We start from the raw sequence: 144,179 nt of genomic DNA on the forward strand, positions 1-144,179 counted from the left end.
TATATTTAGCATTTGGCAGAAATGTACACGTTTTCAAGTTCAATAGACCGTCACAACCCAACGATAATAAATGGAAGAACAAAACATTTCAAGATTGAGTGGGACGTAATGTAACACCAGAATGTTTCCCCGTGTAATTACTATTAGCAGTAATCAGACAATGACTTTTTTCATTTTCTTCAGAGTTACCGACAACGTTTGAAAAAACATATAATTAACGATATCCTCATAATGGACAGCAGGCGGCTCACAACGATTTTGCTTTCAATGTGTGTGGGTCATCACAACCAGTAATATCCATTCTCTGTTTATATAGTTTTATTTCGTTTTTATTTATTTTGTTTTTATAAAGGTATTGTCATGTGTGGTGTACTAAATACAGTTGCACCAAGATGGCGGCACAAGGTTATTGCATAAAACTATTGCAGCCCTCCTTCTACGCCCCTAGTGGTCTTGGAGCGATACATTTATTGCTCTTTAAGCATCTGATTCGAGGACTCTGATTGGCTAATTTTGTGTTGCTATGCGCATGTCTTCTATCAGTAATTGGCTACGCTGGAGCACGGAATGGGCGCTAGAGAAAGCGCTGAAGAAGCGATATTGAATGAGAGTAGGACGAACATGAAGTTGATTTTATCCCAAACATAATGTTATATATATATATATATATATATATATATATATATATATATATATATATATATATATATATATATATATATATTACATGTTATTATGCTTATTATACATTTTCAACACATACACACTTATAGTAATTATTTATTGAAAAACTTATTCTAGGAAGAGAAATCTAAAATATCTTTAAAACCATGGGAGGGTGGTGTCCTAACGCCCTCTATTGACCGGCAGCCACTGTGTAGAACATTGGTTTCTATGCTTGCTTTATGTACTCCCGCAGAACACGGGTCCTCACGCTTGCTTTATGTGCTCCTGTAGAACACGTCTCTACGCTCACTTTATCTTATAATATAGAATACATGTTTTTATTCTTACTTTATATTCTCTTAAAGAACATCCTCATGCTTGCTTTATGTATTCCTGTAAAACACAGGTCGATCATAATGCTTATTTTATGTTCTCCTTTACAACATGGATCCTCATGCTAGCTTTATGTTTTCCTCTGGACACAGGTCTCACTGCTAACTTTATGTTATTCTGAAGAACACAGGCCATACTTCCCTTATGTTCTCCTGTGGAACATGGGAACTCATACTTGCCTTATGTTCTCCTGTGGAACATGGGACCTCTCTCTTTTTTTCCAACACCAATGTCTGAGGATCAGGTTCCCCCCACGTGACTCAAAGGAATCTCGGCCCGGCTCTGTCTTGCTATTCCCACTCATTCAGTGTCTGTACCACTTTCAGTGCGATTACACGGTAGTCTCGCATATTCTTATGCATATTTTTAATTGTATATTGCATGCTACTCTACGTGCCTTTCTGCAATGCTTTGCTTCTTACGCGTTAAGACATTTGGTGCACAGGGATACCGCACTGGATCCGTCCAGACATGACCAGCTGAATGGAAGAAGTGCAAAGGACTTTAAAGACGTACCGAAAAGGGATTTTTCCGCATTTATATTCATGCTTAAGATTTAAAGTAAAGTTTTTTTATACCGACGACTACTTGAGAGCGTTTATTTTTAGGTAGACTGAAATCTCAGGGCTCTCGGTTTAAACATTTTTACGTTGCGACCGTGTCAAGTGTATCGCTCTTTAGTTAGAATCATAAGAAAAACCCACAGCTCTTTAAGGGCCACCGGTCACACATTTACAACTGAAAACCAGGAAAATGTTTTAAACGTGGGTTTTCCATTAATAGGAGCAGTGGCTCTGATTTTCTGCAAGGCATCGCTTTTTAAATGGTATCCTAACTATTTCCAAAAATTTGTAATGACTGTGAGCAAGTGGCTGTTAGCGCTGCAGTAAATTTTTGAAAGATTTTAAGCTCCCCTGGATCTCATGCTTCAAAGTTTAACCATGGGCTTTACAGATATATGGATCCTTATTGGCGCTCTGGTTGGAATAGTTACCATCCCGCAAGAAGTACACGGTTAGTATTATTGCACTTACATTTACAGTGGAATAATGGCAAACTTACAAAACAAAAATAATAATGCGTTTCTAAATGTAATGGTGGGAACCTGTTATTTATATAGTACAGCAAATCCTGGTAAATTGTTTGTTGCCCGGTATGCACCATCAGCATCAGTATGTCACAAAAGTATGTGGGACTATAATCATAGTAACACTAATTTAATGTTTGAAAAAATGCACTGCACGATAAGTTTGAATCAGTACAAATTAATTACAAAGGCCCCAAGAATACACGTTTGGCTTTCGTGAGCAAATTCTGGCTTGACTGCGAAATATTCCACATTGTTTTAATTCATTTTACTTATTTGTATGCCTATTTATTTTCACACGGTATGAAGATTTTGCCGCAAAGTATTGTCGTGATCAGGGGGTTAATGTTATAAGTAGGTCCACTTACGATTTATTTAAAGCAGAGAAATGTATGAAACGGGCTTGTGAACACGCTGTGACAGCTTTAGGTCAACTCAAATAGATATACAATCACAATCTTTTCGTCCCCTGTGTCAGTATTAATGTTTGCTTTTTGGCAAGCGATGCATATATTACCCTACTAAATACATTTGACAAGCTACTAAAGTTTTTACATTAACAGAGGTTAGATCTTATGCGACCTTGGCGTGAATGTAAGCGCCCGGCCTTTTTCATTCTGTAATTAACGGGCAATTACTTTGCTAAGTTTTCACTAGGAAACTTGGGTAGTTTTCATACTTATTTACCGAAATAAATATATCCTAGTATGACAGTAAGAAATGAAAGCCGTCTCCCGTCATTTGGTAAGGAATTAAGTGCTGTTTTTCAACGCTCATTTGCTGTTTCTTTAGTCGGTCAGACCATCTAAAGGCGCCGAAATTCAGCTGTTTGTTGGGTTCCGGCTGTCTAACAATGATGTCTTGCCGCTTTCTCCGCAGGGGTGTGTCACTATCAGGGACAGCTGCTTGCGGTAAGTTCAGTCTCCTTCTCCTAAAATTACCTCCAGGGCCGGTCAGTCCTAAGGGCGGCATAGGCGGCCGCTTGGGGCGCCGAATTTCTGACTGGTCGTTTGTTAAAGAGTGTCGCATTTTTAAAGTTGCTGTGCTGTAAAATTTTGCAAAACCTTTCTTGTAATTGAACGGCCTTGATGCGCTGTCCTCTTAAACTCAGTTAAAATAAGAGGTGTGCACTGCCCTGCTATGAACGTGCAGAGGTGTCCGTTAGGGCAACAATAAGGGGGCACAGAAACGGGCTGGTAGATGCCCCAACATGTTCTGACGAAATCAGGAAGTGGCTTGTCCTGTCTTCAAAGTGGAAATGCACCGGCACCTGGTGAAAGAATAATGCACAGACCATTGAGGGTGGGGGGTGGACGGATGTCTGTTAAAGCAACAAAAGGTGCCCTTAGGTAAACGCTCTTCGCCTTTGTGGGAATCCCGAGCCATGTGTGAAGAGCCGAGTTGTATAGTATGAGCCGCACAGTGGAATTTTTTTCCCCGAACTGGTTATAAACTTTACAATAATGCTCACAATTCTACCTGCCTTCTGTTTTTCAGTCATCGTTCATGGCCTTTTACTGGTGATTAAAAGGGTTGAAATTATGGTAAATAATGGACGAAAACCAATAGTTTTGTATGTGTCTATGAAGAATGTGTCCAAAGTCTGTTTTGTGCAGAAAGCTGATGATGTTCACTGCGTACATATATGCAGAAATTCACCTGTCACTTCAAAGCCTAAATATGTGCTTATCAAAAGTGTCATATCCTTAATGCTGTAAAAGCTCTCATATTTCACACCCTATTTGGTTTGATCTGGAATAGTTTGTGTTCTGGTTTCTCATTTACGAAGCTGTTTGATTTTATTTTGGAAGTATTTTCTGTATTTCATTCACACTGTAATCTGGGTAATGACTACGATGGTACCTATCAGAGGTAGGTAGCTGGCTGTCCTCTGTGAAGACAGACGTATTGGCCAACCTTCCCGTTACCCACTGTCTGTGCGTCTGGGTTGTGCTCCAGGCCATGCATTCCTGCTATTGCGAGGAGCTTCCCCCCAAATGGCATCAAAATGTCTGCCTCTTTAGAGTGTGGACTGATGTTGCCGGAAGTTTCTGCACTTGAAAAGCAGGTTTGATAACTCCCAGATATGTTTGCTGTACGTTTATACTGCATGGTGTTGGTACTGGAGGCTGGAGTTTATCTTACAGGGCGAACGTTAGATTCTCAGATATCAGTCATAAAAGTGCTGCTCCCTTGCAGGTCATGTGTCTTACATGTGTGTGTACAGATGTATTCTGTGCTTGTGGGGGAATGTTGACCAACACTGACAAACATGTACAGTATTCCCAGTCCAACCTAAGCAACTGCTTGATGGCAGCGTTTTGGATGTCTCTCGCTATACTTTTTACATTCGTTGTCATCCCCACAGCAACCAAAGCAAGAAAAACAAAAGTGTGGCTAAGGAGGGGGGGGGGAGGTCAGGGGGTGGGGGGGGGGGGTGGTGTGGGTGATTCCTTGTGTGGCCAAGGACTGTGAAAGGTTTGATTTCACACTCCCTGACTTTTATTGTCCTTTGGAAAGATGGTGACAGGGCGCCGTTGCACTCAGCTGGTCTCAGCCTGCATGTTTTCTTTGTTAAAGCAAAAGGTTTGTACACATCCGCATCATCATCTTAATGTCTGTCAGTGCTTCGGGGCTGGGAACCTTCCAGAGGACAGGGCCCCTAATGAGATGGTGACAGCCGGAGCTCACCTTGGCTCTTTAGATCCACGTGTGTGTCTGTGTCCTTCTGTATGTGTATGTGTGTGTGTGTACATGCGTGCATGCAAGTGCGGTTCAGGAGGGAGATTTGAAGGGGCCCTATTTAGAATGGGGGTTTTCAGGAGGGAGGGCAGTGCCTGCTTAGTGCTTGTTCGTTTGCTTGACCTGCCCTTGTCCTGGTGTAAACTCAGCGTCTGTAAGTCGTGCCGCTAGTTCTTTGTTCTCACACACAGATTTAATTTTTATTCTTTCCGAACCGACTGCTGTCCTTGCTCAGTTCCTGGAAATCTTGGTGTCCTGTTCTCCTGCCTGATTTAAAATGTGCATTGTTGTGTACATAAATCTCTTCTTTATGTTTATGCTGCATATCATACACTGCCATTCTATTTTTTGGCACCTTGGATTCTCTTCTTTTTTTGTTGTTACAAACAGCAAACCTTTGCCTAGTTTCTAATCTTTTTACATTCTTACTGTGATTAATAATAATCACGTTCAAACTTCAGTTTATCGTTAGCGATTAATTTGCAATGTTACTCTCTGAGAAGTCCAGTCAATGTTCCCTTTCTACAACCTTCTGGGAACAAAGCCAGCTGTACGCCTGTGCTGCTGCCCCACTTTCCTTCTCGTGTAGAAATGGAAGGGCGTTACACCCTTATAGGGGAGGCGGTGTGTCTGCAGTAAGTCAGACCACGGCTGGGTGAAGCTTTGCAGCAGGATGGTACGGTTTTGAAGAGAGACAGATGCGTGTGGCCGACCCCCCAAGATGCTGCCGTTTGGTTTGTACTACACAGGGGGTGCAAGCCCTGGCGGTTCTCCCAACTGACGCCAAAGATAAAACATGCAGGTCCTCACCTTGGCGAGGTGGGACTCACCTTTTATGTGTTTCACTGGACCATATTTCCTTCACTGTGGATCTAGCCCTTACTGCTTGAAGTGGCAAAATTAGACTTGAGCTGATACTGATGTATTTGTTGTCGATCATTTCAAGGGCTAACAATTGTTTTAACTTAATTGTATGCTTTGCTCATTTCTGTGTTCATTTCGTTGTTGTGGCCGAAACGGAAAGTGGGATCAGAGTATTATTGTCATGAGCATAATCACCAGATATCAAAAGAGCGAAGCTTAAGGTCTGGGCCTCCTGAAGCCTCTTTACTTAGCAGAAGGACTAGCTGCCACTTATTTTATTACAGGCCTGCCTATGTTCAGACAACAAAGGAAACTTCTGTTTCTCTCATTCCCTGTCAAGTAAAGATGTCTCTCATCAGTCCTCTTCGTGACAGGTCATAAATGGCCATTATTAAGCACTGCATGAGTATCCAGTGTTTTAGACGGCGTGGCACGCACAGAGTTTTCCCATGCCTGCATGGTCACTCTTCAAAGGTTTGTTTTAGTGGAGTACATCTTGAGTAGTCAGTAATTATTAAACTAAGTACCTGGGGAAATTGAAAACACGGCCTGGATTTGGAATCGAGGTACCGAGTTGAATGGCCTTATTCTACACTGCCGTTTGCTGGTACGGTGTTGTAGCACTGCTGTCCCTGGTGCTGCTGTTATCGTTATTAATGCCTTTTTAATGTCACTGTTTAATGGCAGTCCGCAGACGTGAATGAGTGTCACGTTGCGTTAAGTGCGCTAAATACATAATGGGAAACGTAAACCGGAGCTCATTCTTTGTAGGTAATGTAAACCTGTGGAGAGTCTGCACCGAAATAGAACATCTGATATCCAAATTAAAATGTAATTTATGCAGCTGCAGATTCACGTCTCAAGCGGCGGTTCAGGAGTGCCGGCTGGCAGGACCGTTCCAGTCTTTGATGGCCTGTGATCTGAGAAGGTTCCCATTTGCCCCCCCCCTTCTCACACACACGTGTGGGGAGGGGGCTTTATGGTTTGATGGAGATTAAGTTGGTAGGGTTTCATCTGTTTTATTATCAAATCAAGGATTGTACTACATTTGGACTGATGTCAGACTTTATCGGCAGAAAACCAGCCAAGATGCTTTAAGCAGAGATACGTGATATATCTGTTAACGTATCAGTATCGACCAACGTTTGTTAAAAATGAAGACCTTGGCATCGGCCTGATGTGTCATCAGCTTGCTGGCTGAAATTTAGACTTTAGTCAATATCCAAAGTTAGCAGAACAGTTTTTTTCCCTACCTGCTATTACGCTGATATTTTTAAAAGCTCTAATTTAGTTTAAAATCAGCAGTGGTTTCCCAAGTGAGTAATAGTGGGTGTGGCTATCGTTTGTCCAATGAACTCCTAGCGGCTGTTTCTGCGGTCTTACCTACAAGAATGGGATCATGTAAGGATAGTGTAGAGTTAGGACTTTCAGCACCTCCAATTCAATTAGCCATCTGAAGAGCAACCATTACAGATTATTTAAGGAGTGTCTACCAAGGACTGTCAGCCGTTTTCTATAGCGGAGGGTGAGGAATTTCGTTGACTTATTCACCACTTGGAACCTAACTGCAGTGTTCAAAGTCAGTTGAGTCTACTTTGCTGACAGTGTGGTTGCTACACACATTCATTTCATTACAGATTTGTGGCACCCAGAGGTTAGACTGTTAGTGACATTGGTTATCGGTTTCAGCCAGAATTTCCACATTAGTACACCACCGGCTTTAATTCACATCTACGTTTCTGTCACTTAGCCTAGTGGCATTTGGCTGGTGTATGACGGCAGGCGGGACTGAATCCCAGGGGGCGTAAGGCCCAAGGTTCAGTAAGCAGCCGACAGTAAGGTACCGGTCCCCTCCAGGTGTTCAGGGTGTTCAGGCTCCGCGGTCAGGAGTCAGGAGGCCATGTTTCTGTCTACCGGCCTGGATGCTGAGAGCAAGGTGGGTATGTGAAAGCCACAGTTCCCATGAGCCTTGTACAGAAGGCAGGTACATGGAACATCTCATGCCACCATTTTGGGGGCTGCCTTTCTGAAATGGTTTAAAAACCAAACTGATGTTTCAACCAATGTTATTTTCACTGCTTGACTGCACAGTCAGCAGAATGTCTCCCAGAGGGGCGGCAGGCACTTCTGTCAGCTGCTCATCTTTCCTGGGGAGTCGTCTGTTCCTACTCACCTGTTCTACCCCGTAGTGTTTCCCAACCCGGTCCTCTGGGACCCCCAGATGGTCTACATATTTGCTCCCTCCCAGGTCCCTGCCAGACAGCCCACATTTTTGCAAATACATGGGCTGTCTGCAGGTTCCCGCAGACCGGGTTGGGAAACACTGCCGTGGCGTGTGGCTAAAAACGGGCTCCTGAGACGTCCTGCGGCCTGTCGGAGACGTCAGGAATGTGGAGAATGGGCCTTGTTCTTGCATCTACAGCCATCCATTGTTCGTCAGGTACAACACCTGGAAGGACCTTCTGTCACTGCAAGAAAACTGTAATTTGCCTGAAAGCGGGCGAAGGTACGCTGCGACCTGTGAAAGGAGCCGGCTTTTGCTGGATGATTCCGGCTGAGCGCGGCTCTGTCATTATGCCACTCGCTCATTCATTTCACAGGCATGTGTCCAAATACCAGCTGCACATACTCGGCCGTGAGAGACCTTCGCTGGCACAGAGGCGTTTACTGTCCAGGCTTCTGTGCTTTACCCTCTTCTGCCTGTTTAAAGTATTTAACGTCTTTGGTATTGATGAGGGTTCATATTCCCAGAAGAGGATCATTGAGTTTCCCTGGAGAGCTTCTTAGCAGTTAGTGGAGTATGTAAACCAGGTTCTTCACATCAATCAGGGCTTTTGTGCAGAAATCTCTACTCTGAACCAGATCCAGAAAGTACAAATGCAGACCAAGATGGTTGAACGTAAAGAGTCACATTCGCAGAGTACTCAACTGGTTGGTTAAATCAAAACCTTGGCCTGGATTTGGACTTTCTATCTCTGCTCTGAACTCTGAACTCTTCATACCCTTCAGAATAAACTGACCTTCTTAGGCTTTCTCGCTGTGCATGTGAGACTGTTGCCGTGAAAAGAGGCACACTCTCATGAAACGCTGTGGAGCCTTGCTTCTCGGACATTGTGTTAAATATGCCCTATAGAGCAGTGGTTCTCAAACTCGGTCCTCAGGCCCCACTGCCCTGCTTGTTTTCCTGCTATCCCTGCCCCACACACAAGTCCCAGCTGTCTTTCAGCTTCTGATTGACTGAACACACCTGATCCAGGTAATTAGAAGCTGAAAGACAGCTGGAACTTGTGTGTGAGGCAGAGAGAGCTGGAAAACAAGCAGGGCAGTGGGTCACGAGGACTGAGTTTGAGAACCACTGATATAGTGCCTTAAAGAACATCACCCTGCAAGGATCTGAAGACTGCATGTCTGCTCTGTAGGCCCTCTGGCTTGTGCTTCTGCCCTGTATATAATTCAGCCTGGAGGAACCTGACTGCACTGGTGCTGTATCAGACATGGTCATAAGCATGATTTGCATGATCCACATGTTTCTTAGCAGCCCGTTGCTCCTGGTCCAGTTACTAGTGGTGAGACGTTTTCATAGTAAAGAAAGCAGCTTCATTCTTGGTGCTTGTGCATCTTGTATTAATGCCCTAAGCTTTGTAGCACACCAAACGCATGCAGTTACTCCGACCGATAGGGAGGAGAAAACTGGGCCTGTCTTCAACATGATGGACTGGCTGGCGCAGTGGGCTCCATGAATTGGGGGGAAGACCTCTCGCTGTGGCGTTTACTCGAGCTGTCTGCTGTGACGGGAGCTCTGAAAGCTTGATGAAACTGGGCGCCAGGTCCTTCAGTGGGTCCCCAGAGAAACGATCCTTTGTGCTGCCCTTTTCTTTGCCTGCTCAAAACAAAAGGGAAACAAAAGTGGCTTAGCTGAAGAAATGAACCACGGACATTCTTGAGGTGCAGCAGCATAAAGAAAGTAACGAGTAAATCTCGAGGGCTTCAGGAGAAGGGCAGGCAGCCCTTGGCTGGAAGTCCACGCTGTCCTGGGAACAGACTTTTAACCTCTTTTTCTCTGGAAGCTCACCTATCAGAAGCTTTACTTCCTGCAGTGCTTACAGGCTAAAGTGATTAGGAATGGTTAGTTGCGTAAAATTAAAAAAAGAACCTGAATATTGTGAGTGAGCCATGTATAATTTTTCTTAATTGTAGATATTTCCTCTGCACCACCTGAAGTGACTTTGTTTTTCTGTGATTCTTTTTGTTTTTAGTACTTGCGGTGAGCATCTTCAGTATGTTGTGATCTGTGCTGTTTTTCTGAGGGACTGAAGGTTCCAGTCCTGTGGCCAGCAGTGTAATCTTTTCACGTACGGCCCCTGGAACAAGGACCTTAACCTCAGTGCTCCAGGCATGCTCTTTGACCTAGCTGTCTGACCCCAGACTGGCTTTAGACAAAACCACCTGCCGAATATGTAAACGTGATGTTGTTCATAATGAAAATCGAAAGTGCAATTTACTTTGAGAAATTATATACGTCTTCAAAGGATTGTGTGATTATGATTTGCAATTATTTTTTTTGGTGTGTTCTGGTTTAATGTGTCTGTGTATTCAGATACAGTTGAGCTAGTCATAACTCGCCAAGAGTTTCACACCTGTTTTTATCTGCATAATGCGATTCAGATCGAGGGCAGACAATGAAGTTGCATTTTGTGGAGGAACTTTCTTTTCTTTCTTGGGTCTCTCTGCGGATGAGTTTAAGGGTAAGTCTGAAAGGGGGCTGCTGGAGAGACAGAGTTCATGAGTAACTCAAACACTCGTAGGCTGTCAAAGAGCCTGTTAAAAATAAACAGACTTTTCAGCCGCGCTACAGTAGAGTTCAGCTTTGCCATTTCGTTCCCGCTGACACTTTGCTGGGTTCTGTGGCTCGGTGGTCAGTGCTATTGCCTCATGTCTTTGGGGCTGGTGGTTCAAATCTCATGTCTACTTTTTGTGTGGAATTAGAATTTTTGCCCTGTGTGTCCTACAGTCCTAAGACATGCAGTGAAGCAATTGGGCATCTTGAAATTACCTGTAGTGTGTGATTATGTGTGTGTTTATGTGCCATCTGATGGACTGGCATTCCATCCAGGATGCACGTCAGCCTTGTGATCTGTGCTGCCTGGGATGGGCTCCAGGCCCCCTGTGACCCCAACCAGGATAAGCGGCCCGAAGATGGATGGACAGAACCATGTTCTTATTTTAAGTCCTGGGGTCTAGATATAGAAGCTCTGTGTAGCTCTCGCCTGTCCATCGTTCAGTGGTTTAAATTTGCATCCTTGTCAACGTGTATTTTCAGCTATGGTGGAAATGTGGATCACTTCCTTGTCCTTATTTGGAAATTTTGGGCAAAAATAAGATCCACGAAATCTATTTCTGTCCCTCGTTTCCTGAACGTGGAAGCCTTCCCTGTTGCGTCCCACGACGTAAAACGGCATTGTGTTGCTCGGAGCCAGACCGGCCCTTGACCGGCTCCCTCTGAACCTGTGTCAGCTTGCTGTTAGCTGATCTTTTGTGTCTCCATGCGGAGTAGATGCCTGGACTCTCGAGGGCATCCAGCTGCAGCAGCATGGTGCTAAGGGACCTCAGCTCGGGGCGTGGCTTAGTGACACACCGGGTGCTTCCGCTTCCCCATCACACATTAGTCTCCAGAGGATTTATACATTCCCTCACTGTAGTCGTTTTTGTGCAATAACCAAATTGGTGTTGTTAGTTGTATAGGAATAATTTTAAAGCATGTGAGATCATGCGTTGTGATGGATTTTCAGAGCAAAAGAGACCTGTTGAAAAACTTGGGGTTGGGGGGGGGTTCATATAGAGGAATCTGTATTCTGGTGTTGAAATACCTCTGTTGCCACCTGTCAATGTGCTGCAGTTCTTCATTGTCTGCAGGTTTTTAACTTGAGGTAAAACCTTGACAGGTCTGAGGAGGGAACGTTTGAGGGAGATGGAGTTGGCTTTATGGAAGAATTAGGCCCGGCTTGGCACTGTGGGATGCGCAGGTTGCGGCTCCCTGCTGTTTAGCATTCCTGCAGGAGGAGTGTGCTTGAATTGTAGTCAAAGGGAAGGGGCAGGGTCAAAGGTTAGGGGTGCTTCCCGTACTGAATTGCTAAACACACAGTGCAGCAGAGGCAGCTAATTAACCCATGCGGCCAAGACCAGATGAGGGTGTCTTATTCCTGGTGAAGCCTATCACCACAACAGGGAATTTCCTTTTACTCATTCTCACAACAGAAGTGATGCTGAAATTAGGTTGTAGGAGCACGAGCATGGATTTCCAACCTCTTTAAATAACTGCTTGTCCTGTTAGGGAGCTGATTTGGAGGCTATCGTGTGAAGCATGGGTTTGTAATTTGTGATCTGTTTGTGATTGCAGATATTAAGGGTTACAGTCACTCAAACGGCAGGTTTTCAACGTGTGGGTGAAATGGGGGCAGCTACTGGAATCTCAACTGGTCATGAGGAAAACCTGCAGTTTCCTCATTGCCAGGCTTGGGTCTGCAGCTTTTGGGGGTGAATCGGCAATGGTGAACCGGCTGTCTGGGTTCTGCCCCAGGTCACCGTAACCCTAAAATGCTGTCAAAATGCTGCTGTCAAGAGTGGGCTGACTTCACTGGCCTTTGATGTTCAACACATCACATGTCATTAAGTCAATACATCTTAATGTGGAAAAAAATTACACTAATGTACTGTAAGAGTGATGCAAGAGGTGTTACAGTATGAATGCCTCTCATTTGGCAGAAGTCCCAGACTCTACTCTGCTCTATTCAGTGATATTACTGCTGTTGCTGCACCTATTTTTGTACAGTTGTTCCTATGACAGCTGGGCAGAAGTTAGGCTTTTGAAATTTTGTAAACTTTCCCTTGCATTCATTCATTCTTGTCAGTGTGCAAGGGACCAGGGGTGGGGGAAGGGTTGCTCGGGCTCTCCCCTGCTCATCAGTTCTCTGTGTGATCATCAGAAGATAGGGCTTTCATGAGCGAAACCTCCTTTCTGCCCGACATGCACAGACCTGCAAGTTTCCATTTAAGTCACAACAGGAAAAGACACTGCAATACTGTTAATTATGCATTTTCTCTTGCTTCTAAAGCCGGCTATTCGTTTCTGTAAACAAGCAGTTAAATTCGTCGGAGTATTTAACTTATAGGATTAATGATTCAGAGACGAGAAGGACAATGTGAATGTCTATGAACACATTATCATACCTTCATGCATAATATAAAATTCATTAAACTTGGTGACATTAGATATTTATGTGGTAATCATATACTTTAATGCAGCAAAGTAACTGTACTGGGGGAAAGCAGGCTTGGAAATGTCTCGACTGTTGTCTTTATGAGGTCACTAAAAGGCATCTTACAGTATCATGTTTACCATTCAGATGTTTACCATCTGAACACCTTGTGAGGCACTGAGGCGATCCTTCCCCAGAGCCAGGGGTGTCTCTTCATGGCATAGGAATGTGATGGTGTTCCACAAAGGGCTGTGTGTGCCTGTGTGCATATCAGTGCACTTGTGTGTGTGTGTGTGTGTAGGTGTAGGTTTCTGTGTCTGTGTTTATATGTGCATATCAGAAGCTTGCCTCCCTGACAAACGGCATATTAAGTCATATTCTCCTGGGGATTTCTTTCTATATATTATGTTACAGCGGTCATGTTAAAATAGATTTCATATTTACAGCTTGGCGCCAGCTGCAGCTGTTTTGAGGGCTTCAGGGCTTCAGTGCCCAGCACTGAAATAATCTATGGTAACGGCATAACTCAGTGGGCTAAATGGGGCGAAGTCTAGAGTTAAACATTAAGCACCTGCTGTCACCAGAAGTGTAATGATTCATGCAAAGTTCAAGAACATCAAGCAGTCATTTGTAGGGCTGTCGCGATTAGTCGATGACATCAACACTGGAAATTTTGTTTTTAAAGAATTCTTTTAATGAAACTACCATTATGATTTCTAAAACGCTTCAGTTCAGTACAACAAGTGTGTTCCTTTAATATCACTTACGTAATTATGGGTGTAGTTCACATTATCATAAAACAACGTAAAAACAAAGGTGGTTTTACGCTGTGCAAGTTCGATGGCGTACTACAGGGGCACTAGAGGGCCTGAAGTGAAAACACGCAGGCACTATTCTGGATCACCAGAATAAGCAAAATCACCATAAGTCTTGTCTGTTCGTGTTTATTAAATTACCATTAGTATGGAGCCATCGGCTCATTCGTCTCTCCCATATGTCCATCCTTTCATCCGTCCACCTTCAGTGATCGTTGATTCCACTGAGCATCATGAGGTGTTAAGCATCAGTACATCTTGAACAGGAGTTAGTCTATTTTAGATATAATTGTAAAATCTCTCAATATTTAGTGGGTTGAATAAATCATATACTCTCAGGTCAGGTCCGGTCAGGTTGGGGAGCATGCACTGATGCAGCGCGTTGCTGTACCCACTGCATGATGAAACACCTCGAGATCCCAGTTGACAACCCCCCAGGCTGACACGCGGTCCAGTCCCACCCTCTAGAAATGGCTGTCTGTCAGTAATGAGGATACGAGCCGAATCCCCCTCAGAGAATCATGCCACATGGCTGTAGGGCCGTAACTGGCACTCCATCACAATGCAGGTAATGTGTCCCATTCGGGACTCCCTATATCACAGCCATACAGTAAAACAGGGAGCACCAGGACTCTCTTACAAAGCCCTTGGGAGCGTCAGACACCCCTTTCCAGCGACCTCATGACCCCCATGCTCTCCCAGTCTGTCTACTGACTTCATAGGAAGAGTCACCAGAGACATGAATGTCACTGACAAGGTAAGTGAACCTCTCGACATGGTCGACATTCCCTCCGCAGATAGACGCACTGCTGATGGCTGTGCCCAAGAGGTCATTAATGGCCTGCATCTTGGTTTTTATCCAGGACACTCACATGCCCAGACACTTGGACTCCTCCCTCAGTCTCTTGACTCTGTAAAGATCACAACATCATCGGCAAAGTCAAGATCAGTGAATCTTTCTTCAAGACTAGATGCCTGACAGCCGCTGGACTCCACGATCCTGTCCAACACCCAGTCCACACAAGCACTGAACAGAGTAGGGGTGAGAACACACCCTTAATAAACCCCAGAATCAATTGGGAAAAACACAGAGGTTGTCCCTCCAGTCTGTGCAACACTCACAATACCAGTGTACAGGCCAACCATGACATCCAGCAACATTGGTGCAGTCTCAAGATGTTCCACATTGCAGCTTGGTCAACTGAGTAGAATGTTTTATGAAAGTCAACAAAGGCTGCAAAGAAACATTGCCGATATTTGCATTCGCACTCGGTAAGAACCCTCAATGCTAGGATGCGGTCGATGGTAGACTTCTTAGGCATAAAAGCAGACTGCTCCAGTCACTGGTAGGGGAGCAGTTAATTACAGCTCCTATTGAGGATGACCCTATCAAGGACCTTACCTGATAGCTGTGTTATCCCCCTGTAGTTCCGCAATCCACTATTCCTTTTCCAGACAGGGATAACAAATCTCCTGTTTTCCAGTCATTTGGGGCGACGTCCTTCTCCCAAATGGAATCAAAGATTGTTTGCAATGCCAGGAAGACAGCCTTAACACCAACCTGGAGAAATTTACCCTAGATACCACAGATCCATGCAGCCCTCCCTATCCTCAGCTAGTTCAATACCGTTGCATTCTCTGTGAGATTGGGTGGTTTACAGTAATTGGAGGATCAGCCTTAAGAACTGTGGACCTAGAGATGTTTATTGTCCAAGCCGGAGGATCAGATTTAAACAGCAGCTCAAAGTAGTCGGCCCAGCTGGTCACAACTGCAGTGTCATCGGTAAGAACTGTTCCATCACTCTCCCTGACTGGGACTCTCTCAGGAACAGATTTGGATGTGCGTAATGCTTCGATTCCTCTGTAAGCGGAATGTGGGCCAATAGACTATAGAGCCCTTGCATCCACCCTTCTTGGTTTCCGGTACAGGCTAGAGTTGCCATCAAGTTGTGCGCAGTGACTCCTCTTAATAATATTAATGGTACCCAGTGAGATGAAACACCTCCTTCTGGGATCTTCAGCAACACCAACACAAACTACAGCAACCTTCAGGATCTTGTCACAGAAGTTCTCACACATCACGTAAGAATCAGAGTTCCTCACACTATCTCATATATGTAAACTCATTAGAAACTACTTGATCAAGGAGTCTGGCCAGGTCCAGCCTCATTCTCCTAGTAGATGGTAGCCTACTTGACCAAAGCTGAATCTTCAGAGTAGCAACAACTAGTCTGTAGTCAGAAATAGCAAACTGGGTACTTTTATAGATCGTTCGGTTCTGTAGGAGCCTACAGTGATCTGGCCTCTCCCCAGACTGTATACCTCAGACAGTGCTGCCACGGAAATGCAGTGTTTACAAAGCTCCTCCAACAACAGAGGAAGATGTTCATCATGCCGGAGAGACGAGATGTTCTACGTGCCTTCCCAGATAAGCCGCCTCAGCACCACTGATCCCCAACAAGTCTGATCCTACTGACTCTCTGGCGGTTTCGACTCTTCCGGGGATGAGGCTCCTGACGGCTTTTCCCCCATCTCCTTCATGACGGATGCAGCCGTCCTGTGGGCAGCTGCAGCAGAGAGCAGAAGGACATCATGTCTGTTTAGACCGAGCCATTGTGAGGTTTTTTATGGTCGCTGGAGTGCCAATCCTGCTAGCTAGATGACCGCACTGTATGACGTGTAATATTCGGGAATCTGTTCTGCCTGTATACTGTTCAATAAAACTGATTATTTCAGAACCTTATCCGCACATTGACTGGCCAGTCCAGGTTGGTAAAAGAATGGAAAGATGTGTTGCAGCATATTCACGTCAAAAACAGCCATGATGTTCTGTCACATTTCAATGTATGGAAGAAAAATTTAGAAAAAGGGTGGAATCCCTAAAAAGAATTTCATGTTTTACATGTTTTTCTTTGCCACTGTTGCCTCCAGCCTGCATTCTCGGGGCATTAGGCAGGGACAATGTAATGTTGTGAAAATGCGTTCTGAAAATAGAACTGAATTGAATGTTGTTTCACATCAGTAAATGGGCTGACTTCCTGTTACTGTGCTCATGAATATACCTGTCAGCTGTAATTTCATACTGAAGAAACATCGTACAATTCAACATGCAAATAGACTGAGAAATGACCATGTTTTTTCTTTTTCGCAAAATACATCTGAAAAAGTGGTGTCTTATATTCGGGGTCTCGACAAAAACGGTAGTAGATGGTGCCAGGTATGATAACGAGTGTTTTGACTTACCGTAATATAGATTTGCCGTAAGATTTCTTGCATGAGTGTGAGAGTCAAAGAGCATGAATGTCACGCCAGATGCGTGAGAGTTGGCAACACTGGCAATGCGTGTCTTTAGCATGTATCCCCGAGTGTCGTGTAGATTGTTGGATTCAGTAGGTCTGTCACTGCTGGTATTAAACCGAAACTGGCTGTTTATAAAAGCAGAAACATTCATTTTAAAAGAGCTGTCGCATCATTTATTGATATGGCTCAACCTCTCTCAGTAATATGCTTTTTGTTTTTGCTGCATCAAAAACATTCTGCGCCCTCAATGGTTGTGGGATATGCAATATTCATAATCTATCCTCCCCCCAATAATACATCTGTTTTTTGGAACGTTTTCTGTTTAATACACTTGTAATCCAATTGCCTTATAATGAAGGTTGTCTTATAATCAGGATCATCTTATATTCGGGCTGATGAGGTATTTCAGATTCATTGCTGTTTTGATTTAATTCATATCTTGACTTTAAGTCAGTGGCCCATTGGTTTTAAAACTAAAATTTTCCTAAAAAGTTAAGAAGAGTATACTTGCTGATTTAAAATGATGGTAATGAGTAATGAGTTTGAATGGAATGAACAATTTATTAAGCAGACTTAGGGTCGACAATAGTGGTGATTAAATGTCTTGAGTATTAATTACTGATACACCACAGCTTCCTGCCACCTTTAGAAGAGGCTGTTTCAAATGAACATTAAAAATGGTCTGAGCAAAGTATGCAACGGTAAAGCATGTAAAGCTGACCGCGCTAAGTTCATTGCAGATGCCTTTTTAATTCCTGCGCAAGGTCGGGGGGGGTCATCACCTGCATCCACCACCTGCCCCGCAGTGAGAGTGTCTGCTTAAGTGCCACTTGATATGTTTAGCTCGTGGCCTCGTTTGTCCTTTTGTGCAGACATACAGCATGCTGATTGAAAAAGGCAACACTTCCTCTCAGACAAAGGTTGTCATTCTATTTACGGGCTTCGGATATTTCCCCAATAAAGATCACCGTTTAAATTTATCCTGGAGCTGATCGGCAAGTAGAGGAATATAATTAGAAATCAGTCACACTGGTGAGCATTTGCACGGGCTTCCAGAGAAGCCTGAAGAATTGATGTTGTCAGTCTTGCATCACGTCAAGGATTTTTTGCTGAGCGGTGCCTGTGTTTCCTGTGTGGGAATGAAGGGTGAAAAGGTCACCCGCTCTGCATTCACCCGAATGTTTGTTAGAGACGTGCCTGAATGGTGGGGGAGGTTCCCGCCGGGCCCGGTATACCGGGCCCCTCCTCACTCTGGGAAGATGGGGAGCCACAGTGTGGTTTTCACTGAAAGTGGATCCTCCCAAATACTTCTCTTATCACCATTGAAATGCTGCATGTTGTACTTTTCATGCTCTTTCAAATATTCATTTTATAGACATTTTTGTTTCATCAAGTTGGCCTGCTCCAAGTTAAATGTCTTTCATGGGACCCTTCATTTAAGTGTGTGTGTGTGTGTGTGTGTGTGTGTGTGTGTGTGTGTGTGTGTGTGTATGTATATATAATATATGCAAAATAGATTATTGCCCACAGGTATAAATCTAGTAATTTGATTATTCAAATTTGATTGATTCTTTAGCAAATGTCTTGTGAAACCTCAAATTTGAGCACTATTCGATTCTGAACTTTTTTCAAAAAATGCACTGAATACATACCCATAAATGAAATACAATGGAATACAAAAAATGACCATTGCTCCTTGTCCACTCACTTTAGCTCATTTGGCTGCAGTGCTGGCTGTTTTGTATCACACACACAGACCCACTTTCCTGCACCTCACTGTGATGCCATGGGCCTTTGCTGATATATGCTGACATTACAATGGTCACACCTTTAGCTCCTTTACACCTATTAGTAGGTCTTTTTCCTGTGAATTGAGAAATGGGACAGATAAGTTGCATTTTTGCTTGGGTCACATCCGCATTGTGTCGTAGTTTCCTGTGATTAACCGCATTTGTTGCCTTACCGAAGAATTTTTGCTTGACATAGAACTACAGGTTTTGTTCAGTGTTGCCCTTCTTTTGAAACCTAAAAAGTTGCCAAACTCTGGATTCAAAGTTGATGCAGCCGAATGGCTACTTTCAGATCACTATTCATCAGTATATTTTTACAGCTCTGGTATGACCGAATTATATATTTACCTTATAGTATAGTATTAATCACATTGATATGTGTCTTTATATTATTATATGTTGTTTGATTTGTGTTATTTTTAGCATGTTAAGTACTGATGAAGGTTGTCAGGGCTATGAATGGGTAGCAGGTTAAGGCATCATTAGGCCCTACTTGATATAAATATGTAAGACACACCAACGTTTCTCTGTAAATGACAGTATGTGTGTGTGTGTCCACTCACCTCTTTCTGTTTACCCATAGAATAACACCTCCTGGAAGCCAGACTCGTGCCAGGACTGCATCTGTGCCCATGACATTGTGATTTGCCGAACGTCTCGGTGTCTGAACCCTCAGTGTGACTTTCAGAAGGTGAGCTTGCAGCGTGGGAATCCAGGATGTTAAATCCACCACATTACTTCTGGATCTAGCATGGGATTCCAGTCACAACACTTTACAAAAATAATCAAGCGACTGACATCTTTCATTTCGTCATTGCAGATTGTCTTGTTGTTCTGCCAATGGTGCTATTTTAAAATGTGTTCCTAGGGAGAGATCTTGAGAATACTCCCCAATAAATGCTGTCCTGAGTGTGTCCTGCAATCCCAAGACTCTTGTCATTATGAAGGATCCATCTATGGGGTTAGTGACATTGCTCTTCCTTTTGGCTTCTTACTTTATCGTTGTCTGGTCATGTGATTTATGTCCGCAGTTTTATTGTAGCAGTAGCAGTTTTGACCCTGTCGTACAGATTCACTTCACACACACAGATAAACACTAAGGAATGCAATGAAAAAAAATACTGTCCTAATTAGAGGTGAGTGGTTGAGTTTCACTGGTGTGGAAAACATAGTGTGAATGGCAGATAGCACACTCCCGCAGAATGAATTTGGGAGTACTGTGCGTCAGGTCATGCCATTGTCCATGTGAGCTGACCCTACACTTCTCCCCCGGCAGCATGGCAGCCAGTGGAACGGCTCACGGTGTTCGCTCTGCACCTGCTCTCAAGGGACAGTGTCCTGCAACCCCCTGACCTGTCGCCCCCTCAACTGTGCGAAGGGACAGACTCCTTCCACGCTTCCTGGAGAATGCTGTCCCCAGTGTCTGGGCAGTGGAGGTCAGCATTCCTGGTGGGGAGTCTGAAAATGAATCATGCTGCTTGTAATGTTTTTATAAGTCATTAAACTGAATGGAGCTTTTGAAATAATTCAAGCCAGATAGTTTTGTACATGGCATTTTTCAGACGGTGCATTACAGTCAGTGGCGGTAACTTCAGGTTGCCGTGGGTGCTGTCCGACCTACTTGCTGCTCACGGTGGTCTTTAACCCCCTTTTCTTTGGTTTTTGCTTTTTGCAAAAAGTACTTTTTTAAAACTTACCCTTTATTCAGCTCTTCCTGAGTGTTACTGTGTCTCTCTGCTTTTGACACTCATCGCTCCATGACGATGTGGGCTCCACAGCATCCTGCTCATCGGACGGCCTGGTCTTCCGGGATGGAGGGCAGTGGTACCCCTCCCCCTGTATGAAATGCGTGTGCAGCGCGGGAGAGACCCAGTGTTTTGTAGCTGAGTGCCAGCCCACAGTGTGCAAGCCGGTGGGTGCACTGTATATACATTTACTGTGTCAGTGATTCTTTATATAAATAAAAGGAATGAATGATACATTCAGTCAGTGATTGTTAATATACATTTACAGAATGTATAATACAGTGGCACTGATTTTTTTGAATCAATCAAAATGGAGACAGTGTGTCAGTTATTTATATAAACCTGGATATACTGTATAAATATTGGGCCATTGATTGTTTATATAAACATACAGAATGGATATCCTGTGCCAGTGATCTTTTTTTATAAACACACAGACAGGATACCATATACACATATAGGCTGTGTTAGTGATCGTTTATGTGAACATACAGAATGGATACACTGTGTCATGGATCCTTTTATAAACATTCGGTACAACAGGTCACGCCTGCACAACAGGTACCTTGTATACACACACTGTGTCAGTGATTGTTTATATAAACATACAGAATGAATACTACACATACACACTATGACTGTAATTTTTTAAATACACAAACACAAATGATAGGATGTTTAGACACTCGGCAATATTTTCCTCCTTTCTTCTATAGCATGAAAACCTAGTCATCCACCCTGGAAAGTGCTGCCCTCAGTGTGAGCCAGACTCTTGTCTTGTGGTTGGGACGGAGTATAAGGTAACCTTGAAAAATCATCATCGGAGAGATTTAAGAGCACAGGATGAAAGTTGAAAAGATGAAAGTGGAATAAACACTTATAAGAGGTGAAATGAGGGAGTGGTCCCATCACCTGCTGGTCTGGCTCGGGTCCAGACAGCCCAGAGAAGACCCCCTCTTCTGGCAGTTTGTAGTTGGTGCCCGTGGGAGCCGTTTGCGGATAAGATCCTCCATCGTACCATGGAATGTTTCTCTTTTGATCTTCAGAGCAGTGGTTTCCTCAGTGTGTAGTAGTGCTTGAGGTCATTGGAACAGTCCAGTGGACCTTTCAAATGGCTTTTTCCGGACTTTGCTCATGCAGTGTTAGATACAACTCAATTTGTGATGCATTTATAGTGACCTTGTGTTTCACATATAAATTCATTGTTTTACTTATGAATCAGTTACAGAATTTAACTGTTTCAAAATAAAGATTACAAGCATTATACATGTGGCAAGTCTTTTATTGGAGCAGTATATACCAATCTAATCTTTGCAAAAGTTGCAGCCAGGAAAATACTTGCATTTAATTCTCAATGTATCTTTTAGCACTTGTGACTTGTATGGCCATATTTGTCCTCAGCATGGGGAGCAATGGCTGAAGAGCAGCTGTACGACTTGCCGGTGTGATCACGGCCAGGAACGCTGTCACACGCAGACATGTCCACCTCTGACCTGCAAGAAGGTTGGTGGAGAGATGGCCTGAGGCCATCTTTGCGCTAATTTACAAATCTAATCTTTCAAATCCATCAGAAAGATGAAATCTTAAGGATGGCTGCTGGCATAGCAGTACAAGTTCATTTAATTCCAGACTTATCAATGGAGAGGCGTGTCTATAAGTCATTATGAATAGGTATGGTTAATGCCTACACACTGTTGCTGTAAGTAATGCAGTGTCTCTGCACAGGGCCAGAACGCAGTGAAGCGAGCTGGACAGTGCTGCGAGGACTGTGTCTCACCCAAAGGCACCTGTGTGTACCAGGGCATGGCCCGTTACCATGGTGACATGTGGAACATCACAGGCTGTGAATTTTGCACTTGTGACCGTGGTCAGGTGCTCTGCCGGAAGGCGGACTGCGCCACTGTGAAGTGCTCATGGGTGAGGCAGCCGAGACTTTGGGAAGGTTTTACACCACGCTGTGCACCAACCACACTCATCAGGATACTTTGTATGGGCTTAACTGCAAACATACTATGGATTATTCAGAGGGTCTGGCAGTACAGCATCAGTACAGAATAAAAAAAAAATGTGTATCTTAATGAATGAGGAAAGACGACTGACGCTGAATGATGGAGTCATAAAAGCAGTGAGAATAAAAAGGATGACTGAAACTGGTGGGAGATGGCATGACTGAAGCCAGTGAGCGATGGTGGAGTAACTGAAAGCAGCGAGTGAGGGTCAGGGACATCACTGTTAGTGCTTTGCTGATAACTTATTCTGTGCAGATAAATCATCGTACATGTTCCTCACAGAATATGGTCGTCCTGTGAGATATGGGCAGAGGAACAGTGAACAGATTTCAAACCTTTTTACCAGGGTGAAGAGCTGGTGCACTTCCCAGGAAAATGCTGCCCCGAGTGCAGGTCTGTGAGCAGTAGCTGCGTGTTCAAACAGCAGACCTACCAGGTAACAGGTTCTGTGAGCCAGCAGCTATATGCTCTGCCTGTGTCATTGCCTGCATTGTTACTTACATTGTTATGAGTAGAGTAGTAGCCTGTGCATCGTATTACTCAAAGTAGCACAATGGCATTAAGGTAGTAATCTTCTGCCTCCTTGTTTGCATATTAATGCCATGGACCTTTAAGAAGTGACTCATTTGACAGCTGACTTAAATATTAACAGTTGGCCGAACGACCGAATATTCATGGGTAATTAAGCACATTGTGTGGCTGCCCACACTCCTATTGTGCCATCTGTAGTTGATGGTCTCTCTGTTGTGTCAGAACCTGGAGCGCTGGAACGACGGACCTTGCAGGCAGTGTGAGTGCCGGGATTCCCATGCGGCCTGTTACCAGCGCTCCTGCCCAACCTGCAGACCTGGCAGCCTTGCTGTGGCCAGACCGGGGGGGTGCTGTCCTGAATGCCACACAGGTGAGGTGGGCTGCTGTCTCAGGGACAGGCGCCTGCGAGTCGCCGTGCCGAACACAACGCTCATTATGAGTTCAATTGTGTTCAAATGTGCCGCAGGTAATGCGGTGAGAACCTGACACCACCGCTCTCGAAAGTGCTTCAGACAGTCATTAAATACATCAGTGATACTCAATCCCAGACAACCTGTGAACAATTTGTCCTTCCTGTCCCAGCTTTGATTTTGCTCTCGTGAGTACAGGTACTGTTGTTAAGCCCATAAGTTCTCCATTTTGGGTGAGAATGGTAGGAAGGACTAAGCAGGTGACTCTTTCTTCTCGATGAATTTGAACCCTGGATTTGGGTTTCCGTCTGAGGGCGTAACACTGCCACATAACCTCCCCCTATGCATGAAGCCAGTCTCTGCTTGATTACTACACATCATCTCGAGATCTCGTTTGGGGTTGGAAGACGATGCAGAATGATGGAGATACTGGGACCTTTGAAACTTAATAGTCTTGATGCAGTGTTCGAGATAGAATGTTCTCCATGCCTCAGCATGAAGAACACTCCAGGGGGTTAAGGCCCGTCTTTTGGTTTATCAGTCAACTTCATTCATTATTTTTGCATTCAGTTATAAGTAGGGTACGGCATAAAATACCCTTCTGTTGATTTTCTGAATCTGTCTAAAACAGTAAGTTTTACTGAGGTAAGTTGAATGTTAACGTCAATAAAAACATCATCCAGAAGTGAAGACCAAAATGTTGGTTCTGGAATTTTCTATAATATTAGGTACGGATTTAATTATGCATAGTTTATTTATCATAGCATGCAATTGCACAGTATTATGAGGAAGGTAATGTTGTGGAACTGTTAAATAGTGTTGCTTTAATTATCTGGATGTTTCTTTGTTCTACATCTCAGCTCAGTGTTATGCTGAGTGTCTCACATGCTCCCAGAACCCGGATCACTGTGACAGCTGTAAGGATCCCCAGGCCGTTCTGCATGAGGGCCGCTGTCTACGGGTCTGTCCTTTGGGCTTCTACCAGAATGGCAGAGTTTGTGCAGGTAGAATGTGCCTCCCCACCTTGGTCCCAATGGGGTTTTTGTTTCCATACTGGGGCTGTGTGATGATGACCATCGCCCTACTGTCCCCAGACTGCCCCCGCTCCTGCGCTACCTGCGAGAACGCCTTCGAGTGCACATCCTGCAGCGGTATCCTGCTGATGAGTAGAAGGCAGTGTGTGTCCGTCTGTGAGAGAGGCTTCTACCAGGATCACGGCCAGTGCTCACGTGAGTAGATCATTCCTACAGCCATCACGCTAAACCAGATGGAGAGCTACTGATGACTGTAGGTGTGAGGATGCTGTCATTGATTTGAGCTGTTACCCAGTCGGAGCATCCCTCATTGCCATGACGATGTCTGTGGGTGTGAGGGTGCTGTCATTGATCTGAGCTGTTGCCCAGTCAGAGCATCTCTCATCGCCATGACGATGTCTATAGGTGTGAGCGTGCTGTCATCGATTTGAGCTGTTACCCAGTCGGAGCATCTCTCATCGCCATGACGATGTCTATAGGTGTGAGCGTGCTGTCATCGATTTGAGCTGCTAGCCAGTCAGATTGTCACCCTAGTTATCTCTGTGACAATGTCTGTAGGTGTGAGGGTGCTGTTATTTATTGAAGCTGAGCTGTTGGCCTGTAAGAACATCACTCCCCTTATCTCCATGATGATTTTTGTAGGTTTGAGGGTGCTGACATTGATTTGAATTGATCTTTTGGCCGGAACATCACCGTCCTTATCTCCAACGCGGTGTTTGTAGATGTGACATGTTGAAATCCATTATGATTTGGTTTTGCTGAAAGATGCCTCACTGAATGTTATCGACAGTCACATTGTTCCATAATTAATTCGATTATGCATTTTATGACATGTCGATCGGATTATTTTCAAACAATGTCATAGTACCAGTTTAAATTAAATCTCTTTAACATATCAAAGCTGAAATATGGGTGAAACAATAACAAATATATATTATTGTCTTAAAATTGTGACTAAAGTAACTGCCGAAGTTATTCTTTGGATGCCAAATCCGAAGTGACTTCACAGCAAAGCTCATATGCTGTGTGTTTCGGTGCTTCCTCTGTGTCATAGCTCTCTAATAAGGGTTCGTGTTAAAGCCCGAGGTGCTTTTTCTCCATGGCAAAGGCCCCACTGTAAGCCCCAGTAAGACCTCACACGCTTGTGTGATGGCTGCCTACTTCTCTGCATACTGCCTCCTGCAGTTATTTAATAAATTTCTTTTGTGCCCGCTAGGCCATGAAAGAAGGCCTTTTGTACTGTGTCACGTCGATTTTTCTCACTGCAGTACCCTTTATAAACTTTCTGCTTTGGGGAACAAAAATGTAAAAGAGGCCAGTGTTGGAGGTGACCTTGAGAACTTGGCACCAACTCTTCATTTGTGGTCTGTATTGTGCTCCTCCTGTGCTGTGACCTTCTGGTCCCACGGTGGAACATTGAATAGTTTTCCATCGATTTCCTGCAGGTTGCCATGACTCCTGTTCTAGTTGTCATGGTCCCGCCCCGCAGGACTGCTTGTCATGTTCTGATCCGTCTCACCTCCTCAAAGATGGGTTGTGTGTAGGAGCTTGCGGTCCAGGTTTCTACACCAAACAAGGCACCTGTTACGGTAAGGAGAGTCTCTTACATTTCCTATGCTGCACCTACAGTAGAGATCCTGGCCTTGCATGTGAAATCGACACGCGGGGAAATCAGTGCTAATGACAGTTTACTCGCACCTCCTAATAAAAATACCTTCATCAAAGCTGAAGTCGTCGTCTTGTTTGAACATGTTGGTCTTTAGAATGCCTGGCAGTCACATTCCATATCTCTTTTCATTATTATTAGCTCAGTGTTTCACTTGGCTTAATCTAACTATCCACCTAGGAACTAAACAGTCAGCTAATCGGCGGGATTACAGTCTGTTATAATCCAGTACTGTGGAGATTCCATCAACCATTTCTCTGTTTTTACTCCAACAGCCTGTGACTCATCTTGCTTGACTTGTTACCCTGACAACCCCAGTTGTGCAAGCTGTTCTCCAGCCTCAGCTTTGCATCATGGGAAATGTGTTCCCCATTGCCCAGGGCAGCATTACCGAGATGGAACGGGCATGTGCAGGGGTGAGTGTCTCCCTCAGATTCCAGCCTGTGAGGTCATGACGGTTTGTTTGGATCAATAAAAATCGAAAATGGAGTACAAGACTGAGAAAACATGCTGCTTCTGTGCTCTGGATCCCATCTCTGTGTTTTCATTTCCTTCAGTGTGTCACAGCTCCTGTGCTGCCTGCACTGGTCCGTCTGTAGCCCACTGCAGCCGCTGTCATCTCCCCCTGAGTTTACACCTGGGACAGTGTGTTGACACTTGTGGAGAGGGCTTGTACGCCCAGGACGGGCACTGCCAGAGTAAGGACCTGCTCACTGCTCTGGTGCTGTCTGTTTGGGCTGTCAGATGGGGCGGCTTAATGACCACTTCAGCACTCAAACTACTGCTAATATCTGTAAAATGCTGTTGAAGTTGTTTGATTTTTCTGTGTATCTGTTGCTTCCTCTATTATTCTAATTTCTTCAGCTTTCTGAAGAAAGTGCTCTACACCAAGCTGCTTTTTGCCGTGTGTGGACATAGAATGTGTGTGTGTGTGTGTGTGTGTGTGTGTGTGTGTGTGTGTATGTGTGTGTGTGTGTGGGTCAGATATACATTACGTTGTGGGGACCAAATGTCCCCATTAATTAAAAACCTGTTTTTTTGACTTCATGAGGACATATTTTGGTCCCCACATGGTATAAAATTTAATTTTATACAAAACAAATCAGAAATGCAAAAAGACTTGTATTTTGTTTGGATGTTTATGGTTAAGGTTAGGGCTGGGTAGGTTGTCGTAGTAGGGATTAGGGGTTTCCCCATAGAAATGAGGGGAAGGTCTCTATAGAGATACGGATACAAAGGTGTGTGTGTGTGTGTTCCCAGGCTGCCACGCCTCCTGCCGTTCCTGCATGGGTCCCGCGCGCTCGGATTGCACGAGGTGCGTCAAACCAGAGGAGGTGCTCCAGCTTGAACTTGGACAAGCTGTCCGTGGCATTTGTGCCACCAGCTGTACGGACCGTTTCTATCTGGACACGGATCAGACTTGTAAAGGTAAGTCGGTACAAGCGGCTGGAGACCATCATACTGTTAAAATACGTACTACTATTTAAATACTTTAACTCTCGGTTTTAAATAGAAAGGTTAATCTGTTATGAACAGTAGGGCAGAGGATTTGAAGCTGTTTCTTACACATTTATGTGAAGCAATGGGGCTTCTCTCACTAACCTTGGTATTAAAATAAGCACCGTGCCTGAAAAAGGAAGGAGCAGCTTCAGCATGGAGAATGCGTCCTGTTGTGAGGGATGCGACAGTTAGATGCATGTCTAACGTTAACAGTGGTGATCCGTGAACAGAGAGAGCTGGCAGTCGGGCCGGAAGTCGGGCCGGAAGTGCTGTGCCCCGTTACGCGAAGGGGGCGTATGGACGTCGGTGGTTTGCCTGACTTTACTGTCCTGTCAGGGTGCCATCCCACCTGCTGGAAATGTACACATGGGAGTGAGCTGAACTGCACGGCCTGCAGCCCGACACTTCACCTGCACCAGGGACAGTGTCTGCAGAGGTGTCCTCAAGGTTTCTACAGCCAGGACAGGGCCTGTCATGGTGAGTGTGTGTGTGTGTGTGTGTGTGTATGTGTGTGTGTGTAAGCAGGTATAACTATGCTGATGGGGACACATGTCCCCATAACGTGATAAATATCTGTTTTTTTTCTCCCTTATGGGGACCAGTTTCCTGGGAAAACTGCTTTGGAAAAACAAAAAATACAAAAACTCTTGTATTTTGCTTGGTTACTTATGGTTATGGTTAGGGCTGGGTGGGGGTTAAGGTTGTCATAGTTAGCGTTAGCATTTTTCCCATAGATGTGAATGAGCGGGCCCCATAAGGATAGGTATACCCTACATGTGTGTTTCTGTGAGCGTGTGTTTTGTGTGTGTGTATGTGTGTCTCCCACCCCCACGTCAGACATTCTTGGGCTTTATCCAAGATCCTGACCTGACCTTAAAGGGAATGCCGAAGGATCAGTCTGCGCAGTGTCGTATTAAATGGTTTACAGTATGTCACCGTATTTAATGTTGAATTTTTCCATGCCAAAGTTAGTATCTTTATTGATCATATTTTCAGTTACAATGTTGTGGAATTGAGACGTGCAAAGAGTCATATACATTGCCCTCAGAGTTGTATAGCGCTTATTTATTTCAGAGTTGAGAATGTGTTTTATTTATTCCCCCACCCCCCAGCTTGTCACCCATCCTGCAGGAGGTGCTCTGGCCCCTCTGATGCAGACTGCACAGCCTGCCTGCCCCACGCTGAGCTCCAGGGGGCGACCTGCGTGACCAGCTGCCCCCAGGGGCAGTACCTTACTACTCTGGGGCAGTGTACTGGTATGTGATGGTGTCAGCTGGTGGACATGGAGTTTGGGGATGGTGTAATGACCATCTCAGTCGGGCCGAGGAATTTTTGATCCTGGGAAATGTCCTGCAGGATCTTTGATAAATTATCCAGGTGAAAGGTCACTGGGGCCTCTGAATGACGAGGCTGCGCTCAGCACAGCTGCCTAATCGGGGTTTAATTATGACGGCTCTGCGAATGCAGTTACATTCCTGAAGGCGTTTTCCCCAGTGAGCCTTCTGACATCTATCTGATCTATAGATGCCCAGTTCATCTCCTACCTTTCACCCCCCCTTCAGGCTGCCATGAAAGCTGCCAGCGCTGTGTAGCGGACCCTCACAAGGACGGCAGTATCTGTCTGTGGTGCCAGGACCCCCGTACCCTGCTCCTGGGGGGCCATTGTGTTTCCCACTGCCCCCCTGGTCACTACAGCAGCCTTGGAGCCTGTAGAAGTGAGTCTCGATATATTTCCGGATGCTTTTGCTCTCTGTACTTCCTCTTCCGAGCTCCATTTTCGGCCCACTTTACTGGCACCCTGCAGCCATCTCTCCTCTCGGCCTCTTTCCGTTTTTCTCCCAGTCCTCCTTCCTCTCTGCAGCTATTTCAGTGCCTGATATCCTTTCCATCTCGTGTATTCTTGCTTTCATAGTGTAAAAATGTGCGTGGTTTGTATAAATCGACTATATATACTCCTTACTGTACTGTACTATTTTGAGAGGGCAGAGGCCTTATGGTGCTCATTACAGTTACACATGGTTTAATGGTCATTTACAAAGTAGCATGTCCATTTTGTTCTACTGCACTTTAAAATGATCAATCGCATGAGCAGGATACTCTTTCATAAATGTAGGGATGTTTAAGTTGGCATGTAGTGGAATGCAGGGGATTTACAGTGGGGAATGAATGACCATTTATGGACCTCAGTCTAAGCTGAGCTTCAAGTTGAATCGACCCTGTAATTCTGGGGCTGCAGTATTTTCCTGGTGTCTTAAGCTGACACTGACGTGGGGTCTGCTCTCCCAAGGATGCCAGATCTCCTGTCAGAGCTGCAGCGGCGATGGTCCTTCCTCCTGCACCTCCTGCCCCCCTCCCATGGTCCTGTCGCCCTCTGGTCTGTGTGCCCAACTGTGTCCGTTAGGGCATTATGTCGACGTAGACCGAGTATGTCACGGTAGGTCACCGTCAGTCCATGTGACTCAATGCAATGCTTTGATGTCATGGTCTTCCTTATTGTGACACTGTCCAACTCTGAAGAGTGTACATTTTTTCGGTCATTCAAAGCTTGCGACAGCCACTGCCTAACGTGTGAAACGGCGGGAATGTGCACGTCGTGTAGGGACCCTGCCAAAGTCCTGCTCTTTGGGGAGTGTCAGTATGAAAGCTGTGCTCACCAGTACTACCTCGATTTCACCACACGTGCATGCAGAGGTATGTGGAAACTGTATCAGAGTGTAGGAGACGCTCGGAAGCTTAGTGGGGGTCTGTAGGAGTACCTTTACTCATTAGTGTGCATTTGTAACCATGCGATCCTTGTACCCCAGAATGCGACTGGAGCTGCAACGTCTGCAAGGGCCCGCTGCATACTGACTGCCTGCAGTGCATGGAGGGGAACGTGTTGCAGGATGGAGTCTGCACTCAGGGCTGCGCCGCAGGCTTCTACCAGGATGGAGAGACTTGTCTGAGTCAGTATCTGGGTCTCCTCACTGTGTTGCCGTCTTTGCGAAAGCAGATCCGTCCAGTGTGTCGCAGTGATCGTGCAGTGCTGAAATATCCCACAAAGTTTTAAAGTCTGATTTTTACATCTTTGTTAAAAATTCAAAGTCCTGGCCACAGAGCCTCCCTTATCCCTCTGCCATATGGCCGGTATGTCTGTCTGCATGCTTATTTTTTTTCACTTTAGGGTAAAGACCCTGAGCAGGTGGGGAATTTCCAGACGGGGCAGGGGATTAAAGGGTTACCTGTGTTCCCACTGCATGCCGGTCGGGCTGTACGCTGCTGATCATCTCTCTCTGCCAGGCTGTGATGAGCACTGCCAGGAATGCCAGGGGTCACAGCAGTGCCTGAGGTGCCGGGACCCCTTCGTGTTGCGGAGGGGCAGCTGCCTGCATGCCTGTGGGAGGGGTTATTTCCTGGATTCCGTCCAGCAGCAGTGTGCCGGTGGGTCTCAGCTCGCATATGAAGTGAGCTACTGCAGATAGCCGTCATGGGGATGTCAGTATGGCAGTGGCAGCGCAGCAGGAATCAGGGAATCATGTTTGGGTTCGACTGAGGATTTATGGTTGAAGTTGACTGAACGTCAGTGCCAAATTTAAGTGGTACATGCACTGGCACAATGGAATCATAAAAACACTAAATGCGCACGGTGTGTGTGGAAAGCAGTGGGAAGCAGTTGACAGTGTACTAGCAGACAGTTCAATATGAGTAATGCAGAGGCATTATGGATGGATGGATGGATGGTTTAATACTTCTAATACTAAGAAAACTAATATACCTACTACCAAGAAGTACTAAGAAGAACCAGTATACAAGTAGACTGTTCAATGCAGATGAATGATTGATGGATGGATGGATGGATAGGGCATGTGTCACTAATGGTGCATATTGGTTCACTAAAGACCACTCACTGGTGATCCGTGGAATTTTCTCCTTCCCAGAATGCCCAGAGAACTGTGTGGAATGTGAGGGGATTCGCCAGTGCAAAGTCTGTAAGGAGAACAGCTTCCTGAAGAAGGGACTTTGCACTGCAGACTGTGGGCCGGGCTTCTATGCGGCCACCAGGGGGCGACTGTGCCGAGGTGCCGCTTCCTTAATTGTCTGGTGTTACCACGCGCTACCGAGCGCCATTGCTCTCCAGCTGATATCTGCCACAGTTTGCATGTAGAATTTGCTCCTGATCACCATATACCTGTTTGCTCTCTTACTATTAGTGTGTTAGTGGCACTCAGCTTCCCATTTTCTTCGTCATACTTACCAGGACTGTAACAGGAAATTCAGTAAATGGTCATTATCTCATGATCAGATTGTAATTTTTCTGCAATCACAGTTTGGTTTGTGTGTCCCATCAGAGAACCATCACGCCCCTGTAATACACGCCAATGGCTCCTTGTTGGTGGAGGTCGGGGGCACAGCTGCACTGGACATGTCCTTCATGACAGCTCAGGACCCAGACGGCGATACGGACAGCATGATCTTCCATGTCCTCCAGCCGCCCACCAATGGGCATTTGTTCCATATTATGGATGGGAGGGAAACGAGGCTGAAGAAAGAGGACACATTCAGGTTTTCAGACTTCAAAGACCGAGCTGTTCGCTTTACTCATGCCAAGGGAAAATCAAAGTGAGTTCAGACTCCACAGATTTTTGTTTATAGAAACGATTTTCTGGTTTGTGGTGCTGAACTTTACAGCTGCTTTGTTGTGCTATATTTATACGAAATGAAGAACTGTGAATGTTACCCACTTTTACTTGGTAAATATCTGGATTTTTCAACATGTAGCCAGATGCTCTTTGCAAAGTAACATGAAACAGTTTTTGGATTGAATTTCTTCAAGTGACACAGTTGAATCTTTTGGCTGGGTGAATGATCCCCCCCCCCCCCCGAAATTTTTTTTTTCCATGCTGGGGAAAAAAAACTTCTGATCCTGTTTGTCTGCAGTCCGACTGGCTAAAAACAGCATTTCTGTGAATCAGAATGGCGGGCAAATTTGTGGAATAGAGAGTGACAGGCTGTAAGTTAGTGGAAAAAGTACCATTGATAAGCATGTCATTTCTCTACAACCTGGAACGGGGATCTTCCTCCACAAGTTTAACATACATTGTGTTTTAGTGCTTCTTTTCTATCACAGTATTTTATCTTGCATTCACTGTGCGTTCTGCAGATCTCCAAGGCCTTCCTTCTGCTTGGAGGGAGGCATTGATTACCTGCTGGACTAGCATTTAGTGCTACGATAAAGCTTTCCTAAGTACATGGAGGGTGCAGACTAAGGTTGCAAAATTCTGGGAATTTTCCTGTTAATCCCCATATATTCCTGTTAATTCCCATGGAAAGTTTCCAACTTGGAATATTTCCAGAATTCCCCAGTTTAACTTCCCATGGAATATAAAGCTTCTGGAAAGTTTCCAGAAATTTTCCACCCCTTAGCGATCCTAATCCCCTGCTGATTTCTCCAGCAGTAACAGAGAGATGATCAGATACGATGACCACCTTCAGACTCTCTTGCCAATTCTGGATGATCTGCCGTCACTATATGCATATTTCCGGATCAGTCCCTAAGCAGTTGCTGTTACACGTATCGTGTTGGTGCCGCACTGATGGTTGATCTTGTGGTCTTGCAGGAGTGGACACTTCACTTTGCTGGTCACTAATCAGCAGCTCTTCTCTGCACCAGAGACCATCAATATCCAGGCAGTTTCTTTCCAGGTACCTGCAGCCTCCGTTGTGCTTTTTTTGTCATCAAACAGTATTGCACAGTGATTTATTTAGGTCTCATTAGAAGCTGAAGTTCATCCAAAAAAAGCACACTGTTTCACAAACACTTAGATATATCAGAATGTTTTTACAAAGACTTACAATATTTCATGGACTGCAAATATTCTGGGTTTCAGTGCTTTAGAGTTGAACGTGGCTCTCTCCATTGGTGTACAGGCTCCATACGTCTTGACCACCGAACCTCTTCTGGTGAACAAGGGTGAAAAAGTGTTCCTTACAAGTTCAGTGCTGCAGATCCAGGATGACGACAATCCCGAAGATGTGCTTGTCGTAGTTCGGGACCCCCCCCAGCACGGGCACCTGCGCCATCTCCTCCATGACCGCCCACTGCAGCAGTTTAGGCTGGACGACCTGGTCCAGGAGCAGCTATACTATGTTCATGATGGCTCAGATGGACCTCAGGACACACTGTTGTTGCAGATCAGCGATGGTTACAGTTACCAGAACCTGATTGTCCACGTCAATGTGGCTAAAATGGTATGGAAGCAGTAGAATTGCTTTACACAAACAAACACGCACAGGGTGGACATAATAATGGAAGCGACTAACTATCTATTAATAGCAAAGACTTGATAAGGAGGGCAGGCCACCTCTTGCCTCATTCCTACTTGCATTGCTTTTCCACTGGCATACAGGAACAGAACTGTACCAGAGCTGTACTGCAAAGAGAGACAAGTTACAGCACAATTCCAGCTCGGCTCACTGCAGAAGGGTCGGCTCGGTAAAGGCGGTGCTGGGGTTGGAGAACAGCAGAGATGTGTAACTGAAGAGAAGCTTGTTGACTTTTCACACAATGTACATTGTGATTTACTATGTGCTAATTTCCATTAGCACACCTGCGAGAAATGCTGTATTATGTTAGCATGAAATGCTAATGGATTTAACATTGGCTTGCGCAAATTTGCATTACAAATCCATTCCGTTCAGCTGTTCTATAGTACTTTTTTAAGTACTGTAGGCGGTTGGAAATTTTCAGTTTCCTAGTTATCGGGAATGCATTAATACACTGCGATGTGTGATACTATTAATAATCAATAATACGTAGACTATGCCTTGGGATAATCCGTAAATACCGACGCAGATCGCCGGTATCTCTGTGCATTTACACCAGTGAGGTGGTGGTGAGGCGACCAGCTCGGTTTGATCACTCTTTCAGCCTTAGTAGTAAGCAGGACCATGTCAGCGTGCTTATGGCTCGGATACGGCTTGGGTAATTTGTGATGGAAAACCGTCAGTTCATGGTACGGCTCTGTTCTTGGTGCTAGTGGGAAAACGCCAGTGCACGTCCTGAACCGTGAGTGGTGTGGTGCTCAGCAATCCAAGAAGAGAAGCTTCTAGTTCTTTGAAGGACATAGAAACAGTAACACATCCCACTATAAATTCCAGCTTTGTTTATTTTCCACATTGTCTTTGAGACTGAGTCACAAAGGTGCCGATTTTCAGTTCTGTAGTCATTATTCATGTTGTACTTTTGTTTTGTTTTTGGTGTTTAGCTGCTATCCTGTTAAGTGTCCATCTAGTTTTCATTGTGAGTTTTAATCTGTGACCACTGTTCTTTGCCAAATGCAGTTTGTCTGTGTTTGGCACAAGTGACCATGATTTTTGAGACTGGACTATTGATGCGTCAAAAGAGTGACCAGTTTTGTTCACTGATGCACCATGCTCCCATATTAGAATGCAGGCTGACAGTTCTCTCTTATAGCTGATACATATTGCCAAATGGCCTTGAAACTGATATGCCTCATTTTTGTAGAAGCATTTTTAATTGTAATTTAGTAACTACAAAGTTAAATTGGTAAAATTTGCAAAACAATCTCACGGTAAATGGATGTGATTATTAAACAGTGTCAATGTCATTATTTTCGCAGAATATCACCTCTCCTCTCAAACCATCCAATCCGACACTCTGGGTTGGAGAAGGTGGGATGGCTCAGATTACCAGTGCCCACCTGGGAGTGAAAAACAAGACCTCCAGTGACCTCAAGACTCTGTACACTGTGGTCCCCTCCAAGGAAAGGCCCAGATATGGTATGGACTGACCTTACTGCAGCTACATAACCAGTGTGGGGTAGTTAGCTGTAGTTCCTCAAACTAACCAAATCCATTTATCTATTATTAGAAGCCACTGACTAGACTTTCATCACTCTGGAGATTCTTCTCCTTCCATTACAGTTTTCTTACTAGCCTTTTACTGCTCTGTCAGTTCTCACTTCCGGTGGTGAGCCTGTGTCACCATCCTGCAATCACACATATTCCTGTGCTGCAGTACTGATCCATCCATCCATCCCTCCATCCATTTTCCAAACTGCTTATCCTACTGGGTCACGGGGGGGTCCGGAGCCTATTCCGGAAGCAATGGGCACGAGGCAGGGAACAACCCAGGATGGGGGGCCAGCCCATCGCAGGGCACCATTCACTCACACATGCACACCTAGGGGCAATTTAGCAACTCCAATTAGCCTCAGCATGTTTTTGGACTGTGGGGGGAAACTGGAGTACCCGGAAAAAACCCCACAACGACATGGGGAGAACATGCAAACACCACACACATGTGACCCAGGTGGAGACTTGAACCTGTGTCCCAGAGGTGGGAGGCAACAGTGCTAACCACTACACCACCATGCCGCCCCCCAGTACTGACGCACTTATGAAAAACCACAGCCAGCATTCTTCAGTTGACGTCTGCACTGGTGTTGCAGGCAAGCTGGTGCTGCTGGTGCCGATGCCAGCGGACGGGCCGGCTGACGGCTGGCAGCAGCTGCCCGATGGGCGGGCCTCTCTCTCCACGACCTTCTTCAGCCAGCAGGACGTCGACGCGGGAACGGTTTGGTACCAGCGCTTCGACCGCGGGGCCCAGAGGGATGGCTTTGACTTATGGGTGAGCAGAGAAGCTGCGTGTCTTGGGGGTTCCCAAGGAGATCGAGGGGTCAGCATGCTGGAGATATGCTTTGCAGGCAACCTCACTCGCTTCTGAATATCAGAAGTGAATAAAGCACCCCCAGGAAGAATAAGAAACAATCCATCAAAATGTTATGAGTGGAATGGTGCCTCAGGTATTTGTAGAAGGTTTGAAATGCACAGGATTTTTGTCAGTACATTTTTTTGTAATTATGTCAGCATGAGTTGCAGTATGGAGCGTCACCTGCTGTCTGATACAGAGGAATGACATTCTCATCCTGCCCTCTGGGGCAACAGCGGCTCCCATGAAGGATTTTGGTGTGGAGAGACGCTACCAAAGCTCATGTGGTGCTCGGGCTGGGGTGGTATTTAGTGTATTGGTCAGGGGGACTGTGTAATTGGCTACTGAAGACAGTGCTTGTGGCCTCTGGATTGGTTTTTCTGCCCTGGGAAATGATGTCATCTTCTGTGAACTTTTCATCCCAGCATCTTAAATTGTTTGTCGACTCTTGACTGTGCCATGTTGCTGCTTGCATTTGTATAATTCAACAGATCACATATTTATTAACCCAATCTTCTAAAAACAAAGGGGGGTAACATTACCTCATTTCTACTTGGAAATGTAGTTAAAATCGGTAAACACTGTATGTGAAACTTAAGTTTAGGCTGCTGCAGATATTGAGGCCACTTAAAACAGCAGGGGGGGTAGAGATTTTGACAGGAAGTTCCAAGGAACTTCAGAATTAGGACACTGAGAATGAACATGCATTGAACACGAGAGCACTATTCAAATGCATTAGTTTCACAACATGAAAATGGTGACATCTATTGGCTGAAAGAAAAGTGGCTTTTATAACTGAGAGGATGATATTTTTTCTTTGCTGAAATTTTAATTAGACAGTGTTCAGATAGTATTTAATGGTATGGTGCCCATAACAAAATTTTGGTGATTTTATTAGTTCTCAATGATTTTACAAAAAAAAAACATGTACTAATAATTATTATTATATTTTATATGAAATAAAGTCATTTGGTTCTTTGCCAGTTAGGCATTTTTAAGGTGTGACCTGACTGGTATAATACAGTACAGGGCTGTTCAAATCACGGTTCTCAAGGTCTGAGCGCTTCTGATTTCCCAGCTTTCCTTTACCTGTGAGCCAGGTGTGAAACTTCTGACCAATCAGAATCAGTACTTATTAAAGTAACTACCTGGGAGAACAGAAAACAGGGCCTGGATTTAGAATGAAGGGCCAGATTGAAGAGTCCTGATACGGCATACTGATCATTTTCATGATAAATAAAGAACAGCTAGCGGTAGGTGTCCTCATCTGCGCCCATGGCTCTGTCTGAGGTTGCCACGCGGTTGGGGGTTTGAACTCTACCTCCTCAGCGTGTGGAATTTCCACATTTTCCCTGTGTGGATAGATGCTTGTCTAACTGCTTAGTAAATAACCAGAACAGTCATAGAAGGGGGACCAATCAGTCAGCGGTATCATCCCCCGCCTGGTAGAGTGGGGAGCATAACATGATCGACAGGCTTCCTGCCCCGTGGTCTTATAAGCTTGTAAAAGGAGACAGGCAGACCTGCCATGCATAACTCCCAGGCCAAAATTACTTCAACTGGGTCTTCATGAAAACCTGTCCTGGGTGTCCCCCGGGGCTCGGCCTTGGTCCTGATGACTTCCCCAGTGGTCCGACTGGCCAATGACAGATGATGCAATCTGGAGAAAGACTCCAGCTTCTGGGCTTGACGGCGGCACGTTCCCTGCAGGTGTCGGGCGAGGACGGCGTGCTCAGTGACAGCCGGAGCTTCGAGGTCGGTGTGGTTTCTGAGACGCCGGGCTTCCCTCGCCTGGCTACAGGGGCGACATTACACGTGACGGTAAGGTACAGACGCGGCGCTGACCGGCATCAGCCATGGTGTATGTCGTCTTGCTTTGCCTTTTACCTTTTCTGTGGCTGCTGCGTTTTCCCCAATGCAGGCCCTGGAGGATCGAACTACAGTCATAACAGCCTCTGCTCTCTCCTTCGTGGACATGGAGACACCGAGTGAAAATTTAGTCTACGATATCACTGTGCCCTTAATTCAAGAACAAGGTTAAATAAATCCCTCTATGTGAAGAATCCTTTCAGGATTGTGGCCTGGTGCCTGACCACAGGGACAGTGGCCACACTGCATTTAAATATGTCTGATATAAATAAGCTTGCGATATAAATACATTTCATTTTAAACTCTTGCAACATACTTCCTGGTAATGCAAAAAAGGAAGCACTCAGTTTCTCATTAGACCATAATGGAAAGTACAGCTATAAATAAATGTTAATTATCATTTTATGGTAGTTACAATTGTTTGAGCTTAGTGCTGTCCCCACAGGTATCATTGAGCATAAAGACAGGCCTTATAAACCTGTGTATGTTTTCACACAATTGGACATCGACGGTGGCAAAATCATCTACCGGCCTCCTTCCACCCCACCCCACCTGCAAGAACTCTACCCGTATTCCTTCGCAGGTCAGCAGCACATCTCCATCGTTCTGGATTATCAAAACTGAAATCGAAGTCATATCGTCTGTTTACATAGGTTTGTCGCTGATAAACAAACTCTTAACTGCTTTTCTGTCTGCAGGTCTTCCAGAATTTGTGACCTTCAATTTCACAGGTATTACCTATGTACGGCAAAGCATGCAGTCCATCATTTCGAATGTCATTGGTCATTATGACACTTTTTTTTTCACATAACTACTCCATTTTAGACTTCATTATCTTTTGCTGTAAGCATGTTTGGAATTTCTTGGTACTAGAAGTATTAAACCATCCATCCATCATCCATCCATCATCCAACTGCATACCTCACACAGTCACAGAGAGCCTGGAGCCTTTCCCTGCAATAGCATTTCCTGGTCTGTGCTTGAAGTATATCGAGTTGCATACATTTGACACACACATACGTTTGATTTGCTCTTTCAGTGTCAGACGGGGAACACACCACTCCACCGATACCATTTGCCATCCATCTGCTGGCCAACCACCAGCAGCCTCCTGTCTTTCAGATCCTGGACCCAGTGCTTGAGGTCAGCCTGGGAGGTAGAGCCACTGTAGGTAAGAGCTGAAGTAGTCTTGGTGTGTCCTTACGCTACAGAAGCCAGTCTTACAGGTCCGTCTCCGAGAGCCTTCAATAATTTGTATGTTCTATACTTGTGTTGTGTAGGTGTTCAGCAGCTAGATGTAACTGATGCTGACACTGCCCCTGATGACCTGGAATTTCTGCTGGAGGAAGCACCTCTGCATGGAACTCTTCTCAAAGTAGATGGTGGTGTTGGGAGTGAAATGGTGAATGGTAAACAGCCCGTGATCACATGTCCCGCCACCTGTCCCGCGTTGGTCAGCAGTCAATGGATGGCGTTCAGCATGTGACAATGGCGTTTGATTTTCAGGTGACGCGTTCTCCTTCAGTGACATCACGTGGAACGTTCTGCAGTACGAGCATGCCGGGCTCACGACAGAAAACGACGCGATTGTATTCACGGCGACGGACGGCTTCTCCGAAGCCACCGTCACAGTGAAGGTCCTGGTGATGGAGGTGAAGGGAGACGGGCCAAAGCGCAGCCCTGATGCCCTGCTCTCCATGGAAGTCCCAGAGAAGAGCAGCACTGTCATCACGCGAAGCCACCTGGCCTATGTGGTAAAGCTCATAGCCGGACTGCTGTTGGAGTGATGTGCCAGTTCTCATGAGCTTTTCGGGTTTCTTGTTAAAAATGTACTTACTGTGCAGGACAACAAATCTCCAGATGAGCAGATTCGATTCCAGATAGTTTCTACCCCCATGTACGGCATCCTGACCAGAACCGACTCTGCATCACATCACAAGGAACTGGCGGAGTATTCCATTTTTTCGATGGAGGACATCAATCACCACAGTATACGGTATAAATGCCTTTTAAGCATGATACCTATGCTTGTTCCTTGTTTTTTATGTGTATCGTTATCTGTATGGGAGGTACTACACATTCCTTATCTTAAATTTCAGATATGTTACCTCGTTTGAGACTGGGAATCAGCCCGTCACTGATATTTTCCACTTCATCGTCTACGACGGGGAAAACAATCGACTTGATGGCCAGATGTACACCATCACCATAACGCCAGTGCTGAAGCGCCCTCCTGTGGTTACAGTTCATGGTGATATCAAGGTAAGTTTGGGGCCCTGAAATGGACCTTCTTCTCCACTGAAATCTGATGTCACAGCAGTTAAACTGCACACTGTTTTGACTCCTCGTTTGTAATAATAATTTTTTAAGCTGATTTAAAAACATTTATTTATTCAATGTAGCTTGTGGTTCAGGGTTAACGGCTTAAAGTCAAGGGACAATGTTGTGAGAATTACAGTGGAAAATGCTCTGGATTTTATGTGCAGGTTGAAGAAGGAGGCAGAGCGCACCTGTCTGCTAATCACATCATCGTTAGCGATCCGGACACACCGAAAAAGGAGCTTGTGGTGTGGCTGATCAGTCCCCCAAAGTATGGCTTCATTGAGAATACGAACCAAGGTGAGCTGGCAGCTAAACTGTTAGCAAAACCAACACATTTCAAATGAGAGATTTTCATTTGTCAGTCACCAAACAGCCTCCGAAGAAGTTTCAAAACACCCGAGAAGCCGAGCACCAGTGAACCAGTGTTGAGCTAACCTTTGTGTTGTCCATCTTGAAGCTGGAGAAACTGGTGGAGCTCAAATCGTCAGCCCTGACGTTCCTTTCTCTGTGGAGGACCTTTTGTCAGACCACATTGTCTACGTTCAGAATATCCAGCAGACCACTGACCACCATCACGATGAGTTCAGCTTCTACATCACTGATGGATATACCCAGACAGAAGCTTTCAATATCAACATTAATATCCAGGTAGAGTTTTCTAATGTTTTTAACATTGTATTATTTTAAATAGAGGCATTTCTTGCCATATTTATAGTTTGGAGCTCTAGACCAGACAGTAAGCATCGTGAAGGACTTATAGCCGCAATATCAAAAATACAAATTTGTTTAAATTATGGTTACTGTCTGGCTGGGTTTAATTAATCATACTGTAACTTAATAGTGGTGGATTTTCATATTGCCTTGCAAGACTGTCAAAACAATATACTGAGTGACTAGTTTATTAAAAAACTCAGATGGTTGTTATATGGATAAAAAAAAAACATTTATATTTGAATGGGGTAACTTAATGAAAATAAAATTTAAAATTTGTTTGAATGTATATGTTTTAGTCAAAAATATTGTTCTGTTGACTTACAAATAGTATATATTATCAACAACCTGCCTTTATAGCAAATTAAAGGTGAAAAGACCCCCCTAATCTCTGTGAGTAACATCCATGTGGACGAGAGCTATGGCGTGGTCATCACAAACTCCTCCCTTATGTTTCTGGGCCTTGACCTCCCAGGGAATGAGGTCATCTTCACTGTCACCAAGAAACCCTCCTACGGTATGATCTGTCTAATGACACATGCTGAAAATGATGCTGCTTTTTAATGGACTTGATTGAACACCCACATGATTATAACAATAATTACATGTTTATGGCAGAACATTTAGATATATTATTTCACCATTGATGACAGGAATTGTGAACGTTCATGCATAAGACATTGAGCCAAAGTAGAAGCAGAAGAGCAGATTTTTCTTTGAATTTTATCATGGGTTCTGGGGGTGGGTGCTGTGTTTATTTAAAACATTAGTAACATGTTTCAGTGGTGCTGTCTGCCATCTTATGTCCACAGGAAAGCTACACAGGCGGCAATCCTTCTCTCAGCCATTAGAAAATGGCCGGGTCTTGTCCCAGGGCTCCACATTTACATACCAGGATGTCTTGGACAAGCTGCTGGGCTACAGCCCAGATAGCCTGACTAGGGGGACTGACGAGGTGCACTTCTCCGTCACGGATGGAGCGCACACTGAGACTTGTCAGCTGGGGTTCACCATAGACGTAGCGAAGAGAGAGGGACCACGTGTGGCCATCAACCGAGGTCTTCAGCTCACAGCAGGTCAGAAGAAACATCAAGCAAATTCTGTGAGATCATGGCATTAGCATGCTTGACGTATGGGAGACCAGGAGGTGTGACGGGAGTGAGTTCAGGAAAGTTTGGTGTCTTCCTCAGGATCCACGTCTCAAATCACAGACCAACATCTTAAAGGTGTAGACAAAGACTCCGATGACCTTAAACTGAGATACGTCATAACCAAAGACCCTGCAGTCGGAGAACTAAAATTAACCAAGAATGGAGTTTTGGTCCAGATCTCAGTTAAAGGACCTGTAACCAGCTTCACACAAGAAGAAATCAACAAAGGTTTGAGTTTTTATTTACACAATAGTTTGACTGAAATAGAGGACTTCAAATATACATGTGAATTCATGATACTGAGTGGCGTGATATTTCCCAGGATTTGTGCAATACCAGCATGAAAAGGGAGAGAAGGGGGACAGTTTCCTGTTCAAGTTTAACCTCATTGACCCAGAAGGAAACAAAGTTATAGATCAGTCCTTCTTCATCAGTGTTCTTGGTACGTTTACATCTTGGTTCTCTTATTTCTAATTGGTTAGAACTAAACCTTGGAGGTGTTTCTGTCTTATGTTCACTGTCTGTTCCTGGATTCTCAGAGGACAGACTGCCCCCTTCGGTGGTAGTGAACAAGGGTCTGGTGTTGGATGAGAACACGATGAAGAAGATCACCACCCTAGAGCTGTCGGCCACTGACCACGACAGCGAGCCAGGGGAGCTGGTGTACCGGGTAACGAAGCAGCCCCAGCTGGGTCACCTGGAGTACGTCGCATCACCGGGTAACCTGCCGGCAAGATGAGCGCCTTTAAAGACACGCACCACAGAAGCCTCTACAATGCATCACACAGGAGTCCCTATAATGCATCACACAGGAGTCCCTATAATGCATCACACAGGAGTCCCTACAATGCATCACACAGGAGTCCCTACAATGCATCACACAGGAGTCCCTATAATGCATCACACAGGAGCCCCTACAATGCATCACACAGGAGCCCCTACAATGCACCACACAGGAGTCCCTACAATGCATCACACAGGAGTCCCTACAATGCATCACACAGGAGTCCCTACAATGCATCACACAGGAGCCCCTACAATGCATCACACAGGAGTCCCTACAATGCATCACACAGGAGTCCCTATAATGCATCACACAGGAGTCCCTACAATGCATCACACAGGAGCCCCTACAATGCATCACACAGGAGTCCCTATAATGCATCACACAGGAGTCCCTACAATGCATCACACAGGAGTCCCTATAATGCATCACACAGGAGCCCCTACAATGCATCACACAGGAGCCCCTACAATGCATCACACAGGAGCCCCTACAATGCATCACACAGGAGCCCCTACAATGCACCACACAGGAGCCCCTACAATGCACCACACAGGAGTCCCTACAATGCATCACACAGGAGTCCCTACAATGCATCACACAGGAGTCCCTACAATGCATCACACAGGAGTCCCTACAATGCATCACACAGGAGTCCCTACAATGCATCACACAGGAGTCCCTACAATGCATCACACAAGAGTCCCTATAATGCATCACACAGGAGCCCCTATAATGCACCACACAGGAGCCCCTACAATGCACCACACAGGAGCCCCTACAATGCACCACACAGGAGCCCCTACAATGCACCACACAGGAGCCCCTACAATGCACCACACAGGAGCCCCTACAATGCATCACACCGGAGTCCCTACGAACTAGGATTTGATCATCAGCACAAAAGCATGAATAATGAATAATTAATTCATTAATATATATTCTGTATATATATTCTGTTCTTACTGCAAAAGTCAGAAACATTCATTTAGATATTTTTCTAGATTTTCCATGCCCTAAAATACCAGAAAATCAAAGCTGTCAATCAGATGTTAATCTGGGCTATCCAAACAGATTAAGCATTACGTATGAACATTGAACTCCATTCCAGGGACACAGATCAGAACATTCACGCAGGCCGACCTGGCCTCCCGCAAAATGCAATACATGCACACCAGCGAGGAAGAGAAGCACGCGGATGATTTCACCTTCACTGTGTCCGATGGTGTCAATGAGGTGAGTCTATAGCAGAAACTCGCCAGCCTGTTACATGGGTAACAAGCAAAAATAGCCAAGTCAATGGTTGAGCGCACAAAATTAACGGTGTGATACAGTTTATATTAATTTCTCAGTCCACTTAATTTGACAAATCGCTTCTGGCATCCTGGGTTTGGATGGCCGCTGCATGCTACTGTCCCCTCTTATGCGTCCCTGTGTGCCGTGCAGGTCTCTCAGACGTTTTACATCACCATCCGACCAGTGGACGATTCCTTACCCGTGCTTCAGATGCAAGCAATGAGGGTGCAGGAAGGTGTCAGGAAAACCATCACGGAGTTTGAGCTGAAGGCCACGGATGCCGACACGGAGGTGAGTGTCCGCATGACGGCCTGGTTTCCATCTCAAAGATCCATTTACCATTTTTTTTTAACCTGTGGATGCATCGTGTCCTTTTCCATGTAGGAGGAGTTCATCACCTTCACCGTCGCACAGGCTCCTCGGCACGGCACCATCGAGCGCACACACAACGGGCAGAACTATAGGCAAACCAGCACCTTCACTATGGATGACATCTACCAAAACCGCATTAGCTATAACCACGATGGGAGTAACTCTCTGAGAGACCGCTTCACTTTCACCATAACTGATGGATCCAACCTGTTCTTTCTAGTGGAGGAAGAAGGGAAGGAGGTGGGTGTACCTATCAGAGGGGATGTGAGCTTAAAAGGTGTGAAGATCACGTCAGAACTTCACAGGTTATAAGGGTGCTGGATCAAGAACATTTGATCCGCAAAGTCCAATTCATTTAACTAGTGTGGTCACACCATAACATGCCCAGGTATGGTACGCTTAACTGTGCCCAGGCCCGCTTGTAGAGATGGAACTGGGTTCACTTCAGTTGGACTTTGTTTGGGTTTGTTAACCCTGCCTGGGTACGAAACGCAGACATGACGTCAGAGATGCGACTGGCACACGCATGCACACATGTACATTACACATGAACCGAACTTGGAAGGAATATATCGGGTAGGCTGTACGGATCAGTTAGTGACAAATGTTGCGGCAAAGGGATCATTGGTCTATGGCAGAGGTGCAGCGTTTCCTGGGAATTTGGGTTGATGAGAGAATCCAGGAACCACTGAATGCGACACAGAAAAGCTCCCGAGATATTTGGTAAAATACAGAAAATACGGAAAACCGCTGCGCTGCAAACTCAACAAAATTGTAACAGGGACATGTGTCATCCACCCCAAAATGACTCAAAATAAGCCACAAAATAAGGACCTTAATCATAAATTCATCGTTCTGTGCGAATGTTAAGTGTAATGTGAGTGCAGATCAGCAGGGAACTGAGGAGGGGGGACAGTCAGGCTCGGGCCTGGTATGAGGCATCTGGGCCTCAAGTGTGAGTATGCCCAAAGACAAGGCTATGTTATATCTATAACAAGATTATTTATAGAATTAAATGGATGAGACTGGTTCATTATTAAGCCAATAGTGGAATTTAATGTGAAACGAAGAGATGTGGTTTGTGTTTGATGCTATTGGCCACTGATGTCTCCTTAGGTTGTGACAGTTGCTCCTCAGAAGTTTAGGATAGAGATCCTGCCGGTAGATGACGGCACACCGCGTATCGTCACAAACCTGGGCCTGCACTGGTTGGAGTACATGGACAATAAAGTAAGGTTGGATTTTTTTTCCCCAAGTGACATTTTTGTTGTGAAATTCACATTAATTCTGTATCTCAAAACCAGCTTAAAAATTCTTCTACTTCTAACTTTTGTTTCATGATTCCAGGCTACAAATTTAATTTCCAAGAAAGAACTTCTGACAATGGATCCCGACACTGAAGATGATCAGCTGGTGTATGAGGTTACAGTTGAACCCAAGCATGGCTTTCTGGAAACCAAACTTAACCCTGGCTCTCCTATCACCAGCTTCACACAAGGTGTTGCTATTTTTAGTGCTCATTTTATTAATGTTAGATTTATGATTAAAACATCTATTCTTGGTATTAAACTACGGCTCTCATTCATCAGCCGTGCTTACGAACACTTTTGTGCGTAAACCATGCTTACGCACATTTTTGCAGATAGAATGGTATTTTTCATTGTTTTCTGTGTAGGAATGTGCATATAAACATACAAATGTGCATATAGACACTCTCTGCCATGCGTAAATGTAAACCCCTAGTGGCAGAGAAGCATAACTAAAGCAGGCCAATTGGTACATAGGATTCACACAGACTCCCACTTAATTATCAGCCTTGATAGATTGACAAATTAAATGATCTAGTTTTGTTCACACAATGCAAACAAAAATGTGCAGGCAGGTTGTGCTCATGACAAGGAATCGTTCCAAAGTCCTATAAAGTCCGTGTCCAAAAAAATTATATATCATTGTCACTAAATATATGATTTAGAAGACAACTGACATGTCTGGCACAGTTCATTTTTGTCCAGAGGTGACAGACGTGGTGCTTGGGCCGCCCTCTGTGGGGTGGATATGGCATCTGCGGGCTGCCATGCTTTTTTTGGGTAGTCATCTTCAGATCTAACCAGTTCTTACCTCTACCGCTGTTCACGTTACAGGTGACACAGCATTAACTGCATATGTCACCTGTCCCCACGCTACGTCCTTCTCTTTCTTTGACAGGCCACTTTGCCAAACTGCAACTTAATGCGGAAGTTATATGCCTACATATGGTTCACTGAGGGTGCCGTGCATGCATAATCGCATTTAAAATCTGTGAGATTTATCAACATTTATTGTATATATATGTGTGTGTGTGTGTGTGTATGTATGTATATATATATATGTATGTATATATATGTATGTATATATATATATGTATGTATGTATGTATGTATGTATATATATATATATATATATGTATGTATGTATGTATGTATATATATATATATATATATATATATATATATATATATATATATATATATATATATATATATATAATTATTTATTGTTTTTGTCCACTCAGCTGATATAAACTTGGGCTTACTCCGGTATGTCCTCAATGAGGAACGAATCCAAGAGACCATGGACAACTTCAAGTTCCTGGTCAAAGACAGTAAACCCAATGTGGTCACTGACAATGTGTTCCACATCCAGTGGTCTCTCATCAGCTTTGAACATGCAAGGTTTGTGGCTCAGTACTTTATTTCTGTTTAGATGAAAAAGCATTAAACCTCAGACATTCACAAATAGTTCCCCATAAATACAATACCAGAAATATAGCATTAAAAATGTATCAAGTTTATTGAGAGTAACACTGTACATTCTTTGGGATTGAGTGGTGTTAATGACATTTCCCAATGGATCACTGTGTGTGTTCAGTTACAATGTGAGCGAGCAGGCTGGGACCGTGGCTGTGACGGTCAAGAGGACTGGAAATTTGAACCAGTACTCCATCGTGCTGTGCCGGACCGAGCAGGGGACAGCCACCTCCACATCCAGCACAGCTTCCCGGCCGGGACAGCAGGACTATGTGGAGTATGCTGGTCAGGTAGGTTACTAGCATCCCAATAACTCAGCGATTGTTGCAGTGGTGACCAAATATATTCATAGGTGCAGGTGTCAGGAGGAACTGCTTTCAGGAAGGATATTTCTACTTTGTTGGGCTGTAATGGTGCTTTCAGTTACAGTACATAGCATACAGTGAAACAAAGAACAATTTTATTCACATGGGTGGAACCAAAATCTATAAATATATTTTCAACATGGGAAAAAAATATGCTAATTGTGGCTGTGATATTGGTTACAGCTAATGCTGGTTACAATCAGTCATAATTGGCAGTTTCTGAACATTTTGGTTTTGCGATAAATTACACCAACTACTATGAGAGACCAGTTTTAAGACCAGGCTGTTTCAGCAAACACATCCAATGTTCTAACTCATTTGAGATGACATCATCCGAGCGCGTGTATGATTGGAACACAGCAGAAAGAGCCTCTGCAAGTTAGCACCTAATGCTAACCATACACTAGAACAGTGTTTCTCAACCTGGTCCTCCAGGACCCCCAGCGGTCCATGTATTTGCTCCCTCCCAGCTCGTAGCCAATCAAGGACTCTAAATACCTGGCACAAATGTGCTGGGAATTGGGATTGAGCAAGACGTGGACCGTCTGGTGGATCCCAAGGAGTGGGTTGAAAAACAGTGCACTAGTAGGGATGTAACGATATTAAAATGTCACGATACGATACAATTTCGATATTGATCTCACGATACGATATTTATTGCGATATTGTGGAGAGGCTCACGGTATTGTAAAATAGTTCCCAAAATTGTGTTAAGAATGAAAATAACCAACAAAAAAAAATTTAACTGCTTTTGCCAGTCACCAGGACATTTATTCGTATATTTAAGGATCATGACAACATATGCTGATCCCTTAATGCTTTTAAAATGCAAATTCAAGGAGCATTAATATACCCCGTATGATACAGTGATTCTTCAACAACTGATTCTTCTTCTCATGTGCAATGTTCTCTCAAACAACTGTAAACAACAAAGAAACAATTCCAAAGAAAGGAATTCCCAACAGGGAACTGCAAAGAAAGATCAAGTTAAGCCAGGTTTAATCTATCATATGTGCTAGGCAAATAAAAACAGCTTGTTGAAACAATCAAGTATCTATGAACATAACTTAAATAAAATAGTGAAAAAGCTTACTGAAAACACCCTCTGTCCTTTAGCGTTTGTTGACATAGCGAAGCCGAAATGCTTCCATACTTCGGACTTGAATGCTGCAGGGGCTTGCACAATCTCAATTTCGGGGGCGTTTTCAGAAGTATCAACATGAGCCATGCTGTATTCGCCGCTATCCGCCATGCTTGTTTGTTGTGCGGGCAGCGTAAACTACTATTGGCTCAACAGCGAATGCCGTAGCGCAACGGATCATGGGTTATGTAGTTTACAATGCGTTATTCCGCAGAAACCTGCCTATTTTTTTTTTTTTTTTAAGGATAACTGGCGTTTTAATATCGTAACATGACCACGACGATATCGAGACACTTTTATTACCGCGATAGCGCGATATGGTCAATATTGTTACATCCCTATGCACTAGAAGACTTTGAAAAGATTTTTTATAGAGTAAAGTCCAACAGTCTCACATTTAAAGACTGTGTGTCATTAGTTGCAGAGTCTTTTTGTCATAGTCTATGATTTTGCAAAAACTGGGGATCTTGCAGGGTCCCTATGCGCAAGAATGCAAACTAGATTCCTTCCCTGATTATTTCCCTGGTGGAAATTTACAGGAAGGGAAAAACTGTTGAACAGTGGAACGGAAACAGAAACGGCTTTTGGCCACAGCTGCTGTTGTGTGTTGAAGATAGATAGATGGTTGGATGGTGGATGGACACTGCAGACATCGCAGAATGTAGACCAATGTAGACCTACCCTGGTTGCGTGAATGGATTTTATTTAATGTATAAATTTCATTATCTTCTGTATTTTATTTCTATGTTATTCAGTCTCAATTCAACTTTCAATTATTTTCCTTGTACTTCGGAATGCAGTAATTTGTACCCATTTTGCTGCTTCCTGTTTGGTGTAGTTAGTTTTTAGTTGTTAACAATGTCTGTGTTACTATTTGCATGAGACAAGATTAAAAACCAATGATAATATTAAACACGGTTGATTTTATTGGAACATCAAGATGAGAAAAAAATAGATTTAAGATGGCTATCCTGGCTACCTTATACCAAACCAGTAAGATGATGGAAGTGCGCCACAACTCTAACAATACTCTCGTGATTTAATGCTGTCACTGAGAACCTGACTGCGACGGTGACATTTGCTTGACATAAGGTGCTTTTTCAAGGATATTCAGACCAGGCTAAGAAAATATTTATGGCTACAGGGGTGTTTATTGCTACAGATGTGTGACTATATTCTGTAGTAAAGAACACGCGATGATTGTAATTGTGATGCCCGGCTCGTCCGCTCCTCGTGTGTACCACGCCCCCTGCTTACCCACGTGTGCTTCCCTGATCGTCTCCAGCTTTGTCCGCTTACTTTGATTAGTCCCATCCTATTTAAGTCCTGGTCTTACCTGTTGCCCTTGTCCGTCATTGTGGTTCTGCTGTGGATCGTACCTGTCAGTGTTCCCAAGACCCGATTCCCCTATTAAACCCCGAGTATTGCCCCGATTTGGACTCGTTTGCCTGTTCTTCGCACGCCTGCCCACACGATCGCCTGTCTGCTCAACCCTCGATCGTGACAGAATGACGGACCAGGGCAACAGGTAAAACCAGGACTTGCATAGGATGGGACTAATCAAAGTAAGCGGACACAGATGGAGACGATCAGGAAAGTACACGTGGGTAATGCAATGTAATGCAATTTTATTTATATAGCGCATTATCACAACATTACATTGTCTCAATGCGCTTTACATTTCTGCCACGTAAAGAGCCCCCAGTGAGTAAGCCAAAGGCAACGGAGGGTGTGGCACACACGAGGAGCGGACGAGCCGGGCATCACAGTAATAATGTTGTATTTTTAATTTATTTTACATATTTATTTTTACAATGTGCAAATAAATCCAGATCTCAAATCTCTTAGGTTTTGTTACTGATACATGTTGCCAGCTGCATTGTTTCCAAATTGTTTGTTTTATAATAATAATTTCCAAACAAATATTGTTTTCCTGAAATTGCATCGAACCGTGAACCCAATTCTGTATACCATTATACCCATACTAGTCTGGTTTGAAAAACCGAATCAGGTCAAATAACATGTATAACTGAAAGGATAACAGTAGTATTTATATTAGAGACCCTGAAAATCAGAAGATTAGATTCCATTTTTGCATTTAGGGTAAAATACTGTTAGCTTAGATGTAATGGTGTAATAGATGTTCAGTTATGGCATTCAGAATTAACATGTTAAAAAACACATGAATACTTTCATTTTGTTTGTATTATACATCATTAAATTAGAAAACTGAAATATTGAAACATTCTTTTTTTGCCTTCAGGTGCAATTTGATGAGAAAGAGGACACAAAGCTGTGCAGTATCGTGATAAATGATGACCAAGTATTTGAGAACATCGAGATGTTCAGTGTTGAGCTAAGCATGCCTGCATACGCCCTGCTGGGCCCAGTGACCCGCATCAAAGTCCACATTAACGACACAGAGGATGAGCCCACGCTGCAGTTTGACAAGAAGATCCATCATGTCAATGAGAGCGCCGGTTTGGCACTTATCCCCATTGAGCGGAAAGGTTAGTGTCAGAAGCTCAGGTTAGATGAGCCGCTACCATCTGAGGTGGTTAAAGCAAAGATATTTACAGTAACCTTTACGTCTGTAATCTGAGGCTAGAAAAATTATTGTAATGATAATGGAACTGAAAAGATGCTATTTCAGGTGATGGTGCTTTTGTCCAGGATTCCAGAACAGTTTTCTTTAATACTAAATATTTGCAGCAATATCTTTAAAATAAAAGATGGTCGTCCGTCCATCCATCCATCCATAGAAGCTGTTCATTTTGGAAAAATGGTGGTGTGTTATTGTTTTTCTGCATGCTTAGTCGATTAAACAACAAACTATTGTTTGGTCATTTTTGTATGCTGCATCAGATAGCCACTTATGAATGTACAGTGTCTTTTCAGCGCTTATCGCTGCGTGTTTGCTGACTCCATGTCTTAAACGTGTGCCTTGGACCCGCAGGTGACACCAGCAGCACAGCGTCTGCCCTGTGCTACTCGGTCTCTAAATCTGCCCAAGGCAGCAGTCTCCACGCTCTAGAATCAGGCTCAGACTTCAAGTCTCGTGGGATGAGCAGGGACAACCGGGTCATCTTTGGACCCGGGGTCAGCATGTCTTCGTGTGATGTCAGGCTGATCGATGACAGCGAGTATGAGCTGTCTGAGGAGTTTGAGCTGGTTTTGTCTGACCCTTCTGACAATGCACGAATTGGGCATGTCAGTGTAGCTAAAGTGGTGATTGATGGACCTAATGATGCATCCAAGGTCTTCCTGGGCAATTCCACTTTTACGTTCAGTGAGGATGCAGGTGAGTGTTTACAGAACTATAGCATCCATGTTTTTTTTACTTTTAGCCAGATGCAGTTGTCTGAATACAGTCTTTTGATCTTCTGTTCTCAGGCACCATTGAGATCCCTGTTCACAGGCATGGCAGTGACCTGTCGTCTTTGGTCTCTGTGTGGTGTGCCACTCGACCCTCGAAGCCTCCCTCTGCCACTCCTGGTGTAGACTACATCCCCAGCTCCAAGAAGATTGAGTTCAAACCTGGGAAGACAGAAGAGGTTTGCATTCAGATTTTTGGGAAAAGCCTAGAACACTTTGATAGGGTTCTAGTAGCTTTCATGTTCTACATTACACTGTTTGAGCTGAGACTCTTGAATGACATCTTGCGTTATCTTTCCTCATTCTTGTACATTTTCCACAGACCTGTAGTTTGTCGATAATGGATGACGTTCAGAATCCAGCCATCGAAGGGTCTGAGTCGTTTGTGGTGTTTCTTAGCTCAGCACAGGGGGCTGTGCTCACGGAACCTTTTGAGGCATCTGTCATCATTGAAGACACTGTCCAAGACAGTAAGTGACAATGCCCCATGGACCTGCATCAACAGCCTTCTGTTAAGAACTTGATTTTGGCTCTCTGATTAAGACACGAAGCAGATGTTGATCTCGTATGTATCTCTTCTCAGTTCCCCAGATGCAGCTTGAGAAGAGTGAGTACACTGTGAAAGAGAAAGATGGCATCCTGCACATTCCTATCATCCGCACTGGAGATCTGACCCTCAAATCCTCAGTGAGATGTTACACCAGGACAATGTCTGCCATGGTTATGGACGACTTTGAAGAGAGGACAAACACTGACAGTTCTAGAATCATCTTTCATGAGGGAGAGAAGGTGCAGCTCTTCGGATCTCATGGCTTATTGAAATGTGATTGACAAGTACATTGTACTTTTTACAGGTATTCATCAAAATAAACCTGCTTGTAGGGCAGTGAAGGGAAAAAACAAAGAAAAGTGTATTTCTGAGAAACATTAACCAAGCTTCAACGATGCTTGTAGCCTGTGGTAAATTCGTGGAAAGATTATGGGTGGTGAGGGTCTATGTTTGTTTATTTCAGGTGAAGAACTGCACTGTCCAGATCAATGATGACTCTGTTTTTGAACCTGAAGAGGAGTTCCAGGTGCATCTGGGGAGTCCACAGGGTGACCACTGGACTGGAGCCATGGTGGGGATTCGTGATGTTGCCACTGTCACCATCACCAATGATGAGGATGGTGAGGAAAGACTCAGTGTCTTCACACTGAGGCAGCGTAGGGCACAGGTTGAGGTGTACCCTGTACATATTGTGGGCAATTTAGACTCACCAATTTTCTAACTGCATGTGACTACTTTGGACTACAGCAGGAAACACGACATGGGAAGAACACGTAACTTGCTTTCAAACTCAGAACGAGGAACAAAGGTTGTGTGTAACGTGGAACACACTGCATATCCCAGTGATTCCTTTAATGTACCAAATTGTCCTTCACAGCCCCAACTATTGAATTTGAGGAGGCAACATATCAAGTTCGGGAACCTCCAGGCCTGGATGGTATTGAGGTGGTGGCCATCAAGGTCATCCGGAAAGGAGATCAGAACCGTTTATCAAAGGTCCGCTGCAGTACCAGAGATGGTTCGGCCCAGTCGGGTGTGGACTATAACCCCAAGAGCAGGGTGCTCAAGTTCAACCCTGGTCAGTTCCCAACAACGGTTCTTGGCTGATCTTTTTCTCCTAGTTTCTTTGTCTTTATTATCTATTATTGTTCTCTATGCTGAATGCTCACAAAATCTTTGTTGTGTAAAGTATTCTACGTTTAGCAATATGTTTCAAAACTATGCCATCTTCTCTTTTGAAGGTATGGACCACGTTCTTTTCAAAGTTGAGATCTTGTCCAGTGAGGACCGTGAATGGCATGAATCTTTCTCGGTGGTCCTTGGCCCTGATGATCCTGTAGAGGCGGTACTTGGAGAGATCACCGTGGCAACAGTTACTGTTTTGGACCAGGAGGCTGCAGGAAGCCTTATCCTTCCTGCGCCACCAATCGTAAGAGTGTGATTTGCTTTGGTATTTAGATCTGTAAATGAAACAGCAGTTTGGTCATAGAGAGGTGCACTATTTAAATGATACTTCAATCCTCCTGCAGGTGGTGTCTCTATCTGATTATGACTATGTCCAAGAGGTTTCAAAAGAGGAGAACAAGAAGTCCCCCTCCCCGGGATACCCCCTCATATGTGTGACCCCATGTGACCCTCACTATCCAAAATACTTTGTGATGAGGGAGCGCTGTGAGGAAGCAGGCATCAATCAGTCCTCTATCCACTTCAGCTGGGAAGTTGCCGCCCCAACAGATGCCAATGGTGCGAGATCACCATTCGAAACAGTGACTGACAACACCCCTTTTACGAGTGTCAACCACAAGGTGGGACAAGCCATAGTTCTTTCTCCCATTTAGTTGGTAAATACTGAGACCTAAGCAGCTGTGGCATGCAGCTTGGTCGCCCCCTCAGTGTTTAACACAATGGTGCGTTCTTTGATGTGTGGGTTCTGTGGGTAGGTGCTGGACAGCATTTACTTCAGCCGCCGCTTCCACGTGCGCTGCGTGGCCCAAGCCCGGGACAAGGCCGGACACCTGGGCACACCACTCAGGAGTAACATCGTCATTATCAGCACCGAAGGCTCCATCTGTCACACGCCAGTCACCACAGGAACTGCTCGTGGCTTCCAGGCTCAGTCATTCGTTGCTACTCTCAAGTATCTGGACGTCAAGCACAAGGAGCATCCGAACAGGTGAGCGCGGTCTGACCTGACGGGTATGAACCTTTTCAGCTGTAGGGTAGGGTTGTTAACTAGACCGTGCTAAGCCTCTGAGAAAAGGGTAGGGAAAGCAGCAGAACTGGCTGCCGCTTTGTATTAAATTAGTGACATTTTTTACCTTTTCAACGTAAATGGATATGCGCAGTATACTGTAAACATTGCAGAAATGAGGAAACTAGTTACAATTAATGCAAATAATGTTTACGTTGCAGGATTCACATTACAGTGCAGATCCCTCATCAGGATGGCATGTTCCCCTTGGTGTCAACTTTGCCCCTTCACAACCTACACTTCCTTCTCTCTGAGTCTATCTACCGTCACCAGCACATCTGCTCCAACCTTGTTACTCTCAAAGATCTTGAGGGTATCTCGGGTAAGGAGGGTCAGATGTGAAAGCTTCTGGTCCAGAAAGAAAAAATCCTGGCTAGGATTTTGTTTCAACCAACCAGTTGAGTATCAAGAGTCATAGAGTACTCAACTTTTTAGCTGAAACAAAATCATGGTGTGGATTTTTACTTTCTGGACCTGAAATTTCCACCATAGTAGGGTTGAGTGCATCTTTTGATGTCAGAATGTGTTACATTTGGAAGTAAAGACCATTTAGCAACAGTGATACTTTTTAGATTAAATTATCTTTTATTAAAGCCATTTGCGAAAAAATAATTCAAATGAATTTTTATGGACAACAAACTAGACAGTATTAGTATCTGAATTTGCTATGCAAATATTTTTTTACAGAATGATTAAGTTCGCTGTCCATCCATCTATTGCCCACCCCGCTTATCTACTACAAGGCATTTTCTTAATGTGTGGGATTCCCTGTTTCTATGTCAGAGGCAGGCTTCCTGGAGGACGTGGCCTATGACAGCATTTCCCTGGGTCCTGGCTACGACCGGCCTTACCAGTTTAACCCAGATATCAGAGAGTCTAAGACCATTCAGCTGTACAAACACCTCAATCTGAAGAGCTGCATCTGGACTTTCGAGGCATACTATGACATGACGGAACTGATCGACGTCTGTGGGGGCACGGTCACGGCTGACTTTCAGGTGTGTCTCTGACTCCACCTCAGGTCAAATAGGGTCACATGTACACATTTGAACCTTCCGTCTTTGTGTGCTGTGACAGGTGAGGGACTCGACCCAGTCCTTCCTTACAGTGCAAGTGCCGCTTTATGTGTCCTACATCTATGTGACGGCCCCGAGGGGCTGGGCCTCGCTGGAGCATCACACTGAAATGGAGTTTTCCTTCTTTTATGATACTATACTTTGGAGGACAGGTAAACACATTCACGGGCCTAGAAATGTTATTGAGATTTGTAAACTCTACAGACCTTTTCTTCTTGCTCAGATTTACAGTAAGCATTTTCCTAATTGACTTACCATAACTACAGCTACATAACTACTAATTACAGCTCTGCTTATCGCTAACAAATAGCGCAAATGTGTCCATAAACCTATTCTCCCACTGTCTTGTCAGGAATTCAGACCGACAGCGTGTTGTCTGCCAGACTGCAGATTCTCAGGATCTACATTAGAGAGGATGGACGTCTGGTGATTGAGTTTAAAACTCATGCCAAATTCAGAGGTGACCTGAAAAACTCATTTCTGCTGAGGCTGAATGAACTGCATGAGCACACTGAATTGCATACTGTGTTTTATCCTACTGCATTTTCCAGGTCACTTTGTCCTGGAGCACCACACTCTCCCTGGTCATAAGTCACAGCTCATGGCTCCTGAGCCCCTGGGGGGTATGGACTTTGACCTGCAGCTGCTATGGAGTGCTCAGACCTTTGACTCACCTTACCAGCTATGGAGGGCCACCAGTTCCTACAGCAGGTCAGCAAGGATTCCTAGGTCATAGAGCTTCAGACATGTCAGCACCTGTCATGAGACCTTGTCGTTTCACATGGTCCTGGTGTTTTTCTTGTGGTGTGACTCAGGAAGGATTACTCTGGAGAATACACGGCCTTTCTCATACCCTGCACTGTGCAGCCCACTCAGCCGTGGATCGACCCAGGAGACAAGCCCCTGTCCTGCACAGCACACGCCCCAGAAAAGTATGTCACTCCAGTGCAGGCTCACTGTAAATGAGATCCTTTTAAAGAATGGATCCTCTAGGAAAAATGTTATTTAGATTAATTGTATACTTTTTGACATTAGTGGTGTGTGTCTTACAATTGGTGTATAACCAGTTTTATTCCCCTACACTGACCACCTTACCCAAATGGCATTACACATGACCCTCACCTTTCGCCTTACTGGTGTTGAGCACACAAGATGGCTGCACTGATTGTCCATAACAAGCACTGTATTTGAACATAAGGATGCTCATAAGGGTACATGGTACCAGATCACCTTGACTTTATGGTTGTGTTATTTGGACACTGGGGTGATGAGAGAGGCTAGGGCTGTTAACCAGTTGCCACTTTGTGGTGAGTTGGATTCGGTGAATAAGGAGGAGGTCAGACGGGCCTTGACAACCCAGATGAGCAATTAGGGTTTGCTTGGAATGTCTGGCAAAAGCTACTATGCTAGATTAATTCAGCTCACACCTCCAGAAACCTTTTACTGCGTACTAAGTGGGGCCGGCAACATTGAGTCTCAATAGACCTAGTTTAAGGGCTCAGACGTTGAAACGGCTGCCAAGAGTCTGTCATGTGGGAACCCAAGGACTTGCTGGTGGACACCAGCGATAAGGAAAGCTGCCAAGCCCAATAAGGATGCATTCAGGCAGTGTTTTTCACGGGCGTCCATTGAGACAGCCGAATGTTCTCCATGACCGAAAGAAGCTGATGTCATAAAGCTGCTTCTTTTGCAGGTTCCTCGTTCCTATCGCCTTCCAGCAGACCAACCGTCCAGTTCCTGTTGTCTACTCTCTAAACACTGAGTTTCAATTGTGCAACAATGAGAAGATTTTCATGATGGATCCTGCCAAGTCGGATGTGTCCATGGCTGAGATGGATTATAAAGGAGCCTTCTCCATGGGTAATCAACAGTATAAAGAAGCGTGTCCTCATATGTAGCAGAAAACACTATTACTCCAAGGTTCACGAGGCATTTAGTAGCATCTTGGGGTAAGGGGCATATTTTTCTGTTAACTTTGTGATTAACTTTTCTTCTCTCAGGCCAGACGCTCTATGGCCGGGTGCTCTGGAACCCAGAGCAGAACCTGAATGCAGCCTACAAACTCCAGCTGGAAAAGGTCTACTTATGCACTGGAAGGGATGGATATGTGCCCTACTTTGACCCCACTGGCACGTTGTACAATGAGGGCCCGCAATATGGCTGCATTCAGCCAAACAAACACCTCAAACACAGATTCCTGCTGCTGGTGCGTCCCGATGCCATTACATTATATACAGTGTTCACAGAAAGTCTTCGATTGTTCAATTAATTCTGTAAAAATATTGCTAATTTATTGATTTCGTGACAAATGTCCACTGACAAGGTATGTATATCATCTGAGATATCTTCTTGACAGACTTGTTCTTTTTATTGTCATAATTATTCTGACTCATTCAGTTCTGTTCTTGCCAATTTGCTAATAATTGCAGTCATAGTCATTGGCCCCCAAAGGGATAGTAAACACAAATAGTGTTTCATGTTAATGCAAAGGTGTCACTAATTAAAAAACACCCAAAGAAACTGCTTGTCAAAGAACTTTTAACTAAGAACAGCTCGTTTAGAACTACAATTTGTTTGTTTATTACTATTTGAAATGAATGTTTACTTAAAACTACTGGTTATTTCTTATGTGATATATATTTTTTGTAAATGCATATTTTTTTGTTACGAACTCAATAAATTAGCAGTATTTTTGCTGAATTTAGCAAGCGTCCCAGGACTTTCTGTGAGTGTTACAAACAGAAGCACAGACGAAAAATAGCGTCCTTAGCCCAACTTCAAATACTAACTCGCTATGATGCCTTAAATTTTTTAAAGTTTAATGCAATTGTCATAGTATTCCAATTTCTTAACTGTAGGACCGAAAACAGCCAGAGGTGTGTGACCGGTATTTCCACGACGTCCCATTCGAAGCCAGCTTTGCCTCTGACATTCCTGAACTGCATCCCATGACGCTAATGCCAGGTGTGGATGGATTCACAGTGAAGGTGGACGCGCTTTACAAGGTCAGTGATGCACTCATTGTTGTATGTCATCCTCACAGGTCTTGACAGCATTTTCACTACCTACCTTAATGTATTCACTGTGATACAGGTGGAAGCAGGACATCAGTGGTACCTGCAGGTAATCTATGTGATTGGCCCAGAGTCCATCTCTGGTCCAAGAATGCAACGTTCGCTGACTTACCTAATGAGAAGGGATCGCAGAGATTTGGTGGACAGGACGGGGCGGCTGACCCTGGATGAGTCACTTATTTATGACAATGAGGGTGACCAAGTGAAGAATGGCACAAACATGAAGACACTGCGGTTGGAGGTGCAGCCGTCTGTAACCTTCAGCCCTCAAGCTGATGGTTCCCTTACTGGTGGGTTGGCAGCTGCTTCCCTGCTTCTTCTTGTCTGTCTGGCTTCCTGCTTCCTCTTAAGGAAATGTCGCCGGAAAGGGAAGAAGCTGTCACTAAAGAACGGGGCAAAGGAGTACCCTCTAAACACCAAAGTAGTGGTTTTCCCAGCGAATGCAAAAGAACAGAAGAACTTCAACAACAAACACTGCACTGTGACAAATGTCAACATCCTCAATAAAAATCAGGAGGCTTGCAAAGTCAACAGTGTCAAGGTCAAGCAGGTCAACTTGGAGGTCAAACTTCACAACAACCTGAATGATGGCACAGAGGTCTGACAATACATGGCTGTATATTGTGAAAGGCACATTTCCTTTCATTGTAATGGAAAAGATACTGTATTGTATTTTTATACATGAACATGGGAATTATTCTTGATCATATTTACAGTGCAAATCATTTACCAACTGCGCTACCTCACAAGAGCAAAGACCTGTTGCCTAATTCATAGCTTTTGAGGACATTTTTTGTGTCCTCAGCTGAACGCTAGCTGGTCCTGGGAGTTTATTTTTACATTTTAACATTGCAATCAATGGCAGCTCACTCGCTTTCTCCTGTTTTGATAAAGTGTTCGTTTCTCGGCTGCATGGTCCCTTTCTGACGTCATAGGCAGTATGGTCAGTGTCAGTATTCAGCTCATGATTAAGTGCAAAACACTGGCAGCTCTTGTGATATTTGTGAATCTATTAAAGTGCAATTATGTGCCAGCAGTCCATTGGAGTTTTGCTATCAGGTCCATTTCACTTGACAGCTTCTTTACAGTTTCACACAGTATTCATGCATGCAGCTCCAAACACTAACCAATCATTGAAATCAATTAAAAAATAAAAGCGTTAGACCTTATCGCAATCTTCAGTTCATATGACAAAATATAAATGTCTGCTTTTTAAGTTGTATTTTTTTGTTCCCAAAATCAAAGTAGATGGGAGAGATTGACTTGACATGCCTGGCTAGATTAGAGGCTGCAGTCATTCTGAAATTATGCAATTTTTTGTTTTTTAAACATCAAATGTCAGTGTTTTATACCATTGTGCCTGGCCTCTCTGGTACATGACTTTTACCAAAAACAAATGACGGCCTCACTCTTTTTTTAGTGTTTACTTATTCCTGTGATCAGTTTTCAGCTACAATATTGTGCTTTTGAAACCTGTTTGTTACTTTTAGCATAATTTTGTATTACCCTAATATAATGGATTACATATGTGACATTCTTATCTTCCACACAATGGTCTTTAATTTCCATGGTGGAAGTATTACAGTGCTCAGCAATAAACAATGCATCATTTAAATATTTTAATCACTATCTTCCCTGAATACATCGCAATAAAGGATCATTCAAGTTGGTGTGTTTTTCTTTAGAATTGTACTTTTTTTTTTTTTTTTTTTAGTTCACTAGTTCACTGCAGGGAATGTTACAGAACCATAAAGGCAGATGAGCAAATACCAGAATGTCCTGGTCCTGTCATTCACAAAGAATAACAGTGCTGTAATGATGATGCCTGCATTCTGTGCCTTTTAATAATAAAACATAAATCACGTCAATGCTGTGTTTTTTTGTTAACTTTATCTGCTTCTCTAATTGGATCCATAATACTCCTCAATACACACACACACACACACACACATATATATATATATATATATATATATATATATATATATATATAATATAAAACACTGCAGTCACACCCTCTGGACTGTTGGTTTAATTCCCATCTCTGTGTGTGGAGTGCATGTTCTACCAATGTTTACATTTCCTTCCACCATCCAAAAAGAAGACATGCAACCGCACAACCCTGGAAAGGCTAATCAAGACAATACCATACACATACATTATATAAATTACAACATTTCACAATGACACTACAAACTAATCATTGTCGCTATATTCGTGAGCCTCTGTCTGTCGCAGCTTGAATTGGCATCTCTATTCACACAGAGCTGGGCTGGATTCAAAGCTATAAAAACATGTGAGCAGAGCTTGGCCAGGGCTAGCCATAACTACCAACCAGTGGTCAGGGCTCAGAACTACCCACTGAGGTATGATGTCACCCTTAAAGCCAAACAAGTCAGTCTGCTGTTTGATACATACCCTTTGCAGTATCAGGAGTTCCACGTTATAGTCGACTGCAACATATGTTGACACATTGTTTCAAAATGAGGCACACCGTTATATTTTTCAGTATAGGATGGCTGGCAGCTCTAGGTATAGAATTTTATTAAACAAAGTTAGTTGAGACCCGTGTTTAGCGGAAACCCCTACTCTTACGCCTGGGTAAGACCGTGGATTAAAGCGCCCTTGCCTGTCATCACAGATATACGTCTCCGTAAATTAAATATCTTACTGAATGGAAGGGTTAACTGTGACACTGTAAACTACAGATAAAGATACAATGCATTTTTGTCCCATTTAAGTCTAAGATCTTATGGAAGCATAATACTGCCGGTTGCTGAAAATTACTTGGCTCAACTGACTTAAGGAAAAATTCGGGTGTTTCGTGTGAAATTCGTTAAGTTATGCGCTTTTTTTCAATTAATTAAATCGAAATAGACGTAAAACCATGCCATGTACACTGGTATTAACTTTAAATGTACAATTATTATAAAATACAAATGAATATTGAATAGTTTTTAAAAGCAGAATTAAGACTTTAAGGAGTACTTGGTTTCCACTAATTGCGGGAATATGGTCCCATTTAAAGAAAACCAGAGACAAATGGCATAACGCTTCATCCTTTCTTTCACAGCTAAACAGAATGAACAACCAACAAAGGACCAAGATTTTATTCTACCTTTTCAGAAAGTACCATTTTATTACGGGGCGCAGGGTGGGACGAGAGGAGTTGGGATGTCAATGGAGCGCATTGGATAATAACAAACCAATCATTACAGTGGGAAGGTCCAGGACGTTTGTTAGGTTGTCAATCGGGCGTAATGGGTAACAACAAACGAATTATTGAAATGGGACGGGCAAAAAACGTGTGTTTTTGGTGTCATTCAGGCGCATTGGGTAATACCAAACCAAACGATACGGCAGGAAGAGCAGGACAGATGTCAGCAATACTGTCAATCATACCTATTGTGTAACGAGAAACCAATCAGTACAATGGGAGGGGCGGGACGAAGCTGTGTTAGGTTGTCAATCAGGCGAATTGGGTAACAACAAGCCACCCACCTTTGTGCCGACAGAGAATCACGGGAGTTGGAAGTTTCAGGGGGTGGAACGGGAGGAACATGCGAAGCTGTGGGGAGCTACTGGGGTTTGGGTGTTTGTTATTCGGTTAGGGAGGGAGAGTGCGGCGGTACACGTGTGACGGTCAGCGAGGTGGCCTTCATGTGAGTGTGTGTCGCTCCGAGTCGCTGCGGCTGGCCTGTATTTCCGCAGCGAGTACTGACACTAGCTAACTGTAGCTAACCTTAGCTAAGTGTAGCTAACTGTACTGTGTTCTGGCTGCTTAGCGCGTTAGCTCGGCACAAAGGGGAAGTAAGGCAGCCGCACTTCAAAGCGCAGGGGCTCTTTCCCCGGGTGCCGTGTTGTTGGACGTGCGCTGCTCCGTGCTCGGTGTTTACAAGGCTGCCAATAGCCGTCTTGGGCTAAAGCCCGTCCCCGCTCCTGCGGCCGGCCCGCGAAGGAGCGCCACGACGCCCCGGATCGCAGGCTGTGGCGGAGTATGCGAAGCAGGAGGCGCACGTCGCTGAGATGAGGACGGGGGGGAAGTTGTAGAAACCCGGGCATTACTGTGCGCTTTCGGCCGCCGTCTTGACGTGCCCGAATCGGGACGAGGATGAAGAAGTTCTCCCGCATGCCGAGGTCCGAGAGTGGCGGGCCAGGTGGAGGCTGCGGCTCGGGGTCCTCTTCGGGGGTCTCCAGCTACATCGGAAGAGTGTTCGCCGTGGGCCGGTACCAGGTCAACGTGGAGGAGCTCATCGCGGAAGGTAGGGCGACGCCTCCGTCGGGCTCTGTGTGCGCTAACGGCCCTGTACACATGTCAAGCAAAATGTGTTTAACGCTCCGTGTTCGGTTGCTGATTTCGCGACCAGACCTGTGCTTTTCTCCGCCCTCGTCTAACTGCTGTAACGGTCCTGTTACTCTGTCCTTCGTTACTCTGTACTTTTTATAACCTCTCATCGAAATGAATCTGGAACCAACCGAGGTTATTTTATCGTGCCATTAGTGTGGGTTACTTTACACACGCACACACACGCACGCACGCTCAGCATTAGTGCTTAAAATATTAAGAGCTGGCTTTCTTGTAAACGCCTCACCTGTGACTGACGGTTTAAAAACGACATGCCATTTCAGTAACTTTCAATAAGAAGGATACGGAATGAGAAAAAGTGGAAATAAGTCGGTCCTCATAGAAAATGTTGACCTTCATCTTAGGGCTCCAGGGAGCGGTGTCCTTAATGAGGAAATGCTACAATGTGTCTTTTTTGTGGAGTATGTTTTAAAAATAATTTTAAAAGCTTAACATTTTTTCCTGGTTGTCTTTGTGGCGTGATCTAATGAGTCACAGGGGAATTCAGGTCTGACATTTCAGTTGTTGGCTGTTCTCTGTAGTTTCCCAAATTCTTTATTTATTTATTTATTTATTTTACAGTGCTGGGACAGCTGACCACACTGGATGTAATACTTGTGTTCCATAAATATGTCTTATAAATAGTTTAAATGCTTTGCACTATATGCATTGTTGCATTATCCAGGAACTTCACTGTGTATTTTTTTGTATTTGTCGTCTGCCTAAGTAAGATTGTGACTGAGTAAGACAGTGATATCGCTCTGCTGGCTGATTCTTATTGGTCATTTTTCATTTTTTTTAACATGAGTTGTATATGGCCTCATTGAATGAGGATAGATTTGATCACTAGAGTATCATCATCGCATGCATGCAGACATGCACCGTGGTATGAAAGAAGGTCACAGTGCATATCTGTGAGCTTGCTGAAGATCCTGCAAGGGGTGCCTTTCGTGCACTTTGGTTCAGAACTGTAATCCTCAAAGAGCCTAATAAACTGACTTCCTTAATGTGACTTTGCCTTGTCTAATAGGCTCTTTTTGCTGCCATGCTCTCTCTCTCTTAACTGTCCACATTACAGGATGCATCTGTCCCTCTCTCGCGCTCTATTTCCCCCCCCCCCCCCCCCCCCCTCCTCTTCAGTCATTGGCTCTATTAACGAGACAACAGTTTTGTTTCCTTCCTCGTTTTATGTTGTTAGCAACATGCTTTTGGTGGTTTGTGGTGGGGGGGGGGGGGGGGACTGTAGTATTTCAGACTGACACAGTTAGAAAACATTTTATGAATATGGGTATTCTAGTATAAGCTCCTTTTTAATCTTCTGAACTGTAATCACAAACGGGGTGGCTCAGTACATAGTCCATTCGGACGCTTCCCCTTATTCTGACATGTTGATAAACAGGTTCTCTGAAAAACCTGGTGTATACCTGTGCAAATGACTAACATTCAGTCGCCCTTTACAGTTTAGTTTGTTACAAAACTGCTCTTTCGTTTTGGAGCCAAGAAAACTGCTTCACATGTACACTGATTTCTTTACACTCTGCTCTGTTTTTAAAATCTGTGCCCTTTGCCTCTGGCCATTGGCTTTTTTAGTGCCGTTTGCTTCCTTTTGCCCCCCTAACCCTAACCCTAACCCTAACCCCCCCCCCCCCCCCAAGTGTGTCATATGCCTGTTGAGTTTCAGCAGGCTTGAGTTTTTGCCCCTGCTTGTAATCTGGGACCTGTAGATACCGCTTCAGCTGCATAGCTCTCAGTGTGACATCACGCGATAGGTTAAGCAGTTTCATACGGAGTCTTCAGATATTTATATGTGCTATCTTTCCTGCTAGTACAGTCATAGCAGAATAAAGTGTATTTATGAATGCATTTCCTTGTGTATGGATAATTAAATTGTATCCTTTGTTTTGAACTGCAGCTATACATTTGTGTTGCCTTAGGTTTGATAGTAACATCATTGTTCTGTTTCAGTGAGTATTTTAAATTCCTGAAGCGGATGCCAATAGGGTCTGTTACGAACAGAGCTTGGTTAGGGTCACTGTTTGTTTCTGCAGTGGCCAATGAGAATGTATTGCATCAACCTTAATTGCATACTGTATCAGTCCTGAATGGATGGATTGTCCCCCATTGTTCTGTCCTGTCCCGTTCTTTATATAAAGAGTGCTGGTACCATGCAGTCCTCAGTCCCCTATTGGAGGTTGTTTCCTTTGTATTGGCTTATTGAGGCATACTGTTTTGCATTTCTCCATGGATATTTAAACTGTTATCAGATAAGAGACAAACATTTAGGATGATGTGGTAACAGCAGGGACAGTATGGTGCAATTGTGCTTTTGTAGAACAGGCACTTGTATGAGCTTGTAGGAAAATGAGCTCTTAAACATCATTTGGGTCTGTGTTGCCTAAAAGCACTTCTCATTAAATTAATTTACAGTGATTTTAAATGAGTCCTTAAACTTACTTTTATTAAGCAGATGCTTTTGTCTAAAGCGGCATAGTTGTGAGGGTCGGAGGGCTAGTGCAGCCAGTGTCTCTGGAGCTGTCTTGGCCAGTTATTACTTATCTTTTGACTTTAAGGGATCATGCACTGAAGCCCCTGCATTCATATTTGTGGGATAAGTAATAGCTGTAAATATTACTTTTTCTCAGGTATATGAGAAAAAAAATCACCAAATTTTGATTGGTGCATTTGTCTGACATTTGAGGTTATGGCTGGCATCCCTCATTATGTTTTAAAATCCATGTCTTTATGGAATTTTCCTTCAACCTTGGTGGTAGTGTTACTTGGAAAAATCTGGAAAGGATGCATTATATGTGAAAATGTCCTGAAGATGATTGCCACATTGCTTTGGTTTGCCAGTTAAGATTTCAAAGTTAAAAATTTCCTTCATAAATCAGTTCATTTTGTTAGACCGTCAGTGGCAGACCTAATTTCAGAAAATCAAATAGACTATTTAGGTTAATTTTATCAACAAATTGTATGTTATTGCAGGGCTTTAGATAGTGAGCGCCGGATTTTCAGCACTATACAGACATTTTTGCCCGCAATTCAATGAGCAAACTGTCAATATGCCTAAAATATTGAGATGTGTATTGTGATGCTCAACAGTTGTTAATATGTATAAATTAGGGGTATCCTTGTGCTTATTGGTTTACCAAATTCAAACAGGCCACATGCAACTGTTTTGGTAAATCATGGAAGAAAGGAACAAGAAAGGGACTGCCCCGCAACCACAACATCTCCTAAAAGAGGAGATATTGTGGATAGATAAGGTAAAACGATGTTGGTGGTGTGGTTTTTTTTTTGCCGATTTGTGTGTTTGTGTAAATATTTTCATTTTTATTTCAGTTTACAAATTTATTTCCTTTTATTTAATGTCCATTTTCATTTCAGTTTTAGTTATTATAAAACTGGTCCCAACATGCCCAATGCACATGAACTGCAAATCCACGTAAAATTAGCCCAGATTTTGTTCTAAACATTTTCATTAAAACTTATTCAATGAAGAATCCAAGGTAGCAGGCAGACAACTTTATGGCTTTCATAATGAGTGCATTTAGTAGCTACCCGTACTAATGGTAATTTAATAAACATGAACAGGGAACACTTGCGGTGGTTTTGTTTTTTTGTGTCGACTAAATCCCGGCAGCACTAGTTAAAATATGTCCAAATCATATGCCCAGCAGCTCAGGATCTTTACAATCTTGTAACCTCTTTCTAAAAGAAAATTCAGTTATTTAAAATTATATACAAGCACCTTTTTATAAAATAGCATTTTATGTCTAATGAGAATACTCCTTGTCATATTTCATATTATACATTTAGTGCTAACATGCACAGTGTAATTTATAGTCAGGGATTGACAACTGGTACGCAAGTACGCATTCACATTTAAAAGCGATGCGTGCAGCAATCAATTGTTGTAACGGCGTGAAAAGTGTACATATTGTATGTGCTTTTGCGCTGAAATGACAAGAAATTACCGTGCATTTTAACCTTTTATAGTAATTTGTACTTCATTTGTGGTATATAGGTTAAAATGCACGGTAATTTCTTGTCATTTCGGTGCAAATGCACATACAATACATACTTATTTGCACTAATACAGTAATCGACTGCTATATCACTTTTAAAGGTGAATGCGTACCTGCGTACCTGTTATGTCAATCCCTGTTTTTAGTTCAGGCGACTTGGGGATATACAAAAGAATGGGCGAATTCTTGCAAAGACTGTTTAGGAAGTCTACTGAACTTCAGCCAAATGCTTTAAATTTTGAATAGAATGTCATGTATTGAATGATATGGTGACTGCCCAAGTCAAATAACATGTACACTTCTAATTTTTCTTTTATGCAAATCTGGAATAAATAAGTTGACTTGAATCTGGAATTGCACTTGAAGCCTCTAGCCTGCAGAGGAACAGGGCAAGTGGATTATAGCACAATCAGAGGTGGAGTGTGTCTGTCTACATGCCACCCAAGATGGCATGAGCATGTGGCTTATAGGCACGATTGGTTATTCCAGGTTGGCACTTTCCAGTTCTGGTAGCTCGCTGTTTGTGCTGGCTTTATGTTGTAATTTCGTTTATGCTAATTATGGCTGTGATATCACATTGCGATATTTCCCTGAGTAATATTGCGATATTCTTAAAACAAAAATGATTACTTGAAATAAAGGTAAAGTATCAGATGAGTTGATGCTGCTGCAAATATTCAACAAACATAAAGCAGTACCGACAAATGTGATGCGATTATTATGCATGAGCACACTTTGATGATGTTGCTGAAATGAAATACTGTGCAGCCCCAATGTTATTGCGTATTGTATTTTTCTTGTCATTTGATATAACGAGAGAAAATCAGTGGACTTGAGTCTAAGCTCAAGTTCAGTACTAATTTGTTGTGTTTTGATTTCATTTTTTTGATTTCAGTTTTCATTTTAGCTTGTACTCTTGCGGCCTATTTAGAAGTTCTATTTTGTGTGTGGTCATAATTGAGCAGCCCTATCTGGTCTTGGCCTGCATGCTTTCTATGGAACTTTAGGACCAGAAAGCCTAGATGCGTCTTGTTTGCAGACATTTCTGTACTTTCTGTTGTTCGCATCAATGGCTGTTTATGAAATAAGGTTATATTCAAACTCACTCCGAAAATATCTGGAAGTTCTTGTGCTATTTAAGATGAACGTGCTTTAAGCTTTTTCATAAATCACATTTGAGCTTTAGTGATATTTCGCATTACAGAAGAGGAACCTGCAGAAGATGATCACTTGCAATGTTTTCTGTAATCCCACAGTGCATCTTCTAGTCTTCTTCCTGTTTTTTCTTCTTTATGTTGCAATCTTGGAGTTTTAAATCCTGTAAGCTCCACAGGAAGTCTGTTGCAAAATGATATTGAAGGCTCCTTATTTGTCTTTCCCTGTTTATCAATATTATTATATTCTAAGATTTGCTTGGAAATCAGTTTCCGACATTATAATATGGATGATTTAGAATACAGGCATTTTAGTCACACAAGCTTTTGTGGAAGGCAGCAGTAGAGCAGAAGGAAGTTGTGTATGTCCACATTGTGACTATTCTACTGGGAAAGTGAGGTTATATATGTATACTGTTAGTGTGCCATCCTTTAGTATACTGACTTTGTGCTAAAATCCATGCTACATAAACAGGCATTTGATGAGAGTTGTCCAGCTGCAGCATTGTTCTCTTTCAGTAGTCTCGACACAGTTTGAGCAAATGACCAGTTGTGAGGTGTTGTGAAAATTCCACATTTGGTTTGGAGATGGCTAGTTTTGCTCCGTCTGACCTACATTTCCTGTTTCCTGAATGACACGTGCATTGTTCTGTGTGTCAGTACCTTGGCCTTGTGGTCAACTGCATTCATTATTGTTGTGATGTGTTAAATTTGAAGTCATTTTCTGCACTCGTTATTCTTCGGTACTGTTCTGTTGTGTTAAACTTTGAGTGTTGCTGGGGAGAAAGGCAGGGCCAGTTAAAATGTAACTTGGGAAGTTGAACAAGTTTACCTAACAAGCAGTGTTTGTGAGAAAACAAATTAACTTTGTCTAACAAGTGATTCTTGTACCATCAGTCTTGGGTGTTTACTGTCCAAAGAGTTTATATACAGCAGTTTGTGCATTACTTAATACACCTCTTTATACTAAATATACACTAGAAGACTTTATAAAAATCTTTTCAGAGTCTTTTCAAAGACTAATGTGTGACGCCTTTTCACATCTAAAGACAGTGTATCATTAGTCAGAGTTTTGTCAGCAGACTATGATTTCGCAAAGACTGGATCTTGCAGGGTGCAGGCTGGATTCCTTTTAAGATTATATCCCATCATGCTCCTGGTGGAAATTTACAGGAAGAGAAAAATTGTTGAACAATGGAGCTGAAACATAAGCAGTTTTTGGCCGCAGCTGCTCTTGTTTTATCACAGAAATGGTTTGAGATTCCTGAGATCTCATTTCACTGCTTCCTGTTTAGTGCTGGAGAGAGCTCATCTATTGGTTGTTGATAATGTCCACATCACTATTTAGATGAAGCAAGACTAGAGAACTATGATAATATTAAAGATGGTTGATTTTACCAGAACATCAACATGAGAAAATAAATTAAGATGGCACGAAGATGTGCGCCACAATTGTAACGAAACGCTCAATTTGGGAACTTGTCTGTGACAGTGAAATCGCCTGAAAGGTTGTTTAGTGTAATGCCCGCATTATGTTGTATTATCACAAGACACTCAATCTTGATGATTTCAGAATGTTGGCTTCCAAGGCCCAGGATTGGTCTTAAAACAGTGAAATCAAAGAGATATTGATCATGGTTCTCATATCCGACTGTGGAAAGATATGTGTATTTGGTAATTATGTACTTACATTCCAGCCTTCGAATAAAGGCGAATGAACTATTGTGAAGAACTTGCCTCTAGCCAAATTAAACTTGAGATTGCAGCAGCTAAGCTATAATGAGGGTGCTACCACCTTAAGAGCAGGGCTTGGGCTGGACAGTGTAAACAAGATACTTGTGATCTTAAAAAATATATGGAAGTTTCTCTTTAATTTAATCTGTCGATAAGAAACGTTGCGTGGTGTCAGCCTATTTAAAGAAACCAATGCAATTCCAACCATCTATGGTATTCTATTAAGGACAACATAGAAATGCACAGCAAGGGTGGTTGAGTTAGAGGAGCACACCTCTGCTATTATTTTGGTAAAACATGTGAGTCATGGAAGGAATGACCACTCCCTCAGGAAAAAACTGAAGAAAGTGACTGACTGCACAGCAGCTACAATATCCTTTTTAAAAAGGAGATACTGTGGATAAATAAGGCGAAAGACATCAGTGGTGTGGCAGTACTTCAAATAAAATTTATAATCCAACATGCAACAGACCAGTGCTGTGTATTGTAGATTATCCTGTAAACTTATCAACTAAAACTAGAAATACTACAAACTTATTTCACCACCTGAAGCATCGGCATCCAGTAGAACGTACAGAATGCCAAGTGTCACCCGTCCTTTGGAAGGGGCAACAAAGCACTCCGGGGATAAAAGCCCAGCAACCAACCATACTGTCAGCATTTTCTAGTGTTAATGCCCAACGACACAAAGGTTATTTTTGTATGATTTATTTCTTAAACATTTCATTCCATTATATTTATCATTATTTTTTTTACGCTTTGTCTGTTTTAATGGGAATCCTACAGGAACTGTAAGCAAAAATGGAGCTTTTAAAGATATGTGTTGAATTGTTATATTGTGAATTATCAATTTGGGGGGGAAAATTATCATGATACAAAAAGACATTTTATCACCCGGCCCTAATGAGGACCATCAAAAAGGAATGAAGAGCCTCAATCTTGGTGTTAGCATTACTGCTCAGCGAAAGGCCTTTATTTTGAAGTATTATTATGTCCAATCAATGACTAACAGCCTCTCACAAGTGGTGGGATGCAGTTGCTGGTTCATGCCTTTCTTGCTCATTTGGAGCCTCAGATTTTTCCAAGTCTTATGCCTTGTGCTTTTCTGGCTGTGGAATGTTGAGGGATCTGTGTTTTTTCATATCTAGTCTGGTCCTATGCCATGCTATGTATTTCAGACCATAAGATCAGTAATCGGCACATATCATTTTCCAACACATTATGTATTTCATTGCGCCTCTCCTGTTACCCCCATGCCTTGCTTCTTAATACTGTTGAATCTTTTGCGGAACTCTTTATCATTAATTACCCACACTTCCTTCTTCCAGACCTTGTCCCCATACAGCTAAAGGAATCAGTTCCCCTTGCTAAAGATAGGTATGCTCCGATTCGCACCCCCAAGCTAGAGGCAAATGTGTTCACAGTAAGCTGCATGTGTGCAGCTGCGAGCCAGACACATGCTTAACCTAGTTTACCAATCTTCTGTTGCCCGAAATGAAGTTTTTAAAAATAGATTTACTGCGATTTAAGGTACACTTTGTTTGGTTGGCCATTCTCAGGCTGTTCACTGCAGCATATGACATCTTGCTTGCATATTCCATGTAGTAAAAAAAATAAATTACTGGTTAAAATTTCTGGTTCAGTCATTTAATTTTATGTAGAAGGTGTGTTGTTAAATTATCGTATTTGAATTTGAAGATTTACTCTGCATTTTAGTAATTTGATGTTTAGTATGGAAACTCAACTCTGATTTATGGCTATAGGTTCTGGAAGAGGGTCAAGGCAGCTCTGTACTATGTCAGGGGATGTCGTATCTCCAAGCGCAGAATCTCTCAACTGCACACCAGTATCACATTCGAGTATTTTTAGTCAGCTTTTTTTTTTGGAGAGAACTTTGAGTGTCATTAGAGTGTAACGTGGGTAAGCTCTAAGGAAATACAGAGTGTCCTTTAGAGATGGGTGTTCTGGAGAAGACCTCCCTGCTGTTACGGAGCACCAACCAGGCCGGAGTGTGTGCGCAATGAGGACAGATAAACCAGACCACAGCGACGCGGACCCTAAAACTGGGTCTAGTACAATACGGCACAAGTTTGTGAATGACCTCCTTAGGTTTGCTTATTCACTCTACGAGCTTTGAGCATTCTCATTAGCTTTTTTCTCTTGTTTGAAGAGAGTATGCTTTTATAGAATTTTGTAAAAACATTGAAATGGAAATAATTGTCTTGTGGAACTTAAGTTCTCTTCATTAGAATGATTATTTTGGACATCTTGCAATGATCAGAAAAACCCCAGGTTTCACCCAATTTATCAGTGGTCCACGAGAGAGCGATTCCACTATGAACTTAGGCTCTAAGCAGCAGCACTAAGACGCCCAGACAGCCAGTCAGTCCAGCCTCTCTATGTGTGTCCACTGCTTGATGAGAATCAAGAATTTTTATTATTGCGTAGAACAATGAGACAGCGGCATCTCCCAATAGTGTAATACAATATCAATAAATAAAATATGGGATAAAATTGTGAAGGGAGAAAATGTGTGCATATAATATAATATTATATTATAAATTCAAATATAGTGAATTTTAACTTTGTATTTTCTCCAGCATTTGAGGAGAATGTTCTACTGTGGTAGGTTTCCTGGAGTTTTGAGAAGGATGCCAGCTTTGTGTCTATGTCCTAATAGGCATTGCGAGGACAGAGAACATCTGTACTATTGTGAACAGCCATCCCATTGTAATTAAATGAATATTTCAGTTGTGCTCAGTTAAACACATCATTGAACACTGGCAATTTTTGACTCCATATTAAACAGCTACCCCAATGCATTTGTTCAGATTTCCCATTTAGCTTTATCTAGATTGGTATCTTCAACTCCTCATCTTCTTAAAATTACATAATTCATTTTGTCGAATACCAAAAGGCTTTTTAAAGAGATATAATGTAATATTGTGATTCTAGCTGCTGTGGGGTCATCCTTCATGAGCAGTGAAGTAAAAAATTCCTTGATTTAAAAGCATATTTGTCTGCCTGTTGACAATATTTGGCAAATATGTAGTATTCTCTTGTGGTCAGAATACGGAGGCAAAGATCATTCATCATTTAAGAAAAATTCCTTTCCCCAGTTTGTCAAATCTGATAGAGCACCTATCCTTAAGTACTTGGCAATGTTATAAAAACTGAAAAGCTGGGGACTTCATCATAAACTTGCTGCACTACTGATTGCAGAGTTTTGGGTTGGTTAAATTTTGACTGTGGGCATGAATCAGTTCTGTGATTTTAATGGCTGACTTGAGAAGGAGATGAGCCCATCCTGAATTTGTGGGGAATGCAGTGGACAAAATAGCACATAGCAAATCGCCTTACTATGGTATTGTAGAGGATCAGGAAACATGCTTTAGGTGAACAGTTAGCTTTAAAGGATAGGGCTATGTTGAAAGGCAATATTTTACACTGAGTTAACCTCACATGATTGCTAGTGTTGGGATATTTGTCATTATAGAACACATTCTCATGTCAGTGAGCAAATATTACTGACTGGTTTCTGTATACCCTGCGATGGGCTGGCCCCCCATCCTGGGCTGTTCCCTGCCTCGTGCCCATTGCTTCCGGGATAGGCTCCGGACCCCCCGCGACCCAGTAGGATAAGCGGTTTGGAAAATGGATGGATGGATGGATGGTTTCTGTACTAGTGGTCTTAGCTGGACTAGCTTGAGAAAATGTCAGTTTCTGTTTAGATAGGATTGGCCTGAGGTGAAGGTATATAGCCCTTTCTTTTCACTCAGTTGACAGTAATATAGTGTCACAATTTTCCCCTCTATTGCAGGTGGATTTTCTGTGGTTTTTCTTGCTCGAACTCATAGTGGAGTTCGATGTGCCCTGAAGAGGATGTACGTAAACAATGTGGCGGACCTCAGCGTCTACAAGAGGGAGATCACAATCATGGTAGGCCACAGCAAACAAAGCTATTGGGACCTCTTTACCTAACCCTTAATATCTTAATCTTATGCAGGTAAACACTTGCTGCCTCCTAAATTTTTTTTGTAAAAGTAGCAGCTCTGATGAAACAAAGCAGCTTCGTGGTGCTTATCACCAATTGCCATCTCATTTCCATCTTGCAATCTCATCTACTTTAATTATTCATGTGTTTTGGCTTGACAAAGCTGAGTATTGTATTAGTTACTTCTTATGAGTTTTGCTGTTATCTAGGATCTGCATGTGCTTTCTTTAATCTTGTGCCCTGAATTTGTTTTCATTAACAGAAAGAGCTTTTGGATCACAAGAATATTGTACGCTACTTGGATTCTGCCATTAATGCCGTGGCAGAGAGTGTCTGGGAGGTCCTGATTCTCATGGAGTACTGCAGAGGTATGTTCTGTCCCACCTGGTGACATTTTCTTACTGTTGTCTAGCTATTTGCTAAATCCATTCTTTGACCTTGCCTGAACTCTCGTCTTGGTCGAGATCCTTTCCGTGTCATGTTGTCTTTAGGTTAGCCTCTTAGCCAGCTCTGCTGAGTTATACCCATGAGAGCATCTGCTTTAGAGCTGTCTGGGAATATTCTTATCTGACATTATTTCAGCGAAGTAATCTGCTGTAGATTTGTACAGAATGCAAATTCATTAAGGAGCATGGGATAGATGCTGAAGTAGTTTGGATTATATGCATACTGGCAGGGTCGCTACCAGCCCACCCCTCTACGTCACACCTGTAAGGGACCAGCTTGCTAAAACTTTGGAAATTGCTTCTTAATTTGGCGTGTCAGTTGTCTCTAAAATATATATCGTTAATCTGTTAAATTATCTCCTAGTGTTATGGAGGCATGATCTTGCTAAAATCATGCAGTGTGTTCATGTAATTTATTTGCATATTTCTTGTAGTAAAAAATATTGAGACCAAAATCAACCAAATGAACAACTGCACATCAGTTTTATCTCTGAGCCCTGCATGGGTTATGTTTGGCATCAAATAGATATTGGTTAGAATGTGTGTGTATTTTTTTAACTTGGTATTCTGTTCGGTGTTTGTATAAAATGGGGAGGCGCGGAAAGTCCCACATCTGTGTTCTAGCTCCGAGGTCCCCATGGAAACTTGGGGCTTAATTAGTAGAATTCAAAGGGCGACGGTATCCTTCAGCTCTAAATGAAGCTCAGAGAGGTCACTACCCTGCTCTGCAGCTTTATCTGTGAATGTGCAGAACAAGGGCTTCCTCAATTCTAAACCCTGAAATAGTACCACGCAAGCTGTAATGTAGGTAGTGTCAGTGTGGGTAGGAGCCAGCCTCTCTTGTTTTAGATTTCTTTTGTCCTCTAAACTAGCATCATTTGTTCTGTGTCTGGTGCTGCTTTTCGAATCTGGATGTCCTTTCTCCTGGACTTCTTTTGGTTTAGGAAGGCTCAACTTTGGCTTTAGTAGCAATGGGAATGGAGTAGCTACAAAATGGCTTGACTCTGGGAGATATTTCTGAAAGATCATATTAAAAGTATTACGCATGTAAACTGTCAAATCGGAACATGGATGATATACTAAAAAAGTAACCGTGTGTGTTTCACTGTTGTGCGTTTGTCTTTGGGTGCTTTCCCACTGCACCAGGTACTGTACTTTCGGTACTTCCATAAAGTACCAAAAGTATGGTGGTACTTTTTCCACTGCCGTAAAAACTGGTCCCGGCGCCAAATGACATCATCAGTAACCGCCCCTGACTGACATAATCACAAAGCGCGGTGCTGTATTTCTTTCGCTGAATTCAAATATGTTATGATCCTTCACTTTCCTGTAGTCCTGCTTGAGTTTTTTGATTTTTCAAGCGACATTGTTCGGTGTTTCGTGTCTGCCCCAATTCTTCCCAGCGGCTTGCTATTATGGTAAATACTTTATTTTGAGCCGCACCATCCAAATCCCACTGGATTTGTTCATCTGACCATATGAGGATTAAAGCCTGTTTCTTCGTTTGTCTATCCTTCCATTTTACTTTTTTATATTTTTGTTTCTACTGCTTTTTATTTAATTTCTCGCTGTTTGCTGTGTGTTTCAAAAGATGCCGGTTGTATTTAGTTTCATCGGCAGGCTATTTGCATAACCAATCGACAGCAAATACGTTTGCCAGTTCCACCCCGAAGTACCAAAGTAATACCCCAGCTAGTTTGGCACTTTCGGTACTGGTACTTTCGGCACTGGTACTTTCGGCACTTTCGCTTTTCCTTTGACTTCCGGTCAAATTGACTGGTACTCGACCGGAAGTCAATGGAAAATTGAAAGTTCCAAAAGTACCGTACTTTGTGCGGTGGAAAAGTGCCCTTTGAGTCTTACATTTGTCTGCTTTCCTTGTTGACAGCTGGTCAGGTGGTTAAACAGATGAACCAGCGTCTTCACACAGGCTTCAGTGAGGCAGAAGTCTTGGCTATTTTTTGTGATACCTGCGAGGCCGTTGCCAGGTTACATCAGTGCAAGACCCCAATCATTCACCGAGATCTAAAGGTACAGTGCTGTTTCTGTGGCCGCCACTCATTTCTCTTATCGTGAAGAAAATTCCATATTTTAATGTAAATCACAGCATTTTGTTTTTATTTAAATAGAAAGGCGGAACTTTTTTTTTTTTATGGGAACGGACTCTAGAAATCAAAATGCCATGGGAATTCTCTGTTTTGGCTGCTATGCAGGTTTTCCCCAATCTGCAAGAGCGCGAATGAGAGTTAGTCACTGAACATTTAGTGGAATCTTGTTTAGAATTAATCTTGAAGAAAAGCTTGGGTAGAGTTAGGAGTGTGGAGCCCATGCTGGGGTCAGGGACCAGAAGTCCGTTTCCAGCACTGACCCTGAGATCACTTTCTGATTCTCTTCAGAATGCTGCCTCTGAGGCGCTTTGTCAGAGCGGTATCACTGTAGAGGGTGATGGCCATTCCGTGTGGGACAGGGCTGCACATTTTTGCTGCTCAGTGGAACCCACAGTCAGTCTGCCACTGTGTTCTCAGTGAAACTTGGTGTGGGGGGGGGTTGTTTTGAGGTGCAGCACCCTCGGTGCTCACCTGTATCACCTATGAGCTTATTCATAATCAAATGTGGTAATTTTATCTGCTAGGATTTTGAATAATAAATTCCAGTAGGTTGACAAGTGTTTTCACAACCTTTTCTTGTAATGCTGTGTTATATAGCATTTGTAATTTAAGCAGTAACCCTGCTTTTTCAAGTTGCCGATTGTTGTCTTGGTGGTGCCTGTGTAACAGGTGAGAAACTGCTGAACTTGCTGGAGCAACGTGTCAATTTGTGCTTTTATCTGTCAGGTGGAGAACATCCTCTTGAATGACCAGGGGCACTACGTTCTGTGCGATTTCGGAAGTGCCACACACAAAGTGCTCCATCCTCATAAAGATGGAGTGAATGCAGTAGAAGATGAAATAAAAAAGTAAGCCGCAGTTTGGGGATCGATTTAAGTAAAAAAAAAAATATATATAGGAGGGAAGACTGTCAGAAGTCTGGTGATTTTATATGTCCTCTTGAAATTATTGTAACAAAGATGAATCTATGGAATGGCTTGTAAGGAATGCTTGCTTATCAAAGCATTCTGTCTGTCCTATAAGTGGTAAAAAAGGATACATATTATCATTATTATTGTCATTATTATATGTTCTGTGCACTGAGTGGTGGTGATTATGGTGCTGTCTGGTTCTGTTTCTTGCAGGTACACCACCCTCTCGTACCGAGCCCCTGAGATGGTTAATCTGTATGGAGGGAAGCCCATTACCACCAAGGCTGATATATGGGTGAGATAGTTATGACAGATGATGACAGTCTTTTGTAATCCAGGGAAGTTTAGTTGTATTACATTTTTTTATTTATTTCCAGGCATGTTCTTGATCAAAAAATGACTATCCTGTTTTAGATTATTCTTTTATGGCTATAATAATGTGTACTGTTGCTTTATAGATCCTGAATAGTGTTTCAGAGCTAAAATACACCCTTTTCCCTCCAGGCACTTGGATGCTTGTTGTACAAGCTTTGTTTCTTCTCACTTCCATTTGGGGAGAGCCAGGTTGCCATGTCTGATGGGAACTTCATTATTCCAGATAACTCCAGATTCTCCTTTAAACTGCACTGTTTAATCAGTAAGTAGACACAGTAGTAGAAACTTTACGGTTGCCTTCTAAACACACTGAACATGGAAAACCAAGTGATTAAACACTAGTGTTATTTTCGACTGTATTTTCACCAGATACAGTAGCCCCCTCCTGTGGTGAGAACATTCAATTTCTTCTGAGCAAATGTGTGGGGGGGGGGAAATATATATATATATATAAGTCACTGTATATCTTCCTGTTTTTCTCCTCACTGGCTACTAACCAAACACAAAGGACATCTGATACTCCCACTTATTAAAATGCTGAAATATATTATTGAAATTAAGTACCTTGAAGTGCCTTGACTGTGTGCGGTTCTTATGTAAAGATCAACATCATTGCACTATACATGGTGTTTCTACTGGTACTAAAGGACAGGGATTGATCACATCTAAGACCCAATCCAAAACGTAACATGACAGAGGAAAGGCTGAGGCAGAATATTTGGTCTTCATAGTAGGAATGTTGTTCAGAAAATGACAATAAGAAGAGTGTTAAATTTTGCAAAGACATTTGCATGCTTTTCTTCAGGACTGTGACTTCCAGCAGTGTCTGAGGTAGTGGCACTGTCAAGTGAGCCAAAGGTCCCTCTAATTCCCAGATGCAAACCCTGGCAGGTTTTTCAGTTGCTATACTGCACTGATACAAGATGGATGCCAGAATGTATCCAATGTTGGAAGCTCTTACCTGTGTGCTTAGTGATCTGAGCTTGGAGAGTGTCATCAGCTCAGTGTGCCTCATGTTGATTACCTTCATTGTAAATCTCCCCTAAGGAGGCCTGTAACCTCTCATGACCTTAATAATCACCCTTCATCACCCTCTGTTGTTCTTCCAGTGGAAGCTTCCCCTTCTTATCTGGTAGCACAGTCGTAGGTGAACTTCACACAGTCAGTTCCCTTCTTCTCACCATTCCCCATAGAGTCATTTTAATATGCAAGGTGTTCTTGCTAATAAACTTACTTCTGGGAAAAAAACAGATCGCAGAAAAGGCTGCATTTCGTTTTATCTCTTTCACATTTCTACTGTTCCCTATTTCCAGTGATGAGAATTAACATTTTTGTTCTTCGTTGTTGGTTTATTTATGAGAATCAAAGCCAGTACAGAGGTGGGAAGCTGTAGGGCTGCTTTCGACTGGGCGTTGTTTCCCAGTAATTGAGTGGCCTGTAATCATGTTGATCTTTACACTGGAGGTGACCATAAACTTAAGCCCCCCAGGAATTGTGACTGGTTGATCACGAGCCATATATCACAAAGGAAGAACTAGTGTTCTGTTAACTTTATTCATTTAGACCATGATAATTCTTAGTGAACACTACAATGAAATGACCATATTTTTGGAATTATAGAATGGACCCAGAATGAGGAAAATATTGACATGAACTCGCATCTACTTTGAGGTAGCGTGGTTATGTTTGTTCTCTCCTCAAAAAGGATACATGCTTGAGCCAGATGTAGAGAAGAGACCTGACATCTACCAGGTTTCCTACTTTGCCTTCAAGTTGGCCGGAAAAGAGTGCCCTGTGCCAAATCTCTTTGTGAGTATCACCTCAGCAGCTATAATTCAATGACCAGGCCCTGGCTAAAACTGTGCTTCAGGTGAATGTAATGCCAAAGTAATTGCTGCTCAATGACTGTAGCGCTTATGTGAATATGGTTTTGGAGAAGCTATGGAGATGTGCCGTTTTGTCTTCCCTGCTGGCTGCAGAACTCTTCCCTGCCAACGTCCCTCCCAGAGCCTCTTACTGCCAGTGAGGTGGCTGCAAAGAAGAGTTTGACGAAGGCCAGGTACTGAAGAGAAGCGGCCTACTGTTAGCTTGCTGGAGCACAAGCCGCTTGCTCTGCATGCTCATCTACACTTCATGGTGTGAGAAGTGGTGCTTTAAAGGAGCAGAAGTGTCACCTTCATGTCTAAACTGAAATGTCGGACCACAGGAGGGCTTATGTTCATAAATATTTGCTCTAATTACTGTATAAACTATGGTTGTTGTGGTTTTTAAATTGCTTTATATTAATACACAGAATTATTACTGCAGAATAACGGACTCGGTTGGACCAACAGAAACCTCAATTGCCCCAAGACAGAGACCAAAGGCTGCAAATGCCAATGTTGTGTCCATTCACAATACTGTTACTCCTGTGAAAATGACGGTTCCTACTGGACCAGTGAGCAATGGACAGAAAGGTAAGCTGTGTTTTGGGATTGCAGTGCCCTCACACGTGAACATTAAACACCTGATACTGGTCAGTTTTCACTTTGGCTACCTGTAATGACAGTTGATGTCTCTCTCACCTGTGGTGGATCTCTTTGATAGTGTCGGCCCCGGGGAACGGACAGTCTGCTTTGCAAACTTCCTCAGGCAGCCAGCAGCACCGCATCCTGCAGCAGCTGCAGCCAGGAGACCTACGACTACAGCAGTTTCAAAAACAGCAGCAACATCTTCATCAGCAACAGCTTCAGCAGCAGCAACAACAGCAGCTTCAGCAGCAACAACAGCTCCAACAACAACAGCAGCTTCAGCAGCAACAACAGCTCCAACAACAACAGCAGCTTCAGCAGCAACAACAGCTCCAACAACAACAGCAGCTTCAGCAGCAACAACAGCTCCAACAACAGCAACAGCAGCTTCAGCAGCAGCAACAGCTCCAACAACAGCAACAGCAGCTTCAGCAGCAGCAACAGCTCCAACAACAGCAACAGCAGCTTCAGCAGCAGCAACAGCTCCAACAACAGCAACAGCAGCTTCAGCAGCAACAACAGCTCCAGCAGCAGCAACAACAGCTCCAACAACAACAACAGCAACAGCAGCAGCAACAACAGCTCCAACAACAGCAACAACAGCTTCAGCATCAGCAGCAGCAACCAAATCAACAACAGCTTATTTACCTACAGCAGGTGAGCCTTACTCTCACACCACTAACTTCAACAAATGCAGAGTAGGTAGTATAATGCATATTTCCACAATTGAATGATTAAAAACACACCTTTAGCACAGGTATATTTTTGGAGGTAGTTTGAGGATACTGGGCGAGGATTTTGTCTTGATGTTGTACTGGCTCAGTGATTCCCCCTCAGATTATTTTAATGAATAGAAATTAAGAGATTTTGTGCAAATAATACCATCAGCCTGTCATCCAAAAGCAGGTAGTGTGAGTTTAATAACTAAAATAAATGACTGCTTGTGAAACTTATTTTCAGATTTGGCTTCTCAAGTGCTGAGCTATTTTAAGATGGTGGCTGTCCTGCATTGTTTCTGTGTTGATGTGTGTCTTCCCCTCCCAGTACCACCAGGCCCTCCAGATGCATCAGCAGCCGCACATACTCAGCCAGCAGATGGCAATGCAGCCTGTGTATCAGCAGCAGGCCCAGTACGCGGCCATGGTGAGAGGCAGCCCGTTCCTGCGTGCGGATCGTGCTCTGACTGGCGGCAGCTTACATCTGTGATGCGCTGTACACAAACGGCCCGGGGCGAGCCGGTCTTTATAAAAGCAATCAGAGGATTAGCACATGATTCACCCTCAGTCAGCAGCATCCCTTCCTCTCACTCTTTCTTTCGATTCCTGTTAATTTACCAGCTGTTTTTGCTAGTGACCATGCTTTGTGAAACCGGGGGGGGAGTGTGGAGGAGTTGTATCCTTCCATTTGAATCACTGTTTCTTTCTTCCCACTGCGGAGTGGTTTGGTCGAGTTTCTCAGCTGTGCATTTTTGTCTGTGTGGGGTGTCTGTGACCTGTATATAGGTTAGCAGTCCATTACATAATACTATTTAAGGTGGAGAATTATATCGTTTTAATGGTTGGAATTACTTGTTATAGGAGCCTTAACATACCTGTGATAATTTGAGTTAAATACTGATTTGGGTTGAAGGTGTTATAGGTCTTATGTTGCGGATGGAGATTATTTTGATTATTTACAGTAATATATCAGATATTTAAGTTGGTGTTTGTGTCTTTCAAAGCGCCACAGCTGAGAGAAGAGATCATTAATAAGCAATTAGTCTGTGGAGGATGGAACTGCATGGTCTTTTGACCTCAGTCTCACTTTATTTGAAGTACCTCAAAAACAGTTTGTTACATGGAAAACTTTGCATTTACTGTTGTATTTAATTAAGAAATTGGAAAAAAAAAAGTTTCCTGTATTTTTCCCCTTTTTGTTTTGTGGATCAAATGAGGAAAAGTATCAACCTTAGGCTCTGTTTTCGAGATTGAGAGCTACACCTTTGATATGAATTTTAAGTTTCTTAACCCAAATGTACATTATTTATGGATACTTTATTATATTTTCACCCCGGGGCTGAAGCCTCACATTGTTTACTCTGTTGACCGGAGGGTATTGTGATTCTCTTGTCTACTAACCACAGTGTGATCCAGTGATCATCTCAAAGCCTTGAGCGTCATAATTACCTCCATTTGTCCTCTTAGCTGTTGGATGTGGAGTTGTCCCTTGTGAGTGCTGTGAAGACCATGCACGGTTTGTTGAATCAGCATTCTGACCTCCTTTAACAGATGCACCTGTATCAGCAGGCCTTTGCACAGCAGCAGCAACACCAACATCCCAATCATCAGCAGGTCCCCTATCACACCTCCCCGTTGGAATTCCAGGCTTCCCACACGAACTTTAACCCTTCTGGGTTGGGTCGCATGGGGCCTGTCGCTGTGGAACCTTCATTCACTAACACCAGGTAACAGTCCTGCCATCCCCATACTGTAACCACAGTGGTGTATGTGAATCTCAACCCAGCAAGTCCATTTTACGTTACCCCTCCAAACACCATGGGCCCACCGTCTATCTTGTCGCCGTGACCTTCGTTTTGAATTGTTCATGGGATTCGCGGAGAAGGTAAGATGCAGAATCTGCAGTGACCCAAAATTTGCTTCTCTCTTTGGTAGAAACCCCTCCGTGAGTTCAGAGGTGGTTACCCCTCCCCCACAGAACATCAGTAATCCCCCTGATATGTCAGGATGGAATCCCTTTGGAGAAGACAACTTCTCCAAGATGACTGAAGAGGACCTGCTGGACAGAGAGTTTGACCTCCTGAGAGCGAGCAAGTTTTGATTCATTCTGTCCTCATTAGCAGAAAAGCTTCTGAAACGTCTGTGTTCTTAAAATTTCCAAATTTTGTCTCTTTTTTTATATATATATATTATCAGGGATATTTCAGTTATATGGTTTAGGCTAATTCAAATGACTATCAGTTTCTTTCACTTGAAATTGTCACATCCACATTCATAAATGAACAGTTAGTCTCAGCACTGAGATGTGTGCGTCGTGCCAACATCTGTCCTACTTAAATGGCTGTGTTAGTAAGCTAACAAGCTTGACCTATAGTACTGGTTCTGTGCCGCTGTAAGACACACACGCACACACACGTTTGGCTTGTGTGTGTGTGTGTGGCTCTGTCGTGTAGCAGTTCAGCAATTTGCTTCTAAACATTTTCAAGCCTGCAACCAGCAAAAGAGCCTGCTGACTGCCATGCTGATGTCAGAACTTGTTTAACGAGACCCCCTTCTCCGTCCTCTGACAGAAAAGCCCGTGGAGGGAGCAGCCAGTGTAGACCTCAGCATAGGGAAGCAGCTGCCCTCAAAGCCTCTGCAGGATGACCTTTTTGGCTCTGTACCTTTTCTGTCCAGCCCAGGCAAGTTTTAAGGAACCTCTGAAGAACAACCATTGAACTCTTTGGCTTCTGTGTCTGTGTGTTAGCTTCCTAACTGCCAACGCGTCTTTGCTAACGCTAATTAGAGCTTTTGGAGCAGGAAGCCGTGCTCGCGGTGACCTCATGCGTTGGACATATGCGCAGTTAATCGTGTGTGTACTGCTGTACGATCGGCTTGTGGTTGACTTGGTCTGAAACGGGATCAGTGCAGAGGCTGTGCCTGTGCTGTAGGCCAGGTTTGACTGCGCATCTAACTGTGATGCCCCATGCGTCACCAAGTAGCTGCTTCAGTGACAAATTGGCAGATTATTTTACAGTTAACAAGAAGAGCTAAGCGCTTCGGTCGCCTTCTGTCATGATTTTGATTTAGTGTTAGAAGTAGACAAAAATGCTTCCAGCATACATTTAAGATGATTAACCTAATTTTACTGTGAGCTTTCTGGGAGCTTCCTGTATTAACTTGCTTTGGTTCCTCACACATCCCGTTCTTAAAGTGGAAAAACCATAATGAGCCTTAGCACTACCAATATACGCTGTCAGGGACTTACAGCAAGAAGCATCATCTATTAAAATGGACGGTTTGTCATTGGCTTTGGTTAGCTGCTATAGCTTGTAGCAGACAGGTGAAAGAATGTGCGCTGGGGTTATTCCTGCTTTGTGGAATGCTGTGGGTTAACTAGGTTTTTGTCACTTGCTGAATGAGTCGTTTGTTGGTGCTTTGGTATTGCTGAGGTGTGTATTTGATTATAACTTTATTTCAAGAAATTCAGTTGAAGCCTTTTGTTGTGTACTGAATTGTTCTCTCCCCCTGAGAGGTGACTGACTGTCTTTGAGCAGATTAACCTCCCATCTACCTTAGCACTGTACAAGGCTTATGAGCAGGCAAAGTGTGCCTTCTCAGTAATGCCTTGCCTGACTTCCTGCTCATTTACTGGGAGGTAAGAATGACAGTTTCATGTGACCCCCACCACCATCTTTGACATTAGATTGGCGGGTCCTGAACTGTTTCTGATGACTCAGGGTTTCTTAGTACCTGGACAGGAGAAGAAACACAAGATCAAAGCAGTAAAGGGGAGATCACATGCATCTCCCCGCTTGCTAATGTACAGCAGTAAATTTCATGAGCCATTGTAGAGAGATTCACTGTGCGTCATTCTGTTTGACAAGGGAAAGCCACTTGTACGTTTACCTGTCATGAATAAGCTCTTGCCACTAAGTGGAGTTGTCGAGGTAATTACTTTGCTTTTACTAATCAGAAAAGATGGGACATAATTGAAGTATACTTGATAGTTTACTTTGTGGTGATGCCATAAGGGAAGCTGGTCTGGCAGGTGTTGAGGCACTTGGGGGATGGTCTCGCCAGTGGCCCATGTCTGGCAGGTGTTGAGGCACTTGGGGGGGGAGGGGGGGTGGTCTTGCCAGTGGCCCATGGTCTCGCAGGTGTTGACGTATTTGGGGGTGGGGGGGAGTGGTCTCGCCAGCGGCCCATGGTTTGCTGATGATGGTCCTTGCTGCGAGTCCTTAAAGGGCTTGATTCCTCCTTGATCTTACCAACAACACAGGGAGTAAAAAGGCAACAAAATAACAATGAGAATTAAAAATGATCGTTTACGTCAGAGTTGTTCCCAAACTCTGGTTTATATTCAAGGGGCCAAAAACGCTGTCGATGGTGGTCGTTTCAAAACCAGCGTGACAGATTCAGCTTTATTGTATTATTTTTGCTTTTTGAAAAGTGTGAACTAGTTAAAGTTTCTACACTGGTCATTCTGAAAACATGTTCTGTGCTACAGAATGAGTCCAGTTGTGAAGCATGGTAGAGTAATGTTACGGTAAAGCACACAGCACACTTGATTAACTGCATTCCTTAATGTATGTTGTATTGATTTGCTTTCATAAAACCTGCCACCGCAGTTTTACCCCCAATACAATAAGATGGGGCTGTACTGTAGCTGGGCAGAACACCATTGCAGAGCATTCCACCCTGGTCCCACCTTACAATGGTGGATAACGTCACATGTCTCTGACACTATTTTCTATTTTAATTAAAGGCAACTTCTGCGAAAAGGTTGATGGGACCGCTTCTTAAAATCGTATTTTTGTGGTTTGGAAATTTTTTTCATTTCTAAATGTGTATTTCTGTTTCAGGTTAGCATCCATTTAATTGTGTAAGATTGAATTTACTAGCCACATGAAAGTGAATGAAAATCTTCATCGTGCAGAGTCCATTTTCTCAGTTAAAGGGACGGGGCCTGGTTGGTTTACCCACACACAGAGTGCCTTGGACCCTCAGTCTGCAGCTTGTACAGGCTGTCTGTGAGCACGCTGTCAGGAGAGCGTTACATTACATCCTTCATAATTTGCTTCATTGTCCTTTTGTAGGAGTTGACGTCATACTTTATTATATATGTGTGTGTGTGAGAGAGAGATTCATACACTCACTTGTACATTTTTACATATCCATTTATGTCCATACACAAGTTTTTGTTCATCAAAGGTAAGTTGACAGCATATTGGGGCAGTTTTACAATGGAATTTATGTCATTTGTTTTTTTTCCTCAACTTACTTTACAAACATCTCACTGCCAGTCAGTTCATTTTCCGCTTTTATGGGTGAAGTAAGACAGCCATGTTAAGAGCCTCTGAGTTTTGTACTGGTGGGTAGGTGTGTAAATTAGCTATACTTTTGAAATGAGGGCAAAAGAATGCATTTTGAAAGAACCTTTTTATTAAAATGCATTTCGTTTTCAGAAGTATAGTGTGTTACTGGTTACGGCCAGACTATTATGGTTTATTTGAATTTTTCCCGTTTTTTTTCCCCCACTTATTGCGACATGAGCATAACGCTGCCATCACCCACCCCTACTCTTGTCTAGCAGCCATGGGAGAGCGGCTAGCCGCAGGACTTGCTGTGTGTCGTCTTAGAGCTCAAACTGTGTCGTCCTGTGTTGGAGGCTTACAGCTGCAGTGCCAGACCCCCTCAGTGTGTTAACTAAACAGCTGTTTGCACAGAAATACTCTGTAAAGGCCTATACATATGTATCATAATGTAATACTGAATGATGTGCTGCTCTTTAATGATAATAAAGCATATTAAAAAACAAATCTAGTTTTTGTCACTTTATTTTTAGTTAATGTTCAGGTCCCCAGGGAACTCGCCCTGCCCTGCCCCCGCACCCTCGGCCATTTCCCAGAGTTCCCTGTGTCACCCACCACTACATAATCAGTACAAGATGGTTTTGCTAACATGGCTGTCTCACTTCACATAATATATGGCAGGCCTGTAACATGCCTGATGAGTGATGCATCTGAGCTTCCTCACCGAGGTCTAAGAACTGGAGTACTTCGTACACGCAGGCTGCATGTGTTAGTCATGCTGTTTATAATCTTGATGCACAGAGGCACAGGCATAACGGGCTAAATGCTAATCTGTTATCGGGCTGCCTTGCCATTAGACAGAGTTGCTCCACCTGACTGTACAGTATCAGCATTTACAGGAGGAGTAGCTACAGCCCTGAGCTGCAGTCCAAGATGCCTTTTCAGTCTGTCTGTATCTCCATGAGCTCATTCCACACTCACTCCAGCAGGAATGAGTATAGCACAGTGGGTAAGGAATTGAGTTATAGTAGTAAGTGAGCTGTTCACAAACACATTTCCAGTATTAATACTGGATTACAATTATGCTCTCTGAAGAATACTGTCTTGATTTCTATTTTCTGATACTTCAGTATTACCCATGATTTTCCATCTTGTGTATTATAAGACATTTCTGCTTGCAGAATTTCTTCTGATAATCAGGGTTTGCCTCAGTGCTGCTTTGTCACGATGTACTACACGAGCCGATCCACGCACAGAAGCGACCGCTGTAGTCGGGCTCTGCTCTGCTCACAAAACACGAGTCTCTTTCACACGCACTTCCTGGCGGTTTTTCGTGTGGTGTTCTGGGGTAGTGTAATAGATAACAGCTTTTCTGTCACGTGACATTTTGTTATTGTCCTCTCTGTTCCTTTGAAATTGTTCGGTAAAAATTTCCTGCCATGCCCTCCGTATAGCTCCCCGGAAAACTGAAAACGGATATTTCCACTTTACAGGCATGAAGCATTAATTTGCAAAAAAAAAATGTATCTTTTCCGTTGCTACTGTGAGGCCTAGTTGTGATTAAAGCAGCATCTCTAAATTGTGTGCAGTGCTGTAGTTTTTGGTAGCTCCTGATCATTTGTGAGCACAAATTAGGTTACAATTAAAACACTGGTTGGCACACATTCATCTGAGTGTCTTCAGTTCTTACATCCCAGGATCTCTTTCTGGTTTAACCCATTAGATGCCAGTACGAAGACCCCAGAGCAGCCCACGCCGGAGCCTAATCCCGCTGCTGAAGACCAACCGGTGAAAGAGTGCAAATCCAACAAGAGAAGTGCCTCTTCTGGCCTGCTGTGCAGAGCAGGAGAGGAGTCAGACAGCGACTTCGAATCAGATCCTCCATCTCCAAAGAGCAGCGAGGAGGAGGAGATTGAGGAAGACGAAGGTCTGAACAGTGAGCATGGTGAGTTCAACGAGTACACGGAATGCGAGAACCTCGGGCAGAGGCCCCTGCTCATGGATTCTGAGGAGGAGGATGAAGAAAAGCACAGTTCTGGTTCGGACGACGACCAGAAAAAGGGCAAAGTGCTGGCAAGGAGCCCGGCAGAGCGGAAAACACAGAGTACAGGGCAGGGAGCCGCCAGGGCAGAGTCCGGCTCCAGTCTGATCACGCCCCCCGAGTCGCCCATCGTGACCACGACGGACGTCTTCGGAGCAGTGCCCTTCCTCGGCAGTGACCAGGCCAAACCCGAAGCCGAAAGTGGTGACATTTTCGCCAAGGCCCCATTCAGACAGGCCAGCCAGGAGCAGATTATGGATGAATTTGATGTATTTACCAAAGCCCCATTCAACAGAAACTTGTCCAGAACAAACAAGAGCATTGACGCCCCAATAGGACAAACGCCCCCTGTGTCCCCTGACAGCGTGGACGTGTTCGGCTGCTCTCCTTTCCAGCCTAGCCATTCACCGCCGCTTTCTGCGGCCCCAGAGGATGTCTTCGGCCAGGTACCCTTCGAAGAGATCCCCAGCAGCCAACAACAAAAGATAAAGCAGCGTAGCCTTCAGAAGCTCTCTTCGAGGCAGAGACGTACAAAACAGGAGACCAGCAATAGCAATGGTAAGCGTCACCACGGAACTCCCACCAGTGGCAGGAAGACGGGCAAGGCCAGTTTCCGTACGCCGGAACGCGTACGGCGACACAAGCGAGTGGGCAGGAGGGACTCTCAGAGCAGCAACGAGTTCCTCAGCGCCTCTGACTCCAAGGAGAACATCAGCGTCAGCGTGGGGGATGGCAAAGACAAGGGAGCACCTTTGCCAGCTGAGGAGGTCAACCTGGACCCATTTGGTGCCAAACCTTTTCATCCACAAGACACTGGCTGGAACTCTCAGCATCAAGGGGACATTGGTTGCTCTAATGGGAGACCTCGAGCCACATCTTTGCAGAGCACGTTCAGTGAGGGGAATACCATGGATGACTTTGGGGCCGTGCCGTTCACGGAGATGGTCCATGGCGTAGCACAGCAGTCGACGCAGGTGGACCTGGATCCTTTTGGCGCTGCTCCTTTCCCCTCAAAACCTTGACCGTCTTCCAGCGTCCAGCATTGTGATGAGAGAAGATCCACACAGTCCTTGGATTGAATCCCCACTGATCTGCTGCCAACCTGGGGATACGTACTCAGTCCAATCTTCAAAGCTTACTTTTATATGTAATATATATTTTAATAAAGAAGTGGTCTTTGGACCATGTTGGAGAGGAATGATCTTTTTTTAGAATTTATCTGCATAGCCTTCAGCCTGCTTCTGTTCGCCAAGAAGCCTTTTTACGCGACATAATTGTTCTAAAATCTACCCGTCGGGACTTTTTTAAAAATAGGAATTATTGTTCGATTGACTTGACCATACTGTGATAAACGCGCCTCATTGACTGCTTGAGTTGCTGCAAAGCTTCACATAGACTTCAGCTTCCTCTGCGAGCGAACAATAAGATTAACAATAAGAGGTCGACACCACAAAGCCTTATGGGGGGGGGGGGGAGACGCTGGGCTGCATGGCACAGCACTGTACCTCAACCACCAAGCAAAGCCCGGCACCGCGGTGGAGCTCAAACACCTAATGTAAGCCTTTAAAACTGTCTCACCTGGTCTCAATTTACATTTTCCTGCATTTCTGTGTTTTTAGTTTTTCCTGAATACATGTAGCAGTTGTATTTTTTTTTCTTTTTTGGATTATTAAAATAAAAAGGGATTTCTTTTAATTTTTGAACTGTCATGAGTTACATTTTAGTATTGAATCTAACCGTAATTCTAATATCAGACACATTGTGTTCGGATACTTTTAAATAAAATTTTGCTGTGTTTTTGTAAACAAATTCACAATATCCTTACACATGGAGTATAATGTGATTGTTTTTCTGTAACAATATGAAATATCCTTGCAGTTTAAGGGGATGAGCAAACCTCTCTCTCTCTCCTTTGCTGATGTTGATAAAATCAATATTTACAGCTACTGACCATTTATACGGAAAGAGGTTTTGTAGGAAATAGCCCTTTGCGAAATGACCGCAGGTTGAAATTGCTCCATACAAAATAAGTGCACTTTCCACAGTCTCACTTTCATGGGAGCTCACTTGAAAGGGATTGAATAAAAATTGAGTTTTGGGAATATAAGTGGGATTTGCCAGTGGTGAAGTATTTACCCACATTAATCCTGACTAATATGACTGTGTTTTTTTTTTCTCCTTTTAGTTTCTTCATCCATATTGATTTGTTTGAAATTGAAGAAATAAACTTATGCATTTTACAGTTTTTAAGTTTGATCAAACATCTGTTTGCTGTTTAAGTATCCAATAAATCAGTTGGACTAATGAAGCTGAGGATTTCTGTGTTTGCTTAAACACCAATGGTCAGTGCTGAAGCATAATTATATAAATAACAACGAAGAGGCTTCATTATTTCCCATGATATTAAACTGCAGGCTGTCCAGCCCGCCCACCCGCCCACCACTGGGTGCTAACTTTCATTGAGATAGGCAGGGACAGCTGAATAATGACTGAGAAGTGTCAGAGGCACTCTGGCATTTATCCAGTAATTGTGGGCATGTCACTTCAGCGTTTGGGTGTTCTGTGTTCTGTGGGCATCTTAGGTCAGATCTGAAAAGGATAAAAGGAAATGAAGTAAGGAAAAGGTCAGTTTATAGAGACAAAAAGTAAATCTGAAGTACAAGGAAGGTGACATTCGATCAGACCACATCATGTTTAAAAGGCTTTTATTATGTGAAACATTTTGCGGCACCCAGTCGAAAAATCTGTTGCCTTACAGTACATTTTACTGGATGCTTTTATCAGAAGCGACATAGATTTCTGAGGATGCAGGGTCAGCCAATCCCTGGGGTATCTGGGAGTTAAGGGCCTTACTGAGGGGCCCAGTGGTGAAATTCACTTTGTCGACTGCAGAATTTGAACCGTTGACCTTCCAAACACAAACACTATGTCCCAACCTGCTGGGCCTCATGCTACCCCCAGTGTACAATTACATGCATAATATTTGAAAACTATGCAAGCACTGGCGTACCACCAAAATCCAGAACTAAATGGATTAAGACATTTTACCATGGCACTGCTGAATTCTTGAATGCAGGTAATGCAAAGAACTTGCTACACATCATTTGAACCACAACGGCGCTTCAACTATGGACTAGGACCTGTGGTCAGTGATTAAACCGCAAACCGATTTACTGATGTAATGCACTTGTAGTCCAGTCATACTTTCCAGTTCCACTTAACGTGCCAAAACATGATGTTATGCAAGTTCAGTTTCACATCGGGCGGTTCTTCGCCTCCGCAGCCTTGCCTGTAAAAACATAATAAAGGGCTTGTACATGAATCTTACAAAGCTTGAGGAACTGTTTCTGCTTATGAAGAGTAAATTCAGTTGTTATAATAACAGTTGGTAGGGCAAGACACCCAAAGGCTTGGATGAATATGACAAAACCAACTGAACACAAACAGCAAGAACTTCACGCTCATCTTCTTTCTGATGAAGCATCGTACTTAATCATCTTATAAAGTAAAACAGTACTAACCTTGGACATTTATGACCATGATTAATGAAATATGTTTTAATTTAAATCTAACAAATGCAATTCAAATCCAACGTGGTTTGGCATTTTCATGAGTTAAAGGTCACTATCTCCTCTTTTTGTGTCCCTCAGCCCACAGACAAAATCAGTGCATATTTCTCCTGCCGATTCACAACTCTGACACTGCTAATGAATTCCTACAACTTATATGTAGCACATTTAAAGCGAAATAAGCTCTGCCAACAATTATTAAACGGCACTGTTTGAAGCATCTCTTAGTTCGGACCTGTTTAAATGAGACACTCCGTTAAAATGTAGTCACAGTAACGTTAATCAGTCACTGCAAACATTAATTAGAGTCGCTATGCGTGATCATGGCAGGTTGTGAAGCAGAGTTGTGTGCTGAGCCCCCCGCTGACCTTCACAACGAAAATTTCACAAATACTTAAAAGTGTGAAATCTGAGACCCCCCAGCTGTGATGCTCAAGTTAATTATTTCACATATGTGTTAACTTAAGAAATCCACTATTAATGGAATTTCACCAGCATTATGAAAATCTTGCAAGGAATAATAAATTATAAATGATCATGCATTGCTACTAGAAATAGCGACATACAAACACCATTATCCATGTTATAGTATATAAGCTTTTTATCGTAATTATACAGTACTGCAATGGGTTGGCGCCCCATCCTGGGTTGTTCCCTGCCTTGCACCTATAGCCTCCCGGATAGGACTCCCCGTGACTCTGGATTGGACAAGCAGTTTCAGAAAATGGATGGATGGATCTTAATTGTATAACTTTTAACAGATTTTAATTATTGTGCACCGTAAGCATCCTGGTTGTCATACATCACCCTATATAGACAGAGAGGTTATAGACCAGTGTGCTGTAATGCCAAGATTCATCTCATGGTAATAGCCCCATATTCTAGGTACAGGATCAAAGTTAACGGGCATTTCAGAGAACCAAGGAATGCAAGAATAGTCATCAGTAAATGGCATTGTGGGCGCTCTCCATCCAGGCATGATCTGCAGCTGAAGGACTGATCAGCAGACATGTGCCACAACCACAGGCACCTGGTGTCCCCTCTGACCAGCAAACCAAGCCGCCTTTACATTATCTGATGCAGAAGCTCTTGTGTACTTTTGTTTTGACAAGATGAGAATGATCATTTTTACAAGAAACAAATTGTAATTATTTTTGGCAACACTTGCTCGCATTTTTCACTGTCTAATTTAGTAGATCCATGAAAAAAACACAGTACATGATAAATGGTTAAATTCAGGAATAGTGCTTGCCTATTAACCATGCAGGGTACACTGCTTATTAGTAAACCTTCTCCATTTAGACCTGTACTGTACTTCTGAGATGCCCTACAAACATACATGTAAGCTATTTTCCTCCTTTCATAATAAATGACCAACTGTTTCACCGAGATACTTTCACACAAAAATTCACTCTTCCTTGAAGCTGGGGCCGGTTCTGCCAAGCTAGCTGAGAATGGTGGCATCCTGCTGCTCTCGCGTTTGCCTGCAGTGCCCGGAGGTGCTGTTCTCTGTCCTTCCACCCGACTGGTCTCCCTGTTTCTGACATGTTGCCAGGACTCGATGCCTCGCGTCGACATCTCCCCATTCTGCTTCCCTGTGAAAACAGTCCTACCAGGAGGATACGTCCAATACGGAAGTGACAAACCTGGTATCGTCCTCCGAGATAAAGAGGTGAGAAGAAGCGGCAGGCTTGTCACCGACCTCTCCGGCGCATCGGCACTCCCCCGAATCGTTGACTTTATTTATAGTCTCAGCCACGAGACATCTGCTGCAGACACGACTCTGTCCCTGGTGCCCACAGAGAGAGAGAGAGAGAGAGAGATAGAGCGTCAGCTTCAGCTTCCCAAGGGAATGCATTCGGAGTCTTGCTCCATGTAGCTGGCAAGGGATGCCACTGTGTGCTTTGGTAGGATGGGCATCCTATTTAATGCTGCTTCCTGGGCTTGATTAGTGAGATAATATGACTGAGGAGTGGGTATGTTATTTGAGCAGGCAGACAGGTGTTTACTCAAGGTTATTTATTAGATGTTTAATAAGCAGATCCTACAGCCTGTTCCATTGAAGTAAATTTGCACTTGTCTGGTGGGATTCCTACATCTTGCTTTCATGCTCTCTTTGTAAACTATCTGCTGATGGTCTCAAGTCCAGTGACACCTAAGACGTCCAGAATCTGCTAAAAAGCCTTTCTTGTTCTGATAGCCCAAAGCCCTGCAGTTGAAAAAATATTATACAGGCAGATCATGAATATTAATGCTTCAGCGTGAGTGGAGCCAGCATTCATAAATTTTACATAATGTATCGTGATGCCAGTGAGAGTACATAACATTTTGTTCCCTCTTGAGTAAACAACGTTAAACGATGTCATACCCTTTGCGGAAAGACAAGGAAGTGAACTGGTTTCTGTTTAAATGGCCCAATGAAAAGCAGGTAGCCTAATGTATGGGGTTCCGGACTCTCAGTATGGAGACAATTTACTCTAAATGACAGAGCCTAGAGAAATACGCAGAAACTTACTCTGTCCAGGGTTTCGACTAGAATTTTGAGATAATTTTATTGTGTATTTGAATGATTAATCCCCCTGCCTGTCATGCTCCCTGGCTGGGGGCCCATGTGGCCTGGAACAGGGTCTGAGACGTCCTCGCGGCCCAGTCCCGGAAAAGCAGGTAGACGGATGGATGTAAGTATTATTATTGTCTATTGCCACTTACTGTTACTAGACAAATCTTTTATAAAAAGTAGCATATATTGCAAATTGTAAAATCTTCCCACTGTCATTTTCTGAACCATAAATAGACTGAAGTCTAATTACTCTCAATTTGAAAAAGGATTAAACAGTTACGCAATATGCATATAATTCGGAAGACATTTTCTAACAATTTTTTTCTCTAACTTGCTGGTAGCTTTGCGATCTGAATCTTGCAGGACGTGCCTTCAGTTCTGTGCCTTGGCATCGTCTGTGCTAAGCTTGTTTGTTTTCCCTTTATCATTGTAGGTTCTCTCTGGGTCCTCAGGTTCCCCCCCTGGCCCAGGGACACTCCGTGTAGGTGGGGTCCTGTCAGGAGAGTTGGTGTGTATGTTTGGGCTGGCATCCCACTCAGGGTCTTGTGCTCAGGGCTTCACCACGAAACAGATAAATGGGCTGTAAATCTACACTACATTAATATATCGGCATAATATTTACTGATCTTTGGAGACATGTTTAAAATAAAGACCAATACAATATATATTTATTTTATTTTTTTGAACAAAAAAAATCTTAAACATCAACGGTGTACATTCCCTTACAACATTACTGCTACATTTAATATTGATTTAAGAAAATTAGTTTTTTTTTAATTATTATTATTCCCAGATATGTAATTAAAAACGAAATTAATTTTGCTTTCACATTTATCTTCAAGCTGTATTGTGATGCTCTCTCCTTCATAAATTGTTAAATAACGTGCACGTTTAGTAGCCCTGGTGTAATTCTTTTTATTATAAGCCAAAATACTGTCTAATAAATTCACTGATTAAGGAATCATCACATAGTACACGTGCAATAAAAAGTCATGTTCCAGTGAACGTAACATTATTGATTACGATCATATAAGGTCCTATACAGGAGATATTACCGCTTGCTCAGTCGTTTGGTATTAAAGCGTATGAAGTGTAGCACATCGAGACGAACTATTGTTCAGTATGTGTCGTAAATACAATTGAAATAGTTTAGAAAACCTTCATTTTATATATAGGTACTTATTTTTTTCTGATTTAATTCCAGGTGAAATATCAATAAACCATTATTGCAGTATCAACGTAAAATATTGTCAAACGTTAAATACCAGACTATTTGTAATTCTTCATCTTTGTAATATCCTGCTCACGGTGCTGTAAAAAAGAAGAGAGACTTAATAGACAAATAATTCGACCTGTTCAGTCGGTTTGTCGGAGGAAACCAGAGCAGAAAACCCACTTTGCAATTTTGCCGATTAAACATGCTTTAGGCTGTACCACGATCTCAAATGTCAATATATCAAAATAAAGCAAAAATATCAAATGCAAACTTACATAGATACGGCTTACTGAGTATTCAATTAGAATTCAAACAAAGTAAAAATTTGGTTTGTAAAATTAGATGTAGATTGAAACTCATTAAATGAATTATATATAGATAATAATAAAAAACTAGTAGCAGACAAATTATAGAACAATAACACCGAGGATACGCAACCGTGTCCCCTCGTGTTTGGTTGGGACTGAACAACCAAAGTAATTCTTCGGACGCTCCGCCAGATGGCGATGTTGCAATTCAATAATCCAGAACTACGCGTAAATTAAAGATTTAAAATGATTTCAAAAACACAATACATATAACGATTCTATATCACCATGGAATTTGCACATTCCACAGATGGTTTTGAAGCTAGTTCTTTGCAATACAGTTCCAGTTATCCCACTCGTTCATCGAGTGCACATAGAGTAGATAATTGCATTTTATTCTTCTTACCGAGTACATTAATATTAAATAGATGTTTATGCTGATATTTAACGTTGAATGAGAAGATACAGTGCAAATAATTGTCCGCGTGGCAGTCAGAACCATTACAAGTTTTCTGGATTTCAGTATTTTGTCAAAATCGGTATTTTCCTCCAACAAGGATCCAGTGTCCCAATCATGTGCAATATGAACCGTCTCAAGGTCACACTTCGGTATAGAAGTTAATATGTATGGTCTGAAGTAATTGCAATTCTTTCATTCCTACACTGTTGGCACAATGTACAAGGCTGTAGGACTGCAGCTGTCTATTGACATAAATGAAAGAAAGAGCCAGTTTACTCTTTAACTCCATAGAAGCCCATTAAGATGGAGGGCACACGGACTCCACAGTGATAACGGCAGGACTGCGCTGTGCTCTAAAATATGCTGATCTTTCTCTAACCCTCATCAAACCCAGATCTTCATGGACTGTATCATATTGTGCACTAATGTACTTTATTGCCCAGAGTATAAGCTTTTCTTAAAGGAGATTGGAAAGCTGGGTTTTTAAAATACATCATTTCAGAAATGTGACTTGTGTAATGATCCTGTCAGTGTAAAACGTGAGATTTATCTTGGAAAAGAAAATTGATCCATTTCACCTTTGTTTGATGGATTTTTTATTATGTGGGATTATCTGTTTATGTAAAAGAGGGAAATGAAATCTGGTGGTGCATTTCAACCACGACTTTGAATGTGCACCTACAACGTTGAGGGTGGTGGAGCATTAATTCTGCTTTTTACCTCAGCCTTTAATTGTTCAGTGAAGTAGCACTTTGCATATTAAGTCACCTGTGGTTAATCAAGTGGTAATTAAAACATTTTTCTACAACATGGAGGAGTCAGACCCTCACAACCTCTGCTGTAGGAATCTGGCAATTTGGATGCACTGGGAGTATAGACAGGGGATCAAACATGGCCAGATGTACTGAAGCTCTTATGGGAGAGGGAAGCATCTTCCTGATATAACCAGTGACGTAACTTGTATCATTAGTGACATAAAAGGATAAGAGCAAGAACGAAGGAAGCGAGACGTATTGCATAATACATGAACAGTCAGATATGATGGTTTTAGATAAGTACTCATCTACGAACAACAGGGAATCACTGGAATCCCAACAGATTTAAAGTCTAGCCAAATTTGAGTTTGCAGGCTGAGCAATTTCTAATGAAGACCTTGATTTCGGCACTGCCTACAGACCGGCTGAAGGTTCTTCCTGAGGGACGAACTCTTAAGGCAGGCATACTTTCATCCTATCTTAACCCCATACAGGCTAGTGACAGACGTTCCAGAGCCCTAGTAAACCAGGACTTCAAGGACAAGTCCATTACTGGCTTAAACACCACAATTCCCAGATGACTGCTACAGGGACCTAATGGGTTAGCCTTTGTCAAGACCCAACTTTGGCCTCCTGTGATCAAACACACCCTCGACGAATTTCAGCTGAAGGGCTTCCGCTGAAATCTAGCTGTAGGACTGTGAGCAGTCAGAGATGCTTCCAATTGCACAGGATGACAGCACACTCACTGCACAAATGAAATCAGAAAGACAAGCAAGGGCATTCCGCATAAAAACGGCACAAGTTACTTATCTACATGTTCCATCCAAATGACTGTTTTTCCTGGTTTTATTGTTTTTCTGTTTATATATATATATATATATATATATATATATATATATAAAGGTTCTTAGTCAGATGGTCGGTGCTGGTTTTTAAAAATACAGTTAAAAAATGGGAGCAGGCAATATAGAGGTGGTATCTGCTACAGCTTAGGCTAACCATTCCCAAGATGAAGGGGGTCAACGGCAGTGATGGGCATGGTTTCGCTGATCCGCTACCCGATAATCAGCGAAGCTAACTTTTTCATTAGCGGATTAGTGTTTCCACTAACTTTGAAAACCATTAGCATACCAATTAGCTTCCATTAGATTTAGTTTCACTAACTGTAAATCCGCCAACATTTTTTCTCAGGTAAAGTGAATGATGGTTAATGTTTAAAATCATACATACCTGTTCCTGTGTTTTGTATGCATGTCTGCAACAGTCTTTCTGGCGCGCTGTTGACTGACTACTTGTTGGATTTAAGGTAGTCTGGGCTAAATGTAAGAGAACAAAGATAAAGTCCATCTAAACCAGGGAACTTTAAATCTGACAAGTTATTTGCATAAGCAAGAAATCCAAATTTGTGATACTGGCACCTGTTCTTTATTTGGCTTGGTGTATACCCCAGTTTAAATGGACTTTATCTTTGTTCTCTTACATCTAAGTGAATCGTCATTCACTTACATTTAGCCCAGACTACCTTAAATCCGACAAGTTATCTGGGCTCTGATTGAAAGAACTATAAGCTAATAAAGAGCTGATACCGTTTTTCCTAATTCTGGGTAAACGGCGTCATGTTTGTTGTCCCCAAGTGGCTTCACAGAAAGAAAAATCTCAGCATCGGTCAGTTGCAAAATAGGTCTCTGACAAAAATGCATATATTGCAGAAACAGAATATCATAGAAATAAATTTTGAACACACTTTTATTCCAGAGGCTCTACAAAATCCAAAGGTACCCAACAGCGGCATTGCTAAAGATTTTGGGCCCCATGAGAGCATATCATATTGGACCCCCCAGTCCAGACCAATCTAGTTATTTTCCAAATTAGGTCCTCTGTCAATCCTAACTCCCGCCACCCCTTACAGTACCCAATTGGGTAAATCCTAAGAATCCCTCGGAAATCACTCTAGTCCAAAAGATAGGATATCACTCTTAAACAGGTAAAAATTTTTAGCCCTCTATGAACGTTTGCTTGATTGATTGGTTGGTCCTGCCTTCTCTAAATTCTTGGACCCACCTCCTCTGCAGTCTGATTGGTTATCTCTCTGATCCAATAATTTTTCCTTCTGCCCTAAGAACATTTTTGCGTAAGTAAATCTCCCATGTGCGTGAGCTGGCCATAGCAATGAAGCAGTTTTATCTGATGGTTAGTTTGTCTGCTTGTTAGCAGTCATGTTTATCGGAAAGTATGGATCAGGCAGCAGTCTGGCACATTCCAAAGCCCAGCGATACCAACTGAAGGTGGTTAAAAACCAGCAGCACTCTGAGTGAAATTCAAAGGGAGAGGAAGACGTCGTAAAAGACAAAGGAACACAAAAAATGGTGAGCTGTGGTTTTGCCATTTTTGAACTGCTGGACAGTCTAAACATCTCGTATTTGTTTTTTGAATAACCAATGGTCGTATATGTATAAAAATTCAGTAAATGCTTAGTGTTTAGCGTATAAGAATGTAGCATCATTCCCACCCTGGTTCAGTGCCACACAATGTGCATCACAGAGCAGTCAGTCTTGGGTGAAACGTCCAATTTCCATCCTGTCTTATTTGCCGCTTCCTTCCCACTAATGTCAGCACTCAGTCCTGTCAGTAATTTGTTGCTAATCAGCTGTCGGCTCGCAGCTCTGATGAGGTGATCATCTACTGCAGAAGGTAATGGCTTTAAAAGTCACACAGTCAATGTCAATGGGATCACTCGGATTCAATCAGGAAGCCAGCTGAAAGATGGGCCCTGCTGACATTACCACTCATTTTGAGCCCAAGCATCTGGGCTCTAGTAAATAACCATCAGTGGGTGGGTCTGGGGGACAGGTCATTAGCCCTGAGAAAAATAAATATCTTTTCTCTCATGAAGGCTGCAAGTCATTTAGCACAGACTAGGAAATTTCACCCTAGATTAAGTATGATGAGCCAATATCAGTCAGAGGAGACCATACTGTGAGAGCTTGATGAGAATGGAGAATTTATATTCAGCTTAGCAAAAGTAATATGATTTGAAAGAGTTGATTTGCTGGCATAGCAGCCAGTTAGGATCCCCGCCCTACTGCAGATTTGCATGTAGAGCCCTGGATTGTACAGGGATGTTAACCTACTTCCTGAAAGACTCCAAATTTGACCATACAGCCAGATTGAGAGAAATGTCGTGTAAAGCTACAGAGAATAACGCCACTCAGATGTGATGTGCTTTTTAAATTTTGGTCAGAAAAGGTCTTTTGTGTTATTTTGTGTATTGATGCATTTATCAATTGTAATGATGTTAATTACTGCATCAATAGACATCATGTTTATATTTCTCTTCATCAATAGTTAATGCTGGTACAATTTGTTTCTCAGACCACAAGGTGCAATACCTGCCAGTCCTGCTGTTTCTCAGGGTCCAAAGTGCAGTGACTGTGAGACCCCAGACCCCAGTTTGTGACAGAAGGCAGCAGCAAGCGCAGCCCAGCGGGGAAGGAAAGCCGACTTTACAGCATCATAGTATTTCCTTAGTATTAAAGTCAAACTTAAAAAAACATTATTATTATTATTATTATTATTATTATTTGAGTCATCCATACTAGGTCAGCAGCTATTTTGCTTGTCGTTCTTGGTCGCAGTGCTTACATTAAAGATTCAGTCACCAAACTGTAAAACTGCATCAGTCTGAATAGTTACACTGTCGTTCATCTTTCATTCCCAGTTAGATGGGAGCTGCACTTCCTAAGCACATGGAGTACGTATGTGCACTGTGACCAACTGATAATACACAACAACCAGCTTAACGCCAACATCACAGCAATTATGAAGCAGTTAATGTATTTTATTCAAGGTGATGATGCTATAACCGATGTCAGAAATAAGTAAATGCCAGAATCCTACAGCACCCTCCCATGTAATTTCGAATATAAACCAGTTCCACGTAGAAGTTAAGTGAGCCTTCATCTGCTGAACCCCAGGAAATCTGCTCTGACCTTCATACAGCACACTGCTTTTACAGCTGACTACACAAGTGGCCTTTCTAAATCCTGACCATATATTTTCCTCTACCATACCAGCCTCTCACTCAGCAACTCTTGGCATCATTAGCTATAATGTACATTCTCATTGTCAGGATTCTTCTAAGGATATGTGGAGTGTGGAGGATGTAATGACCTTAGCAAAGGGCTTTGAGTAGCCAGCAACCCCCCAGCCCCCCTGGGGCCCATTTATGGGAACGGGGCTCTAGGGACGATAGCAATCCAGACTGGGCAATGACCCAGAATTTTAACAGGCAGACGCAGGTTTACTTGGTAATGGCGCAGCTCTACAGTGATACAAGCGGGTACAAGTGGGTACAAGTGGGTACAAGTGGGTACAGAATCTTCCCTGTCGCCACCTGGCTTCTGCACCTAGACAGCATGCAGATCATACATGCAGATCTCACACTCAGTGTGACTACTTACCCCTTCAAATAGATGACTGACCTGGGCAAATGTATGAATATAAATATACAAATATGTGTACACATACAAACACACACGTAGGGTATACCTATCCCTATGGGGCCCGCTCAATCACTTCTATGGGAAAACTGCTAACGCTATACTATGACAACCTTAACCCCCACCCTGCCCTAACCATAACCATAAGTAACCAAGTAAAATACAAGACTTTTTGTCTTTTTTGTTTTTTTATAGAAGTCACAGATTTTTTATAAAATAGTCTTTTCCCTTATAGGAAAAATTCTGCTTATTTCTGCTGCACTGTCCACTTTTCTGCTGTATAATGCAAATTTCCCACCCGTGGGAAGAATAAAGGCTATCTTATCTTATCTTATCTTATCTTATCTTATCTTATCTTATCTTATCTTATCTTACCTCACCTCACCTCACCTTACCTTACCTTACCTTACCTTACTTTAAATCAGCAATGACACACCAGTTTGATTTTGGAGAGTAAACCACCATGTCCGGTTACCTCTGTCCAAGAAGCAGCTCCTGAAGGTGGCTTCAGAGGAGCTTAACAGCTCAGGCGAGCTGGAAGAAGCTCCTCATCTCTTGCCTCAACCACCACAGCTTTCTGTAGAATATTTAAGTAAGTAGGTTTTGATGTGTGATGACAGATCAACAGTATAACTAAATTAATGTGAATATGCTTGCAGGCAGATGCACACTCAGTGCTACACAAGTGTAATATATACATGCATACAAAGATACGTTGAGACCTCACTATCATTGCGTGATGGGTGATCTGACAGAGAGCAGCTCAGTACTCTTGTAAAAAGCATTTTATGTCAGGAGCAAATCAAATTATTTCAATGGTTCCCTCAATTAAACATTTCTTTATAGCTTTTAGTTGGAAACCAGCATATGTCATGCATATATTACCATTAAGGAGGCCCTTGAACATCTGGAAAAAGGTGCCACCACTAATTAAACAAGTGCCACTTTGATGTCCAATATTCATAAAAGGTTCAATTGAGTTTGGAGGAAATTAATAGTGCATCAATCAACATGATCAATCAGCAATGGTTGAGGGCCTGAATGTACTAATATGCTAATAAGATGTTAATGAGTTATAATGAATTTAAAATTCTGAGGCATGTAATGCCTGTTCTAGCGTACAGTCTCATTTAGATACGGTTCTAGGAAGAGGAGATAGGCAGACATATGTGGAAGTCCGTAAGAGCAATGCAACACGCACTTATTACAACATGTTCTCTAAAGACCCAAGGCGTGCGAATATCTTGCGATCGCCAAAATTTTTTCTTCAGTGCTCAGGCAGTTAATGAATGAAATACATGTTTAACTAATAATTAGCTTACAGATCAGCATTTAAACCACCATATGGCTCCCATTGACTATGACACAGAGATGTGAATGTATAATACTGAGCAGGATCGACTGCAGCAGACCAATAGGGGACTATGATTTGAGTCCCAGGTCGAAGTAGTCGTGTGTGGCAACATTTGTCCTTTAATGTGAAATCGATCGGCCTGCTGGTGAAGAGACTCGACCTGCCTAATCACATGCTCATTCTTCCCATGTGCAGTAACACTAACGTTGCGTTCGTGCCTCAGCCATGTTGAAGAAGCGTGCAAGGTTGGGGGGGGCGCAATGCAAGAGTGGATTTAAAAATTGCTATGATTTTACTGCAGATTTGGTGAACTCATTTTGAAATGTGCATCTCAGTAAATCAGTGGCTAAACCTTTCCAAGCCTGTGTCAGGAACACAGACGTCTACGGGAATCATTATATACTATAAGAAATGGTAAGAGGTGCTCAAAGAACACGGAGAAGTTCTTTTTATAATGCAATTATTTAACAACTAAATTATAATTAAGTGGCTTATGAATGCTACAAAGCATTCAGACTGCTGGATGTTTTTATAGGGATTATGAAACGTAAAGCGGTAGGGCAGGGAAGCCTCTCAGCCCAAGTCCTCATGAATTTTGCCATGCTGTTCAATCGAGCTGCTGAATGTTTTTTACTTGCACAGAAGGTATTTGATCAGAAATGTAGACTTTTATGGTACAAGGCAAAACACATATCCTAGGATAAGAGTTTCACATGTTCAAGTGTTAAATGCACAATGTGTAATAAATCGATAAATGTTAAACATTCTTTTGTCTCATAGAGTAATGTTAAGATACCTTCCCCTATCTCTGTGATCATTAGTTGTATGATACATCAGCATTGTAAAAGCAATCATTTACACTGTTCTCTGGGCTGGTCTGATTCGCAGCTCAACCTAAAAGGTGTCTGACATAGATCAATAAATTTGATGGAAAGCAATAACCAGCCCTATTAAGTGACAAAGGTTTACTCTGTAACAGCTGGGCTGGCGGGAGAGGGGAGCTTGTCTGACTAATGAATCGTGAAACAATCAGGCAGTAGCCATTTGTGTTTAGATCTGTAAATATGCCGCAGTACTGGTGCCAGACCATCGCTGGCACTCCAGCTGGGAACGCAGATGGTCTGGATTCATATCAGCACAGGAAGTCTTATACAGGACATCTTCACTTCTGCATTGTTATCTGTTTGCCCCACATTGCACGCCATGCTGCCCTAAAAAGATGACAGCTCCCAAAAGGGATTCCCGAAGCTCCAGCTTAGGTCAGAAAAGAGCAGAAGCCAGTACCATCTTCCCATACTGAAGACATGATTACTTAACCTTGGAAGGACATAATGGATTTAGTCACGCTGACCTTCCGCTACAAAAGAGAAGGGTGAGATTCCTATATTAATGACACCTTTGTATCACTTTCCTGTAGGAACAGGATGCTTCACATGAGTTTTAAAGGAATCCCTGCAGATCATTTCCCATCTGTTATCAACCCAGGTGAAAGAAATCTCATTGTAGAAATTTGAATTGCTTATTTGAAAGCAAGTGCACACTGTGTTATCCACACACAAACACAAGAGGTATCTGTTACACTGTACTGTAGGTCCATGTGTTAGTCATGTATATGTAATTTTATACGACTCTTTTTTGTGCAAAACATCATGGAAGAAAGAAAATGGCTTCAGAGTCCTGTTCTTTTACAACATCCTGGTAGCCCCTCCTGTGTCCTGATATTTGTACATTTGAATGTACCTGAGAAGGTCAGTAGGAACCTTTGTTCCACAGGATTGAGGCTCAAGATGGATGTACTGTCCTTCCCGTTGTAATCCCAATAAATACCAAGTCGGAGATGGAGCTTTTCACGGTGTTACTGTCATGACCCCACTCAGCAAAGGGAAACAGCTTAACTACACTGTCAGCTCCAATAAAACCAATGAAGGCATCAGACAAATGTTTATTGCATTGTGGGAAAAGATCATTTCTACACAGAAATTGAGAATGACCTTTTTAGCCAGCATAAATCAGGCCTATTTGTCTGTGCGTATGCAGAATGCAAACAACCTGTGTTTTAGTGTTACGATCACATCTCAACATGCCATAACTGAACAATTCAACCTGATGTAAGGAGCCAGTGCAGCTACCATGACTCTGCTACAAGAAACCTTTACAATGAAAGGGCAGTTTAGCGTCATGTCAATACTTAATCACATAATTACGGAAAAGGTCAGACATGTTAGACCTAAGTGTTTCTTATGAACTATCTGGCAATAGCTTTCTAATGCCTGTCAAAGATCTATCCAATCAATTTGATTAAGCAGTATTCATTTTGTTGACAAAAATTACAAGGAAAATTTAATTGTTGAAACCATGATGAGAAAAAATAATAATAAAATAAAATAAAATTATGATGCCAAAAACTGACACGTTCTTTCTTCGGAAATAAGACAATGTCAGGAAGAAATTTTTAATTGATTCAATCAGTAGAATCTTTAGTTAGTGTTGACTGAAGTCATGCATAATTAGATAATGTTGATCTAACTAGCTTCAAGTGTGTAAACCATACAGTTTGTCTTTAAAGTCTGTGTATAACTCGTTATGTCTGCGCTAGGCTGGGGCAATTTTTATCATGGAGAACCTTAGAATGTCTGAAGCATTAGGCGGTATGAAATATTAGGTACTACCTAAACCTGGTCCGGGCCACAGTCGGCTTCAGGTAGGAAAAAAACCATACAGACATATCGATAAAGTTCACATTTAACTTGATATAAAACAAGACTTAATGCAAGCGTCCTGCAGCAGTAATAACGGATTAACATCACAAACATGAAGCACAATGAATTATATAGAAACAAAATAGTAAAAAAAATTTAATGTGTTTGAAAAGTTCAGTGTCATGAACTGAACTAGGTGCGGAAATGAGTACTTGCCTGTTGGATTTGACTAGTCTGATACTTGTTTGTGTTTTTGAGAGATGACACTTCAGTTTTCTGTATTCAGGTTCTATTCACTGGTGCTTTTTTAATTATATGAATCAAGATGTGTCATGTGCAAGTATGTTGTTTCCAAATAAATTCTGGTTTCATTCATATTTTATTTACTGTTAAATAAAAGTCATATAAAGCATTTTGAATTAGTGGAATGTTTCAAATTACAGCCTTTACAACCATATGTGTCCTCAAAGACCGCATGACAGACCTTAATAACAGCTTTACAGATGTTTCATGAATATAGAACAGACAGAGGTAGACCCTGGCATGTGTGTGTCTATGTGTGTACATGTGAAAATAACAATGTGTATTAGAATATGACTAAACCTGTTAGTTTCATTGACTGCATGTACTGTAGATTTTGTGAACTAAATGTAAAGTACATTTCCTCGACTGAACATCCTGTAATTTGCTTCGACTAAATCTAGACTAAAACCAAAAACAAATACAAAAAAACAAAACAAAAACAAAAAAGATGACTAAAATTAAGATGCATTTTTTTCAAAAGACTAAGACTAAATCGAAATATTCTAAAAAGTTAACATTGTGACCAAGTGCTTTGACAGAAGAGTGCTAGAGCTGAGCTGCCCGCGGTTTTTTTCCTATACTGTTCTAAAAATAAATATCTGAGAAAACTAATATTGACTAACATGTTGAATAATTCAAGGTCACCAGATCTCTCCACATTGGTCCCTACATGAGATCTCTGGTAGCCTTCATTGTCACACTTGAGCCCGGTCTACACCTGACGGTACCACAGGAGTTTGCCTTTGGCAACGGTCACTCATGTTCTCTCACACTCTCCATAATTTTCTGTCCTGTCTCCCAACTGACTACTTTATCGTATCTTAGCTGCTGAGCATCTGTCCTGAATAACGGAATAAAGCACTTGTCTCTTCTTCATTGAAATGCTTCTTCTGGTCTGTTCAGCCTCAACTGCTTGTCTTATTCAGGGTCACCGGGAATCCAGAGCCTATCCTGGAAGCTACAGGCGCAAAGCAGGGAACCCAGGATGGGGCGCCAACCCATCACAGTGCTTATAATCTACCTGATTCATTTAAAAGTCTTCTGTGTATTTTAGTGTATTTGATCGTTAACTCCCATTATGTTGCACCTTTTTACTGGCAATTTTGTATTTTACGCATATAGTTAAATATTACATTTCTTGTGTTTTGTTTGCACTGCTCGCAAAGCTGCTATCCCAATATCGTTGTACTGCTGTACATAAAGAATTGAATCTTGAGTCTTGAATTAAGACATTGATGCCCGCAGCTGGTTTATGCTGCAGATCTGTAACTGACAAGATGATGGAAGCATTGGAAAGAAGCTTAACATATCTCACGCTGGGAACAGTGTCGCCGTGGATATTGGTATCATGTTTGTCGACCGACCGAAAGAACCTCAAGTCTCATAGAATTTGGCACAATTATAGCCAATAGACGAACAGAACTCTACCCCAAGGAGATTAACATGAAATAAGAAAACAAATCTGTCATGCTGACTGAAAGAGTTTAAATCCAAGGGGCGTTATGTACGAGTCTCAGGCTTCGGGGTGAGAGTAGAAGTTTCTGGAGCAAATCGCAGTATCTTGTGCTCCTGGGCTACAGGATGAAGAGATGAGCACCATTAGATCTGTGCAGTGGCCTGTGAGATTTCGAATTACTTTAATTATTGCACGCCTGAAGGCCGTGCTGATGTGACGAGACGAGGGGCTTGTTTGGCCGCTGCTGGGACCACAGCTTCCCACACGTCTGGGTAGATCTTCTGCCCTGTCCGTAAAAAAAGAGAATGTGAGTATTTGTTTTTTATCAGTGCCCATTCTGTGGCTCATGAAGAAACCCAATTAATTTACTCAAAAGGTATCTATCAAGTAGCAAGCAAAAATATGAATTTAATCAACTAGCAGTTTATTGTTGCGAACAAAGTGCAAGCCCTAATTCCAACGACCAAGCCCGTGTGTTCATTTTGTAGCTGTCTCTCAAAATGTGACACACTGTCAGGAAAACCTTTGAGGGTACAATTACTTGTCACTGGGGCTGTATCCTCAAGGGGCTGCCAGTTGTACCCTAGCTGTAGGTAAATGTACCTTTTAGTCTAATTTAGGGTACAGAAATGACTGCTTAAGGAACATTTTTGTACCATTGGGGGTACACTATTGTTGTGTGTATCTTGTAAACTGGTACCAGGGCTGTACCAGATTTTTCTGCCAGTGCATGTCTACTGGAACTGTGGAGTAGATTGAGTGTAATTATAGAGACTCATATAGGCAGTGGGCAGAGGATGACACTAACTATAAAAGCTGAAGATTAAAACCAGAGATGAAAAATAACCAGTTAACTGTCTGTATCATGTTAAACGTTTCAAGGTTGAAGGGCAGAGTGGACCTTTTTATATAGGTTATAAAGTTTAAAGCTCTCTGTCTCTTTCCCTATTCATTGATTGGCCCTGCAAAATAATAGCTTATTAATGGGGGGAACAGTAATATTTGAGCCCTGGAGTTGGAAATGCCTTGATAATAGTGGAAGGAAAATAAAGATGCATGGAATACTAAATGAGGGACGCCAGGCCATAAACAGAATTATACCTCAGAAATCATTGTTTAAGATCTTTTCTTCAGGAAAGGAGTGATCTTTGCATATTTGACTCTGTAATTGACTCATCTTGTCTGAACTCCTTTTGAACATTAAATTGCCCTCAGAGGAACGGGAATGTGATCTCTTTTTCATCTGGTTATTTTAGTGTCAGTTTACAGCTAGATATAGCAGTTACCTTGATATTCACCTTTTCGTGTATCACTACTGTAACTGTATGTTTATAGACATGGATTGACATAACTGGTACGCAAGTACGCATTCACCTTTAAAAGTAATACGTGCAGAAATCGATTAATGTGACAGCACAAATACGTATGTATTTTAAGTGCATCTGTGCTGAAATGACAAGAAATTACCGTGCATTTTAACCTATACACCGTAAATGACATAAGGATTAGCATATAAAGGTTAAAATGCCCCTTAGCAAAAAGTAGTATACTTGAAGTTCATGTTATTAAGTATGCTTCAGTATAAGTGTAGCAGGTATGCTATGGACCATGTACTTGTAATGTACTAGAAAGCCAATTTAATACTTCTTTGGACTAAATTAGAACATTTTTAAGTTCATAAAAGTACACTTTAAATATACTTTATAAGGTCATTTTAATTTTACAAAGTAAAAGTACAAGTACATTCATCTATATACTACTTGTGTACTAGGTATACACTTCTAGTCCACATTTTAGTTTATTGAAGTACACTTGAAGTATACTTTTATGAACTTAGAATTACTAAAACTAAGAAACACATTTTTTTGCTAGTTCACTTGTTGTTATACTTTAAGTATACTTGTAAATAGACTTCATTTACATACTGTAGCATTTTTCCACTCCTACAAGTACTCAAAGCCACACACCAGTGGAGGAGGCTACCTGCACACCAGGAGCAATTTGGGGTTCAGTGTCTTGCTCAAGGACACTTTGATGGGGGAAGGCCAACTGATAGCACTACCTCCTGCACCACCACCTTACTTCTTATAAACTTGCTTAGCATATTACATGTAGCATACTATGCATATACTTCAAATATACTTCTTAAAGTATTCTTAAATTGAACTCATACTGTATGCACACTAGACTGCAATGTTTTACAAAATTACTAGACAGAATGTTGAGAAGTAAAGTATACTAAAGTATAAGTATAAGCTTTAGTATTAAAGTATAAGTGTAAGTATTAATGCACTTAGTCTTAGACTTTTCTTTATACTTATCAGTATAAGTCAAGTATACTTAACTATACTATTCTTAAGTATATAAAATATAGTATATAAAAAGTAAACTTCAAATATACTGCCTCAGTTTTAGTATAAAATAAGAATACTCATACAGTAGTACACTTGAATAAACTGCTTTTTGCTAAGGGGCACCATAATTTCTTGTCATATCAGCGCAAATGCACATAAAATACGTACACTTTCATCTTGTTACAACAATCGATTGCCACACCTGTCGCTTTTAAAGGTGAATATGTACTTGCGTACCAGTTATGTCAATCCTTGTTTATAGAGATTGGTCATCTGACCCACCTTTCCTGGCCTTTACCTTCTCAGATTGACCGTGCTCCTTCTCAAATTATCCTCCATACTCAGCAATGTTTACACCAACCAAAACATTTCATTGTACTAGTATGTTAGGAAGTAAAGACTGCAACATTTTACTAAATTTACACCTGGGACCACCTCCCCAGAGACGGTGAAGCAAACTGATGCCTTTTTTGGAAAATAAGCTAGAAGCAATAAGGTGAAAACTGTGCAAATTCACTTGTACAGAAATCAGAGTTTTCATGTAAACTCATACCTGCAGACAGACACATCGATACTCAGGAGCTAATGTCTGCTTGAGTTCAACTAAACAAGGGTGTCCCCCTCACCTGGCAAATAAATAAATCGCTTCTTTGTAAGAATTGACTTTTAATAATGCTGATAATGCTCAATTTACTGTACAGATTGGACAAAACCTTTGCAATGCACACATTGGTGTTATTACACAAACCTACTGCAGCCCGGCTTCTTGATGTGACTGACAAAGAAAAAGGTTGCATTTTTATGAGTTATTTTTCTCAATATTGTATAAAGTAACAAGGCAAGGTGATTTTTTTTGGTAAATTTCAATAAAGAAGCGGTATTGGGTGGAAATTAGTAAATCAAGTCACAGGGTAAATCTATTAAAAACTCCTAGTTGCTATAAAAGTAATTTTATAATGACCTCAAAAATTACAGGCAGTTTCCAGGCTAAGAGTGAAATCCGTCTTTAAGTTGAATTTCGAAGTAACTTGGAAAAATACTAATACAATTCATCACTGTTTGTGTTTTGTTTTGTTCCAATTTACAGCCTGATATAGCAGTTATCTTAATATTTGATCTTTGTGCCTCTTATAGTATATCAGCGTTGGAGTAGGGTGTTTATAGAGATTGGTCACCTGACTCACTTAAACCTCCCATTCATTGGTGCTGTCATGCCGTTGACTGTTAAAAGAAAAATAGCAAACAACCACTAACGTATAGCAGCTACTACAGCTACACTAGCCCTGAGAGTTTACTTATCCCATCCATCCATTTTCCAAACCGCTTATCCTACTGGGTCACGGGGGGGTCTGGAGCCTATCCCGGAATGCAATGGGCATGAGGCAGGGAACAACCCAGGATGGGGGGCCAGCCCATCGTAGGGTACACTCACACACCATTCACTCTTACACACACACCTACGGGCAATTTTAGCAACTCCAATTAGCCTCAGCATGTTTTTGGACTGTGGGGGGAAACCGGAGTACCCGGAGGAAACCCCACGACGACATGGGGAGAACATGCAAACTCTGCACACATGTGACCCAGGTAGAGACTTGAACCTGGGTCCCAGAGGTGTGAGGCAACAGTGCTAACCACTGCACCACCATGCCGCCCCTTGCTTATCCCAGAATGATCAAAATCATTATTGCAAGGTGGGCAAATAGTCATCACATCGCCCCCTAGAGGAAAAAGGCCAGATAGGTAGGAAGCCTGTGTTCATCTTCCCAAACCCTTTGCTTGTTTAAATGAATTAACTATCAAAACTGGCCCAGTTTTTGAGCTTTTACTTGCAGGCTTATTCTTCTGGGGGTACGTGATGAGTTTTCTCACTAATTCATTTGCTGTATTAGAATGTGTGATATCCAGGCTTAAAATAGGAAAGATATGTAGTTATGTACACTCCAATAAATGGCTTATTTGCTCATTAACATTTTAGTAACCAGTTTAATTTTTCATAATTTATTTCATAAAGGAATCCAACCAGGAATGTGATTGATGTGTAGCCTATCCAAGCAGATGTTCTAACGTGGACAATGAACAGCTACATTACTGAATTTTCTTTTCTTTTTTTCTGGGTGTTGAATGCCGATAGTGTTATTATTTCATTTAAATAATATAAAGATAAGATAAAACTTTTTTTCCCCCAGTGCACACAACAGCAAGGTATGTAAAATGCAAACAAGCAAACATGCAATGCGTAACAAGAGAAAGTACAATGACAGTGAAAAACCATGTGTATACAACCATGAAACAAAAATGAATGGATAGAGTTTAGTCAGTAGAACAGCACACCAGTCTAAAGTCAGATGGAGCCCAGAATCAGAATAAAGTGATTGTACTATGTACTTATATTCAGGGTGCTTTAACTATGTAACTATGTCAGTATTGGTACCAAGGACCTTGGTTTAACATTTCACCCCAAAAAGCATCGGCCTTGCTTTGCACAGTCGCTGGCAATGTGTTGCTGTCCTCTCCTCGGGCCACGTTTGACCATCTGAGACTCTGGCTCACACACACTGGAGTTTGCTCATTTGTAACACTGAACATTTCTTCATGCTTGCCAAATTTCTTCCTGTGAGACGCGTTCGGGTGGCTTGCAGAGTCTCACGGCCATTAAATGACTTTATAACAGATTTTATTATATATTCAGGCTGTACTTCTGTTATGTCAACCTTTTTTTCCCAAAGCTCTTTTATTATCACACTCTTACATAAGAAATGTGAAGAATTTTGTCCAGTACAAAAAAAGCCTCAGACAGCACTGGTCTGCAATCTTTCTGAAGCACAGGGTGAGCATCTATGCTTCAGTGACCCTAATAATAACAGGAGAAAATCTTCATTCATTTCATTCCTTTTAGCTTCATTGTCTGTGATTGTGAGACAAAAGGCCGAGATGTACATTTAGAATCAGGGAATATTCTCAGTCCCAGTGAGTATTTGTAAGACTGACCTGAATTTCTTTTACATGCCACCCCCGCACACTTCCCACAACACACACACGCACGCGCACACACACACACACACACACACGCACACACACTCGCTCTCTCACTCTCTCTCTCTCTCTTTCTCACAAGCCCTCTTTCCTCCAAGCAAAGACACCCACACGTTACTTTCATTAATTTTTCTCCTACTCAAAATGTTCTAGCTTCTTGCCTGCCAGGGAGGCAGGATGCGGCCCCCAGCCCTGAAGCCAGTCAGACAGCTTGGCACGCACCAGACGCTGTAGGCCGACCGGGCCAATGTCTGACTTACTTCATCTGCTCTTCTGGAAAGTTTCGGATGCACGTGGATTTCTCGGAGCGCGCTGCTCCGCTGCACTCGGGAAATCTGCTGCTCTGCATCCCTGCTGCACCTGAATACTCCAGTCCTCTTCAAACTAGAGCACGAACTTCTTATGACACAAAATAAAATGGGGATTTAGCAGCGTTTCGGAGCTTGCCAGGAGCTTCCTGCTGCACTCAATGGTGAATTCATCTGAACAGTGCGCATGTTTTCTCTTGCATTTGCCAGTTGCTTAAATAAAGTTGCAAGTTTGCGGTTTCAGTTGATTTACCTGCTAGTGCACTAACTGGATGAGAAAGTCTCAGCACTGTAATGTAGATAAATAATAATTAGTAGCTGTGTTGTACAGCTTTCTCAAGACACCTGCTCATTTGGTGCTCATTTATTGCAGACACAAGCACGAGGGTGCATGTACACGCACAGACACACAAACATACAGGCATCTCCTAATGAAAAGCATTTCTGTATGGGGAGGAACAGAGTGACTATAATGAGCTGTTTGAAGCATGGTGTCAGTGAAGGGGGGTGGAGTGCGGTTGGGTGTGGGGGGCACAGCAGTTCAGACACGACTCCGAGTGGCTGCAGCTGCAGATGGCCACTGCATTAAGGCTGTAATTGATAGACTCTGCCAGGCACCATTGGGACCAAAATTAAAACTTCAATTACAATTATCAAGCCCATGATTGCTATATCAGAGACACATCCTTACATTTGTTCATTATTAATGTATTATGCTTCTGTTCCCAATAGAAATGGGCTCACTGCCTGCTTGCCTTCATTTAGATGGTGACATAAACAGAGACATTCTGGGGATTTTCCAAAAAGGCTAAAGCTAAATACACTGTTTTGGTGGTTTATCCATGGGGCAATGTGGCCAGATTTGGGGGTTTAAATCCCATTTCCCTTGTGTGTGGAGAGTCTGTATGTGCGGCCATGTCTCTGAGTTTTGATCCCACGCCACAAAGGGATGCAGGTAGACGAGGTAGTGCCTCCATGTTGTCTGTAGGGTATAATTGTGGTTGCACATTATGTACCCTTTGATGGAAAGGGGGGCAGTGTGTGGTGCAGCAAGTTAGGCCACTTTATTTCCACCATTGTTTAATGCAATAAAATCCTACTTTAATATGCTGTCCATTATAAACATATACAGTAATCTCTGCTCAAGGGAGTTCTGAGGGCAGAAGGAAAAATGATTGGTTCAGGGAGATAACCAATCAGACTGGTGAGAAGGTGGGTCCAAGCAACTAGAGGAGGCATGACCAACCAATCAGATGTCTTAGTCCCGCCTCCTCTAGTTGCTTGGACCCACCTCCTCTACAATCTGATTGGTTATTTTGTGTAAGTAAAACTCACACGAGCTGTCTGCTTACCTTAAAACATTTTGGAAGATAAATTACATTTAAAAACTTAATTTCTTCTTGTATGGTGCTAGCACCTGCTCTCCAGGAGGCCAGTCTACCGTCGTCTTTGCTTACACAGTGCAGAACAGGAGGAGTCTGCTAGAGTGGCTAGATGGCGATATCCATCACAATGTATCTTACTGAAGAGCATCTTAATGCGTGTGGTGGAGATCTAAGCCAATTATAGGATATTAATGACAGTTAAGGTTGTATATACTAGATCTGGGAGTCAGCAGGATCATAGACAGTGAGATCGCATTTATCAGTTTTAATTTCTCTCTCCTTGGGAGGTGGCAGGTTTACAGTAAATACCTTCTGTCCCCTAATTTCTTAATGATGGAGATAATGATGGAGAATTGCACAGTCATTAGGCAAGGATAGGTTGTGTGCATCACTCTGTCAGCCATGTCTGTTTCTGGCACACAATGAGAAGTGATGGGACCCAGCTGTTTAGCACATTATGCTAAGACTGCACCTCTCCTAAGACTTCAGTTTGCGACAGGATGCTACTGCGCACCTGCCACACGCTGTTAATGTGTTCACAGTCACTTTTGACTTGCAGGTCCTTATGCTTCCTATGACTTCTTATTCATTTTGCCCCCATAAAAATTAGGCAGTACCACAAGAACGTTTTAAGTCTTAATTTAAAACGTGATTTTATTCACCACACAGTAGGTCCCATCTGAAGCACTGCGATGACTTTCCTTCCCTTTTCTACATGATTCTGTGTAAGATGGGAGGGAGCACTGCATGAGGTAGCATAAAGATACTTATAAATACATATTTAAACTGTGACACCAACATTGCTGGAATCCTCATTTAGGGTTACAATCTATTACAACTCATTTATTGTTTTAATGTTCATTACATTCATTGCCAAAGAAAATGTACAAGAATTATTAAACGACAAATCAGACTATTCAGATACATTTTCTGTGTTTTACTTTTCTAATATTTCCTGGCATTTTTTCTCAACACATCAGTATTCGATTTCACATACAACATGTATGAATTTGTATATTATTTACATACTGTGACCTTCCAGATAACCTGCATATCTTCTACAAGTACACTGTATGGCCAAAAGTAGGTGGATACCAGCTTGTCCCACATCTCATTCCTAAATTAGGGGTACTGTATGAATATGCAGTTGGTCCTAGTTTTTCCCCTATTATATCATGGCTTTGGTAAATACAATTTCCCTATTGGTCCAGAGATGTCAGGTGGGTGTTGATTATTTTCATGTAACCACACAGGTAGTTCTGCCAGACTAATAACATTCTGTATTAATGGGTTTTAATATTTAGTAAAACATATTGATATAAAAACCTGTGTGACTTTTTAATCATAAATAAGCAGCATGATTTTCTTAGGTTTTCAAAATGCAAGATCCTGTCTGTTGATGGTTTCTATGGTAGCCTAAGCAGATGCTCTATCCTTATAGGGACTATGTTTTTAAGAGCATGTTGAATCACTATTAAATGGCAATTGAAGTAATTATCTTTTGAAAAAAAAAATAACCGTGAGTAGTTTATTATATTATTATTATTTTGTGTGTTTTATAATTAGATTTCTATAGTCACATTTAACTCATGTGGAAATGTGACTTTAAAATATCTTTACATATCTTTAAGTTCCATGAACCATGTCAGGGTGTGTGGTTTTATGAAAATAATCAACTTGTCAAGTTGTTGTTGATTATTTTCGTGTAACCACGCACATCATTGTGTTTTATCCCTCACAAAACCTCTATGGGAAGACTTTCCATCAGAACACTGCTGGTGGGATTTGCTACCATTGAGCATTGGGTATTGATGTTGGGTGATCTGGTCCCTTTCTGTGAGTTTATATGACCACCCACGTCACAACTGAAGCTGCTCCCAGCCGTCTCCAGGTCACAAATACCCCACTTGCAGTTGACCAGGGCAGCTCTAGCAGGGCAGAAATTTGGTGAACTGTCTTCGAAATATGGTGTCTTATGATGGTGCCAAGTGGAAATCCACTGACCTCTTCTGTATAACTACCCATTATGCTGCTAATCTTTGCTGCAGAATGTTGCATAACCGTATGCTTAATTATACATGTTCAATGATCAGTGTTGCTTAATTAGACGATTCCTCAAATTAATAGGGGTGTCAACATACTTTTAGCCATATAGTGCATTCACAGAAGCAATGTTCCATTCATTTGACCAAAAGATAAATTGGTCTGAAGAGCTTGTAACATGCAATGGCTTTGCATCTGTATTGGATAGATGTCATCATAGGTCTGATTCTGTAACCAGATAGAATGAAATGCTACCAAACACATAATAAAAACATCTAAAAGACTTCAAGCATCTATTCCATGATATGATGATGTGAATTTAAATTAAATTTTGTCCTCCATCCAGAAAAGGAAGTAAGGGCCTGTGCAGGAACACCAGTGATATAGTGAAGGTGTCACAACACAGGCTTTCCTGTAACACTGATTCAGATCCCTGAACCCCTTTCTCACCTGGCTGACAGTAATGTACTGCGAAGGAAATGTGTGACTGACAGTTCTCATGATTCACTGTAAACACACTGGGATTTCAGCACCCCCGGCCATGAGGATCGCTGTCTTACATGAAAGCAGCTTATGTTCAGCCGGAGGTCAATTTTAGCTGTCTCTCTGTGATACTGCTGCCGAACCCGTCAGAAAATTACAAAATTCTGAGTGACTCACCACTGCTTCAAACACCAGCTGGAGAGCTGGGTGACCCGAGTTGCACCCTGACTAGTGTGACTGCTCTGTATGCTCCCAGTGTGGGAGGGGGCTCTCTCCTTCTCATTCAATAAACAATGTGATTACGTAAATGAAAGTCCATCTAGGATTTTTTTTATTGAATATACTATCCTCAGTCTTTTATTACTGTTCTAAGGTTCTGAATTTTCACTTTTTTGGACCCTATGGACATAAAATAGGGGTGCAAATACTGTACCAGTCCATATGAAAGTCTCTCATTGGGGATGACAACACATCTCTCTACATCACCTCACACTGGTCCATTCAGCCTAGAGTGGTGCTGAGGAATCACCCACCGCATGGCTGCACTCAGGTTCTCATCCATGAGGTGGTTTGTTGTGTAGTGGGTGTGGCAACGCACTGTAAGCAGTGCACGCTCCTTACCTCTCTACCCTCCCATAATGTGAGGTGCTTATGCTAGAGGGCTTTCCTGGGATGTGTGGTACTTAATGTAAAATTGTTCTTTGCCCCTTTCATGCTAATTATACAGAACCCTGAGTGTATATGAACCTTGAAGTATTTGTAGACCTGTACAGAAGCCCTTGTATGAGGTTATGCATATGGAACCAGCAACATCAGCTCCGTCACTGCATGATCTTGTTGACTTTTCTGCGCTGAGTGGCTCAGATGATATCAATTCCACATTTGAAAACCTTTAGTTGATATATGTGCTTATTATTTGTAATCAGGTACTGATTATGCACCTGTGATCAACCCATTTGGGACACAATGAGTTTGAAGCAGTCATCTGAAAGATTTAAACCTCTGAAAATTAAGAGCTATGCTTGTTTCCCATTGCAATTAGGAAGAGAAGTGCAAAATGTTTTATTTGTTGATTACCCCAGTAAGAAAATAAAATAACAATGCTGGCTACTAGGCTCAAAAGCAACAGCACAACACAGTATCCTCTATAATGTGTCATTGTTAAGATCGTTGGAGAAAATTCCATCGCTACTGCTGCAAAATCTTCAACAAGACAGAGTCCAAATATCACCAGTGACTCAGAGCCCAGCAAAGTGGGATGCTTTCTGTTTGTGCAATTAAATTTATTTTAAGCAAATAAATAGCATAGCTGATAGCTAGCTAGTAGTGTTACAGCGCTTGCAGATAGTAGGTATACAGGGGCACTAGACAGCAAAACATGCAAATGTTCTTTTACAAGACTCGTAGATTGTGGGACAACACTGCCTTAACCAAATATGGAATGTGTCAACAACAGACCATTGAAGGCAATCTCTATGGAAATGATTCCAAGGAAGCCAGTTTTCCACCAGAGAGCAGAGTCGAGAGGAGGGGGAACAGGCTGGGAAGCAGAGCAGAAGATCAGAATAGAAATGCCTCAGTTGTTCACTTCCACTGCTTTCGGAGACCCAGAATGGGAGTGCATATTGTAAAAAAGTCAGCTGACAATGCTGATTATAGACTTAAGAAACACCAGTCTCACAGGATGGTACGACATGATGCTATTAACTCAATTAGTCCTTTCTGTTATATATATTATTATATTTTTATTACAACTTAAAAGATCATCTGCCCATTTCCTGTAGCTTCTGCCAATTATTAACAGCATCTGGTACACTTTTACGCAAACTGTACCCAGTACTGGATTCAATAATCTGTGTGCTTAAAGCTCCATTTTATTGATGAAACCCAGAACTATTTAGGGATGTATTTTGAGTGTATAATGTGAAGATATATACTTCAAAAGAGCTGTAATCACCTGCTTTACATCGTTGTTAAACCTACAGTACACATTTGAACGCATTACTTAGCCTCGTCACTTATTTAATGTTTGCATAATAATGGAAAAGAGTGAATCATACAGAACTTAAATGTCAGCCTATTTTCTCAGCCTTGCTTCGCAGAATTTGGCAGAGCACCTTATAATAAAGAAATGGAATAATGGAGTAACTATGCGATTCCCAACCTGCTTTCGTCTTCGTTTCCATTCACAGGTTATTTTAACGGGTTTACCTGTCCATTTTTGCAGGGCACATCTAGAAGGAAACACGGCTGTGACTCTCCCTTCCCGGTAGCTAAACGTGCTTCAGCCGAAAGGAAGTAACAGATATTGTCTTTGACAGCAGCAAAATGAAGCGCAGCAGCGGCATAATAGCCTGGCCGCCGCCGTTAATAAGCTTGCGCTCGCGCGCGTCAGCCGCGTCTCCGAGGCTTGTTTCGCTGCTCAGAGGAGCGGCGCCCGACGGAAAGGGAGGCTAAGCGGTCCGTTTAGGTCACATTTGCATAGAGCCAGGCGCAGATCTAGGTGTGAATCTCCCATGCCGGGCATGGTGCCCATTACAGCATCTTCGTGCCAAGTGGGCATTTGTGGCAGAAGTTTTATTTACAATCTCTCCATTTCAAAAAGCTTAGTTCCTGCATTGATTGGACACAGAACTTTTGCACACAGACTTAAAGAGTTTTGTTAAAAACACAGCAGAGATTTTACGTTTCATGCATTCAGGATACAGATGTCCTGCACATCTCTAGGAGTGCATGTGAGTCTGTGCTGAGCATTGTAGGTGTTAAACTGTACGTTTGTCTTCATCGAAAGCTGACGTTAAGCACTGAAAGGTCAGATTGTGTTCCCGGTCATCCTTCTGCCTGTGACATTACTGAACACTGATCCCCAAGTGAAGGCTGCACTCAGATGCTCAGTGCTTGGAAACATGAGCAGAACTACATGGCTTTTACGATAGGAGACAGCTGCCAATTTCACAGACTTGGCTCTGTCTCTTTTCACTAAATTAAACCATTCTGAGTACGGGAGAGACTGCTTGGATTGGTTTATAAAACACTGAGCCTCACCACTGCGCCATGTTTTGTATTTCATTGGACAAACAGTGATGAGAAAGTCCTGCTTTGCTGTATTCATGCATAAGTGCATAATGCAAAATCATAACACATGAGCATCTTTTCCCTGCTGCTAATTTAACTGAAGATTTATATTATTAGAGTGAATCACACATACACACACACACATGCACATACACACACACGCATGTGTAGAGTATACCTATCCTTATGGGGTCCGCTCATTCACTTCTATGGGAAAAATGCTAATGCTAACTATGACAACCTTAACCCCCACCCTGCCCTAACCATAACCATAAGTTACCAAGCAAAATACAAGAGTTTTTGCATTTTTAACTTTTTCATAGCAGTCACCGATTTTAATAAAATAGAATTTTTCCTTATCCGAACGATGATGACCTTAACACCTGCCCAGCCGTAACATCAACCAGCCAATACAAAATTTTGGCATTTTTAGTTTTTTGATTGCATTCACAGATTTTTATAAAATTGAGGTAATTCTTGTAGGGACCAAAAAATTGTTCCCACAATGTTAAAACTAACAAGGTTTTTCACATTGGGTCCCCACAATGCAATAATTACAAATTCTCTCTCTCTCTCTCTCTCTCTCTCACACACACACACACACACACACACACACACACACACACACACACATTTGGGTATAAATATATTTAGGTATAAAATATAAAAGGACACTCTTCCATCTCCTCCAAAGTGCCATAGGGCGTCTCTATTTAACTTGGAATCTGAAATACCGACTCTTTGAACGGTGAGCCTTAATAATTCAGCCTTAAAGGTGACAGAGTTACGCATGTTACAGCAGACCGTATCACACATTGAGCTTCCAGCACTGACCATCCACAGGGAGGCCGCTGCTCTCGGCCTGGCCAGAAGGTGAAGCAAGCCATCATGGAAGGGATGGAGGTCATCATATTTTCAGGGCAAGACAGGATTCCAAGCAGAAAACAAAGCCGTTTTGAGACTTGTGAGACGGATCTTAGTTGAGGAGTCGTCCCACATGGACTTGCACATGGAAACTAAGGAAGAATCATGATTGAAGCATGGAATTCAGAAGCTTTTTTGGCAATCTGCGTTACATTAATATGGAGGAAAATGGGTTTGATGAAGTTGGCCTGAATCAAAAAGGCACCACTGATTTGGGATTGGCACTCCTTGCAGAGTGGCCAGCCATAAGGTGGGGTGGTGACTGTGGACAGCCACAACAGAAGGCACAGGAAACGGACAGCTGGCAAATGCTGTCCCCATATGCTTCTATGAAGGAGGTAAGGAGATTTCAGAAGATACGATGCCTGGATGACACGCTCGGTGGCAAAGAGAAGATTAAAAATAAAATTAGTTAGCATCTTGCCCATTTCACCCTGCGATGCACACTTTGGTGCACAGACCGGATTTCAAAATCCATTTACATTAAAAAAAAAAAAAAAAAACCTTACAGTTAATTAGGAGAAAATGTGTTTCCTTCTGAAGCTTGCATGGTGCACACAGATGTGGCTTTTAATGATTTAACCTGCTTGCTAGAATTTTATCTTCCCTTCCCTTGCATTCTCCCAAGTTTGGTTCTCCATGTTGGAAATCTGAAATGCAAATAGCCTATTTTATCTTCAATCACCGGGCCCCTAATGAGGTGTAAAATATGTACATTAATGATGGAAACTTATTTAGTTCTGGGACGAAGATAATTGCTCCTAATCAATGTCTACATCCATCTGGTTATGGGAGACAACAAACCTCTTCATCGAACAAGCTCATTAGACATATTGTAATTCTCACTATGACCAACAGTCATCACACACGTACTCACATTAATTCAACTGCATTGTTTAGTTCAGGGATGACAATGGCAGGTATGCAGTGCAAATAAACCAAGAGGAAACAATCCTAGAACAATTCACTTCATCTCCTAAACTTTTATTTCTTTGTAAATTTATTAATTACGTTTTGTCAGAATCTGGCTGGTGAACACCTAGTTACATGCCTTTGATTAATTTCATTGCCATCAAATGTTTCTCCTCACAGAGGCCATGATATTTCAAGGTTTATTTCTAAAATGTCCTCACATGAGCTTTCACAGTTCTTTAGAACTCCCACTATTATCTTTAAAACATAATCATTTAACTGCAGACCATTTAATTCAGAACACAAAACAAACACTGCATTAGCTTACTATGTAACTGCCAACTGCAACATTAGCTCATGTTACAAAATGTGACTAAACAGAACTGGAAAGAATATTCTGAGATGTAGTCATATTATCAAAAATGCAGGAAACCCCCACAGGAGACCCCTACAGGGGACCCCATACAAGCTGGACTGGACTAGAAACACTGGGGGGGCAGGGGGTGTACAGAAAAAGCCAGAACTGGCTATACCTCCTGAAGTGGCGTTGGTCATTCAATGTGTGTAGCAAGGTTCTGCAGATGTTTCCTCCACTTGACAGTGGCCTGTGCCATCTTCTCCACTGTAGAGGGTTAGGGTAGTAGAGTGAAGCTCACCAAGAGAGCTGGGAATGGAGCTGGTCTCCCTGGTGACTATGGTTGCACAGTTGTATATATTCACTCCATTTAAATATGATCTGTACATTTGGAGCAGCAATAAGAAGTGTACAGAATCAAAAATATCCCGGGTTCAGCATAAGAACACATCGCTTGCAAACTTGCACACCATGAATGTTTTATATATATATATATATATATATATATATATATATATATATATATATATATATATATATATATATAAAATATATTCATATAAAAATTATTAATACAAAACATAAAGTAAAAATACATAAAACAAATTAACCTGCACTTTATCTTTGAAAAGAATCATGAATGTTGTAAGGAAGACGAGAGAAAGGAGAAGAGGAGTGTTATTTTGTAGGACGACTTTCACTATAACTAACAGAATCACTGCTATCTGTTGGCTCACTGGAATCTTTTTCTTTTTGTGCGACTAACAAAGAACCTATCCAATGACAGCCGCTTTTGCCTCCTTTTCGATTTCGCGGAAATGTGGACATTGCATTGTCGTTAAACAGATTCATCGTTCACACTGCTACACCCTTATTCGGGTGGTGTTTTTCTACTAAACTTTGACTATACGATTGAGTCACGCCAACCGAGACCGAGCATGGGAGACGATCACCCACAATCCACCAGCAAGAGAGAGAGAAGAACTATCGGTTCAGTTGTGATCACATGACGCACGCTAGACAAAGCGTATACATAATACTCACATTGCAAGACCTCCCTCGTTTAGCAAGTTTAAATTTATTTAAAATTTTTGCTCTTCTTGCAAAACACTCACAAACCAAGTTACTCGCAATCCAAGGTTTGACTGTATTCTGTGCATTTGCACATTACATGGTACCCTTTTTACACCCTTTGCACAAGTACACTCACTTCACTCACATACAGTACTGTGCAAAAGTCTTAGGCAGTCCAAAGAAATGTTTAGTGCTGTTTATCTGGGTAGCAAGTGTACTTTGGCTTAGAACAAAAACACAATTTAACATTGGAACATGTGCAATTTAAGAGTAACACAATAAAAACTAGTAATGATTTCTTCTGTTTTCTAAAAAGTTACTGATATCTAGTTGGATGGCTAGATGAACACCACTTCAGTTCCCAAACTTCTCCTCAGGGGCACCTCAGCCTGTCATGACCCGGCTCGTCGGCTCCTCGTGTGTGCCACGCCCCCTGATTACCCACATGTACTTCCCTGATCGTCTCCAGCTTTGTCCACTTACTTTGATTAGTCCCGTCCTATTTAAGTCCTGGTCTTACCTGTTTGCCCTGTCCGTCATTGATGTTGCTGTGCGTCAGTGTCCTGCCCTGCCCTAGCCCCTCAATAAACCCCCAGTTTTTGCCCGAAATCAGCCTGTCTGCCTACTCCATACCTACCGACCCATACGATCGCCGTTCCTCTCACCCTGATCGTGACACAGCCATTCTACGATTTTGTTAAATTTCACCAACAGGTCAATTAAATAAATATATTGGTTTAAAAAGTCAGTGACAGATTGACTAGCTGTATGAGGTGTGCTAGTGGCCAAGTCAAAAAATACATGGCTGCACTGGACGGTCGCTGCAAATACTAGGATGATTTTAGCAGAGGTTCTGAAACGGCTAAACTGACACACTTTGACAGGCATAATATCATAGTTTTACACCAACACGAGGATAATCTAAACATCATTATCTTTGCCTGCCTAAGACTTTTGCACAGTACTGTACCTCAAATCTTTATCCTCTTTTCTGTATACTTGCATTTAAAAAAAAAAAAAAAATTCCACTTGTATTGTACTTGGACTCTTTATTTTATTATTGTATTTAAGTGTATTTCTTATTCTTGGTATATTTAAGCATGGTGAGAGCAATGCCTTGGCACAGCCATTTCCCTCAGGACAAACAAAGTCTTATCTTATCTTATCTTATCTTATTCATGGGAATGAAACACATAACTTGGTATCAACAGGTCTATGATACATTTAACATCATTTGAAATACAGTGAACATCAGCTGAGCTTTTCTATTAACCTAGTGAAATGTGTGGTATGTTCTGGAGCCTCCATCAGGAACCTTGTGGGATCTCTGCACGCATTGCAGCTCTCCACTTGTGAATATGCTAGGGATGATGTGGTCACACTGCAGCAGATGGATAAAGCATGTGTGGGGTGAGGCTGACTGCTCTACGTTTTATAACAAATACCCAATGCAAGAGTCAGTATTACTGCTCACATATTTGTTTAAATAGTTCTTTAAATTTGGAAGAGAATAAACATTTTCCAAAAAAAACAACAGACAGTATATAACACTTCTCTTGAAAGTTTGCCATTTTCTTAAGATGTCATTTTCACTGAACAGCCAAAAAACCATGCAGCGTTTAGAGCAAAGCAAAGGGAAATTTTAACCTTGATTCAAGTCTGCAAGGATGCCCTGTGCCGGTGGGCACCAAGACGCCAGGATGGCATCAGGGCTGATCTTCTACTGGAGAAAAGCCAGAAATGCTGGCATGTCCAAGTGACTTAAGGCCTTGTGAAGTAGGCCAAGGCTGGGCCCTGAGCAGCAGCCTGCATGTCACATTATGGAGCTTGCTACAGTAATACTGTACATATCTCCCTCGTTTTTCACTTTTGCAGCCATATTGGGTAGGACAGTAAACTTGTATGCATCTGAAAACATTACAAACGCTGAAACATAAAGTAAAGAAATACAATTCTCAATTGACATGAGGCTAGGTTGGTGCCAAGATTGTGGAAACTCCAATGTACCCCCCCTCCAAAAAACAAAAAAACCTTAAGCAGTGTGTGACTTCTGTCAGCGATTAAGGTATTCAGTCACATCTTGTGTTCAACCCAAAGCTATCCCACCTTTCTCTCATTTGATGTGTCAATCCGCCCATCCGCCATACTTAAAGTAGCAGCTATTTTTGGTGAATTTTTATCTATGTATATTGTACAGGCTAATTGTTTAAATTTGTACCTTTTTAAAGTGAGTTTAATAGGACATTCTGGTGAAAGCAACTGCAATGTGTTACTATATGATACAAAACACATCACTAATATGAAGTTTCGACTGAATTTTAAGCACAAAATAACAAGAACTGTTTATTGAATGGAAAACTGAATTCATTAAGGAATGCTAATCAGTGTTAAGTAATTATACATTCTTTGTGAGTTCAGTAATTACTACGGGTAATCAAAGCGAAAAAAAAATCAGCCTGTAGGAGTAGGACACCTGTTCAGATCAAGTACCTTGTGTTATGCAATGTAATGGCCGATTAGGAAATATATTTCAATTTATTTAAGTAATGGTTTAGAGGGACACTCTAGTAGCTATACTCTGGTCAATAATAATAATTTGTTCAAAATATGATAATATACTCTACCACGCACTTTGTAAAACTGAAAACGGGAAGTGCTTGATAGCAAATAAACATTTCAAGTAACTTACCTACAGGAAATGGGGCAACTTGTAAACAGGGCTGTTGGGTAATGTAGTATTTTATAACACTGCAATGTCAGTAGCATGAACACATCTTATTATGTAACAAAAGACAAAAACATATATACAGGTCGTCGTTAACTTCTGACTTAAGCGACTTACAACTGAACAGCTCCATGACCGTTCCGGGACCGAAAATATGCGGCATTGAAGGTGCTGCGTCCGGCAGGGCCAGTGCTGCCTAGAGTGCCTGACAGTTTCCGCCTCAACTGCAGGCAGCAATAAACTAAAACAATGGTGAAAAAAAGGTTAAAAAACAAAGAGTATGACTTAAAGAGGATATCATTATATTTTATAGTATGCTAACCATATAGTAATTTTTGCATATACAATAAAGGCCTGACTTAGAACCTGTCAGTCGGAACCAATTGCGGTCGTAAGTCAACGACGACCTGCAGTAAATATATAGACATGCAGCCAAGACCATGCGGGTCTCTGCTAAATGAACAACATGCTCACCGTCTTGGGTTATCACACATGTCTGGTGCTTAGATGCCGGAATAACAAGGATTTCTCCCAGTTAAGTCAGGATTGTTGTAGATATTCTGGCAGCATATTAACATGAGGTTAACACCATCCATTCCAGAACTTAAATAACTGCTTTTTCAGTTTGTTCACACTAAGTGTCCGTCTCAGGAAGCACAAGCCGTATTATCAAAGCCATTGCTGGGAACTCGTGCTTTAATACACTGACTCATGGGCAACCAATGAATTCACCAGTTCACGTAAGATGGGAGGAAACCAGAGTACCCTTAGGAAACTCATATATAAATACTAATACAAGGACAATGTGAAAAATCTGCGCACGCTGAATTCACAACCCCAGAGGCAACAGCCTCACCACTGAGCCACCCTGCGTCTCAAGCTGTTCATTATTCCATAAGTGGCACATGAATGTTTGCTTTGGAAAGGCCATGTCCATTGTATCTGAGAGAGTGAATAAATTATCCAGGCCAATAGTTAGGAATGCTCCACTACAATATTACGGTTTGCTAGTCTCACCGCAGCAGGGACTGGAAATGTAAGAACACATGCATTGGGAATTCTTTAAACAGATAAATGCATCCCTTTTATTTAAGGTTTTGGAAAATGAAATGAAATGTGTATTGGTGGCTTCTTTAGTATTGCGGCACAGGTTGACAAAATCTAAATTGTTATCAGAGAAGCTGATTGATTTTTATGTGCTTCCAGGCTTTGGTGTCTCCTGATTCAGCTTGGTTGGTACCAATTTGTGTCCAGTGAGACCCTTCATGTCACACACTCCTCTCTCCTGCAATGTCTTGTTCATGGCCCTGTGCATATTTTCCACATTGGGTCTCAGTATTCCTGCTGGTCTAATCCTGGGCTGGTTATCTGGCCAAGTTCTGAAGAGCAAGTCCCCAATTCTGGGACCTAGTCTTGTACTTTGCACCCCCCCTTCCTGCACCCCCCACCAATATCACAATGCTCTTCGACTGGACAACCAGTCATGAAGGTCTAACATCTGATTTTATGTTGGTCCATAAGTGCCTTCGCTGTTGTTGTTTTTAAGCTTGATTTCTGGTAGTATTTTATACTGTCTTAATTACAAATCTGTTCAAAACAGAGAGAACGATTACATGCCTTTTAATGTAATTGAGTGTGTAATATGCAATACATTCTGTCTGTACTCCTACCATATTCCCAGGCCTGGTCCGTCTCGCTGTTGGTGATCTGCTGACCTGATAACTGGAAACACTAAAGTAAAAGATCTTATGCTGTGTATACACCCCGTTGGAGTGTAATTAATTACAGTGTGACAGTTGCTAATGAAGAGTTACATTAACTGTTTCTTAGAATTTGTGTTTTGGAGTGGAAATAATCCACGTTGAATTTATTAATTGGTTGTTCCTCTAAACTGTGGTTTTACTTTACAATCACTATGTTCTTCCACTAAGTTGTTATGGCTATCAGAGCACTAAGAGATCATATAGCATTATTTGGGATTATGCTGGATGTTTGCATTAGGTATATTTTCAGGAATAGCTCTCATTGACCCACATACTGTGGTCTTTGTTATATGGAAACACACACACACACACACTCACACATAGTTGTGTAATCATATCTTTTTGAGGACCACTCATTCATTTCTTTGGGAAAAATGCTAATGCGAACTATGACAACCTTAACCCCTACCTAACCCTAACCACAACCATAAGTAACTAAACAAAATGGAAGACACTGGTCACCGTAAGGTAAAAAACATTTGGTCCCCACAAGGTGAGGTATACCTGGACCACACACACACACACATGCACATACTGTACACACGCATGTGTAGATTATACCTATCGTATAGTTATGCATTCCACAAACCCTTATGTAAGTTAGATTTGACATTGAATTTACCTTCCTGCACTATTCAGGATGCCTTATAGCCTTGAGCACCAACTAGGTGATCATGATTGACAGGTCAATTGCCAAGACATTTTCAGTGAACATAACTTCCAGTGGACAAAATATATTGACAGGACCCCCATCGCAGTTCATTACTGTCTTTGTAAAACTAGCTCTCAATTGAAAAAATGTTTGGAGATCAATATCTTACATCAAAAATACATTAGCCAAAAATGTACTAATAATATATAATAAGGGACAGATATCAAATAAAAATGAAAAAAATGAATGATAAAAAAATAAAAGAAAAGTTATAAATTTACTTAAAGGTAACTTTACTTTTTACAATAGCTCTTCCATGAAATCTATGTATCTTAGATATTTTTTGTGTAAGTCTGGAGTTTTAGGGTTTTAGGCAAGAGCTGCCTGTAAGTACAAAGGCTCTACTTCAAAAGCATAATTTCTGCAGTCTAAGGGCCATTTAGCTGTATACATCTGTGGTATCATGTCACAGTGGTGTGCTATGAAGCTCTTCCTTGGGGTATTACAGACGGTACCTATCTGTGGAGCTTAGTGTTTCATGTGTGTGTCTTGGTGGTTTTGGGCTCTGTACCTACGGGCAGAATATCGCTGGTTCATATCCCTTGGTCAGTAGAGTGATTTGTCATTTGGGCCCTTAAAACCCAATTGCGCTAGAGACTAGCAGAGCCTGCTTTCTCAGTCCTATGCAGATCCTGCTTTCTCAATCCTATGTAAATCCTGCTTTCTCAATCCTATGCAAATCCTGCTTTCTCAGTCCTATGCAGATCCTGCTTTCTCAGTCCTATGCAGATCCTGCTTTCTCAGTCCTATGCAGATCCTGCTTTCTCAATCCTAAGTCGCTTTGCAAAAACGTGTCAGCTAAATAAATAAAAGTAAAGTTGATGTAATTGTGGCCAATGCCATAAGTGTGGTTGTCAATTCATATATGTTTTGGTCACTCAGTAGCTTGTTTGTCAATCGTATGATTTCACCATTGGAGGCTTCACTTGGGTGTGTGATTTACAGCATTGATAATCAGATAATGTCGATACTACTATCTTGTTCTTTGACCGGACAGCAGCTCCTGTGAAATGTGCTGCAAAGTCCGGCCTCTATCATGTTCACCATTCTGTATGATTTAAAGAGCTGAAGCATATTTTACAGGACAAAAAAAATATTTCTTCTGTCAAAACTGTGGTAAGTAATACAGAAACAATGTTTGCTGTCTGTTTGATCTCAGTGACCATGCAATGGTACCAAAAAAGGAGAACAAAGTCCACATTTTAGTATGCAAAGGAGAATGTCAGATAGAAAACAGCCAATTATATATTCCAATATGCTATTGAGCCTAATATTTAATTTGCACATGATGCCATTTAGACCACGAGTCAGTTGTTTTAATGAGGAAGGATAATTTTTAAGTAATTGTTTGGTAAAATATGACTATTTTACCATATTTTGTACTGTAAAATGAGAATAGAGCTCTGAATATTTCCGTGTAAGTGGGTCATTGATGAGTGACTTAGGCTTACTCCCCTCTAGGGCTGTGTGCTTATATGTGATATTTATTACACAGATTGTGTTCCAGCACTCCACAGTCTCTCTGCCCTTCATCTCTACATCTCTGGGATCAAAACTTCACAATATTTGTTATTACTGGGTTTCGCTCATTAAAATTCAAGCATGTCTACTAATTGCTGTTACTGTTTTTAGTTTATGCCCCATTACTGGTGAAATGTCAAAGCGGACAGAGGAAGGGTGGACAGATTTATGGCATGATGCTGAAACTCCAGAATTATGCTTTCAGAGATGCTCCTCTACAGTATATTCAGCTGACACATACCCATAATACACTCAGTTACATTTTATCATGAATAAACTATTACCTGTGAGCAAATAGACATGCATAGGGATGGGATAATATCATTTTTTTCAATACGATTTAACACACGATATGTGGTCCATCATTTGATACCATCACAATTAAATTAAATTAAGTTAAAAAAGCCTAACTGTGGAGAAATGTACTTTATTTCTCCAAATAATTGTGTACATAGTACACAACATAATAAAAATGTAAATAATAATTTATATTATATAACAGGCAAATGAGACATAACAGAAGTCTGTCCGTCCGTCCGTCCGTCCGTCCGGACGGCTTTCCCTACTGGGTTGCGGGGGGTCCAGAGCCTATCCTGGATAGGCTTGGGCACGAGGCATGGAACAACCCAGGATGGGGGGCCAGCCCATCGCAGGGCACACTCACACACCATTCACTCACACATGCACATCTATGGGCAATTTAGCAAGTCCAATTAGCCTCAGCATGTTTTTAGACGGTGGGGGGAAACCGGAGTACCCGGAGGAAACCCCATGACGACATGGGGAGAACATGCAAACTCCACATACATGTGACCCAGGCGGAGACTTGAACCTGGGTCCCAGAGGTGTGAGGCAACAGTGCTAACCACTGCACCACCATGCTGCCCCTCCATCCATCCACCCACTCATGCTTTTTTAAGGTTTATAGGGTAACAGTATGTCTAACTACAATTCTCATGAATATCTTTGCATTTTGAAATTTCTCCATACATCCTTGTTAGTACTGCATCTACATAATTTTGATTCTGTGCATTATTTCTTAATATGTGTTTGCCCAGTTCATGTCAACTTCTTGCTGATGGAAAGATGATGCATCTTGGAAAGATGTTGGCCTCCCTGAAGTAAAGAGATATGAATAGAGAGCATGATAAGGACCCCATGTCCTTGACCAAAATAAGCAGTTAGAAGACATAGAAAACATAAGCAATTTTTCAGAATGTTTCCTAAAACTGGACTCAGACCCGGTGAGAAGATTCGGCATATGGATAACATCAATGTCATGTCCATAAAACCACTGGGCAACCTCACCTCCTCTGTGGATGTAGCTACTGTCATCCTAAAAGACAGCCTGGTAGGAAGGAAATGGTGCGGTGCGGAAAGACGATCACTCAGTGCCATTAAGCAGCAATTAGCATTAACCTTGCCTTCAAAGGGAATGAGTGCGCTGTGCCAGGAAAATGCCCCCCCGACCTTAGTGGAGCACCAGTGCTGAGGTCTTTGTGCAACACATACACCACTGCTGGGTGTCATACTGCACTCTGCAGGACCGAGGCGCTAAACATGGTTTGGCCATTGGGATGAGTGGGTTGTTCACCAAGGCCTTCATTAGAAATTGACTGTCTTATTTGACTAAAGGCACATTGCATCCCTCTGTGATTCTCTCTACTCTTATCACTGCAGGTAAAAAGCTTGCAAACTCACAAACCTCTGTAAATAAGATGACAGCACCGAAGTTCTCTTTATAAACCCTGTGTGTCTCTGTTAATTACTACACCATTAGCTTCGAATAATTAATAATGCTGTTGTTTGTGCATATTAAGGAAGAAGATTTACTATAGATTATGGAATTTTATATATATATAAAATATATAAGAGCACGCACGCTGTTGTAGAGTATACCTATCCTTATGGGGCCCACTCATTCACTTCTATGGGAAACATGCTAACGCTAACTATGACATGTCGCACACACACACGCACACAGTTTGGTTTGTGCCTCAGTTTTGAAGTCACAGTTCAGTACGTTTTCGGTACAGCGGGGGGTAAAAGTAACAAAACATAAATTGCTTCCTTTTTTCTTTATTAAATAGTGAACACAGTATGATTGTCTTTCCTAAACGAAACGTCTCTGTCAATACTGCTACAACCTACTAATGAAAAAGTAAAATGTACTTAAAAGTAATTCATTATAAATATTCTCTCAAGTAAATAAAAATAAATAAATATCCATTAAGGTGCACATTTAGAAACCTGTATTGTATTTGTGTTAGCAGCTTTCTTATTAGTACTGTGCAACACAAATATTGTCTCAAAAAAATATTGTATATCAAAATAAATATCCATTATGGTGCAGCAGTGGAAGATCTTCAAGTGCTGATTTATCTGTGCATGTGTAGTTCATGCTTCCCTTTCCAAATATGACTCAGGGAAAACACACAAACACACCAAACTTCAGCATTCATTCGGTACATATGCATACCAAACCAAAACATATGTATCAATATATATATATATATATATATATACATACACATACATACACCATACAATATATACATATTATGTCATGCCCAGCTGGTCTGATCCTCGTGTTTGCCACGCCCCCTGATTATCCACGTGTGCTTCCCCGATCTTGCCCAGCTGTGTCCGATTATTTTTGGCCAGTCTTGTGTATTTGAGTCCACGTCTTGCCCTGGTTTTGGTCCGTCATTGATGTTAGTCGATGTCAGTGCCAGTGTTTTGCTCCGTTCTGTCCTGCCCCTTATTAAATCCCAGTTTTCCCCGTATTTCGCCTGCCTGCCTGTTCCTGCCCGCCTGTCCGTCCGCTTACCCGCGATCCTGACACATTACATGTGTATACACATTATATTTATAGAGAGATATAAAAGGTGTGTGAGTGTACCGTGCAATGTGTTGGTGCCCCATCCTGGGTTGTTTCCTGCCTTGTGCTGGTAGCTTCCAGGATCAGCTCTGGACCTCCCTAAACCCAGAATAGGACAAGTGGATGGATGGATGGATATATATATATATATATATATATATATATATATATATATATATATATATATATATATATATACACACACACACACACACACATGTATATATACATAAACATAAAGAAACACACACATATATATATATATATATATATATATATATATATATATATATATATAAATTTTTTGGTTTTGCATGCTGCTTTCAGCTGTGAACGCGTAGCCTAGCTTGTTATCAGCATAGCAGCTGAACTGAAGCGTCAACACCTGTTGTGTGAATCACCTGCTTGTGTGAAGACCAACCGCCAGTCTGCCATCAACAAGGCTGCCTTCATCCCTGCCCTTGCTACACATTCAGCACTTCATGTCTTGGCTCAGACGGAAACCTGGATTCTCCCTGAGGACACTGCTACTCTGGCTGCTCTACCCACCAGCTTCTCCTCCTCCCACACTCCCTACTCTACTTGGGGGGGGGGGGGGGGGGGGGGGGTTGCTTGAAGTTCCAACGCCTGCAAATTTACTCCTCTCTATGCTCCTTGTACTTACTCTGCCGCCATGCACTTATTGTTACTAACATTGCCTAATTGTGTATTGTCATTTATCTCCCTCCAGGCCCCCTAGGAAACACAGCCGAATAACGTGATTTGCTGCTGTCATCCATTCCAGATGATGTCTCGCCAAATGTCATTCTTGGGAAGCCCGATCATTCACCTCAGCCAACCACAGGCTTCCAACTTCCATGCCCTCCTGACATCATTTAATCTGACCTGCTTCTGCACCCCCCCTATTCACACCAAATGGTCCTCATCCTGGCACAGACATTTATCTGATGCCCTGTTTGTCACCCTTTACATGTCTCTGACCACTACTTTATTCAGCTCTCCTCGTCATTCCATACTCATCCTTTAGCCTGCCCACCTCAAAGTCTCCTCTGCTGTAACTGCTTTCTCTTCCCCACTTGCTTCCCTGCCCCTGTCTCCTCAGAACAACCTCCTGGATCCTCTCCAGTCTGGCTTCAGAGCTCTGACTCAGTCGCCTTCCTCTCTGTTATAGGTGCCCACACAGCTGTACCTTGGGCATCTGTCCTGATGCTGCTAAATCTTTCTGCAGCATTCGACACAGTAGACCACTAAATCACCCTGGCTGCCTTTTCTCAACTGGACATAGCGGTCGCTGGTCTGAGCTGGTTTGACTCAGACCAATTACGTAGTTCATTCCAAGTGTCTTGGCATACAGGAGTATCCAAACCACATCAAGTAATAACAGTGTCCCCTAAGGTTCAGTCCTTGGTCCTCTTCCCTTCGCTATACAGTACATCAGCTCACTAGGGCTGATTATGCAGTCACATGGCTTCTCCTACCACTATGTCAGTAACATCCAGTTGCACCTGATTCTCCCAACTCCTCGGCCTCTGCCCAGATCTCTGCATGCCATGGTGACATGGCAACCTGGATGAGGGATCATCAGCTCCAACTTAATCCCTCCAAGACAAAGCTTCCTGTCTTTCCTCCGTCCACCCCCTCGATTGAGTCCCTGGACACCGAGGACCTTTTGACAATACTCAGTACCTGGTAGGTCGGTGGGGAAGTCTGCCAGAAACTCACCTCCTTTTTCAGGCAAACACCAACTTTAAGAATAACTGGGCTAATTTCCTCACCAGACAAGTACAGTACCATATAACCACCATTTAGCTTATTAGCGGTTAAATTGTTCTCCATAGTCTAGTTACTTTAACTTTATTCCTAGGTTAATAACTTTTTGTTGCTTCTCTTTTGTCAGCCATTTCTAACATTCAGTTTTACATTTAATGTACAGCTCATATGTTTTGGGTTTTATTCTCTCCACTACACTATGCTGTCTTCCTCACTATTCCAATCAGGCTGTCCCACTCAACTCCATATTTTCCTTCCTGGCTGACCTGACTCCTAATTGATCGGTATACTCACTACATTTACATACAACTGAATGAAGAACTAAATGCGAACAATATTTGTAAGGCATGAAAACAAAATGTTATTTTCTTTATCAAAGATACACCATATTAAACCAAACAAAAATGAAATCATACCCCCATAGAGTAAAAATTACAAGTTACTATAGTCATTGTGTCTGGGCTCTAATTCAAGCCTTCATTCCAGAATCTGTGAGGTGATAACATGCCGGCTATGCTATCTGAGGTTGCCGTGGGCACTGTGCAATCTACCTGCTGGTACAAAAATGCACTGCTGTTGCACGTTAATGAAGTGAGCATTTTGTAGAGCTCTGAAACTCCAGGAAAGTGGCGTGTTTCCCTGGTTCCTCAGGCAGCTCTCTGTGGACGGAGCTTGAATCTCCTTCTGTGTGTCTGTGCTTCTCCCTTGACTTCGCCCCGTGGTTCGGAGACATGCAGTGCAGAATAGCTCTCCATTCACCCTGCTCATGGTATGAGAGGTGATACCTCTTTACATTTCCATCAGTACTTTTTCCATATTAAGTGCAGGTAACAACAAAATGTAAAAAATATTAATCTTCATTTTACTATATTTTCACACCTCTTTAAAAGGACAGAATACTTGTCTCAGTGAAGAGATGAACCAAAAACCTTTTTTTTATCCACTTCAAATGTAGGCTTATATCAGCAGGCTTTTAAGTAGGACAAATATATAAATGGATTTCAGGATGGTCCACTGGGACTTCCACATATTGTAAGGCACGTTAAGATCCTACAAACCCATATAAAAGCACATAAATCAATTGCAAAATATGTTTGTCATTCAGTTCCCTTACAGGTCCTTTGTATCTGTGTGGTTTTGGTGTCTAGTCATTAATTTAAGAGAAATTCACAGCGACTAGCTTCCATGCAGCCTGTTGAAAAGCAGCGTGCCCATTTGGAACCTCCATTCTGACCCAGATGGTCACCCAATCACTAACATGCAATTGCATAGGGTCCATTTGGGATCCACACTATAGGCCACCTAACTTTTGCTGCACGTGACCCCGCTAGATTGAAAACTCACACCAGATAATCTACTTGCACCCGCATGGGTTTGTCTGTGTGGGGCCCAGATGGTTAGCTCAAGTGGGCTCCAGTCACAAAAGCCCACTTAGAGCTTGAGCCCAGTTGAAATCTATGAAACCTGCATCTAACTCTTTTGGGGTCCATCTGGATGTGTTGGCTGGAAACTAGCTTATGTGAAAACATGATGAGAATAAAGAATTTAACCAGTCTTGTCATATTAGCTGTTTGAATAAAGTGGTTAACTCACCCCCTTACTCAGTCATACTTTTTTCTGCATTTCTCATTTTATTTTCATGCCAAGTGTCCTTCCTGTCCACTGGAAAGTGTCTTAAATTCAACACATGGCAATTTAAGTACACACTTTCATTTTATATTGTTTTTAATCACTTACCGGCATTTTTAAAAATGGTTTCTTACAAAACCTGCAATGATTAATTCACCAGAGAAGTGCGATGGCCTTATCACAGTGGCCAGCAAAATATCCTGATGCTACCATTCTGTAGGGTGACTTGACAAGAATGTTTAAGAATGTGCTCTCATAGTGTGAAGGATGCCAGTCCTGAGAGGATCCTGCTGTTGCACCTTTGATCAAAGACTTAAACTTGCAAGAGGTACAATGTAATTTAGATATATTGCAAAAATACATGTTAGATCTATGTGTTCTTATGTATACGCAAAACATGCCCCATTTTCCACTCTTGTTGGCTTTTGTGACAATCTTCAGTCACAAAAAAAGCCAGTCAAAAAGGCAGAACATTTGGACTGAGAAAATATGTTTTATTTGAGGAGAAGCATCAGTGAGTAAAACTATCTTACTATTGAAACAGGCTGAAAATATGACTTAACTAATGTAGTACTGATAAGTGGACAGATGTGCTCAAAGAGGTGCCCTTCTAGACCTCCAAGGCTGTTCCGCTTTTTGGCCATTGGTTATCATGACACTTTACTTGCTAAGCATGCAGGATTTTTTTTTCTTCTTGCTGTCCTGTGAGAGGTGAGAATGAAACTAGGAGGTCAGGTTACATGATAAGTCATATTTATCTGCAACCCAGAGAAGTTTTTGGGGTTGAGGTCCTTGCCAACAATGACATGATTACTCTCCACCCATGGGATCTGAACCAGCAATCTTCCTGAACACACACAATTCGTTTGCAGATCCACATCGCCCCAAAAAATGCAATGCAAATACATAGTATAGCAGTCAACAAAACGATGTCACCAGACCCATGGAGTAGCATGTTTCCAGGGAATGATGCTCCAGTTGAGTTTTGAATTACATATCAGGCTTTTATCTAGTTTTCTTTTCGCAAAGAGGGATGCTGTGCCAGTGCTCACAGTTCAGCGTTCACTGCCGCTCCCCAAAGCTAAAGCACGCGAGGAGGAGCAGAAGCACGGCCCCTCCCCATCTTGGCTGAAAGTGTTCCTTTTTTGATATTCCTGTTGAAAATGCAGCACTTGCCAAAATGATGCTTATCCAAAGTCATTTACAGCAAAGTCCATTATCATCATCACTTCTGGTGATGAATTCCCTATGATAGTGGGAGCCCCACAGGACTATCCCCTCATAATAACATTCTGTTCTTGTTGGCATATCTCCCTGTCATAGAGCTCAACCCCAAGCGCCAGTGAGCCAGACAGGGAGGCGTGCAGCTCTGTGCTGTGCTTCTGAAGCGAAACACAGGCAGAAGAAAAGGTGCAATGTAAAGGGGTGCTGGATTTTGAACCCCATCCCTATAGAGATGTCTCTGTTTTGTTTCCCCCCATTTTTTGTTATAACATTTGCATAATTTTTATTTGCACTGCACTGCACATTAGCACTGCACTGCACATTAGCACTGCACTGCACCCACACACATCAAACATAGTTTTGTACACTGCTTTATATATATATGTATATGTATATGTATATGTATGTATGTATACTGTATTACATTGTGTTGTGTTGTTGATATCATACATTTATTTATTGTATTTCTATCTATGTGTGGTACCACAGGACGCCCAAGGGAAACAGTATTTAATGCACTGTGTACTTGTACATGGATGCATTGACGATGAAGTGCTCTTCAGTCTTGAAAGGAAAAGGAAGAAATCTCCTCACAAGGAGAAACACAGATATATAAGCATCAGGACTAGGGGAAATTTGATGTGCCATGAAAACAGAAGCGAGTAAAGTAACCAAGGCCAGCGGGGACTAAAACAGCCCGAATTCTTTTTTAAATCAAACAGGCTGCTGGATCAAGTATTTTTTTTGCATTACTGTTGCTAAGCTCAGCAAAATACACTTTTTGCATGGATAAAGAGAATAAGTATGCTTGAGGCATGCTGTCACTCTACTGCTGCTTTGTATTTGCTTTCACAATCGTTTCTTCCTACTTTAACATAACTCTTTCTTTTCTTTTTTGTTCTGACTGGCCTCAATCCCCTGGATCCAGAAATTTACATGCCACGAGATTTTTAACTAACGTTTACCTTTCTACTCCTACTTCTGTTTGTGGTAGAGATCTTTTAATTTTAAGCAGAATTTTTGTTTTTTTTAATGTTAAGTTAATCAGCTTTTATCTACAAAGTGTCTTATTGTACTGTCAATTCCGTAACTGAATTTAACTGGAAAGTCAGTTTAATCTGGGATTTAAGCATAATAGTGAATTTTAATGTCAGTAGTGTCTCTACTTTCCAAAAGCACCCTTCTCGCTCTCCGGTTACTGTGGAACAGCTGTGTGAGGTAAACACTAACAGAGAGTATGGTGCCTGCAGCAGGCAAGTTGAGAATAATCTGACAAGAAGAGCAAAGCTACAAAAAAGCAGGTCACAGCGGTAGACGAGAGGTGGTACCTACACCTTATTTGTGCAGCAGTCACACAAAGAAAACCAGATGATTTCTGCACCGAGGGCGTGGTTTGCATGAGCTCCATGACGGTCACATTTACTGCTTCTCTTCCAGACTGGCACGGTGGAAGTGAAAACTGGAAAACGTACCGCAGAGCTCTTTGTTCTCTACACTTGGGTTCATTGCATTGTCCTGCCAGACAGGTGTTTTTAACCTTGAACAAAAGCATCAATCACGGCTTCTGCTGCCAACCTCCCAGCAACACAAACAAGCCCACTGGCAGCAAAACCCACCAGCTTCTACAGTGACTTCATTTTCCAGAAAAAAAATGATGCAGATTATTCTGCTAAAAAAGGAAGAAATTACCTTCCATGAAAATATCAAAGTCAGTGCATTTGTGGGGACAAAATGCATATCCATCCATTGTAACTGTAATTGCTGACTCTTCATTCTCACTTGATTGGTGGGGTATGAAGGAAGGGATATGGGGAAAAGAAGACGATGGCACTAGCTGTGGATGATTTTGTAGTTTATATATTTTATGCCTGGTTGTATATAAACAGGCATAACCGATGATAGTGACCAGGTGGGATATGTTATCCTAACAGTCTGGAACTCTTGTGAATTATTTGCTGATAGATATAAACAGCTGTTATTGTTCATAATGGAAAGCAATTATAAACATCTGTAGACTTGGCTCTGAGTGATGCTTCTGAATCTTGCTCTTCCCAGGTGCCACTGGGAAATAATTACATCATCAGGAGAGCATAAGGGCTTCAGGACTCGTACTGATCTGTGAAGAACACTGAGCTGAGCAGACGGATGGGAGCCCAAGCTGTCCTGGAGAAGGTGGGGGAGGCAGTATTCCTCCAGCTCCAATACACCATAAAGTGATCAGATTTCAGTTTATGTTGAGCTGCTACACGCAGACGCACTCATTAGATATGATGCACATTAAAATGAACTGTTCCTCTGGAGTCCTGCTCTTTATTTATCTGACTCGCTGTCAGTCTCTGCACAGCGCGTGCCCTTCTAATTGTGTCATGTATGGTGCCGTTGACCTTTTTGGAACCTCCCGTCCCCCTCAGGGCCGTGGAAGCATGGCGCCCACTGTGCAGGGGTGCGGGATTTATTTGTGCTAAAGCATGACCGTGACTCTCAACATATATCACGGCCTCCTGTGGGGAGTCTTCATCAGCTGTAAAGGGCAGCAGTTTCTGCAGATGTGGTCCAGTAGATGGTGTTCTGATCTTTCTGGTGGCTGCAGTTCACGCCTCTTGGACGGGTCTGTTTCCCTCTGGCTGACAGGAGGTTTCTGCTGTTGCTGTTATTTTTAGCGTGTTCAGCTTTCAGTAGGTAGAATTTCTCAGGTAATCCATCCATCCATTTTCCAAACCGCGTATCCTACTGGGTTGCGGGGGGGTCCGGAGCCTATCCCGGAAGCAATGGGCACGAGGCAGGGAACAACCCAGGATGGGGGGCCAGCCCATCGCAGGGCACACTCACACACCATTCACTCACACAGGCACACCTATGGGCTATTTAGTACCCCCAATTAGCCTCAGCATGTTTTTGGACTGTGGAGGGGGGGGGGAACCGGAGTAAACGGGGGAAACCCCACGACGACTTGGGGAGAATGAGGTGTGAGGCAGCAGTGCTAATCACTGCACCACCATGCCGCCCCTACAGTAATACAGTGTCGCTCAAATGATTCTTCCATCCATTTTCTGTAACTGCATCATTCAGGGTCATTGGGGGTTTGGGAGCCAGCCTGTCACAGAACACACTCATGCACCATTCAGTCACACATGTACACTTATGGGCAGTTTGGTAACTCCAGTTAATATCAGCATGTTTTTAGACTGTGGGGGGGAAACCAGAGCTCCCAGAGGAAACCACATGACAACATGTAGATAAGATGCAAACTCCTCACACATGCATGGACTCTGGGGGAAACTTGTACTCAGGACCCAGCAGTGTGAGCCAACAGCGCTAACCACTGCACCATTGTGCCACCCCCCACCCCCCCACTGAAAACTTTACGAAAAGTATTTTGCCTTTTGTAATAAGAAGGATTTTCGCTTCCTATCACAAACACCCGCGCCTTATGCTCTGTGCTTCTTAAGACGGACTTGGATGGATGACGAAAAATGATCTGTGTGTTCTAACCATTAATAGTAAATTTTCTGTTTCAAGAATGCATAGTTTCCAAAACAGTGTTCAGTGTCTCTCTATTGCGATGCAGGTCTACTTACATACCAAGGACACTGACAATCTAGCTTCCTAATCGGCGGCAGATGATCAGCTGATCTGTTAAGGTCACTGCTATTGGTTATTATGGAGTCAAGTGCTTTGGCCCTCCTAGTGCCCTTTGTCACCACCTACAGGAACCAAAAGCTGGATCAAAATGTGCTAATATTCATTAAATGTTAAATGTTTGTTCAAAAAGTACAAGAACCACAATATTAGTATTTATGATATTGCATATTCTAAATCTATACCAGGGTGGCACAGTGGCTCCGGGGGTGGCACTGTAGCCTGACACCCCCAGGTCTATGTCTGGGCGGAGCTTCATGTCCTTCCTGTGGTTTACTCTGCTTTCCTCTGATTGGCCAATAAAAATGCCAGCTCACTTTGTGTCTCTATATTGCCTCTACTGTGTGTAAGTGTGTGCCCTCTGATGGGCTGGCATCCTGTCCATGCTGCCGTCACAACTGTATGGGAATGGATGGCTGGAATATTTATTACAGTAAGTTAATATAAATAAAAAATCATGACATTAATAAACTCTTGAGTGCCATATATTATTGTCATAGAATACTGTAGCATATCATTGTGATTAACGTGATTATTTGTTGACCTGGGAAATGAGGTTTTATGTGGTGATATTTCTGTGAAAGATCAGCTTTAGAATAAATTGTACATAATCACTGCAGCAAAACAGAAACTGCATATTGATGTCGTGAAATATTTTTTAACATGCCACTGTGACCAGTTTTTTAAATGTACAGGCTAAATGAGACTCTGCAAGTCCCTATTTGTGCTAAAAAATGGCACCAGAAGATCGTTGCTGAAGCTCTATTGTGAGGAAACACACCTACACACTGTCTGCGCTGCCATACGCAGTTGAAATGCACTTAACTCTTATTAGTGTTAAATGCAATTTACTGCTCTGCAAATAAGAAAAGATTCTGATATGACCGAAAATATCTGAATAGATCATTTATATTTCTTTATGGACTTCAAATGTATGCAATAAGCCTACATGTGTCATTCAGAGTGTATAACAATGTAAGGAAAAACCTTTTGAGGAAGTGCCTGTGGCGATGAGGGATTCAAGACCATGGAGAGATCTTAGTGCTAATCGAGTCATACAAGTTTCAAGATTTTACATTAAAGGCTAGAGGTTATGTAAACTTCAGAATCCAGTCACAGAACATACTGTTCAGCACATTGTTAATGAATAAAAACAGCATCGAACGCTGATGCATGTCATTATTTCCTGTCGTTTTAATTCAGCACCAAGTCATAAGCAGATTGGACTTAAGGAACCATACGTGCGAAAATGATGAAAACTGAGTAAAGAATGTATCATATGTCATTTTATTCCATAAATAATGATAGATGCCTGATCCTGTTGTTTGGTGCTAGTGAACATTTTATGTTGAACCACATTATTTACTGCATTGTCTGCGCTTTGGATAGCAGCTGTAATGCAAGCTGTTGTGTTTCTACCTTTGTTTTACCCAATATCTGAAGCCTCAACCAACAAACGGGTGATTTCTGTCTGAACAAATGAACCTGGGGTGAGGGAGGTGGCTGTTTTTTTTTAGATACCTGATTCTATGTGGCATTGCTGTCATCTGCAGTGGGCATGTGTGCTTCAGTAATGTAAGACTGAGGGATGCTCTCTGTCTCTGTCAGCAGACCTGCTTCCTGCTAAATATCAGTCAGCCATTGCGAGCAGGCCCCTGCTGACCTGGGAATGCGCTCCCTCTTGCTATCTTTATGATCATTAAAGTCATTATGTTTTTCTCTAAGGTTTCCAGTTAACATACAACTATCATTGCTAGTTCATACAAAAAGACAAATAAAACAAAAATGCAAAACATATGACACAACAGGCCTCGGGTTAAAGCTGTTCAGTCTGTTATTACTGTATGCAGTTGCACATTTACTCTCACAAGTTACAGTCGCACTTCC

At 42.4% G+C, this 144,179-nt stretch overlaps 2 protein-coding genes and 1 long non-coding RNA gene across 17 annotated transcripts; 2 read left to right on the forward strand and 1 right to left on the reverse strand.

Annotated features, from left to right (window-relative positions):
• Window positions 1-1,345: 1,345 nt before the first annotated feature.
• Window positions 1,346-61,509, forward strand: fras1 (Fraser extracellular matrix complex subunit 1). 2 transcript variants are annotated; one of them, XM_048997929.1, is made up of 73 exons: window positions 1,346-2,073; window positions 3,026-3,057; window positions 19,497-19,604; window positions 19,782-19,874; window positions 20,190-20,349; window positions 20,692-20,825; window positions 21,375-21,458; window positions 22,060-22,161; window positions 22,384-22,575; window positions 23,014-23,103; window positions 23,421-23,568; window positions 24,469-24,612; window positions 24,703-24,837; window positions 26,088-26,231; window positions 26,584-26,724; window positions 26,866-27,006; window positions 27,569-27,736; window positions 28,145-28,285; window positions 28,921-29,064; window positions 29,371-29,523; window positions 30,096-30,242; window positions 30,353-30,499; window positions 30,613-30,753; window positions 31,088-31,228; window positions 31,726-31,866; window positions 32,137-32,407; window positions 33,406-33,490; window positions 33,716-34,036; window positions 35,428-35,587; window positions 36,259-36,437; window positions 38,229-38,339; window positions 38,440-38,554; window positions 38,833-38,970; window positions 39,086-39,118; window positions 39,427-39,558; window positions 39,668-39,796; window positions 39,894-40,141; window positions 40,232-40,383; window positions 40,487-40,649; window positions 40,874-41,006; window positions 41,167-41,357; window positions 41,781-41,937; window positions 42,233-42,496; window positions 42,611-42,799; window positions 42,894-43,013; window positions 43,111-43,290; window positions 44,467-44,591; window positions 44,802-44,942; window positions 45,036-45,263; window positions 46,140-46,253; window positions 46,371-46,521; window positions 47,575-47,734; window positions 47,931-48,099; window positions 51,579-51,825; window positions 52,272-52,616; window positions 52,709-52,869; window positions 53,013-53,160; window positions 53,274-53,479; window positions 53,704-53,860; window positions 54,118-54,318; window positions 54,482-54,669; window positions 54,770-55,045; window positions 55,181-55,413; window positions 55,653-55,813; window positions 56,275-56,489; window positions 56,569-56,719; window positions 56,920-57,027; window positions 57,119-57,278; window positions 57,383-57,499; window positions 58,261-58,427; window positions 58,568-58,773; window positions 59,426-59,572; window positions 59,661-61,509. In XM_048997929.1, the coding sequence occupies exons 1-73, from the start codon at window positions 1,983-1,985 to the stop codon at window positions 60,243-60,245; spliced, it is 12,000 nt and encodes a 3,999-aa protein (XP_048853886.1). In that variant the 5' UTR covers window positions 1,346-1,982; the 3' UTR covers window positions 60,246-61,509. The 2 variants fall into 2 exon arrangements, with proteins under 2 accessions (XP_048853886.1, XP_048853894.1); XM_048997937.1 differs by lacking the exons at window positions 1,346-2,073; window positions 3,026-3,057 and adding an exon at window positions 4,653-4,732.
• A 1,581-nt stretch (window positions 61,510-63,090) lies between these two features.
• bmp2k (BMP2 inducible kinase) lies at window positions 63,091-91,605 on the forward strand. 14 transcript variants are annotated; one of them, XM_048979617.1, is made up of 18 exons: window positions 63,093-63,903; window positions 74,723-74,841; window positions 75,159-75,264; window positions 77,231-77,373; window positions 78,177-78,298; window positions 78,575-78,656; window positions 78,866-78,998; window positions 80,442-80,545; window positions 80,716-80,795; window positions 81,044-81,192; window positions 81,323-81,510; window positions 81,544-81,561; window positions 81,775-81,903; window positions 82,291-82,389; window positions 83,514-83,689; window positions 83,898-84,052; window positions 84,533-84,643; window positions 88,980-91,605. In XM_048979617.1, exons 1-18 carry the CDS (start codon window positions 63,753-63,755, stop codon window positions 90,317-90,319), a joined length of 3,405 nt encoding a protein of 1,134 aa, XP_048835574.1. In that variant the 5' UTR covers window positions 63,093-63,752; the 3' UTR covers window positions 90,320-91,605. The 14 variants fall into 14 exon arrangements, with proteins under 14 accessions (XP_048835531.1, XP_048835556.1, XP_048835502.1 ...); XM_048979574.1 differs by having other exon boundaries at window positions 63,091-63,903; window positions 81,368-81,456; window positions 81,490-81,903; XM_048979599.1 differs by having other exon boundaries at window positions 63,091-63,903; window positions 81,368-81,456; window positions 81,526-81,903.
• A 191-nt stretch (window positions 91,606-91,796) lies between these two features.
• On the reverse strand, window positions 91,797-94,748 carry LOC125720274 (uncharacterized). The gene is made up of 2 exons (XR_007385407.1): window positions 94,513-94,748; window positions 91,797-92,586 (listed from the first exon to the last, which is right to left on the reverse strand). It is a non-coding gene; the product is annotated as an uncharacterized LOC125720274 (long non-coding RNA).
• Window positions 94,749-144,179: the final 49,431 nt, after the last annotated feature.

The sequence above is a fragment of the Brienomyrus brachyistius genome, chromosome 2, assembly GCF_023856365.1.
Source record: "Brienomyrus brachyistius isolate T26 chromosome 2, BBRACH_0.4, whole genome shotgun sequence".
Classification (NCBI taxonomy): domain Eukaryota; kingdom Metazoa; phylum Chordata; class Actinopteri; order Osteoglossiformes; family Mormyridae; genus Brienomyrus; species Brienomyrus brachyistius.

Bases quoted from the DNA above. Each gene is read 5' to 3' on its own strand.
- fras1 (XM_048997929.1), top strand. From the start codon at position 1,983: ATGCTTCAAAGTTTAACCATGGGCTTTACAGATATATGGATCCTTATT. The intron at 53,480-53,703 runs GTGCAGCTCTTC...TGTTTATTTCAG, and splicing joins TCTTTCATGAGGGAGAGAAG to GTGAAGAACTGCACTGTCCA. The intron at 56,720-56,919 runs GTAAACACATTC...CTGTCTTGTCAG, and splicing joins TACTATACTTTGGAGGACAG to GAATTCAGACCGACAGCGTG.
- bmp2k (XM_048979506.1), top strand. From the start codon at position 63,753: ATGAAGAAGTTCTCCCGCATGCCGAGGTCCGAGAGTGGCGGGCCAGGT. The intron at 78,299-78,574 runs GTAAGCCGCAGT...TGTTTCTTGCAG, and splicing joins GTAGAAGATGAAATAAAAAA to GTACACCACCCTCTCGTACC. The intron at 78,657-78,865 runs GTGAGATAGTTA...TTTTCCCTCCAG, and splicing joins CCACCAAGGCTGATATATGG to GCACTTGGATGCTTGTTGTA.